Genomic DNA, 144,179 nt, shown 5'->3' on the forward strand with positions numbered 1-144,179 from the left:
AGACACCTTTGCCCCCTAGAGTTGGTGCGCCTGGGATCTGTTCACTGGTCTGGTCCTGCTAGCTAGGATAATGGGAGTTCATTCCAACAACAGCTAGAGACCCAAGTTTGAGAAACGCTGGTTTACATTCTGCAATATGGTGGTCTAGAAAAAAAACAGATGAGTCTGGGGGTGGGAAGCCCTGACTGATTTGCAGACACAAACAATGGGGAGCGATCTTTTGAAATGCAAACTCCTCCAAACTTTGTGATACAGTTCTCCAACCAAAGGCTGTGTGCAAAAGGACATATATTAGTGGAAACTGTGTGCAAAAGTGGTGCTGACTACATAAATTCTTCACATTAAGGGAAATTGCATACAAAATCACATGTATTAAAAGGAATGCACACACATGAATTTTCATGAGACCTTTCAAAAAACAGATTGATGCAGAACTCAAGACTACTTCCGGTCTCAAGAAATGGGCAGACTAATCAATGGCTGAACCCCCCTCTGTGCTTCTGGCTCAGCAGCACTTCAACGTGTGGAAATCTGAGTATTTTTTACAGAAATACGTGCTTGCATGAGGTTGTACTGCCTTAAATGAGACAAACAGAATGTTATTTGGTACACAAGAAAAGAGGTGAAGTCGCTTCACATACAGCTCCAAGAGGCCTCTATTAAAAAAAAAACACCCTAGCAATTTTGTGATGCTCTAAAGTGGCCCTGATGATTGCTGCCCTCCTGTTGACTGGAGCAGTTTGAACTTCATCTGACATTCCAAGCTAGTTTTCTAAGTCAATATTACCACTGAACGGCGCCCATTGATCAGCCAAGTGAAGCAGCAAGAAATGGATTTGAGCCTGAGGAAAAACCATCACTGGGGAAGCTGCAGATGGGGCTGAGCTGGGAGGAATCCCTTGCCCTGTGAATGGGGCCTGTTCCACAATGTTCCATAGGGTGGTGAGGTAACTGTGGAGCAGGTAAAGAGAGGCAAAAATGCTTAAACCTGAAGGGATGCCGTAACTCCCTCTTTGCCCTGAGCAGGGGACAACACTGGCCAACTGGAAGAAACCTGTCCCTGCTATTTATCCATGCTGCTAGCTAATCCCCCACAGCCAAATGAAGGTTAAACCAGCTATTAACTTCCCACTGGATGGACTCTCAGCAGTCCTCTTTCATTTCCTGCTGACCAAAAGGGATGTGGTCTCAGGGCTGGAGGAGAAAGACGTTGCAAGGCATAAGAGGCTGAACAGAAAATGCCCCCCTCCATTCCAAGTCAAGGTTTGCTTCATCGTATTCAGGGCTGGCCAAGGTATTTGTGCACCGGAGGCAGAATTTTCCCCGAGGGCTTCTTCCCACCATGCCTGAAAGCAAAAATACAGGAATAATAAATTAAATGGGCATCATCTTGCTTCCCTTTCAAGTGCCCACGTCACTCTGCTTCATGTGTTTTCTGTCGCCTTCCTCTGAATTTAAAACATGACAGACCTACCCGAAAATTATATTGAGCACTTTCCCCTGCTTTAAAATGTTTTAGACCTCAACACACATTTCCTTAAAAGCAAGTTCCACTTAATGAATTCCTTAGAAATCCATTGCAGTAGAGTAGGCTTGGGGGACATAGATTGAACTCCTGTCCTCCACCCCGCATTAGTAGGTTTTTTTGTGGTGGGGTGGGGGACAGAATGAGACACAGAAGCCCAGCTACTGCTTGCTTCCAATCCACGGTGCTGAAGCTCGCTCATCGGCTACATGTTGTTTGATTCCCATTTTGAGCTCTGTGTTCAGATCCAAAGGACAGTGCCAGGAGAAGCGCCTTGGCAAGCTGACAAGGCAGTTAATAATAATAATAATAATAATAATTTATTATTTATACCCCGCCCATCTGGCTGGGTTTCCCCAGCCACTCTGGGCGGCTTCCAAAAGAATATTAAAATACTATGATACATCAAACATTAAAAGCTTCCCTAAACAGGGCTGCCTGTTCAAAGCACACCTCTCAGAGTGGGCTTTGCTGCTGAATTTTAAGGTGTTTGAACTGAGCCTCTTGGGCTTGCTGATCAGAAGGTCGGCGGTTCGAATCCCCACGATGGGGTGAGCTCCCGTTGCTTGGTCCCAGCTCCTGTCAATCTAGCAGTTCGAAAGCACCCCCAAAAGTGCAAGTAGATAAATAGGTACTGCTCCAGCGGGAAGGTAAACGGCGTTTCCATGTGCTGCTCTGGTTTCGCCAGAAGTGGCTTAGTCATGCTGGCCACATGACCTGAAAAAACTGTCTGGGGAACAGACAAATGCCGGCTCCCTCGGCCTGTAAAGCGAGATGAGCGCCGCAACCCCAGAGTCGTTCACGACTGGACTTAACTGTCAGGGGTCCTTGACCCTTACCTTTTTAGAGCAAAGTTAGTCTTGACTATGAAGCTGTTTCCTCATCACTGTAATGGGAATCAAGAGCTCCTATGCTGCCATTTGTCACAAATTTACAAGCCAGAAAAACAGTTGCTTTTGTTCTGATCCCATAACTCAAAAGATTGAACCAGAGACATGGAGGAATCTGGCCCCATTGCATGTTTGTTGCCAACGATGCTCTAGTCACTGCCACACAAAGGCCAGGCTCACATCCACACATGGATGTGCCTGTGCCCTTTGGGTTTCAGTAGAAGTGACTGAGCTTTTAGGGATTCACAGCATGCCACCAACCTGGTCCAACCCCCTGCTGGAAACCTTGACCCAGAGCATCCTCTGGTGAGGGAGAGCCCACCACCTCTTGAGTTCTATTGTTCCATTGTTGACTGCAGTTCCCACCTTGCACACCCGCACAAGCACAGGTCCATACTCATCTTTGCTGAATTATGTGTATTTTGCATTTAATCTCGTTCATGTCTTGCAAATGCAGAGATCAGGCCAAAACACACCCAGTTCTTGTCTGCAGAGTCCTTTTTGTCTTTCTACCATTTTCTTCCATTTTTTTGAAAATCCATTACCTGTAATGCTTATTCTGGAGCCTTACCTGCTCTTTTACCTTTTACCTTTTTTTTCTTTTCTTTTTTGGTGTGGCAAATCTCTGATTTTATTTATTATTAATATTAATACTATTATTAAAAAATTACTGTCAGTTTTCACATAACAAATTATTTTAACAACTGTATTTCCCCCCATTTTCCCCTCCCTCCCCCCCTACAACTTCCCTCAGTTCCTCTTTCTGGTTTATTAACACATATTGTTCTCTGCATATTGTAAACATGTAAAAATCTCTAAGCTATCCATCTATTATGTTAACAAATAAATTTGTGTATGTTTATTCAAAACCTGCCAAGGAGTCCACCTCATTTTGTTGATTCTTTAGATACTTTGTAAAAGGTTCCCATTCTTCTTTAAAGTCACAGTTATCCTTGTCACGTAGTTTGTGCGTCAGTTTTTCCAGTTTCGCATAGTCCATTAATTTCTCGTGCCACTGTTCTTTTGTTGGGATTTCTTCATTCTTCCATCCTTGTGCTATTAATACTCTTGCCGCCGTTGTCGCATGCATAAATATATTCTTCATTTTCCTTGGCAGGTCTTTCCCTACAATCCCTAACAAAAATGCTTAAGGCTTTTTTACAAATGTTAGTCTAAACATTTTCTTCAACTCATTATATATCACTTCCCAATATTTTTTAATTACTCTACATTCCCACCACATATGATAAAAAGTCCCTTCTTTTTCCTTGCATTTCCAACATATATTTGTGCCAGGATAATAGAATTATTGAATTGTAGAGTTGGAAGGGACCCTGAGGGTCATCTGGTCCAACACCCTGCAATGCAGGAATCTCAGCACTTGGTCCCCCATCCAATTAGAAACCATACTGGACCCTGATTAGCTTTGCAAATGTGCCAGCAGTTTTATTACTGCACCACTAGGAGGAACATACCAGGCATTCGCCATTAACTATAAGCTCCATTCACATAACAAAAACTACTGTAGAGATATCAAAAGTTTCAAAAGTAAGGAGTGCATGACTTCGCTTTTGAAAAACAGGGGGTCCTCAGTACTTAGCTGATTGGGAACCACTGCTCTAGTTCATTGTTAATACAGTGGTACCTTGGGTTACATATGCTTCAGGTTACATACGCTTCAGGTTACAGACTCCGCTAACCCAGAAATAGTGCTTCAGGTTAAGAATTTTGCTTCAGGATGAGAACAGAAATCATGCTCCAGCAGTGGCGCAGCAGCAGGAGGCCTCATTTGCTAAAGTGGTGCTTCAGGTTAAGAACAGTTTCAGGTTAAGAACGGACCTCCGGAACGAATTAAGTACTTAACCCGAGGTACCACTGTACACATTTTCTGTGTTCTGAAATGATCATAAACATACTGGCCGTGGCTCCAAGAGGGATGGCTTCCACTCCTCTTCTCTCAGCCACCTCTGCCCACTCCCTTTGACCTTCACTTCCACTTGAGCACAGTGCTGCACCTGCTTTCTTGGTCAATGGTTTGCATTTGTCTTGTGAGCCTTGAGCACCTGCACTGTGCCTTGAGACAAAGGCAAGGTTACGATGGGCTTAGAAATGGGACTCAATGTGGTGAACAGGGCTTGCTCATCCTCGCGACACTTGCTGTTGTGTGAAAGGTTTCCAATTTCTAGTTTTTCCATTGTTCTGCCATGGTGGGTGGGTGGCTATTGGCAGGGGCCTTCTGGGGCTACAATATTTACCAGATTCTTGAATAAAGCATGGGTTTGGTCTCAACAAGTCAGATGTAGAGTAGAAAAAAAAGCAATTCCATCTCTACACGCACCCACACCCCTTGTCTAACAATGCGTGAAGAGTTCAGGCAGAACTCAATTCTTCACTGTGAAGAAGCCTGTAGAGCAGCCATGTCCAAAGTCTGTTTCGGGGGTCTAATCCAGCCCACCGGTCGGTTTAATCCAGCCCTTGTGGCAGTAAAATCCTAAAAAAACCTCAACAATTTCAACCCTTAAAAAAGATCAATCCTAAAAAAGGGTTAACAAGTTGGGTTGACCCTTTGGTCAGCCCTCAAAGCCCTTCACTTCACCACTGCTATAGAGGAAATTGCAAAGAAAGAAGTGAGCAGAAGCCAACAAGTTTTACTCTGGTGGGGTAGCAGCACATGGAAGTGCCTCAGTAGCTCCAAAAGACCCCAGGGATGTCCGAGGAAAATTCCAAAGCACATGGTTGGACCACACCTGTGGTTGATCTAGCCCAGTACTTTTCCTCTGATGGGGGCAAGACAGAGGTAAGCCATGTTTCATTTTATTTCTACGTTTTATGTTAGTTTATTTTTTCTTAAGGAAGTAAATTGGAAACGTCAGTCTTGGCATGTGCATAGATGCCACTGTTTTATGAAAGGAAATAAGCGGATGGCAAGTTGTGGATTCAGCAAGGAAATGATAGAAATTCTAAACAATAGGGCTCCTCCTGTCTGTGCCCTGGTCAGGCACACAACGCCCTCCCCCCTTTCCCTGTTTCTGCAGAGAGAGACCAAAAGAGCCTGAGGATGCCAAGGCTCTGCCCTGTGAAGGAGACAAATTGGGATTCCCAGTTAGTCACAGATGTTTAATTTAATTACAATTAATGAATTACAGTTTACCCTGAGGGGAAATTGGCTTTCCTTGCCAAAGAGGTGTTTAGTGAAGAGCATTCAAATTCATGACCCAGACCTCAGATTAACAGGCTGCCCATTAAGAATGCATGAGTAGCTTTAAGGGCTGCATTTATCTGTTATGGTCCTTTTAATCACTTGTAATGTCTTAAAGAAGATCATCAAATGGTAAAATCCTATAAATTAGGATTCTAACCTTGCCATAGCTGTTAAAGGGGCACTTTCCCTACTGACAAAAATCACCACTGAGGTGCCAAGGCTTTGCCAGTGTTGGAAGAAGGAGGAAGAGCTCTGGAGAGGAGCAGAGAAGCCACACAGGAACAGCAGAAGGGACTTCCCTGTGAAATGCACAAATGTATAATTGTCACCAAGAATGGGGTTCTCCGTAATGATGGCATGAAAAGGCCTGTGTAAGAAGCTGGCAGCCTAATCCCTACATATTATTATAATTATTTCTTATTATTTATTAAATTTCTATACCACCCTTCATCCAAAGACCACACAGAAAGTCACATGAAACCATCCCTGGCATCTCCAGTTCATAGAATCATAGAATTGCAGAGCTGGAAGGGACCATGAGGGTCATCTAGCCCAACCCCCTGAAATGCAGGAATATAAAAATGCCGAAATACATAACACTCTTTTAGCACAAAATATGCCTTAGCCTCCTCCATTTTGACTCTAAGGGGGAGGGGGGCACTGACTGGGCCACCAGGTGGCTCAAGGTGGAACAGGAAAGCAGGTAGAAAGTTGAGAGGGGAGCCCTCAAATGGTACTAGGGAATTAAGGAGATCTGTATCCATTTCTGAAGTGCAGGCCAGTTTTGGCTGCCACCACCTGTGACGTTAACATATGAGAGTGCTGGAGGTGAAATAGTTAAACAAGTTACCCAATCAGAACCCGGGGGGGTGGAGTCAGAGGGACTATAAAACCAGTTCTGGGAGGGGCGAAGGAGGAGTCGTTGGGAGTTGGATGGTTGGTTGGAGTGGGAGTGAATTGGGATAGAGTCTGTGGGTAGGTTGAGTTAGTGTAGCAAAATAACTTGAGTCAGGAACAGCTAGGGGCTAGGAAGACAAGTAAATATCTGAGAGGTGGTTTAGTGATTGAGAGCAGGTAGCGGAAGTTATAGGTCTGGATAGGCAACCTATGATTGTAATTGACCAATACCGTTTATGAAACCACACACTTGTTAAACTGCAATAAATAAACAGAAGTTTATGTTCCAAATTAACCCTGACCGGACTCAGTATTGTACCAGGTAGGGCCTGGGTGGTGGCAGCAAGAAATAAAGTGGTGGCACAGGGATCAATAGATGGTGAAACGTCCGGGGACCCTGTGTGATCGCCACACCACCCTCCGGCGTTTTGCCTCTGGCTAGGCAGGACAGGACCTAGGTGATGTATGGGCCAAAGGGTTTAGTAGGAATCAGTAGGCATAGAGAAACTTTCCACCCCAAAGCCAGAATGAGGAAAGGTTTCATAAAGAATAAGCCTGAGAGACCAGTGGGAAATCAGGTTGGTATTATAAGAAACTAAAAGTGGACTTGCCGGAAGGCAGCAGCAGACTGCAGTCAGAACTTGGAAATTACCCATGTCTATGATGACATGGCAGGGCTTGCTTGGCCTACCAGGAGCTCCTTGACTGGGCTGCTGTTTTCCTGCCAGCAGCCATTGCTTTTCTCTTCAAGACTCACTCAAAGGAGCAATTGGACCTTCCAACTGGGAGCAGCCAAAAAAGAACTAGCAATAGATAAGTCAGTCCAAAAAGATGAGTTTACGGCACGTTGAGTCCCTTGCATTAGCACATCCTCTTGCCATATCAATTTCATAATGCAGATTGGATGAAATAAGCCTGTCAAGCAAGTTCCAAGGCTCCTTCTGCCTTGAGACCCGCAGCTCAGTTTCTGCTGCTTGAAGCCAACAAACTGATAGGCACCAGCCTTAGTTTCCCCACCCCACCACCTGATTGAACCAGATGGTACTTCTTAATTTCCCTCAGTCAAATACTTCTTGAATCTCTGAATCACTTGGGTGAGGGAAATACCTGCATTCACCAGCAGACATTTAAGCTGGAATGTGCTGAGTGGAGTCCTTTGAACACTTTAAAAAATGCCAAGTTTTGTGATGCGCAGCTTTCAGCTTCATTCACAGGTTAGCTGCCATGAGGGTGGAGCTTCTCCCAAAGCTGCTTCATCAACAGGAGCCCATGGCTGGGAACTTTGGCTCAGTATCGTGTCCACTGAAGGGCAACAGCTCTCCAGAGCTTCAGGCAGGATTCTCTCCCATCCCTACTGGAGATACCAGAGATCAAACCTGGGATCTGCCACTTGCAAGGCAGACACTCCACCACTGAGCTCACTCACCACCCCTGGAGAGCAATGAGGGATCCCAGCAACCCTACTTTTGGCAACCTGTGGGAATGTTGGGGACAGTAGGAGAGGATATACAGTCATACCTCTTGTTACGTTCGGCTCAGGTTATGTCTTTTCAGGTTGTGTCCTGCAGTGACCCGGAAGTACCGGAAAGGGTTACTTCCAGGTTTCACTGCTCACGCATGCGCAGACGCTCAAAATGATGTCATGCGCATGCGCAGAATCGGCAAATCGCAACCCGCGCACGTGCACGCGCAGGTACAGGTTGCGTTCTACTCATGTTGCGAACGGGGCTCCAGAATAAATCCCGTTCACAACCAGAGGTACCACTGTATTGATATATATTATCCTTCCTTACTCACACTAGTGAGTCATAGATATATAAAGCAGAGCTCATTCTCCTTTACACAGCAAGAAACTAGTTGCAGATTCGTTTGAATCTCTTTAGTTAAGCAAACCAATCTGGCATGCTCACATTGGAGTATATTCCTGGTAAGACCCCAAAAAGAATAAAGACCCAAGAGTCTTCCTTGTAAGTAATGAAAAGTTTACTCACATTCAGTTCACAGTATGATCCCTGAAGACAGGCTTTAGCTTGTGATACAGTGTGGCTTACATCCTTGTAAAGATGGGCCCATGTGCTGCTGACAGAGAGCCAGCAGACAGCATCGGGAGCAGTGGCCGAAATGGAAGAGAGAGCATCAAGAGAGGAAGATGGCTGCATGACTGGACCTTATGTTAGGTCTGCAATGGTCACGCCCACCTATCTGGTCACATGCAGGGGGAGGATGCTCCAGGTGGAACAGGAAATTCTACCTTGGCTGGAGTAACACCCCCTGTCTGTGTCCACTCTAGGGAAACAAGGAATGTTGTATTTGACTGCTCCAATGGATTACACCCCACACAAGCAACCAGAAGCTGAATTGCCTGGAGGATGTGATGATTTGCCTTGGTCTTTGAGTATTTATTTTTCTACTGTCTTTAGGCCCTCCAAGTGGCATGAAACCCTCACCTTCCCATCTTCATTCTGATTTCTCTGTCTTCCTTCCCTGGCCTTAGTAAAGGAACTTAGAACAGAATACCCCTGAGGTAAATTGCATTGACATGACTCTTGCAGCAAGTAATGTCTTGCTAATGAGATAAAAGGAGGGAACCAAATAAGTCAATAGCAACTCCTGCACTGGTTTTTCATGCCTGCCTTTCCTCTGATGCATATATTTATGGAGCATATCTGTGAACGAGATTCTGTTGTTCCAGCACAGGGAATAGTTTCAAAAAGGATACCAAGCGGCAGCAGTCAGAGGCTGCAAGACTCTAACATAAGAACGTAGGAACAGCCTGCTGGGTGAGGCCAATGGCCCATGTAGTCCGCCATCTTGGGGTGGCCAACCAGATGCCTATGGGAAACCTGCAAGCAGGATTTGGGCACAAGAGCATTCTCCCTTCCTGTGGTTTCCAGAAACTGGCATTGTTGCCTCCAACTGTGGAGGCAGACCATAGTCACCATGGCTCTCTCTGCCTTGGCTAGCGAAGCTGCTTTCAGTTTGTAATAATAATAATAATAATAATAATAATAATAATAATAATAATATTTATTTATTTATACCCCGCCCTCCCCAGCCAAGGCCGGGCTCAGGGCGGCTAACAAGCAATAATAAAAACAAGTTGAATGAATACAACTTAAAAACAAGATTAAAATACATGTTTTTAAAATACAACAATTAAAACTTTGAAACATTAAAATATTAAAATGCAGCCTCATCGCAGGAGGAGAAAAGAAAAAAAAGAAAGAAAGAGGGGGAGGGAATCAAATTGGCTCCAAGCCAAAGGCCAGGCGGAACAACTCTGTCTTCCCTGCGGAAAGAAATCAGATCCTGCAGGGTCCTGGTCTCATGAGGCAGAGCGTTCCACCAGGCCAGAGCCAGGGTTGAAAAGGCCCTGGCTCTGGTTGAAGCTAATCTAACTTCCTTAGGGCCCGGGACCACTAGGGTGTTGCTATTTATGGACCTTGAGGGTCTCCGTGGGGCATACCAGGAGAGGCGGTCCCGTAGGTACGAGGGTCCTAGGCCGTGAAGGGCTTTAAAGGTCAAAAACAGCACCTTAAATCTGACCCTGTACTCCACCGGGAGCCAGTGCAGCTGGAAAAGCACTGGGTGAATATGCTCCCATGGCAGAGACCCCGTGAGGAGCCTCGCTGCAGCATTCTGCACCCGCTGGAGTTTTGTAGGAGAAGGAATGCACCTCCACATTGATCAAGAGAGCCAAGGGTGCGATATGGGTGCAATTGCCCTTTTACGTCTGGGGCTGTGGCATTGGGTGTGATTTTCCTGCTAGGTGTTCACTTGGATATGGAGAGCGTGCAGCCAGAGGTTTGTAAGGGGCAGAAAATCCCTGGCCAGTGCACAGCATCAGAGGCGGGGTCACGACCTTCCCTTCTATTGATCCACCCTCTCTAATTTCCACAGCTTGCTGAGGTTTGTTCTTCCAACCTGCTGGTGTACATTAGAGCAGAAATCCATAACGCAGCCCTGTTCATCCAAGCACAGGAAGAAACTAAATTAAATGTTAAAAAACAATCTGAGGCCAGAGTTGGGGACGATTCATCATGATCGTGGATGTCACCCAGGCAGGATGGCCAAGAGGGCTTTGGGCAAGGGGGACAGGGTTCAGGAGATGGTGGGTGGAGCCTGAAGGAGGCCGTCATTTGCCACACCCAGAAGGAGAACTTAAGAAGTCAGTGCTAGTCAAGGAAAGTTAAATGTAAACCTCTGTGCTTAAATAAATGGTTTGTGGGCTCATGATGACATTACATGGCTCATCCACACTTCCATTTGTCAGTGATTTTTAGGCACGGGTCCGAGAGGTTTTTCTTTTGCCCTGCCACTTTCCCTGGGAAATCCCATGGTCTACTGCTAAATTGGGACAGATGTCAGCTGGGTTTTCTGCAGATGGATACCTGTTCTGATGCAGCAATATGCAGAAGGTTTTCCCAGGGAAAGCAGCAGAACAAACGAAAAACCTTGGGAATCCATGCCTTGAAATCACAGGAAAAAGAGCATCTCCACTGCCATCATTCAGCCCAGACAGAGGTCCAGCGCCGAGGGCCTTCTGGTGGTTCCCTCACTGTAAGAAGTGGGGTTACAGGGAACCAGCCAGAGGGCCTTCTCAGTAGTGGTGCCTGCCCTGTGGAACGCCCTCCCATCAGATGTCAAGGAAATAAACAACTACAGTGGTACCTCAGGTTACATACGCTTCAGGTTACATACGCTTCAGGTTACAGACTCTGCTAACCCAGAAATAGTACCTCGGGTTAAGAACTTTCCTTCAGGATGAGAACAGAAATCGTGCTCCGGTGGCACGGCAGCAGCAGGAGGCCCCATTAGCTAAAGTGGTCTTCAGGTTAAGAACAGTTTCAGGTTAAGAACAGACCTCCAGAACGAATTAAGTTCTTAATCCGACGTACCACTGTATTTGACTTTTAGAAGACATCTGAAGGCAAGTTTTTAGGGAAGTTTTTAATGTTTGATGTTTTATCGTGTTTTTAATCTGTTGGGAGCTAGGTATAAAGAATAATGATGATGACGACGCAGGTAGATGCAGTGCTGCTACACGGTTTTCTTCCATGTCCTTTCCGATACTCCAGAGCTGCTCCACAACTTCCAGCAAGGCGTCCAAATGTTTGTGCCTCCCTCTGCCCTTCTCTGGCTTCCTTTGGTGCAGGTTTCTCGGAAGAAGCAACTTGCTATCCAGGGCAGCAGGTTCATGCAATCTTTGGAGCATGAAACATGACCTGTGGGCTGAAAACTTGAACACACCGCTGAAGTATGCGCAAGGAAACTGTACTAACGAACAGAGCAATTTCAAATAAACTTCAAGGGCAGTGTTCTACTAACTCATCCTGTCAGCACAAAGGTTACTACTAGTGCAATGGGACTCCTCCCTCAGCTCAGAACAGCCATTAGCTAACCTAGCTCACTGCAGACAGTACGTTAAAAAGAAAAAGAAAAAGCCAGTGAGCTCAGCTTGGTACCTTAGGTGAGCACCCAGCTCTCCCATCCATGCTACTGAGGCCTCTGAGGAAATGGGGAGCCTGGATGCAGATCTCCTAGATAACCTCCCCATTAGAAATTAAAAGATTACACAAAACCCCACATGACAGCTTTTTGATGAAAAGCGAATCCTGGTACAGCTTACAGCACACAAGAGTGATGGCAACTGAGTGTCCCTTGGCTAAACGACTGGCCTTCCTTCCTTCCACTGCTCAATTTGTTGACCTAGCAGATATAAAAAGTTGTGAATTGGCCGGGATACCTGAGGACAGATTCAAATCTTTTCACAATTGTATGGTTTGCTTTTTCTTCACGATCCAGATAGGCTCCAACGTCCCTGAAAACTGTAGTTTTCACAATTGAAAGTACAACATTTACCATGGCTTTTATCAAAGATTTCAGTTCCCTTCATCTTAAGGAAAATAACCCTTTTATTTTGTTGTGGACATAAAATTATGGCCCTGGGAAAATTGGAAGCATTTCTGTTGCGGGAAATCAATTTTCTCACTGCCACGTATGCTCAATATGTCACTGCCATCACCCAGATAATAATGGGAAAGTATGGCGAAAATGATGGGTAGAAGAAGCCTCAGTACAGAGTGAGGCAACGCCCCCTCTCCCCCCAGGTATACTTGCTCTTCAAAAATAAAATAAAAATAAATGTAGATCCTCCACCCAACTTTCTTTTTGATTAAGTATTTCCAGCCACCATCAGTTTGAGATGTTGGTAACACTGCTGAGAAATTGACTGTCTAAGCCCTACTTTCCTTCTTTCTCTCTCTCCCCCCTCCCTCCCTTAGTTCTGAGTACGAAATATGCTTTTCAAGTCTCCTCTGGGACTGCAGAAAGGTAGCTGAATTTTGTCGTATAATCTTATTCCCCCCAAAACATTTTCACAATAATAATTACATTGTTCATAAATTAACCTCCCACCGCCACCTCCACAGTGTTTCTGCTCAAACCTTTTCCACTGTATTATATCTTTATCCATTACAAAATGTTTCCCTATTAGTTATTTTATCATTTTTCTTCCGCTGCTTCTATCTCAAATCTTGCCTGCGATGTCATTTGACTTTAATTTTTTTAAAAATAGTTCACGACAGGCCTCCATTCTTCTATAGAGAGTTCATCATTTTGATCTCTTAATTCTGCTGTCATTTCTGCATAGTCTGTTACTTTCAAAATCTACTCCTCCTTTGTTGGAGCCTGCTCTTTCAGATGGAGTATAAGCTTATTTTAATATACCTTTCTTCTTCTTTTTAAAATAATTTTTATTTGGTTTTACAAATTTGTTCATATTCATGCATAGTAAAAAAATAAAATAAAAAATTCACAAGATTCTTCCAAATCTCAAGACTTCCCTCCTCCCCTCTGTGGGTTCTTTGAGTAACTTTTTAACTGCATATTATAAGTCCATCCAATCTACTGTCCTCCATTGTATCAGAAATTATTTAAAGAGTTATTAAAAACCTACTAAAGAGGTTCAAGTGTTTACAGTGGTTTTTCAAATAATATAAATTTTTCCCAATCTTTTGATCCTCCTGGTTTCTGATTTTCCTGGTTAATCTTGCCATCTCTGCATAGTCCAGTAGTTTCATCTGCCAGTCCATCCTGGTAGGTACTTGGTACTTTCATTCTTTGTACAGGGTACCTTTGCATGAGCTAATACGTTTTTATCCCTCTGGAGCTGTGCTGTATCTTTGAACCTTTGTCCTTCTAGGCTGTGATGCTTTATGGTTTACATTTTTTATCCCTTGTTTTCTTTTGGTTTGTTAGCTTATACTGTACTTTTCTTTCTAACAAATCAATACACATATTTATATATAAGAGAAGAAGTTGTAGCCCCCTTCCTCTGACCCACCTGCTGCTAGAGGTGAGGCTGGGCAGAATAAAGTGTGGTGTAGTGGTTAAGAGCGGTGGACTCGTAATCTGGGGAACCGGGTTTGCATCTCCGCTCCTCCACATGCAGCTGCTGGGTGACCTTGGGCTAGTCACACTTCTCTGAAGTCTCTCAGCCCCACTCACCTCACAGAGTGTTTGTTGTGGGGGAGGAAGGGAAAGGAGATTGTTAGCAGCTTTGAGACTCCTTCGGGTAGTGATAAAGCAGGATATCAAATCCAAACTCTTCTCTTCTTCTTCTTCCTGGTTGTGGCTCTGGGAGGCTCACCTGGAAGGCACCCCATCTGATCACCTTTCAAGACCCAAGAAAGACGACCTCCTGATTTCTCCAGGCCTTCACAGAGCATAGGAAGTGGCCTTATGCCAGGTCCAAATCCAGAAGCATAGTGGGGGCAGGGGGGCCATGGCCCCAGACACACAATTTCGAGGGGTGTGTGAATCAGGTTCCCACATGCAGGGATACCTGTCCCACCCTGCCTGCTGCCAGCGGTCTCTGGGCCCCAGAACCTCACCTGGCCTCGCCACTGTGTCCCCAGCACCATTGCTGAATGGCCGTCCAACCAACTCTCTCTCCTTGCTTGGAGGGTGAACGGGTGCGAATGGATGGAGGTGGGTGGGCAAGGGCTGACCTTCAGCATGGCTTGGCCCGGCACTCCTCTCCATGCCACAGGGGTCAGGGAGGATTTGCCGATCAAAGGCCACAGGGGTCAGCCAGGCTCCCCCCTGTGCAGGCAGGCAGGGTAGGACAGCCCCACTTGGCTCCAGTAGCAGGGGCGTAGGAAGGGGGGCGGTGGGGGCAGTGTGCCCCAGGTGTCGTCGCAGGGGGTGACAAAATCCCCCCTGTGCGGATCGCCACGTCGCCCCCTTGGGCGCTGATTGCCACCAATGGGCGCCAATTGCCATGCCGATTGCCCCCCCCAGGCAGCTCAACCTGCCCCCCAGGTGCATGGCATGTGCACCACTCTGGGTGCCCGAGTAGCTAGCTCCACCACTGTCCAGTAGTGGAAGATGGGCTGGTACAGGGGGCTCTGTTCACCCTCCTCGCCTCTCCCCTGTCCAGCATGTGAGCCTCAGGTGTTGGCAAACACCACTACTCAAATCTTTGCCCACCCATTTCAGTATTTTTGTCTTCTGTCTTGTAGTGACCTTTCTGGGATCTCAGGCAGAGAGGAGATCCCTTGCCCACCAATATGCTGCTCTCCCTGAGTGCCTTTCAACCGGAAATGCTTCTTGGGAAGGAACTTTGTCCATCTGCATGTAGATCAGGTGCTCTGCTGCTTAGCTTCCATCTTGTCCTATTTTGACCTCCCTCCTCTAGTGATTGGTTCATATTAATGAGATATTCTTTGAACCAAAGCATTTTCAGGCACACCCCAAAAAATCAGCTGCTGTCTGGATTGCAATGAAATGCCTCGGGTTCTGAAGTCAAGGTATTTGCTCCTGGCTATGCCAACTTCAGGGACGCGGGTGGTGCTGTGGGTTAAACCACACCTAGGGCTTGCCGATCAGAAGGTCGGCAGTTCGAATCCCCGCAATGGGGTGAGCTCCCATTGCTCGGTCTGAGCTCCTGCCCACCTACCAGTTCAAAAGCACGTCAAAGTGCAAGTAGATAAACAGGTACTGCTCCGGTGGGAAGGTAAACGGCGTTTCCGTGTGCTGCTCTGGTTAGCCAGAAGCGACTTAGTCATGCTGGCCACATGACCCGGAAGCTGTATGGCGGCTCCCTTGGCCAATAAAGCGAGATGAGCGCCACAACCCCAGAGTCGGCCACGACTAGACCTAATGGTCAGGGGTCCCTTTATCTTTACCTTTATGCCAACCTCATGAATGTTCAGCTCCACTTTCCCCTCCCTTCAATCTTTTAATCTGGTGTTCCATCCTGCATTGATCCACAATGGCGTTTTGTATACACTTTGGGCTTTGGCCAGTGGATAAGAGACCTCCTTGCCTTTCCTAAACAGGGCAACAACATGCAACATGATCTCTAGCCTTGATGAAAATCAGATGAAGTCTGGATATAATGAGGGCTGATGTTCTCCCCACCCCATATTACTGTCCTCTAGTCAGCTATTAATTTTTCATAGGAAATCAATCTGGTTGAGATTATGTTCAGGAACATTTCCTAACATTCTCATATTAAAAGGTAACATGAATCAAACATTTACAGCATCTATTAGTTAGGACAAAGAACAAACACACTGAGCTGGTAATAAGGTAGCAATGAATTCCTGATAGGTAGCATTCAGACACTCATTAGCCAATGGGGTCTGGTCTCAGCCACTTTTGCCCTCATCTTATGAGCAGCAGCCATGACCTGCACCTCTCTCTTGGTTCTTGAGGTTGCTGTTGCTGCAGCCAGCCAACCTGCCTACTTTTCTCGGGTGCACAGAAAGCTCACACACGGCCTGAATTATGGCAGCCCCCTGCAGTGGCTGGAGCTGGGCCACCTCTGCAGGAAGCATTCCAAAGCATTGTTGCCAAATGGCTGGGATGTAAAATTAAAAGCAAGCTGTGAAACACGATGTTGCATCAATGTAATTATTTCCACAACGCCCAAGAACACTGTGGACAACTGCCAGTTGTGACTTGGCCACTGCCCTGCCTGATGGATTCTTAGCACCAGGGAAGGACTGCCTTTGGAACGGAGCGTTGTGCTTTTCATATATTATGCATTGCCTTGGTCAGAGACCAGGGCCCAAATTCAACTAAATGACCTCACCAGTGGAAGCCCATACAAGGACTTCTGATAGCACAATGAGGTTCCCCACCCTCTCCCACTTCTGCCCCACCTAAATTGGCTTTGAGGGGGTCTTAGAAGAAACCCCAGAACAGTACGTTAGGGGAGGAGAGGGAAGGGAAGGAGAAATGTTTGTGTTGGACCAATCTCCTTAGCACTCCATTGAATTCCCTCAAAATATACCGTTATAGGTGAGGGGAAACCTCCCTAAACCTAGAAATTAATAAATTGTAGGATTTTGATTATTTGGGGTGTGAAGGGAGAAATACAAGCTGCAGAGGAATTCCTGAGCTAGCCTATGCAAAGCGAGCTGGCCAAACTAGGGTCATTAAGAAACAATACAGGACCACTGAAAGCCATTGGCAATGCTTTGCCATTGGCAAAGATGAATAAACCATAATTATTAAAGCTACAACAGTCTCCACCGTGTCTCAATTCTCCAAAGGAACACAGACCCTGGGTGAGCGTCTGGTACCCCCAGGAATCTTGCAGAGAGTAGGGGTGGCACACAACTTTTGCAACAATACTTTATTTAAACTCAAATCAAACTTCTGTATCAGATCTTTCTTCTAAGAACAGCCTGGCAGCTGGGTCAGGCTAATGGGGGCCCGTCTAGTCCAGCTCCCAGATGCCCCAAGAAAAGCCAATAAGAAGTGCCATGAGTTCAAGGAGGCCCCACAATTGCAACTGATATTCAGAAGGACAGGTTGCCCAGTTACTCAAAGTTTTAAAAACAGCAGATTCTGAAACAGGGTGGTTGCTATGAAGATAGAGGAAATGTGAATGCACCATCGCTGACCTTTATAAATAACAAAGTCTTATGGCACCTTAAAAACCTAACAAATTTATTTCTGCATATAAGACTAATACAGATACCTTTATAAAATAAAACATGCAAAATCAGGTGTTGGTTCTGAAACTGCATTTCTCACAAGAGATCTCCAAGGCTTCCAATGACACTGATGTTCTCCTTGAAATTCTGTTTTTATTTTTGTGCCTTTGGGGCGCAAACATAATGATCCAAAGCAGCTCACACTGAAAACTTTTGTGTGTGTGGTAAACTCAGATAAACACTTTTGCATTGTCATATGGTTCAAACATCTTAGCACTGTCTCACCATTGCCTTTTTTAAGGAGGGGGAGTGGGGTGCCTAAATAATGAAAAGTTGAAAGTAAATGGGGAGAAAAATAGTACATGTTGTCCTCAGCAGAAACAGGAACTCTGCCCTGGTAATTTAGGGTAAATGTAGTAATGGGGAGAGGGATGGGGAGTGGAGGCATGGAAGGATCAGAAGGTGCCGTGAAATATGGTTAATTCAAAGCCCAAGAAATAGGCAGCCACACCAAAACACAGCGTGAATTTCCACTTTTGCTACAATTCTCCATCTTCTGCCTTCCTTAGGAGGGTGTGACCGACCTCTAACACAGTTTGCAAGAACACACCTTGAACAGCCAAGGATGCGACTTCTTCTCATCTGCAAAACAAAAATGCCACATTTAAAAAAACCTTCTGATCCATTTTGCATGTTTTTAAAAGGTTCCTACGCACATGCTGGCACACACTTGACTTTAGAACAACACATTTTAATAACCTTTAACAAACATCTGCAGAAATTAAGCCTTGGATAAATTTTACAGTGTTGTGGCCCAAAACAACACACACACACACACACACACACACACACCCCTCCATACCACAGACTGGTATCTGCGCAACTTCTCACCTCTCATGTACCTAGAAAATGGAGGGGCAAGGAAAGTCCAGCTTAAGAAGTGTTTGTGTGTGAATCTTTCCCCCTCACTCTAGAGGTCAAGACCTGAAATTAGGTCACCTGCAGAGGCAAAAAGCCACGCAACGGTGAATGGAGTGGTACGTGGCAAAAGGGTGGGACAATGGTTAATAGACTCCTCAACTTTTTAATTGCTTTACTGTAGCCTATGGGATCTGATGGGTCAGGATCACAGATAAATCCTGGATTAATTTATTGCTTGACCAAATTGATTTCAAAGCCCAACAGATGGATGGCAGACACATTATCTGGATTATCAGAAATTCCACAGAAAAGCTAGATAATACCAATAGATCAAATTATCATTTGACTTTATGTGGTTGGCGCACATTATTTACCAAAATCTGGCTATTGTTTCAAATGCATTGTTCAACTTGGTTGGATGCTGTGCAAAATCCCTGGGTGTGACAAACTGAAATGCCGGCTTGATACATTCCTTATGCATTCCTCAAATTATTCAAATGTCATATGAATTGTCTGCTTAGCTGATAGGCTTACAACAAAGGAAAGGTAGTGATGACGTTTTCATTATTATTTTCAAAACAAGCTATGGGTAAGGCTGGCCATTTCTGAAGAGCTTAACACACAGGAAAATGAAAACATTAAAAAAAAAACCCATTGATATATAATAACTGAGAAGTGCCCCTTATTGAATCAGACCAAAGGTCCATCATCAGCCAGAGAACAGTCAGATGCTACTAGGGGTACCTTGGATAGCTCAACTGGTGGAGCAAGAGACTCTTAATCTCATAGCTGTGGGTTCGAGCCCCACATTGGGGAAAAGATTCCTACATTTCAGGGAGCTGGACTAGATGATCCTCATGGTCACCTTCCAATGCTACAATTCTAAGCAGCAGATGAAGAAGGCAAGAGCTCTCTTTTCCACTGCCTGCTCACAGCATCTCCTGCAAATGGAGGTGATCCATACCCACTGTGGCTAACAGCCATAAGATTAATGGTCAGCCTAGCCCAGAATTCTGTTGTTCACAGTGGCCACTCATATGGTTCCCACTGAAGCTTACATGCAAGGCCTGAAGGTGATGATGACCAACCCCTGATTTTCGCCCTGCCCCTGGCACTTGCGTTGATACTGCCTCTGACCATGGAAATTCTATTTGCATGGAATTAACTTCCATGAGTTTATACTGAATACCCCTCCATCTCTGCTCTTGCGCCAGTTCATTTGGTTCAAAGGCTACAGCTGGCCTTGCAAGGTCCAAGCTGTCATGACAATTCTCCTTGGCAGGAACTCCTTCTCCTAAAATTCCTAAAATGTGTCATGCCTGCTTTTTGTTTGCAAGACATGCCCCTTTCAGCCCATTAATCTTCTCTTGCTTGTTGACCAACATTTCCAAAGCAAGGTCCTTTGAAGGTCTCCCTCTCCCCTGACCAGCCTGCCAACTCATTAAAGATAACATGGAGGGGGGGCTCCTCTGTGTCCCACAGTGGAGTTCTGGACATCTGGCTAGTGGAGACCTTTTCGTTCCAGCAGGCTGTTGCCTTCCTAGGCAGATAATGCTTTATCTGAAGATCATGTTCTTATTTGCAGTGTCTGCCTTCACTGTGTTTAGCTGATTCAGTGGTCATTCAGAGTGTCACGCCCAGTTCTAGAGGTGGACCATCCTGTTCCACCACCTGTGAAATGGGAAGGTGCCACCAGCACCACCAAAACCTCACTAGCATCACATGGTGGTGGAGGAGGCTTCCAATGAAATCTCATGGAACTCTTGTGAGATCTTGCGGAAGACTTGAGATAGCTCCACAAGATTTTGGTGGAAGCTGTTGGTGCCTTGCAATTCTGGCCGCAGCAGCTGGGAAGGGATGGGCGCCACCCCATGGGGTTCCTTCACCCAAGATGGCTGCTTCAGTCTGCCCCAACCAGATGCCCCTAAGGGATGAAGCACACAAGCAGGGCCTGAATGGAACACAGCCTGCTCCTCACTTGCAATTCCTTGCTATTGGAACCCATCGTTCAGCCCGGACACTGAGGTCCAGCTCCAAGGGCTTTCTGGTGGTTCCCTCACTATGAGAAGTGAGGTTACAGGGAACCAGGCAGAGGGCCTTCTCAGTAGTGGCGCCTGCCCTGTGGTACACCCTCCCATCAGATGTCAAGGAAATAAACCACAATCCGACTTTTAGAAGACATCTGAAGGCAGCTCTCTTTAGGGAAGTTTTTAATGTTTGAAGTTTTATTCTGTTTTTAATGTTCTGTTGAAAGCCACCCAGAGTGGCTGGGGAAACCCAGGCAGATGGGTGAGGTAGAAATAATAATAAATAATAATAATAATAATAATAATAATAATAATAATAATAATTACAGTGCTACCTCGGGTTACATACGCTTCAGGTTACAGACGCTTCAGGTTACAGACTCCGCTAACCCAGAAATAGTACCTCAGGTTAAGAACTTTGCTTCAGGATGAGAACAGAAATCGGGCCGCAGCGGGAGGCCCCATTAGCTAAAGTGGTGCTTCAGGTTAAGAACAGTTTCAGGTTAAGAACGGACCTCCGGAACAAATTAAGTTCTTAACCCGAGGTACCACTGTATTATTATTGGCAGTGGAGGGAAGGCACTGACATCACAGCCACCTGTTGGAGGCTAATGGTGGACATGCCCTTTCCTGCCAAATGCAAACAGGTGGGCAGTATCTCAAATGCCCCTGGGTGGCAACACCTTCAGGCACTGCCTAGCGGGGTGTGAATCAGGGCCCTGGCAGCCCCAGCAACATGCCACCTTGATGCTTACTCTACTGGCAGCAAGTCAGGGGATAGCAACTCAAAGCAAATGAGGTGGCCCAATTTATGGCGCCCCTTCCTGTCATTGCCCTGTCAGGTGAAGGTGCCAGCTGTTTAGGAGCTCAGCCTGAAAGGATGCTTGGGGAAGGAGTGGCTGCCTTGGGGTAGCCCCTGAGGCACCTCCACATCTGGGATGATGATCTGGATGAGGCCCCTGTGGAGGAGGGGAGGAGGCATGTGAGGCTCAGGTAACCCTGCAATGAGGATCAGCTCAGCTATGGGGCAGTAAAACGCGCAGCTTGCTAGTCAGCACCCAGCGGCCAACCAGGTACTGTTGGTTGCTTAAGGTAACTTCTCATTTAGCCAAGCTTTGCTTTTGAGGGCAAAGAGATTTCGGCATCAGGGCTGGCCTGAAATGGACTGAAGCAGCCACCTCCAGTGGTAGAATCCTGCGGGGACACTGCCCTGCCCGCCCCTGCCACATCCAGAGAAGCAAAGAGAAGTGGCGGTGGTGGGTTCAGCAGAGATCTAATCCTGGCTGCCCCTTCTCCTCACTTCTCCCATGGCACAGCAGGGCACCCAGAAGCTGCAGTCACGCCACCCTGGAAGCAAATCAGTCTCTTAAGCTTAAGATAAGAAAGAGTATTCTCTATAAGATTGAATATAAATATACATACCAAGACTTTGAGATTAGACCACTGAAGAAGCCTGGAAAACTATCTTGGGAGAGTGCTACCTGCAGGCCCCAGTTAAAGGGCCCCATGGGGGGCGAACAGCGGCCTTTTGATTACTTGGACTGCCAGGGCAAAACAGGTGCAAAACGCCGGCATCCTATCATCTACAACTTCATTGTCTACAACTTTATCAACATCTATCTACAATTCTACTAGCATTTCTTGGTGTTGTGAATATCACCGAACTTACCTTTCATTGTTATCTTCATGAACTTATCTAAAAGACTGAAGCATTTGAAAAATCTATTGAAACCAGACATCATTTTAGGCTGGGTAGTTCGCAAGTCTTTGTGGTTTTGTTTAATGTTTTGTATTTTTCTCAGAAGGTTGATAAAGTATGTATAATTACTGTTCAGTGTATATTAATTGCCAACGTGTTGCATGAGTCGCACTACGCCACCCTGGAAAGCACGGCTTTGGCACAGGGGTCAGAGGGGGGTTGGCAAGTTCCCGTTTCACCTCCGGCAGTGAAGCAGGATGGGCAGCCCCTGTTGGGCACCCTTCCCATCTTCCCGGCACTGCTGGGCTTTTGCTTGCCCAAAGATTAAGAGGCAGGCAACAAAAAGGACCTGGGCTCCTCTCTCCAGACCTCTCTTTTCAAACAAGGGCTTCTGTCAGAAGTGTCTCAATTTCTTATCACATAATTCCATCCCTACAAGCGGCAATAAATAATTCATGTCCCCGGGTCTTTGTTGCGGGTCCCCAAACTGCCCGGCAAGGGGAGGCTGACAGCTGTGTCAGGGCAAGCGCTGAAGATCTGGCGTGACAAGGCGACTAACAAGTCGTCATCCCTCCCCCCCCCGGTCAGTCAATGGGGGAAAGTCGACAATCGCACAGAGTGTGAAAACAAAACCCTGAAATGAAATGAAGCTGTCCCTTTCTCTCTCTCTCTAGATGCTGGCTATGAGCTGATTTCCAGCCCCATAACCTCTGGCCACATTAGAGGACTCCCAGCCGCCCTCTCTATTCTTCACTCTCGCCTGTCCATTTACGCCTGTCCACGGATCAATATGAGCAATTCTTGGAGAAATACGATGTCGCCATGGCAACCAAGCTACAAATTCTCAGTGGGAAGCAACGAGCCCCGTAGAAAAGTCTCTGGAGGTTTCCTGACCGAGGAGGAGGAGGAAAGTTCTTTAAAATGCAGGAATGGACAGAGGCCAAGGCTGGGGAAATTCATGACTCCTTGCAAAGGCAATGATTGCAAAGAGAGCAAGCCAGGCAGAGCTCTCAGATGCAGCAGAAAGGCTGCACCAGTAAACATATTCTCTGGCGCACCTCTGCCTGTGGGCTAAATCTCCCTTAACTCCTCTGCTGCTGGCCTGACACCTCTTGGATTTCAAGCTGCACATCTCTGAGAGAGGGGGGAATGGGCTCCATTTCAAGGGAGCTAATGGCAGAAATACCGTATTTTTTTCTGCTATATAAGACGCACTAGATCACAAGACGCACCTCATTTTTGGAGGAGGAAAACAAGAAAAAAATTATTCTGAATCTCAGAAGCCAGAACAGCAAGAGGGATCGCTGCGCATTGAAAGAAGCAATCCCTCTTGCTGTTCTGGCTTCTGAGATAGCTGCGCAGCCTGCATTCGCTCCATAAGACGCACACACATTTCCCCTTACTTTTTAGGAGGGAAAAAGTGAGTCTTATAGAGCAAAAAATACGGTAATCAAAAGCCAGAATATACATTTCCTTCAAAGGGAAACAGATCATGGAGAGTATTTGCAACTGCAGGCTGTTCGTTGTTACAACCAAACGAGGCCACGGGATATGCTCTTTTTGTTCCTCAAATTGCTGACTTTTATTGTTTTTGAGCCAGTCTCAGAAGAAGCTCCTGCTCTTCTTTAACTTAGGTGTTGGTGCTGACCTTTCAAGCCCTAAACGGCCTCGGTCCAGTATACCTGAAGGAGCATCTCCACCCCCATCGTTCAGCCCAGACACTGAGATCCAGCGCCGAGGGCCTTCTGGCGATTCCCTCATTGAGAGAAGTGAGGCTACAGGGAACCAGGCAGAGGACCTTCTCGGTAGTGGCACCCGCCCTGTGGATCGCCCTCCCACCAGATGTCAAGGCAATAAGCAACTATTTTACTTTTAAAAGACAACTGTTTAGGGAAATTTTAAATGTCTGACACTGTACAGTGGTACCTCGGGTTACATATGCTTCAGGTTACATACTGTCAGGGGTTCAGGGACAGAGGCACAGGGTAGGCAGGAGATGGAGAGCGATGGGGATGAATCCCAGGACAGCGAGGAAGAGGATGACAATGACTCTAGAGATTCCATGAGTCTTTCCAGCGAATCAGAGGATTCCCAGAAGGGGGCGCCGGTGGTCAAGGCCAGGGGAGCCCCAGGGGGGACTTGTCAGGAGCAGGGGGCCAGCGGGGGATCCCAAAGTGGCAGCTGGGCGTCAGGACCAGCCTCCCCGCCAGAGTGCAGCGAAGGGGGTGGAGGTTCCAGTGTATCAGGGGAGGCGGCTCCGGCAGTAGAGAAAGGAGGGAGGTCGGAGCAAGCCACCCTCCCGGAAGGGGAGGGGAGTAGTGAAGGGAGTAGCGTAGCTGTCAAAAGGAAAGTTAGAGGTTGGGGGCGCGCGCCAAGTTCAAATGTAGAGGCGCGCGGAAGTACAGGGAGCCCGGAGGAGGGGCCAGGTCCCAAAGCCCGCAGGAGGGGGCAAGAGCAGTCTGATTCCGCGTCGGAGGAATCCAGGAGGGGCGAAACCCCAGCGGGCAGAAAGACCCTGCGGAAAAGGAAAGAGAGAAAGAGGTGCAGCAGTGCAAGCCTCTTAAACTGGTGCAGGGCAGGGACAGATTCAGAAGGGACTTCAGCGGTCTAAGCCTAGCAGACGTAGGGCTGCGCGCCTCGGATCTGAAGCAAACAATGAACTGCAATAAACACCTTTGTATATAAGAAAAGAAAGGCGTTGGTCTTTTGTGAGCTGAGACTTGAGGCAGCCCTGACACATACGCTTCAGGTTACAGACTCCGCTAACCCAGAAATATTACCTCGGGTTAAGAACTTTGTTTCAGGATGAGAACAGAAATCATGCAGCAGTGGCACGGCAGCAGTGGGAGGCCCCATTAGCTAAAGTGGTGCTTCAGGTTACGAACAGTTTCAGGTTAAGAACAGACCTCCAGAACGAATTAAGTTCTTAACCCGAGGTACCACTGTATTGTTTTTAATATTTGGTTGGAAGCCACACAGAGTGGCTGGGGAAACCCAGCTGGATGGGCGGGGTATAAATAATAAATGATTATTATTATTATTATTATTATTATTATTATTATTATTGCACAAGAAGAGTTGTTCCTCCTGCATTCCTGGGCAGCGCTAGAAACCAAGCCCCGCTCAGAGCAGGTAAATGGTGGAAGGCTCCTTTTCACCTCCCTCCTGGAGAATCCCGTGCTCTGAAATCCAATCGTGTAGCCCACAGCCTGAGGTGGGGTCTGAGATGACTTCAGGGACCTGACATGGATTTCAGGCTGCTGCACCCTTTCACTGAAAATTAAATCTCAGCAGTGCTCCTTGGGGAAGGATCAGGCCGCTCAGCAGCTGCCCTCTCAGCAGCACACATGCGTGGCTAGATTTGGGGAGCTTTTAACTAAGCTGACAGAACTCAGCTTATGGTTCACAGATTGGCACACAAAGATGTAGGAGAAGAAAATATATTGGTGGCAGCAGGGCAGGGGGGAGGGAATGGATGGACAAGGCTGCTTAGCCCTTTCGTGAGTGAGAGACAGCACTCTGCAAATTCTCCGGAATACAGCCCTGGCCGATTGGGTCAAAGGAGGGACATGTCATAACTTCAGTACTTTGTGCACAAATATATATCAGCCCATGGGATGCTCCAGGAGATTTTCCCCTCTCCCTTTATTAAAATATTAGGAAAATAATATTAGGGAAAAGGTCGCATTGGAAAGAGAAGCGCAAACAGCAGAAATAAATAGGAGACTAAAATAATCACGAGCAGCTGTTGGAAAATTTAGCTTTATATCAAAAAATATATCTATAACCTTATATTTGAAAGCTAAAGTGTTTGATATGCGCATTTTATCTGAGATGGAGTGGAGAACTGGACCATGACACAGAGAAACGTGAAAGCTTAAGAACAGCACAGCATGTCATAGAACAGGCCAGCTAAGAAAGATCATTAAAAGATGGAAAAGATAATAAATGGATATGACAAAGATCAAAAGTTGGAGATGTAGTGGGAAGTTAAAATGGACATATGCAGGACATGTGACAAGAGATGAAACAATGGAGAGAGCTTGGCATCTATCCAAAGATGGATGTGAGAAGAAGGAGAAGGAGAAATATAGTAGTTGCTGATCTGGAGGAAAAGAGAAATGCAACAATACTGCTTCCCATTAAATTTTCTCAAGAGCAGCATGATTGATAGTTGAACAGCGCCCTGGTCCTTTTTTTCTGGGAAAGAAGAGATCACTATCTGATCCATCCAGCTTCTCATCTTGAGTCTATCACTAATTCTTATGGCAGAGACATCACCTTGCCAACAAAGGTCCGTATAGTTAAAGCCATGGTTTTCCCAATAGTGATGTATGGAAGTGAGAGCTGGACCATAAAGAAGGCTGATCGCCGAAGAACTGATGCTTTTGAATTATGGTGCTGGAGGAGACTCTTAATAGTCCCATGGACTGCAAGAAGATCAAACGCATCCATTCTTGAGGAAATCAGCCCTGAGTGGTCACTGGAAGGACAGATTGTGAAGCTGAGGCTCCAATACTTTGGCCACATCATGAGAAGAGAAGACTCCCTGGAAAAGACCCTGCTGTTGGGAAAGATTGAGGGCACAAGTAGAAGGGGACGACAGAGGACGAGACGGTTGGATAGTGTTCTCGAAGCCACAAACATGAGTCTGACCAAACTGCGGGAGGCAGTGGAAGACAGGAGTGCCTGGCGTGCTCTGGTCCATGGGGTCACGAAGAGTTGGACACGACTAAACGACTAAACAACAACAAATTCTTATGGCAAACTTCTTATATCAGCTTTGCCCTGCCTGGACCTGGATGAAAGGGGCTCCAAATTCCCCAGAGACAATTGGCTAGATGCAGGCACTGCCCCAAAGGAATGCACATTGCCTTGACCCCTCTGCCTTGCCTGCTTTCTCACACGGCTGCACCAGGCAAGCACCTGGGATTCTCTCACCTGGATTTTCCGACTCTTCCAAGACCTGCCTCTCAGCTGTGTCTTTTCCTTCTTGGAGGTCTGCAGGTGTTGTGCAGTTGTCACAACTGGTGGCAGCTAAAAGAAAAAAGAGAAGAACAGTAACACTCTAGCAAATATCTTTCTTTCAGCTGCTCTTTCTATGCCGAGGTCACATTTTCTTAGTTTGGATACTAAGCCCTCCCAATCCCAAATGTCTTAAGATTTAACGAAATAAATGTGAATATATGTCAAACCAGGAATGAAACAAGTATGAAACCCTTCATCTTCCTTCTCTTTCCTAGTATCTGCACCCAGCACAACTGTTTTCCCCAGTCACTGATATGCTCTAAGAACTGAGCCAGATTTTAGGAATAAGAACTTCTGTGGCAGTGGAGAAAGAAGCACCACAGCGGAGGAGGTGCCCAACAATTTGCAGGAAAATTCATGGGGGAACCTGGGAGAACGCAACATTCATAGCCTCTAGTGCATATATACCAACACATACTGTACGGGAAACAAACAAGATGAGAAAGAAATCCTAACATCTACCTCTCTATACAGTGGTACTTTGGTTCTCAGACTTAATCCATTCCAGAAGTCTGTTCCAAAACCAAAGCGTTCCAAAACCAAGGCACGCTTTCCCATAGAAAGTAATGCAAAATTGATTAATCTGTTCCAGACTTTTAAAAACAACCCCAAAACAGCAATTTAACATGAATTTGACTATCTAACAAGATCTAAAATGAAAGCAATAAACAACATACTGCAGTCACACAATCAATCAATAGGTGAACTGGGTTCCACACAGTCACACACACACACAGAGCCACAAAAATGCAAAATAAATAGCAAAAACAGACAGACCACAGCGTAACACTCGAAACGGAGCATGCTTGACTTCTGAAAAAAGTTCGCAAACTGGAACACTTACTTCCGAGTTTGCAGTGTTTGAGTTCCAAGTTGTTTGATAACCAAGGTAAAAAAAGGTAAAGGAACCCCTGACCATTAGGTCCAGTCGTGGCTGACTCTGGGGTTGCGGCGCTCATCTTGCTTTATTGGCCAAGGGAGCCGGCGTACAGCTTCCGGGTCATGTGGCCAGCATGACTAAGTCGCTTCTGGCGAACCAGAGCAGCGCACGGAAATGCCGTTTACCTTCCCTCAGGAGCGGTACCTATTTATCTACTTGCACTTTTGAAGTGCTTTCAAACTGCTAGGTTGGCAGGAGCAGGGACCAAGCAATGGGAGCTCACCCCGTTGCGGGGATTCGAACCGCCAATCTTCTGATCAACAAGTCCTAGGCTCTGTGGTTTAACCCACAGTGCCACCTGCGTCCCTGGAGAACCAAGGTGCCACTGTATAAACTTTTTGCTGGCCTGTTGTCACACTGTGATAATAGTCTGAGCTGCCAAGGGGAGCAAGAGGCACATGGACTAAGCTGAGGTTCGGAAGACTGTCCTTCCAGGAATGCACCTCAGAGCCTGAATGGGTCACCTCAGGAGAAGGAGGAGAGGAGGGGGAGGGTAAATCTGATTGTTTTGCTGCTCTTAGCAGATCATAATTCTGTTCAGGCTGCAATACAGCTAAGCACACCTTTTGAAAGTCAGGAGCATTTGGTAAACAGGCAAATCTATCTTGGACTAGTGAAAGCATTCAGAAGCTTCTGGGAACAAAGTGAATAAATATAATTGTAAATTAGCAAGCACGGCTTATCACTTGTAGCTATAACTTAATTTAAGTTGTGTTACAAGCTCAGCAAGACTTCTGAGCAGCTTCAAATCTAATTCGTCAAAACCATTTTCCCACCAAAGCTTGCAAGAAAACCATTAATGAAGTCTAGAGTGATTGTGTTCATTTTGACTTCTCTGTGAGGGAGCAGAATGCAAATATTCCCAGGTGAAACCTGCTCAAGGTTGCTTCACATCTCCAGAGGAACTCAATAGCTGCATTGTGTCATTTGAAAGATGCTGAAAGCCTCATGCAGTGGCACAGCTCAAAGAAGGGATGGGAAATCACAGCTGGAAGTGACCTGTAAGGCTCTTTTGGTCAGTGGCTCAATCCTGGTACTGGGGCACTTGGTAATCTGGTGGTGTAGTTTTTAAAAGGTAGGGAGGTTACAGAAATGTAGAGTTGGGGTCTGATGTGTAGTAAGCTCTTGCTGTTATACTGATTAAATGTCAGCGTCTTCATTACAATTTTTGGAGAGCAGATTAAAGAATTAATTCCAGAGGCCCTGAAATTAGGACTCTGAAGTGAGTAGAGCACCATATGGCAGTGGGGAATATCTCTTAGAGACACCGACATAGATGGGGTCAGCCAGGAGACTAGTGTCAACAGTTAGCAAGGGCAGAGCAGCAAACACCAGTAGGCACTCTGTGTAATTTCCAGAGAGCAAGATGACCTTTCTTTCTCCTTATGGATACAAAGACCATATCTGACAGCTGCACATGGCCTGAATGAAGTCAGAGAGATAGAAGGGGAGCATGTTAACCCCTTATTAGACACCCACTGCAGTTAGGAAGTGACACATGGCTCCAAAAAGGCTGAATTCAAGCCTTGGTTACCTATGTCTATAACATGCGATTAATCTGACACCCAAACACCACATGTATGTTCTATATAAAGCAAGTGTGAAAAAGTCATTAGCACCCCTACCGCCTGAGAACTCATGTCACCAGGAGGCAGTTCCATGAAGCCAGACCCCCAACCGCCCTTCATCACTGCCATCCGCAGATGCCAGGGGCACAAGCTCCAAAGCCATATCATGCCACATCCACACTCATATTGGTGCAGTCAAAAGCCCCCAAAGCAGCCTTTCTCAACCTGTGGGTCCCCAGATATTGTTGAACTACAACTCCCATCACCCCTAGCTAGCAAGGCCAGAGCTCAGGGATGGTCCAACAACATCTGGGGACCCACAGGTTGAGAACCGCTGCCCTAAAGCAATCAGGTCCCTTTTAAGGGTAATAGAGACCATACTGGGGCCAGAAGCCAAAACCCTCCTTTGGGCTCAGTTTAGCTAGAGCTCTCCATGGTGCTAATAACTACTTCTCTGCTCTGTGTGTTTGAGACCTGGCATTCCACTATGATCTGACTACACATTTTGGAGTACAAGACACCTGTCCACTGACTTGCTTTTCTGGACTTTTGACTCTGGCTCTGCTCATTAGACCCTGGATGGAATTGGCTTCTCTGGAACCAGGGCCCAGCTGTGCCCCCCCCACAACCCCTCTAGCAGGGTCTTCTGCCTGAAACAGGACACTGGAGTGCAAGTGTAATCTGTAAATGAAATTTAAATGATAGCAGTAAATGGCTAAAGGAATGACTCGCAGGATCCCGAAGGCAATAAGCAAAGGAAGTTCCAGCTGATGCTTTGCTGGCACCATATCATCCCAGGCCAATGGCATTGCCTGGGCAATGGAGACTTTACTGCAAAATGGAGGAAGATCCATGCCAATTATGCCTGAAGCACAATCCAGATCTATGCAACATGTTAAATTTTGAGCCCATTTGATTGGGAGAGGCTGAGGGACCTCTTAGGTCTTATTCAATTCTTAAGGAGGGGTCTTATATATTTACCCCTCCAACGTGCTCAGGGCATACCGTCCAGTGATCCCTCTTCCCAGAGCAACCCTGCAGGTAAGGTAAGATGACTGGCCAACCAACCCAAGACCACACTGGGAGCTTCACAAGTGGGGATTTGAAACCGGCTCTCCCCAGTTCAATTCTGATCCTCCAGCCCCAACACCACACAGCTGATCCAGTTGCAACTGATGACCCTACTGTGGATGGGGTGGCAGTTTCCCCCTAGATTTCAAGAGAAGACGACTTGTTCATTAGGGAAGTACAGATTTTCTGACAGCCATTGTACTCCTAAGAGGAAGCACCTGCTCCTCTCATTAAGGGTGGTTAGTTGGACTCTGCCACAAAATGCAAAGGGGGCAAGAAACAACTCTCCTAATTAAGGCTTTGTAATGAATTTGAAACTGGAATTGTTTTGTTTTAAATATATGTTACCTACTGCATATGTAACTTTGAGGTGTTCTACAGGAAGTGATTCATGTGTGAAAATAAATAAACAGAGCAACTAAAGCCAAACTCACTTCTTTGGCCTGCAAATGTGGGCAAAGTGGAGCACAATTAATAGATACATTTGCAGTTTTAAAAACAACAACAGTGGCAGCACAAGCTGCTAAAAAACTGGGATGATGAAGGGGCCTCGGTGTGAGCCTTCTTCGCATGGTCACGTTATCTGTCTGCTGCCCTAAGCTCTGCAAAACTGTTGGGATCATCTCCTCAGATTAGAGGCTCTAGCTCCAAGATGTTTCAGCAGCTCCCAATCCAATTAAACAGAAGTTAAATATACAGAAGGGTCTATTGAGCCCAATCATCTCCATTTTTTTAAAGACTGAAAAACCATGTAATTGTAGGTTATACAACAACTTAATCTGACTTAAAACCTAATATCAACCTCCTGCTTTATAAGTGCACTTGGTTAAGCTGGCTTGTGATACTGGTGTGCTCAGTTTGGGGGTCGTCATTATCCTTTATTAAGTTACTTGTAATCCTAAAAGCCTGTGACTGGGTCTAGATTTTTGGCAAAGATCCAGGGATTTCCCTTCTCAGAAGACGGGCTGATTGAACAGGCCTCTGTGGCAAGTCTGAAGCTTCTGAGTGAGCCACAGAGCAAAGTTTGATCAGCCAGCCCTGTCAGCTAAGGGGCTCCACCTTATGAGATCCTATTTGACCACCACAAGACATGGCAGAGTCTGGGAGGGATGTGTGTGTCAGAATATGACTGGGTTTAACTGCCAACCTAGCAGTTCGAAAGCACGTCAAAGTGCAAGTAGATAAATAGGTACCACTCCGGCAGGAAGGTAAACTGCGTTTCCGTGCACTGCTCTGGTTTGCCAGAAGCAGCTTAGTCATGCTGGCCACATGACCCGGAAGCTGTACACCGGCTCCCTTGGCCAATAAAGCGAGATGAGTGCCGCAACCCCAGAGTCGTCCGCGACTGGACCTAATGGTCAGGGGTCCCTTTACCCTTTTTAAATAATTTTCACCCAACCTCCTTTCAGCTTTGGAGAAACCCATTGTGGAGGAGGGACTCTTTCAAATGCCAGGTACGCCTCAAAATGAACAAGGCATTTAAATGGTCTGGAGTGACTTGTTTAACAGCAGGGGTGTTACATTATGCACAGCCCTTGACTGCAGACTAAAATCATTTTCATTTCACATACTAAGTCTCATAATGAATTGGTGGCATTTAGGGAATAGAATATTTATTTGGTTTCAGTGCTCTTTTAAAAGAAGTCCCTACTTTCTGTAATAATAATAATAATAATAATAATAATAATAATAATAATAAAATTTATTTATATCCCGCCCTCCCCAGCCGAAGCCGGGCTCAGGGTGGCTAACAACAATAAAACAGTACAACACAACACAACACAACACAACACAACACAACACAACACAACACTCTAAAATCATTCATTATAAAATTAATTCAAAGCAAATCACTGGCAACCATTGGGCCAGAGCTCCGCTAAGATTGACGAAGGAGGGAGTCAGGCTGTGCCCTGGCCAAAGGCCTGGTGGAACAGCTCTGTCTTGCAGGCCCTGCAGAAAGATGTCAAGTCCCACAGGGCCCTAGTCTCTTGTGACAGAGCATTCCACCAGATCGGAGCCACAGCCGAAAAAGCCCTGGCTCTAGTTGAGGCCAGCCTAACCTCTCTGTGGCCTGGGACCTAAATGGCAATGTGATCTTTAATTCTACTGTCATCTGTGCTGACAGGGTGGGGTAGGGAATATATATATAAACACACCAAAACAGCCTGGGGGTGTATTCAAAGGACATCAACAAGAAGCAGAATTACAGGACTGGAAACTTCTTTCCTTTTTCCCCACCCAAAACAAAGCTTTCAATACTGTTTCCACAAGCAGGAGCTGCTGCTGCTGGAAGTAACCATGATTTATTTTAGGGGGGCAGGCTTTATGTGTTTTGGGGAGGCAGAACTGAGTTATCTGTGACGCATCAGTTAGTTAAGTATTTTATTTATTTACTTGGTTTAGGTGGGGCAGCTACCCCCCTGCCATGCCCATGTGCTGGAAGCAGAGACCAACATTTCCCTACCTTCCCAGCCAGGGCCCCTCCACCAACCATCTACCACCCCCACGAGCACAGAGTACGCCGAAGAAGAAAGAGAAGAAAACAAAGAAGAGAGATGACAACAAGAAAGAAAGAAAGAAAGAAAGAAAGAAAGAAAGAAAGAAAGAAGAGATAAAAGGAAATGAAAAGAAAAGAAACAGGAAGAAGAAAGGAAAGAGAGAGAGGAAAAAAGAAGAGGAAAAAGAGAAAAGGGAAAGAAACAATAAAGAAAGATAAAAAGGACTTTTCCCATCTGCCAGTTACCTTAAAAAAAAGAACAAAATATTTAAGATATTCAGTCCATGATAACATCCACTGTCTCCACTTTCTGTTAAACCATGTTTATTTTAAGTGTCTCAAAATCATTTGATTCCTCTCTGACTTTTGACACCAGTTTCAGGGCAAACCCATTTAGCTATTGTTTACCCTCACAAGGACCCAGGGAGGCAGGCCAGGACCAGTGTTCTCCAGGACTGATGAGGAACTGAACCACAGAGAGCTGGGATGGAGGTGGAAGGAGGGAAGGAGGGAGAGAGAAAGAGAGCACTTGCGAGACTGCCTTATAGAGGAAGATCATTGCCCCCGCCCCCAGCTTGGACAGCTTAAGCTGCTCCCAAATGCCCTGATTTTGTCTCCATTCATCTACTGTGTTGCAAAGGGATTTGATCCAATTCATTTGGCTGTTAATGCAGCTGACTTGACAACTAGCCTCCTGTTAATTCTGGTGAGGAGGCAGATGTGTTGAGACCAGACAGCGATCTCTCCCAAATCAGCACGAGACAGCAGGGTGTGACATCAGGAATTGATTTTATTGTAATTGCCAGAACCCAAGAAAGGCCTATGGAGATGGGGGACGGGACACATGATCCAAAAACTAGAGTGGGGAGCTTGTGGTCTTCTAGATGTTGGACCTCCATCACCCCCAGCAGTCAGCAAGGGCCATGGTCAAGGAGAAGGATGGGAGGTATAGTCCAACAACAGGTGCCCCAACACAGCCTTTAAATTAATGTCAAACTTGAGGTCAGCCCAAGACATTTTGCTTCCTCTAGCAAATGGGGCCTCCACCTCAAGTCAAGATGAATATGCTGAACATGACTCAACTTATTTTGGAACCTGATGCAGAAAACCCAACAGGCTCCTCTCTTTCTCCCTGACAATAAAATTACAATAATAAACGGAATAATCAATAATTTGCTGTCTTTTCATAATATGCCAAATCAGCTGCCTGAGGCAGTCACCTTATTCTGCCTAATAGTACAGCTGTCTCTGTTCAAACTGCAAGTGGTTCATAAGCAGAGCCTTATAAACATGCAAACGTACATATCTCATGAAGCGAGCTGTAGTCCAAAATGCTTACACCACAATCAATGTGTTAGTCTTTAAGGTGCCACAAGACTCTTGGTTGTTCATCAGACTTACGAGCTGTATGCAATAAGATTAGCCTTACAAGCAGACAGAGCAGGGATCTCCATTGAGGATCAGAGCAATGAGCACGAGACTTCCATCTGATTCAAACTGAGAGCTCTCTTTGAGTTTTATCAAAAGCCAGAGGAGGCTTAAGCAGCTGTCATCTGCAAAATGTCATCATAGTGCATCACCATAGGGACACTGTGGTGGTCAACTGCCACAACCGTCAGTGTCAAACAGTAAAACTTCAGACCATGGAGATCTGCAAAGACCTGGACTTGATCTATAACTACAAACTATCTATCATATCTATCAATCTACTGAATCACTCAGTAGATTTGCAGGTGAAGCAATACACAGACTCCATGGCGCTGCAATTATTTTCAAAATACATATTTGGCAAGATGTATAAATCGTTGTGCAAGAATCTTCAGGTTACTTTGCCTATGAGTAGGTATATACAAGTAAACACAAATTTAGAGCAGTGATAAAATGATCAATCACACAAGAAACCAGCATTTGGTTACAGTTCCTCCAACCAACCAGAAGACACCCCACCTCATTTGGCCTAGTGGAGAAAAGGTCAGAAAGCAATTTTGAATAATAAACGAGACCTCCTGACCTCCTGACCCAAGTCTGGCAGGGTCAGTGGCAGCCCTTTTCACCAAATGCTGATGGCAGAGACACAGACAGCTCCACTAATGAGCTCCTGGATAGAGCAATTGCCAATCTGGAGGTCACTGGCCTGCTGCTTCACAGGAAGAGGAAAGTGATGCTCTATTTGGCTGAAAGTGGAAGCCAAGGGGGTCAAGGAAATCCGGAATGTTGTTGTTCCTCCTAAGGCCAATCCCAGTGTGGGCATGATTTCATGAGGAGGTAGCACGTCACCAGGTCCACTGGAGAAAGATCACTAGCACAAATCTGCAATGCTGCCTTAGCTCCCACTCAGTGTCATGAACTGCCTAGATGCAGAGGAATGGTGGAAGGCACCAGTGGGGGAACCCCGAGAGAAGAAGGCTCAGAGCCTGTGGACTAGTAAGTGGATGATGATTAGTGGTCAGAGGAAGAAGACTGGGAGGTGTTGGTGTTGGAAGAGGTAACAGGGTTTAGTGAGCAGGGAGAGGCTGTGGCAGAAAGAAGTGCAGAAGCAGAAGTGGAAGCAGAAGAGGAGAGAGGCCAAGAGGCAGAGATGAGTCAGGCTGGTGAAGATGCCAGGGTGTCTCCCTCTCCTGCTACAACAAGCTCCCCTTCCCCCAGTATCCCAGGACCAGGAGAGGTATCAAGTGGAAAGAGAAAAGACAGGGGCCTGTGTAGTCTCAGATTGCTTGGGAAGCACCCTGGTGAGGAGGAGATTTAGTCAGGTGTGGGAATATGAGGAACTTCAGTCTCCACAATTGCCTTGTAGGTGCAAGACCTACCAAGAAGAGTTGCCGAGCTCATTAGGCCTGGCACTCATGAGCAAGTCTTGTTTCTTCTAATAGAGTTGAGTTCACTTACTCAGTGTGATTTTTTGCTGGTTAGCTCCTTGATGCTCAGCCTCTTCATCCCACATGTGTCAGGAAGAGACTGACAGGCTCTTTGTAATCTTCTTGAGTTGGGTCAGATCCGGGGATCAGCTAGAAACCTCAGGGAAGCCCAGCACTGCAGCAGAATGGAAATAGCTGCATCCACACCCACACATACCATATTAGTCTCCAGCCAAACATTAAACATCAAATGGTCTCAGCTCCTGTAATTTCTATCTGTATAATCACTGTGATTAATAGCCCAAAGTTGTCCATCTAGTTCAGCATCCTGCTTCTTTCTACAGCAGCCAGCCACAGGCCCAAATGGATATGAGGGCAACAGGCCCCCTCCTGTTGTTTCCCCTTCAGAAAATGCCATTCAGTGGCACACACATCTCATGAACCAGGAGGTCCCATCCATGTGGTCATAACGGGCCTCTTGCATGAACTTGTCTAATTCCCTTTTCAAAGCCACCTGACCTTGTGGCCGTAGACGCACCATGTGGCAGTGCATGAATGAGTGTGAAGATTGACAAAAGTGACACTCCTCTCTGCCCACTGTTTATGCACCATGCCTGATTTTACAGCCTTCTACCATGTTCTCTCTCAGTTGCTCTGTTTTCTAAACCCAAAAATCCCTAAACACTTTGGCCTTCCCTGCTGCAGCAGATGCTCCAGCTTCCCATAGAGGAGAGGATTTTCTAAATGCAGATTTTCAAATTAGAACAACCACTATATTTTAAAAGTTCCCTGTCTCCTTACTATGGAACCCCTAAGCCTCATTAAAGCGATTTGTAGCAGTTTGTTTTCCCCTTGTGGTTTAGGTCATTTGTGCGTGCCCCCACCCCGCAAGAGTTCTGGTTCTTTTCCAGATTTCTGACCTTCTTGAATCTGAAGCCAAGCGCATTTGCAGACAGCTGCAACACGAGAGCCTCCTCGTCCTCCCCTGCCATTGACCTTCAACCTGATCTGAAAGAGCCACCTTCTTTCTGAGAGAGAAGTTATTCATTTACTGTAATAGCCTCCTGAGCAACGGCTGGCAATTGTGCCCAGATGGGATTCTGTGGGGCTTCCAGCTCCAGAACCAGCAGGAGGCTGCAGTTGGATCAGCTGGGGCTGCAAAAGTTGATCTTTAAAAATATGACTGGTGTGTGAAATTAAAGGAAAAGAGTGTGTGTTTCAGTGCAAGCAGGGTGGGAGGAGGGATTAAAAACAACAGTTCCTATCATTTTGCCTGCGTCTATTCTCCACTTACTGTTCCTAAGCGGAAATCTAATCTTCTCTGTTGGGGACAAATGGGGAATCTGCAGTGCAGCTTTTCCGCTGGGCCAGATATATAAATGCGGTGGCTCTTTCATTCAAAAGTGCAAAGAAATGAAATGGACTGGATGGGGGGAATGGAAGCACCACTTCTGCAAAGCCGAGCTGCAGGTGGCGATGGAGGAGACAGCTTGTGAGGCATGGAGGGCATTTATCACAACCCCTAGACAAGTTATTGAGCTGTCTGTGAAAAACAGGAAGAGTTCTCGCAGAAGGCAGTGGCTGAGGCCCTTGATTGATAGAGTGAGATGATGCAAAGCTGTCTGATGGCCTCTCTGTGAAATAACGCAGAGGAACTCAAGGTCTTTCTTGACAATCCCTGACCACAGATGAACAGCTACTTTATTACAGCGCAGGGAAAGGTTGCACCTTGCTCCAGACTCACCCACCCGCCGATGCACACAGTTAACTTCACCAACAACCCCCTGTGCGTTTAAGGGGTCTGCAGACTTCGTAGGATTTAAAGGGACAGCAGATTGCGTTAGTTCAAAGGTGGGATTCTTCCCCCACCCCCCATGCAACGAAAGTACCAGTAACTGGAAATAATATAATCAATCCGTACTATGCTGTTCTGGGACCAGGCAAGAATATCGGGGAGCTGTGCTTACACCTTCTGAAACCTTGACATTGTCAGCCTCTATGAAATGCAGGGTTTTTATTTGTCTTTAAGCCATTTTACAATACAGTGGTACCTCAGGTTAAGTACTTAATTCGTTCCGGAGGTCTGTACTTAACCTGAAACTGTACTTAACCTGAAGCACCACTTTAGCTAATGGGGCCTCCTGCTGCTGCCGCACCGCCGGTGCACGATTTCTGTTCTCATCCTGAAGCAAAGTTCTTAACCTGAAGCACAATTTATGGGTTAGCGGAGTCTGTAACCTGAAGCGTATGTAACATGAAGCGTATGTAACCCGAGGTACCACTGTAGAGAGTGATACCTAAGGGACACCATAAAGGGATCTTCCAAGGCAGAGGTGAATCTCAAGTTTCTGTGCTGCAGCTCCAGTGGCATTGATTTCAGGAACTCCTCCCAAGTCACTTTGGATGTTGTGGGGCATGTCTTCTTGGGGGGGGGGGGGCTCTTTTTGCTAACTCCACTCCACTTGGTGGGGGTCAGGGGGGCTGCATCAGGCCTCCAGACTAGACCCCTATTTTAGAGTAATGGCTCTGTGAGCAAGTCAAGTCCTTGACTGGCGTATCTCTTAGCACACACTGTTGTCCCTTTTGCACTGACTGTCTGGTGTATGAGAGAGCAAACTTTTTTTTTTTTTAATGATATTTATTCCCGATTTAAAGTTACAAAAAAGAAAAAGAGAAACCATACAAAATACAAAAAAAACTTTAGCCATAACAAAGCAAGAAACAAACAAGTAAAAAAGAACAATAAGATAGAATAAAAAAGAAGACTTAACAAAAAAAATAAAAATACATTGAGTTAAAATAAAACAAAAACAGATTAAACCTTTACATAGCCTTTTCCCTTTACTTATTTCCATGACCTCCTCTCACCTCCCAGTTTTGTATTCTAGTTCAGATCGTGTTTCCAGCAAATCCTTTAGCCTTATTTTCATTTACGTATTTTAAAATTAAAATAATGGGATTAAACCTCCTCTAATTCATCAATTTCATCAACTCATTTTTGCTTAGTCCATTATATCATATCTACCAGAACGACCTAATATTCTTTTTCCAACCTCTTTCTAACATTCTTTTATATTACAGTACTTTTGAAGATATATTTTGAATTTTTTCCAGTCTTCTTCCATCGACCCTTCTCCCTGGTCTCGAATTCTGCCGGTCATCTCAGCCAATTCCATGTAGTCCATCACTTTCATCTGCCATTCTTCTCGGGTGGGCAATTCTTGTGTCTTCCAGTACTTCCCGATGAGTATTCTTGCTGCTGTTGTAGCATACATAAAGAAAGTTCTGTCCTCCCTTCGCACCAATTGACCGACCATGCCCAGAAGAAAGGCCTCTGGTTTCTTCAGAAAGGTATATTTAAATACCTTTTTCAGTTCGTTATATATCGAGAGAGCAAACTTAAGCAAGCAGCCTCTCCAGCCACTTAGGGATGGATGCAAGAGAAGACTGAACATTCTGGCACCTGAGCCATCTCAGTCCAGCTCAAATGACGGGAGCAGCCACTCTACACAGATTTTAAAAATATTAGCCACTGAATTACAGTTTTATGGTTGGGTTCCTAACACAGCCAAGTTGATGTTTAAGTGAAAGGATCAGAAACGATACTTTCTGGTGACTGCCACAATTTATGACTGGCAATTTTAGCTAAGAGAATTCAACAAACAAGAATTTTAATGGGCTCTACCAGCTTGATTTTGGGAAACACAGGTGGACACAGCAGAGAAGGCACCTTAGCTGGCTGGCTGGCTTGCTGCTCCAGTGGGTTGTTGGTAAAGTTAACTGTGTGCATCAGCGCGTGGGTGAGTCTCTTGGTGCCTTTTCTCATTCCTTGGTGCAGTGGACGAGGGTCACATCAAATCACCTTCCAAGCAGCCGAGCTGTCACCTGCTTCAAGCTCTGTTCCTAGCTTCAGCTCCTCTGGCACACAACCGTTCTTAAAACCCATATGCTGGAGAGCACAGCCATTTGGATCAGGCCCAAGGAAGAAGACCCCCAGTTTGACCTGGGAAGGAGAGGACGACTGGGAGCTTCTAAGAGAAATGGCGCCATAAACTGCTGCTGTTATGCTCCTGCAAATGACTCATCCTTGCAGTAATGGCTGAGAGGCAAGTGGGCTTCCCCAGGTAGGACCTGAAGCTGGCAATCCTAAACCGTCAGCTCAGCTCATGCTGGTTGTGGCACAGAGGAAAGGCATTCCCTTTCCAGGTGGATTCTAAAAAGGCAGTTTGTGATCTAGCAAAGGCAAAATGTCAGGGGGGAGAGAGAAATGGATGAGGCTCAGCAGTGGAGACAACAGAGGTTAGCTGTGGAAGGAGAGCAGCAGAGCTGAGGTACTGCAGAGGCAGCTTCCCATCTCCAGTTTCTGTTTGCTTGTTTGTAATTTATTTTTAGAGTTTCTAGCGGAATGGATTGATGGGTGCATTATGTGCAGCAGATATCAGGCCCACGTGGGCAGATGCTTAGTTGAGGTTTTCAAAAATGCATGGAGTGCACGAAGCACAGATCTTGATGACCCCACCAAATGTCAGGTGGGCTAAAATCTGTGCGATGCTTTCAGATGCCACAACGCAACACCAGGTCCAGTCATGTTCGCTAGATGAAGGAACTAGAAGCAGCAAGTTCTGCAGCAAATCTAAGCATAAAAAGTTCAGGGCAACTTGGCTTCTTCTTCTCTTGCCCAGCCCCCATTGGGAGAAGATAGTAAGATAAGTGTAGGAAAGCAGGAAGGCCCCAAATACCCCCATAAGACCTCAGCTCCGTCTTTTAGTTATTTCTTCTCTACCCTTGTGCTTGATTCAGAAAGCACAACCAGTGCAAATTGCAGCAGCTTCTGGGAGTGGGGCACCCAGCTTTACCCATCAGCGTTGAAAGTTCTATTAGCTACTGAGCCAAGTTCAAGGTTTAGTTCTCAACATTTAAAGCCCCATTTGGGACCAGGATACTTAGTACAGACCAAGCCAGTCTCTAAGATCTTCCCAAGAGGATAGTCCTTGGTGGACTGCCACTTGCTGACGATGTGTAAGTGAGCCTTTGGAATGCCCTCCATCGGGTAGTTTGTGAGACAGTCACAGTAACAACCTTTCAATGCCTCTTAAAAACTTAGGTTTATCTAGGTCCATGTTTCCCAAAGTGGGTGATACTGTCCCCTGGGGGGCACTGGAACGATCCAGGGGGGCGGTAGTAGCCTTGGGTGCAATTGGGGAGGCATTGCATAAAAATAAGGGTGGTTGGGATCTCCAAAGAATTGATGCTTTTGAATTATGGTGCTGGAGGAGACTCTTGAGAGTCCCATGGACTGCAAGAAGATCAAACCTATCCATTCTGAAGGAAATCAGCCCTGAGTGTTCACTGGAAGGACAGATCCTGAAGCTGAGGCTCCAATACTTTGGCCACCTCATGAGAAGAGAAGACTCCCTGGAAAAGACCCTAATGATGGGAAAGATGGAGGGCACAAGGAGAAGGGGACGACAGAGGACAAGATGGTTGGATGGTGTTCTCGAAGCCACAAACATGAGTCTGACCAAACTGCGGGAGGCAGTGGAAGACAGGAGTGCCTGGCATGCTCTGGTCCATGGGGTCATGAAGAGTCGGACACGACTAAACGATTAAACAACAACAATAACAGTGTTATTTGTATGAGAGAGTTGTGTTTTGTTTTTACCAAGTTTCATTGAATGTTGTGTGTTTATTGTTTTGCTACATCAGGTGGGATAATTTTAATAAATAAATAATAGCGATCGGGATCATTCATCTTTCCCCAAAACCACCCACCAGAGATGGAGAGCAGTCAACACCACCTTTTACAGTGGCACTTCCTGTGCCTTGGCATCCAAAGTGTTGCTGCTTCCGTGTGGAGTTTCAACAATATCCTAGCAGAACCGTATCCTTTCTAATGTTTTGGATGAGCCTGGTATGGCGCCTGCACAATTGGATTTTGTGTAAAAATACACAACAAATCTGATTTCTGTTGCATTAAGGAGTTATGTCTGGTAAAATATATGAAGCAAAGAATGAAATAAGCTGCAGTTCTACAGAGTCTTCCATTTTGCTTCCTTCAATACTTGACCACTAATATTAGAGAATATTGGATCAAGGTACAGTTTTAAGTGAATGTCTATGAGATGATACAGTAGCCAAGTTAAACCACAGGTTGGATGATAAAATACAAAATTGAGTTGTGTTCCTTTACAGGAAAGGGCTGTAATATGAAACAAGGGTGTAATGTCTTTCAGTGATGCATATTCCACAAGAGGAGGAGGAGGAGAAGGAGGAGAAGGAGAAATGTGCTGGCAGGGACCTCTACCGAGGTAGTTCAAGAGCACAGTACTTCCATGGAACAATCATGGCTAAGGACCGTTGTCAAACTGTTTCCTTCTCTGAATTTGTCAAATCCCATCTTTAGAGCCACTGAAGTAAAGTGGCTTTCACCACTTCTGGTGGCAGGAGAACTCCCACACCTCAGCAGCTCAGAATACTCTGCCTCTATTCTGCCACATCCCCTTTCTGTAGCCAAGGAAGAGCCTGAGAGTGAACACAGATATTCACCTCAGCAGAAGAAGAAGATTGGAAGGCCGTGGCTCAGTCCAGGAATGACAGTGGCCCAGGTCCCTCCTAGTCACCTTTTCTGTTAGGACATTAGCCACAGGGGGAGGGGGCACCCTTTGCCTAAAATGGGAGGGTACTTATGGGTGAGGCTTGTGGATTTCATTAAGGTCCCCTTGAGCTCTGGCTTGAATCAGCTTGGCTAATGAGAACTTACAGCACCTAGACAGGGTTCTTTTAACATACCAGTGTTGACTTGATAACTGAAGACAGAGCCATGCCAATTGGCCCAGTTGGGTTTTGTGCAAAGACCAAACGGCAGATGAAAGGATCACCAAGCCCAACCATCCTCATCCTCAAGCAGGACACCTTATGACTGAAAACATACAACATGGATCCCTCTCCAGCCTTGGTACAAAAATAGCTAAGGATGGGAAAGGAAGAGATTCCAGGAAAGAAGGAAATTGCTTATATATTTCAACAATTTTTTTCTAATGTATTAGCATATATCTGTCTTTGTGAACAACAAACTGCCCATTTCTTGCTGAGATTCAGCTGTCAACACCTTTCTTTCCAAGTGGGTTGACACAAGGCGCTCTTCCTGAATGGTGCCTACCAGAGTTCACAATGCACAACCACTTCCTAAATATTCGAACCAAACAACCTTCTAGTATACGCAGGTTACACATGGTGAACTGTGACTCCATGAATGCTCAGGGGTCCCACACTGATGTAACCTGCACCTGGGGGAACCTGACATGACAAATATTATTTTCTTTTTCTTTTCTCTTTGGTAGCTGTTTTTGTCTCTTTTAAAATGTACATTAGTTTTCTATATCTTGCGGTATTATGACTTTAATAAAAATCTTAATACCAAAATATTGGTGTAGAATGGGGACAGGAGAGGGGAATCCATTGTAAAACAAAAGATAATCCCACATGCATGTCCATATTAGCACAACTGAAACTATCAAGCGTGTTCTTTATGGCTGAAAATTTTTAACTTTTCTTAGATTCCTGGAACAAACGTGCTAGCCACAAATCTTCATGACAGACACATGCACACCACGAGATTATGAATTCTCTATGACAGAGAAGACTCACTAATAGGATTGGATGTAAACTTCAGGTCACTTAATTTTAAGGCTCAGCTAATGGCCTAAAGAAAATTGGATATCATCTCATAACATAAATTCTGAATCAGACTTTCCTGCCCATCAACAGGAACACCATTAAAAGTAACAGCAACTAAGCCCACTGTAAAATGAAATGATGCAGCTGTAAAACTAATTTCCACAATGTGGATTATTCTACCACCAAAGCATAAAAACTCCACATTTCATAGTATGAAGTTATAAAATTGGAGCAGCAACATTTTTAGTATAAGTCTGATCTCATTGATAAAAAATAAATCTGAAAACATCTGCTCATTTCCATATAATTTGTTGTTCACTAATGTTATCTATAAAATGGCATGCATCAATTGTTTGCAATCGTATTTCCAATATACACAAGAATGAAATACTAGAAGCATTTTGAACATTTACACAAAGCAACACCCTTTCCCCTCCACGCCTTAAATATGGAGATGATGAACAGGAATAGTAGCAGCAACTACCTGAGGGAGATCTGCAGTTGCAGGAACTCTGGGATGGAGAACCCTGGTCTTATCTCAGAAATGAAATGCTTCTCCATCCACCTTAACCTGCCCTCACACCAACAGATGAGACACTTACCCAGCAAGGGGTGGCTCTTTATTATCTCTGGTTCCTCAGTCCTTTGCTCCTCCACTTTGGCACTTGCTTGCCCATGACCGTTGGCCAAGGTCTTCCGACGGTTTCTCAGGCCCTGCCGAACTTCAGCCAGCAGAGCAGCCTGAATGGCTTCAGTCATCTGTCAGAGATGCAGGCTGTCAGTGAGGAGGATGTTAGGCTGTCCTGCCCCAAGCCCAGGCCTCCTTCCCCCCGCCCCTCTTCTCCCAAACACTGCTTCAGGGAAGGCCTACTTACTTACCTCTGCTTCTGAGCACCTATGCAAGGATGCTCAGTGCAGAGGAAAGGCAAAGCTAGGCTGACCCTTTGCCCTGCTGCATTGCTCTATCAGTGGCAACTGGCTTCATGATAGGAGGGGGTGAAGAAGAGGGGCCTGGGGGTGCTACAGCTAGGTGGGGTTGAGGAGGTGACCAGAACCTCTCCTGCCCATCAGACTGGAGAGGCTGAGAACTTTTCAACCACTTGTCACATACACAGCAGCCAGTTCCTGATATTCTTTGACTTTGAACAGTCAAAAAGAAAAGAAAAAAAGACCTCTCCACACACTGACACATCAGACGGGTGGCTAGGCCAAAACTTTCCCCTAGATGCATCACCTTTTTATATGCAAAGCGCTATTTCAGATGTTTGCATGATCGTCCATATCAGATAATTTCTATACATGCAGAACTAGCACAATATGCGAAAGGTTCAGGGCCAGCCTATTCCCTGACACGATCGTCTTACACATGTGTAGGGCAATCACTGGAAATCCGACAGGTCAGCAACAAATATGTCACATGGAGTTTCTGCTCATGGTTTCAGCAGGCTGTGTCTGTGTTGGTGAACTGGTCCCAGTGGCATAGCATGGGTTGTCAGCACCCGGGGCAAGGCAAGTAATTTGCGCCCCCTAACCCGTGGTAGGCTACTCTGCCAGGTAGGGGCAGAGAGCTGCGAGTGCGAGCGCCCCCCCGTTGCGCCCGGTGCGGCCGCCCCCCCCCTGCACCCCCCCACGCTACGCCACTGACTGGTCCTGAATCAAGGCAGAGACCTGGAGGCTGTGGGGCCTTCCTGATTCCCCCAGATCTGCAAAAGCTGCTTTGGTCTGGATTCCCTTGTGCACATGAGCTGACCTTGGTTAGATGCCAAGGTGCCCCTGCAGGACACACTATGCTGACAAGGAAGGTGATCCTGGCTGGATTTCGGCACCAAGTGCATCACCAACAGATAACAGACTGTGGGCTTCTCTGTCGCACCAAGTGTCTCAGCTACCATATATTGTTCCCCATGCCAGCAGTCTGCAGTGGATTGCCACCACCTATCCAAGGTCTCTTTGCACTGTGTTGCTTCAAGGAAGCCTACACAATAGTTCTCAATGGTTCTCAATGGCAGAAGAGCACCCACTTCCTACCTCTATGGATTGGTCTCTCCAAGAAGAAATAAGTTTGACAAGTGAACTGTTCTCTGGTTCATGGACAGGAAACCCCAATATGTCTGAAAATAGAGGAAACACTCTTAGTCAGGCTGCATCCAGTTGAAGTATAACAATGCACCAGGCCTTTAAAACAGAACAACTTGTCTTGAAGGCCTTGTAAAAGATGATGGCAGTTTAAGAAAAGAAGCATTTGCAACTAAACAGGAAGCTTGTACACAAGTTAACAATCCTGGTATTGTTGACTACCTCTGAACTTTCTGTTTGCAATATACAGCCCACTTAAATTTAATCCACTTGACAATACACATATCAAATCACATGTAACTGAAGTTCCGGATTCCTCAGTTTTGATTTCCAAGGTCCCTCCCCTGAAGAAAATCCATCCTGGGGTGTAATGCAATATGCCCTACGGTCTCCAGTTTACTTACATAACATCAGCGTAGGAGAGTATCTATTTCTCCCAGCTTTAAAAAAACCAATACCTTATTTTTAGTCTTGGTTACCAATGGCTATTTTTCTTATCAGTAAAGAATTAAGGATATAACTAAATTACCCATAAATCACCCACATATGAGCTATATAAAGCTAAACGGAAAAAGAGCAGTAAGGAATATCTTGAGGATGCTGGAACTGCTAATGGAGCTGATATAGAAAATGGGAGAAGTTGGTGTGGGGAGAAGCAAAGCGGGGCTGTGACTTAATGACGGGGCAGAGGCCCCACGCAGGCAGAAGGCTCCATGTTCAATCCTCACATACGCTCCAAGTGTCCCAATTTCCCAGGGATAGTCCTGGAATTACAAGAAGCCATCCCAGTTTCTGATTTGATCCTGGAATGTCCTGGTTTTCTTTTTTCCTTCCCTCTATGTCTCGGAGAACAATTTTTATTTTTATTTATTTTTTATTGGTTTTATTCATAACAAACAATATAAAATAAACATCAATACAATATCGCAGTGTGGGATTTCTCCAATCCCTTGACTTCCCTCTACCCTCTCCATGGTTCCATTATATTTATTATTCATTCATGCGTGGCCATATCTTATTTTCCATCTATATTCTCAGAGAACAATTAAAAGTGGTGTGTGTGTGTGTGTGTGTGTGTGTGTGTGTGTGTAGGTGCAAAATTGGAGTCTTGTTTATAGGGAAAATAAAATCCCTGCACCAAATGAAGGAAATGGTGAAGCCCTTCCTTTAGTTTTGAAGAAAAAGGCCACCAATCCACTTTAAATTCTCTAATTGCAATGCTACTGTAGGCAGCCATTTACTAGGAAACACCTGGAATGTTGATTCCTTTATTGTAAATGAAGCCTTACACTGTCTGCTCAGAAGGAAGTCCCACTGTATTCAATGGAGCTTACTTTGGGTAAAAACTGAGCAGCTTTGTTCCCTGGGCCCTTTCAGACAACCAGCTTCCAACTTTCATATTCAGCATCCTTTTGGAGGAAGGGGACTGGTTATTTAAAGGATTCCCCATCAGACTATAATTTAGGATGTGATGTAGGCCTTATGCATTTCCTTGAGGAATCTGGCACCTGCCTGTCCACTCCTGAAATTTCTTCCGCTGTTTATAACAACAAATGAATATTGACTTTTTGCAGGTCACATTGGGCAAACTCTCAAAAAGGGGGAGGTTGTTTCATTTAGCTCTGAGCCAAAGGTCTACGGGTATACTGAAAAATCAAACATATCTGACCAAGTTGATGCTACAATAAATATATTAGGTGCTACAAGACTCATTGTTAAAAGTTATGAAGACAAAGACATGATCAGATTTTATGAGTTTATTGCATGCTGCTTCTGGGGTGAGAAAAGCTGTTGCTTATGGGGGGGGGGGAATCTTGTGGCCCATGCAGCTGCCAGGAATTGGGAGAAGTGAAACTAGCCAGCTTCTTCTTACATCAGCTGTATGTTTTTCTGCCTGCAACAGGTTATTCATAGGTTTATATGATCATGACATTAAAGCAGGGGTCAGCAAACTTTTTCAGCAGGGGGCCAGTCCACTGTCCCTCAGACCTTGTGGGGGACCGGACTATATTTTGAAAAAAATAATGAACGAATTCCTATGCCCCACAAATAACCAGAGATGCATTTTAAATAAAAGCACACATTCTACTCATGTAAAAACACCAGGCAGGCCCCACAAATAACCCAAAGATGCATTTTAAATAAAAGGGCACATTCTACTCATGTAAAAACACGCTGATTCCCGGACCATCCGCGGGCCAGATTTAGAAGGTGATTGGGCATTAGTTTGCCTAGTAAAGGATAAAGGGACCCCTGACCAATAGGTCCAGTCGCAGACGACTCTGGGATTGCAGCACTTGCTTTACTGGCCAAGGGAACCGGCGTGCAGCTTCCAGGTCATGTGGCCAGCATGACTAAGCCGCTTCTGGCAAACCAGAGCAGAGCACGGAAATGCCGTTTACCTTCCTGCCGGAGTGGTACCTACTTATCTACTTGCACTTTGATGTGCTTTCGAACTGCTAGGTTGGCAGGAGCAGGGACCAAGCAACGGGAGCTCACCCCTTCTCCAGGGATTCAAACTGCCGACCTACCGATCGGCAAGCCCTAGGCTCTATGGTTTAACCCACAGCGCCACCTGTGTTAGTTCACCTACCCATGCATTAAAGCATGAAATAATAATAATAATAATAATAATTTATTATTTACCGTATACCCCGCCCATCTGGCTGAGTTTCCCCAGCCACTCTGGGCAGCTCCCAATCAAGTGTTAAAAACAGTACAGTGTTACATATTAAAAACTTCCCTGAACAGTCCAGTTCTAGCTAAAATCAAGTCATAATGAAAACTATGAAGCCTCGGATAGTTACTAGGCTAAGAATTTGTTATCAACAATGCTGAAGCTTTGCTTGGGGGGGGTCTTACTCATACAACAGTTTTGCTGGAAGGAACACTAACTTAGGTCTCTCTCTTTCTCTTTTACGATAATGGAAGTTTGAAATGTTCATATGGAGGGTGGTGTCACCACCCATAAGTAAAAACCCCAAATGGCATCTCTTAGCAGTCATACCTCACAAAACAAGAGGAAAGCCCACTTGTAGCAGCACTGAAATGATTTATTGGCCCAACATCTTTCAAGTTCACAAGCCAGAGGCTGAGAAACAACTGCTGTGCATCACACCAGTGCTTCAGGCCACATGGCTTAGCTGCCCTACCAGTTGAAAATAGTTGAGATCATGATGGACCAGTGTTTTAAATGAAAGTAAGGATACCTGGGGCATCTTGAGTGTTGTGAGAAGTTCAAAGTTCAGAAGGTACTAGAGGAACATATGGAAACTCAGGCTCCCTTCTCACAACGCACAGGATGACATTAATGTTTCAGCACCTTGAAATGTGTTTTCAATGCTGTCATGTCTAGAAAACAAACATGGGTTGTGTCTGCCATAATTCTGCACTGTCTCCTGATACTCACGTTTAGTGGACTCTTCATAAGAGCTTGTGGTCCCAAGAGATGGTGTGGGTCTCCATTTGTTGCGTGCAGACTCCAGTTTCTGGCGACTGAGGGGAAATGTTATAAGAGTCAAAGAGATCAGTGCAGGCAAGCAGAGATACCACTAAGCAATCCTGGGCTATAGTAAACTTACTGACCTTTATGGACCTAAGTAAGTAATGCCCATTATTTTCAATGGGTCTACTCTGAGTAGGACTAACATTGGCTCTAACCCAATATACATATATAACTGGAGGAGGACCCTCCCGTAGTGTACAGCTATCTTTCAGATGATCAAAGAGTGTGAAGCTGGGCAGCCTGCTAAGACTTCCCAAGAGCCATTTGTCCTCAGTGGCTGGCACAGAAAGCAGGCTCACTTGCTTAAAGCAACAAGGATCCCGTGTGAAAAATCATCTGCCTGGCCCTTCTCTTGCCCACAGTCCACAGCAAAGCAAACCCCCAGCCTCTTGCATGTGTTGACTTATCAGGCTCAGTTCCCAGCATCCAAGGAAGCAGGCCTGGGAAAGGACTGTGCTCCTCATCAATATAAGCTGCCAGTCATGGGAGGCCCTTGGCATAAAGCAGCCCTTTGAAATGACTGGCAGCTGCACAGTTGCCATCTAGACTTCCTGCCTGCCTGCCACAGGCTCCTCCCTCACAGCCACTTTTCTTCTTGCCTTGACTGTTGGCAGAACCAGCAGTACAATTTTTCTCCTCCCCCCAACTTTCAAGTTAGTTGTCCTTAGAAGGCCAGACCCAAGAGCCATGTAGGTTTCTTGAAGGACAATGATCGCCCACACCAGTTGTCTAATTAGCATGCTCCATTTGGCTTGGCTAAAAACACGGCACATATTGTTTCTCTCCTGCCCAGATGCTGAAGGAGCAGCCAGCAAAATAAACGTGCCCTTGAGTGGGTATGAACAAGCAAACCAACCAAACAACTTCATTTTGATATTCCTGTTTAAAGGGCAGGAGTAATAAAAACGCAACTAATGGTGGACTTTCAAAAGGGTAGACCAAACATGGTGTGGGAGGAAGTGTCAAAAGGGTAGATCAAACAAGGGGCCTTCTTACTGCGTCTTGGGACGATGATTCCTGCAACTTGCCAATTTCAACTCCTCAGTTTAATTAATTCTGGGAAATGCCAGTTTCCATGGTTCAGTTTTTTATATGCAAATAGAAAACCAGGAGTGCCCCAACCAGGCATTTCCTGGTCTATATTTATATCTATCAAGGTAGGGAGACTGAAATTTCTCAAAATGTGCACTACAAATATTGTATGCTATTCAATTTCAAGACCTTTACTAGTTTCCAGGCTTATAATGCCTTATAAGGGAGAGGTGCTGAATGATGTCTGAGGTGGGTGGGGATGGGTAACAGATGAGCTCTGTCCTATTGACTGACTCTAAAGGTAAAGGGACCCCTGACAGTTAGGTCCAGTTGCGGACGACTCTGGGGTTGTGGCGCTCATCTCGCTTTACTAGCCAAGGGAGCCAGCATACAGCTTCCGGGTCATATGGCCAGCATGACTAAGCCACTTCTGGCGAACCAGAGCAGCGCATGGAAACGCCGTTTACCTTCCTACCAGAGTAGTACCTATTTATCTACTTGAACTTTGCTGTGTTTTCGAACTGCTAGGTTGGCAGGAGCCGGGACCGAGCAATGGGAGCTCACCTCCGTCATGGGGGTTCGAACCGCCAACCTTCTGATCAGCAAGCCCTAGGCTCACTAGGTCCCAACTCTAAGGTCTGTGACACTCTTGAGCAGGAAGTGTTGATAGCATGGCAAATGGAAACTACTCTCAGGTTCCATTCCTGGTAGCAAGGAATGATTGATGATGATCTACTTTTCTCCTCCTCATAGCCTTTTCCATATTTTCTTCTCCCCTACCTGCAAGGACTTTGCAGAAGTATTTAGTGTGAGATGCTGCCATGATACCAATAGTATCCAGCTCTTCTTTCCTCATTAAAAAAATAAATAAATCTGGTTGGTGGCTTCGGTGAAGTTGAGAACTTGGACAGTGCCTGAAACTAAATCTAGGCATGGGAGATGTCATTAGTTCCTTGGATATAAGCCCAATCGTTATTTACAAGGTTCAGCCTCCCACATAAATTAAGGTTATGTGGAGACCCCAGTTTTCAACAGTGGCTTGGAATCTGTTTCACAAAATATATCTTTGTTCATGTCTTCAAGCCTAGATGTCATAAAATGAAGCCTAAGCTATATGGGGCTGCCCTTGGTAAATTCTGAGACATTTGCTCCCCTTTTTGTGGCAGCCTATGGGACGTGACAATATGTGGAATAAGCACTGTAAAACACAGTTCCATCACAATCATGGCCCAGAAAAATGGTCTGAAAGCAAAAGTGACTAAAGTTCAGTGACTAAAGCAAAGGATTTCTGCCCCTGAGCAGTGCCTAGCTGGGAGTCAACCAACTGAGAACCATCTGTAAGACCCTCTAGAAAGCAAGGAATAAACAGAGCAAGCAAAACAAATAAATGATGCAAATTATTATTCCCATTTCATGGAGATGAAATGAGAAGGAGCTAAATCCTAACTGGTACACCAAAGGATATAAATGTGGGTTAATTAAGAGTAATTTGGAAACACTCTTAATGGGTTTCCAGGGCATGGCACTAGGCTACACTATGAATGACAAATGATAGGCAGACAAAGGAATGTCTGCCCATCCATCTGTGCCATCTAACATTTTGCCTGCTTGGGATTAGAGAAACACTGGAAAATGGAAGTTCTTACCTGGTCTTTTCTAAGGGCCTGCCAAATATCCTTTGAACTAAATATATCCTTCTCAGTAAATAACTCAGAGTCAGGGATCTCTCTGTGGTACGGATGCTTTTTGTGTGTCCATTGACCCTTCCTGTTTGCTCTTGGGCCACACTAATGTACCTGTGACACAAATCCAGCACTTTTCTGGAGAACAAGTGATTTGCCTCCTGTTGCTGTTCTGCCCCTGGGGAACTGGCATAGCGCCATCCCGGCAATGTCAGAGAGAGATGATTGTTCCTTGACATAAGTCCAAGTGAGACTGGATAGAGAAGTCTCAAGATATCTAAATACTGAACACAGAGATCATCCAACTCCCCATCCACACCCCAAGGCAAGAGGCATGACAAGAGGAGCTTCGCTGCATCCATGGCAACATTCACATTGACTTTTCCTGATGGCTGCCTCCGAACCTTCTTTGAACTCTTCGGCTTTTTGTGTCTTTTGATGCCGCCACTTTGTTCCAAAGAGCCAACTGCATTACTCTCCCCAAATGTTTGCTCTTCAGCTGGAGCTTTGACTTGCCCATCCAACGGAAAGAGTGACCCAGAAGTTCTGTTTCGTTTCATCATTAGCATCCTTTTGTCAGCTGTGCTTTTGGCTCTCTTTAGAGCATCATAGCTGTGGAATGAGCTGGATGACTTCAGTCCCTTGAGCTGGGCTGAATGCAGGAGTTCGGCCAATTTTTCCAAATCAAAGAGAAGGACATAAAAATGGATGTTCTGTCGCTCTGTCTTCACAGGCAGGATGGTAAAAGGCCACTGGGTATGGCAGGCAGTGGGTAGCTGAAATAATAAGAACAGGAATAATGTACATTTTGCTCAGCCACTAAAAATTACCCACAGCACATAGTATAGTCAACAGAAAGGTAAATATAACAAACCATTTCTAAAAGCAAAATGCAACCAACAACCAAAAGCGAATGCAAACCAAAGGTCAAGACTGTTAAATAAAAGCATCTTCAATCTCTGGTGACCCACAGAAGGAGTCTGATGGGTTTCTCTTGGGAGAGCACTCCAGGCAAGGCCCTGTCTCACTCCCATCGTTCAGCTCTGAGGGCCTTCTGGCACTGAGGTCCAGCTCTGAGGGCCTTCTGGCGGTTCCCTCATTGCGAGATGTGAGGTTACAGGGAACCAGGCAGAGGGCCTTCTCAGTAGTGGTGCCCGCCCTGTGGAACGCCCTCCCATCAGATGTCAAGGCAATAAGCAACTATCTTACTTTTAAAAGACATCTGAATGCAGCCCTGTTTAGGGAAGTTTTTAATGTTTAATGCTGTATTGTGTTTTTAATATTCTGTTGTGAGCTGCCCAGAGAGGCTGGGGAAAAGTCAGCCAGATGGGTGGGGTATAAATATTATTATTATTACTGCTGCTGCTGCTACTACTACTACTACTACTACTTATTCCAAGATGGCACTGAGAGCAAAGTAACCCCAAACAGGGCATGGCATTTCAGAGGTGGGCAGGTGGCAAAATGGATTTGTATGGTGGTGTTCTATTGTAATGTTAACTTTTTGTAAGCTGCCCTGGAAACCTGTTGAAGGGGAAAGTATAAATTTTAAAAGTATGTTAGGAAATGCTCAGAGGTGGAATGCTTTCACACTCACCTGAAGCAAACTGCTTTCTTTGATGACTACTACAGCTTCCGATGCCTTGTAAGACAGTGTTGGAAAAAGTTTTGGAAGCTCCTTTTAAAAACAGGCAGAGTGAAATAAAAATGCAATTCTCACATTTTAATTGTGAGAGGTGAAGTCAATTTGGGAGGAGGGTGCAAATGGTGCCTGTGTCGACTGCAATGGGGGGGGGAGAGTCTCTTTCACCATTTTTGCTCCTTCTGCTTCAGTTCCTCCATGTAGAACTACCATGTGCAATTCAACAAGAGCCAAGACTTCGCTGCTTCTGCTAGTGCTCACTGCAGACGCAGTGACTAAAAAGGGGGAAAGAGTCTCTGGCAAAACTCGGCAGAGAGAGGAGGCTAATCCCCTGCTTCCAGGGAAAGGTCATTCTTCTCTTCCCCCTCATCCTCAAATGCATCAACACAGGCTATTAACCTTAACTGGTCTAAGCCAGACCCACCACACAAACATTTTATGGAAAGTACAATGGAAATGCTATTTTACCAGGTGACCTTTTCATCTCTGTAGGCTCTTTGCCGCTGGGATTCACCTGCTTCTAGGAACTATGTCTTGCCCACTTAGAATGCACACGTCCATTAGGAAGCAGAGCACTTGAATTCTTCAGGCACTCCAGCTTCCTGATGCCAAGGCATCCTACGGCAGGATTAGTGCTAAATCGAGAGACAACAGGAGCAACCAAAGCTTTCTCCTTCCACAAGGGAACCAAGAAATGGAATCATGTGGTAGTTTTGCAAAGAAAACCATCCTCCCTCCTCCATTAAAGGGAGAGGTCACCACACCCCTAGTGCTCTCTAAATAAAGGCCTGGTTCCCAGTGGCACGGACACTGGAATGGTTATTCATACCTGTCGAAAACAAGGAAATCTGGATGCTTTTACACCTAGGTCTGCTAAGTCTGCAAATGAGAAACTGTTGCCTTTTGCTAAGAAACTTTGGATAGGAAATAAAAGTCAGAAGCTGCAAGGAGGCTGCTCTGTCTAGAGTCAGAACAGGGCAGAAAGGCTCCAGAGATTGTCACGCCCAAAAAACTTGGGGGAATCAGAATGCCGAAGGTGAGCAACATACAGGCCCGCCAACTCATTTCTACTCAGGAGTAAATCTGAGGCCAAGTCCTTGCACATTCTACAAAGCACACATCTCTCCAGTACACTTTTCACAGATCCTGCCTTGGAGAGATCTTCCAGATGCTATTTGAATATTCATATCTGCCTGAAAGATTTTCTCCCAAGAAATCTGAACATTCATTAGATGTTCATATGCACCGTGAATGATCACACATTCCACACCAACAATTCTCCTATTGGTCTTAGAAGCTGGCACAGCCAATGGCCAGGGAAGATGATGATGGGAGTTGTAGTCCAGAACATCTGGAGGGCACCAGGGTTAGAGATGCCTCTTCTACATCTCAAATAATATTGGTGCGATGCTTTTGCCATCGGATGCGTTATTTGAAAAAATGAATGATTTTTGGGGCTGTTTCAGTCTTCCTGGAAAGCAGCCACTGTAGCAACATTTTTTTAAGGAATACTGAGAGGATCGGGGAAATTACAGACTGGTTAGCTTAAAGTTTATTCCAGGAAAACTGGTGGATAGTGTTGTTAAACTAAGACCTACAAAGCATATAGAAGAATAAGTCCTGAAGTGGAAGCAGCGGGGCTTCTGCAAGGATAAGTTCTATCTTACTAAACTCTTCAAGTTCTTTCAGAGTGTCAACAAGCATATAGAGAGGGGTGATACAGTTGTGAACTTAGACTTTCAAAAAGCTATTTTATAAAACTTCCTCACCAAAGACTCCTACAAAGACATGAAATAAGAGGGAAGGTCCTCTTTTGGATTAGCAAGTGGTTAAGGAACAAAACGTGGGTGGCGCTGTGGGTTAAACCACAGAGCCTAGGACTTGCCGATCAGAAGGTCGGCAGTTCGAATCCCCGCGATGGGGTGAGCTCCCGTTGTTCAGTCCCAACCCCTGCCAACCTAGCAGTTCGAGAGCACATCAAAGTGCAAGTAGATAAATAGGTACCACTCCAGCGGGAAGGAAAACGGCGTTTCTGTGCGCTGCTCTGGTTCACCAGAAGCGGCTTAGTCATGCTGGCCACATGACCCGGAAGCTGTACGCCGGCTCCCTCGGCCAATAAAGCGAGATGAGTGCCACAACCCCAGAGTCGGCCACAACTGGACCTAATGGTCAGGGGTCCCTTTACCTTTACCTTTAAGGAACAAAAAGCAGAGAGCTGGAATAACTAGGCAGCTGAATCATGGACAGGATTCAAAGTAGGACTAAAAGAACCACACAAAATGGTTGGCAAGGGAACAAGTCCCTCCAACCACTGGCTATATTGCTGGCTCTGGGAAGCAATGAGCAAAAATGCAAAGCAGGTTCCTTAAGATGTGCCTGGTGGACAGCAGCCTGAGGAGCTACTCCCAGTGATTCCCTTGGCCCTTCTCTGCTGAGCACCCTCACTTACCCCCCACTGGTGCCAACCACCTGCAGCCCTCCTCCACCCCACCCATACACTCAAGAGGAGAGGCAGCTTTAGCACATGGCACACCGCAGGCCACTGCCCAGAGAGTCTGCAGCAGCCCCTGGCACCTGCAAATGTGGGGCCGGAGGCATCCTTGGACAACACAGTGGACAGATGCACCTCTTTTGGCTCCATGGGCCCCAACATCTCACCATGTTTGAGTGCTGACACCAGCTCAGCAGCCTGAAGACTGGCAGGGCAAATTGTAGGCAAAGAAGCAAGCCGGAAATTGCAGCTGATGCACTGGAAAGAAGGGCCCGGAAGGCCGAGCCAACGAGCACAAATCCATGATCCAACTAATAGCTGAGGCAATCTTCTTCCGAGCCCCACGCTGCCCTGCCGGCAGCAAGGCCTCCATTTTGCATTAAGTGCTGGAGCCTCTTTTTGCTCTCCGCGGCCGCGGCAGGGGTAAAACAACCAAGCGGCTGAAACCCAGCAACCGGTAATAAATTACTATATTGGATGCCTTTTGTTTTCTCCTGGCTGTGGCTTCACTGTGTCTTCCCTGCTATCATTACCAATTAAAGTGGGGGCTGCTTTGCTGAGCAGCACCTCGTAATGGCACCCGGCTCCCTCTACTCCAATTGCTCCGGCGAGAAACACCCGAGGTCAAGAAGCTCCTTTGACCTCTCCCAGCTCACTCCCCCTGACCACTCGCGAGGGGAAGCAATCTCCGCCGAACAGATGGACACTTTGGCAGGCTCTATAAAGCTAAAGAATATCAAGATAAATGGAATTGCACTCCCACCTTGCAGCCAGTTTATGAGTATAAAATATTGCTTCACGAAATCAGCAAACATTTTGGACTGAAAAGGCCACCGCTTAGTGAGCTGCTTGTACTTGATTACAGAGGCTGGCAGAAATTGCATTTGGTGGCTTGGTGTGTTTTGTTTGTTTGATTTAAACTGATATCACAAAAATGGGTCCGGATTCATATGCCACAGAAAGTTCTACTTGTTAGAAGCGTATTTCAAGGCTGCTTTGACCGCTCTGTCCTCAGTGTGCTCCCTTTTATGGTTTCTGTAGTTTTAAAATATGTTTTATATTTTATTGTTGGACTTCACCCTGATATTTTAAGTTATGGCGGCTCAGTGATGCTTAAAAAAAGAAATATAAATGGCAATCTACAAATTGCTTATATTAATATATAAACATTTTCAAGTGGAAAAAAATTATCCCAGACCCAGCATAGAGTGTTCAGAGGCCCAGTAATAACTGAGCATGGAAATGAGCCTTTGTTTGGCATTCAGAAGGCTTTAAATAGCTGTGCTGTGTTATCTTCAAATGAAACTTGAGTTAATTTCAGTGACAGTAAAATTCCATATAAAACCAGGTTTTTTGAATGTCAGTACAGCTTTCTCCTTTTCAAAGATGCCCGTGCCCTTGAAGAGAAGAGTTCTGTTTTGTTTTTCAAGTTCCCAGTCATTTGCGAAGGGTGGGGAGGACCCTTGTGTAACCTCCTGACAGCCAAAGTCTCCCAGTGGGCTCACACAGCAGTGGGGCAGACATGGGACCTTGGGCCAAGAAACTGGGGGGGACCAGGGGCAGGAGTATAGGGCATGCACACCATGTACCCCCTTGCCCGCCCTGCCAACCTTCAAGCAACCTGATCCTGGGGACAACTCTGAAGGCACCTACCCAGTCCTGCTGTCAGGCTCCAGGAGGCTGGACAGCTCCCCAGCGTGGCATATGGGTGTGGGAGCTGTCCAGCACCCAAAACGTCAGAGCTGCTGGCTGTTGGCACCCAAGGTGGGAGCGGCAGGCCTATCAGCGCAGAGCTAAGACAGGAGGGTATCTGAGAGGCTTCTATGTTCTCATTGACTGCTGCTGCTCTCCACACACACTGCAATGCAAAACAGCTCTGCTTCATTTAGCACACATTTAGGAATAGGAGCAGAATTCATGCAAATGTTGAAGGCTCTATGTTGAAGGTGGTGGAGCTCAGGCTAGACCTGGGGCCAAAGTCCAGCCTCCACCCTGCCCCCCACTACCAAATGACCACTCGGGGAGCGACAGATTGTGCAGGGTGGGCCAGCAGCAAGCAGGCCTGGTCTCAGTCCCACCGAGGTTGACAGTGGTTACTCCCACAGCAGCCTTTCATACCTTTAAAACCATTTTATAGGGGAAGGGAGAGCCAGGCAGGCAAGCAGGCGATTACAGATGCCCATTTCTATATTTTTCTTTTCACTTTAAAAATACTTATTATCCCTTTTTTCTTCAGGTAAATGTGCATAGCTTCAGGGCTGCAGAAGCAAACCTTGTTTTATTCCTGTAGTCTTGGAGATTGAAGCGAGTATAAAATATGAAACGGCACACGCTCAAAAGTATTTCTCTTTTTTTTATCAGGTTGTCCAACCTTTAGTGTGTGTGTTTTGGTGGGGGGCTGTTTATTTTTTGCTCTCTTGTGCCAAGAATGTAGGAGCATTTGCAGACCCTGGCATGGCTAGAGAGAAGAGCAGTCAGCTTCCTAACCAGAGTAACAAACATGACTGTTTAGTGTTTGTGCGTGTGCTGGAGGACCATTAAGTCCAGGGTCTAAAATGATCTAGCTGCAAGACTGGCCTCTACACCAATTTTCTTGTCATTACATTGACCGGGGGTGGGGGCGGGACAGTGGAGGGGCGAGGAGCAGCAGAGACTTCCAAGATTGGGGGAGGGAGCATCGATCTGCTGCCTCCCCCCTTTGCATTGTCTGAAGCTGTCAGGGATAGACTTTCCTTCCTTCTCTCAGTGAGGCTCACACACCTCCTCCCCAGCCAGGCACTTAAAGCTAGCAGCTCCTGACAACAGAAAGAGATGCTCATAATTGGGAGCTTTGAATCTTGGAAGTGCCACTACATTTGTGGGCCTAGATGCTGAACACATTTATTTCTGAAGCCATTTTAACTCCGGGGTGTTAGAGAACTATATCAATGCACTGACATGCAAGCTGTAGTTTATTACATGTTAAATTCACTCACAATTAAGCATTAATAATAATAATAATAATTCAGTTTCCATTTTCTGCTTCTGTGTAATGAAAAATGAAAAACACAGAACCATAACAATAGGGGAAGGACTCTTGGTTTAGGAGAAAAATCAGGACTCTTGGTTTAGGAGAAAAATCTCTTAAACCAAGAGTCCTCTCCCTATTGTTATGCTTCTGTGTTTTTCAGTTTTCATTACATAGAAGCAGAAAATGGAAACTGGATTGAGCAAAGAATTGAGCAAAGGAAATGTTTTCCTCTGCGGTATGCGCAGCACTGGAACTCCTCCTCTCTTCTGTTTTTTGGGTGGTGGGGAGCAGCGATGATCTTTAAAGGTGGGCTGGTACCTGCACAATCAAACCCTTGCACTGCAAAATGATTTAGATGGTTGCCCCTCACAGAGCATAGAGCCATATAATTGAGCACATCCATAATTGAGAGATCAGTTTGGGTGTGTCCATTTTTGGCCTCGCACAGGGTGCCATATTATGAAAGTTTACCAAAGACCACCCCTCATTTGGTGCCATGGAAGCCCCATGCCCAAGCCTTCTTGCTCCCCCTAGCCAGGTATTCTGTCACTAAGGCGTGTCAGGTCACAGCTTGGCTGGATGGCAATGATCAGCACTAGGCCATAGAGGAAGCCACACTGTCAGGGAGCCCAAGAGGTCCACAGAAGAGGAATCTGTTCTAAGAAGCAAAAATCGCCTAGTAAAAAAATCAAAAATCCACAGTTGGGTGATGTCTTTATTAGGACCAATGACAGCATCACAGAATAGTGGCAGGCTTTTGGAAAGTTGCTTGGTACTAATAAATGTCTTACTGCCCAGCTGTGGATTTTGTAGGACTTTTAATAACAGCCAGGGGAAAAACAAGCAAGGTTAGACAGTCGTTCCAGCTCCAAAACTGAAGTACAGAGGCAACTGATTGTATGCAGAAATGCAATTGTAATGCCTGAAACCAAGTGGATCTCTTTGCTTTCATGTGGATTTATGTGCAATTTCGTTTAGGATCACAGATCTACCGATAGAAAAATATCTACTTTGCCAGCATTTGTTGCCTGGTTTAGTCTGCACAGGCACACATTCATACACAAACCAACCCTGCTTTTAAACAGTAGCTAGGTCTTCCTTTCTAAATGGCAGATCACCTTATATAAACCCGGAAGGAGAACTGAACAAGAAAAAGAGCAGGTTGCTTTGAACGAGAGGCCAGTATTGATTTTCTCTCCTCTGCAGCAAAGCACCTCCCCCCCCCCAATCCCATTCAGCGACTGTCAAAACCTCCCTTTAACAGCTGGAGTCAAATTGTGCTATTTACAGCAAGAGCCCTTGTCAAGTGGACCATAAGTATTCTAACAATACCCTATTCAAATAGGCTTCACCACACAAATTGCTGCCTCTCCCCCTGTCAGTGACTGAGGCAAATGCTGAGGGTCTGATTTTGGGGAGAGACCCCTTCACCCCCGTTCAGAGTGGCGCTTTCTCTGGCAAACAATAATGCCGCACATGAGGGGGCCTTTTGATGCTGGAAATAATTAAAACCTGTTTAAGTACTGTATATCAAGGGAATTTGACGACACGCATGCTTCGTTTTGCACTGACAGCACTTGTCCCACCAGGAGGAACAGGGCCAACTTTATCTTCTGGGCACACGTCCCAGTTCCACACCAAAAATCACCCAAGCAGCCCTCGGTCCTGGTGGCTGCAGTTTCCATGAGGACAAATATGTTGATACGGAGAATCTGCTTTAGAGGCTGGCCAGCCATGAGGTACAAGAAAGGTGCCACACAGCCTGCCTCAAGCACTTAAACATTGTTTTCCATGGGAGGCATTTAAGCACGTGGCTAACTCTCCCTTTTCTGGAATTCAATGAGACTTTAAAGTGCTGGAGTGTGGCTAGGTCATTCCTTGCTATTTTAGAGCTCTGTTTTCAGTGGAGACCTTTTCAGTCTCCCAGCAGATCCATTTTACGATTTGCAGAATTAAGCACCGAACCTGGTTCGAAATCTCATTAGCCACATACATTTAAATAGCATTATCATCTTACTACTACTACTACTGTTCTTCATCAGTCATCGTTTAGTCTATATAAATAGTGTTATATCAAAGAGGGTGATTATCATGTCTAATAGCTGCTCCTAATCAACAGGAGATGATGGGCAGTCACCATTAAATACCTAAAGACTAAATGATCCTTCTACATGTGCAAAGATAGGGAACAATCGAGGCTCCTTCCCCACCAAAAAGCCAAAGCTTTTTGAGCCACTGTTGTATATGTAAAACTCATAGACTTACTTTTCATCAAGCACAATATAGTTATATTTCGTATATTTACTGGTCAAGATGTCTTGTTAGATGTGCTAGTTTCATCTGTAGTTGGTGGTTCTGAGGCATGATCAATAACAAATTGGAGGGGCTTCTATAGTTTAAGTAGCATTTACCATATTTTTCCATGTATAAGACAACCTTTTTTCTGATTTTTTTTGTGATAAATTGAGGGTCGTCTTATACACGGGTTAATATGCTAAGTAAGTGAGGGCCGGTGCTGCAGTGGTAGCAGAGAAATGTCAGAGAGGAGGCTGCTTAATGCTCTTCCCGGCTTAGGAAGAGTATTTGGTGAGTGCCAGTATGCAGTGTATTATGGCACCAGTTCCGTCAGCCAGATCATCGAAAAGCTGCTCAACAGCTCAGCAAACTTACAAAAGAAGCTCAACAACTGTTGAGGGCTCCCAAAAATAGGGGTCGTCTTATACATGGGGTTGTGTAATACACGGAAAAATACAGTATATGGACTTGTTATCAATTTACAGAGCAAGTTCACTCCCAGCCAACATCCTGAACCCATAAGGATTCAGCCTTCTAGCCAGCGGGAGCCTGGGCTAAAGTGGCCAGTTACAAGATCAGCACGTGCCTCAGCTCTTGCAGGCAAAACCTGCTTTAAAGTTTTAATGTTCTCCTGAATGGTGCTTTTGTAACACCATCCCTTCCAGAGAAGGGGATGGGAAAGCAACTTTGGGTCATGTGGCATCAAGGTAGGTTTGCTGAGTGCTGTTCAAGATCCGTGGCAGGGGTTTGGACCAGGGGACCTTTTAGGTCCTTTCCAACTCTACAATTCTGCAATTCTTTGATCCGAAGTCTCCCCTTTCTGTGCACTCACCTGATGGTGGGAAGACTTTTCTCGATGAGCGAGGCTGCTGTAGGAAAGAGTTCCGATTTTATAGGAGTTGGAAGATTGGCCATCCAGGTTTTCCTGCTTAGGTGTGTCTTCTTCAAAGACGGCCGACAGAGAATCTGCCGCTGCCATGACTGAGTCCTCACAGCAAGCAAGGATTGCCTGAGCAACTTCCCCAGTTTCATGGCGCTCGAGACTTCCTGGGCAGAGGAGAAATAGTGGTTTGAGAAATTTACAGGCAGCGGAGCATGACTTCACCTAAGCAGAGCAGGAGCTCCGGGGCAGAATCAGGGCCAAGAAGGTAAGTTGCAGCTGGACAAGTTCATTCACCAAGGTGAGCATTAAGACTGCTCCATGGATGGCTGTTTAATGGTACCAAGCAAAAAGCCAGCTACAGAATCATACTGCACCTGCCTGCTCAGATGGGAAGTCCCACTGAGCGCAATATTCTGAAGGAAGTTGGTATAGGATTTTGTCAGCTCTGTAAGGGGCTTAAAGAACTTCCCAAAGGGATTCTCTGCCAAAAGCTGAACCCATGCCAGGTATATAAACATACAAGGCCTATAGCATAACTACAGTCACAAAGTTAAGAAGAACCACCCCTCACGATTGCCATTCCTGCCTCCAGTTTATGCCAGGAATCACTCCATTTAAGTCACCCACATGGTTGGTCCCCATACACAGCTGCTGTGAATGGAATAATTAATAATAGTTATAGACGCACACTTAAATGGTAAGAAATCAATGGATATAATCATCACATTTTATTCCCTTTCCGGTGAGCAGCTGATTAATTTAATTCTAATGTAGAAGCAGCATAGGATTCTACCTTATATCAAATCATATTGTAACGAGCAACAACAACAGGATTTCTTACCCACCCTTCATAAGGTCCCTGGGTGGGTTGCAACTCTTTGGAAATGCAAAATGAAAAGCAGTTGGAACCATTCACATTTGGTGCACCTGGTTCCATGTTTTCCATGTGCTTCCAGGGGCTCCCCAGCATCTGAAATGCTGCTCAGGGCAACCAGAGTGTAAGGGAGGGACATCATCAGGCTTGTTTCATTCTTCCATTTGTTTTTTACCCTGGAAGCTGCCTGCCCAAATCGCCTTCAGTCTCTCAGCAGAAACACTTCATAACTTACAGGTTAGCCTGAAGACTCCAATCAATAGTCAGCATCCATTCAGCATTTGAATGCTGTCCCCTAGTGTTCCAGGTATCAAATGACAAGAGGCAGATGGTCCTTTTTTTGCTGTTTCTTTTCTTCACAAGTGCATCTTTCCCATTGCTCATTTATGCTCCATCCTACTTACATTTGCACAGATAGGAGGGACCAGGCCTCTGACTTCATGAGACCAAGACTCTCCGGCTGACCCCTTGAATTGTTTTCACTGGAAGACCAAAGCCACTGAAGGCCTCAATTTTCCTCCCTCCCTTTCTGTAATATCCTATCCCTCTTTTCATTGAGAGAGGTCGTCGTCGTCGTCCTCCTCCTCCTCCTCCTCCTCTCTTTGGGACCATCCACATTTTCATTTGTCCCTGATTTCAAGTCACAGATCTGAGAGGGTACCGTATTTTTTGTGTGTGTCCTGTGACATTTCCCAGGAAAACCTGAAATTCACTGCTGAATCGGAACAAATGTCAACCCACAGAAAACCCGATTGGTGGTTGTTCCGATTCAGCAACAAACAGTGGGTTTTCCCAGGGAAAGCAGCGGGACAAAACAAACAAAACACTCAGACCTATCACTTGAAATCATGGAACAAATGAAAATGTGGAAGGTCCCTCTATTCTGCTAGACTTTCTTACAGCCATTCTGAGCTGGGATTTTTTTTCCTTTTCAAAAATATTGTTGCATGAAAATCCTAGCACAGCAGTGAACTTCCTCAGAAGGCACCAAGGACTTATCTATTAATTTAAGGAAGTTTTGATATAGAAAAATAAACCAGTAAGACAAAAGGCCTTCAGTTAAAACCAAAACACCAAAATTTTCAGCTATGATCCTTTTCTTTTACTTCTTTATTTTTTCTTTGTTCTTTTTTTCTTTTTTCTGATATCTTATCTTTCATTTCACTCCTTTATTGTGAATAGCATTTTATAGAGGTATAAATAACTGTAAATATGAAAAGAGACAAAGTATTCTCTAATTTTTCTCCTTGGTTATATGTATTTTCTTTTGTTGTAAATATGTATGTTTTCTAATTTGTTCTTAATAAAAATAAAAATAAAATAAAAAAACACAGAGAAAAAATGGCTGAGTTTTCTGCTGATCTGGAGACTGTCAATCTGGTCATCAGGAGCATCTTACCCATAGAGGCTAGTGGTGCAGGGCACCAGGGCACCAAGTTCTGGAGGGTGCCAGGGAAGAGGTGGAGGTTGGACGTGGCGCGTCCCGGCATCAGCTCGCTGCCCTCACCCGCCTCCGCCATGCTGCGCCGAAGCCAAGCTGGAGCCTGTCTGCTGTGGCCACCACAGCATGAAGGGGCCAGCTGAGCTGGGAGGTGCCGCATCCAGCCTCCGCCTCTTCCCTGCCGGAGGAGCCGCCCTCCAGCCACTGCCTGCCTCCTTCAGCCCCGCCGGCAGTGCCATCCTCCCTAAGAAACCTCTGAGAAACCGGGGGAGGGGGACCGGAGGGAGCTTTGCACCATGGCACCGGATATGCTTAAGACGGCCCTGCTGGTCATATATCCATAGCAGTGACCAGAGGAAGGAGCACAGAGAGAAGAAACGCCGTGGTGTATCTACAGCAGCACAACCAGACGTCTCTATCTGCCTCAGCTGCAACAAAACTTGTCTCTCTCATATGAGTCTCTACCACCCCAGCAGAAACTGTAAACTTCCAACAGTTTGACTTCACCCCCCCAAACGGTGTACTCTTCCATTGTCTCCTGAGACAAACGGATGCCAGCTTCTGGTCTTCTTAAACATGGGCTTCCATTTCCAACAGGGCAGTGAGTGTGCAGGGAATGTTTGCTCTGATTTAGCACTAAAGAGTGGGTTTTCCCCTGGGAAAGTGGCAAGACAAGACCTGTGCTTTCTAGGCATGGGACAAGCAGAACTATCGTTGAGCCCTCTGTTTTGATATATGTATCTCGTGTGTGTGTGTGTGTGTGTGTGTGTGTACATGCATACTGATAATACAAATGATCAAATAATGGCAAAAAGTGCAAAGAAGTCATTTAAAAATCCAGCAAACCCAAATGTCCAGAATGCAGACAGACTCATAGTCAAGCATCGCAGCACAGATATTTCCTTCATGCTCGTTCCAACCAAAGCAGAGTGCAGGAAGGTGCCATAAGCTTACAGAGCTCCCTGAAAACACCTAATGGTTCCATAATTGGATTATATGCCTCTTTAAAGGAATGTCAGCTTTCCCTCAAGGCAAAGTTTGTTAACTTGAGGGAGAGGGCGGGGGAGAGGAGGAGAGATGGAGGCATGTGCCCAGTTTCTAAAGGCAATCCACTTGGTTCCTAGAAAGCATGTTGCAATTTTCTTTGGGGGCACGCTCTGACCCTTTCTTGGGTCCAGAGCATGAGAAATAATAGCAGAAATCTGAGCATGTACAGAGTTAATTTCCTTCGCTGCTGACTAGGTAAAGTAAAGGTAAAGGACCCCTGGATGGTTAAGTCCAGTCAAACTTGACTAGGGGATGTGGCACTCATCTCCACATTCAGGCCAAGGGAGTCAGCGTTTGTCCACAGATAGCCTGGCATGCTCTGGTCCATGGGGTCACGAAGAGTCGGACACGACTAAACGACTAAACAACAACAACAACAAGCTTTCTGGGTCACGTGACCAGCATGACTAAACCGCTTCTGGTGCAACAGGACACTGTGACGAGTGCCAGAGCACACAGAAATGCAATTTACCTTCCTGTTGCAGCAGTGCCTATTTATCTACTCGCACTGGTATGCTTTCAGACTGGTAGGCTGGCAGGAGCTTGGGCTTGCTGATCAGAAGGTGGGCAGTTTGAACTGCTGACTACGAACAAGCAGCTCCTGCATGCCTCTGCTTAGGGTCCCAGAGTGTCTTGCAGATGGGGGTGGGCATGATAAGCCCCAAACATGTGGCCCCCTCTGGACACCCCAATATTTCTCATTTAGAAACACAGCCTGAGTGTGATATGGCGGAGGTCTGACTCTTTCACCCAGTGCTAGGCTTGTCGTAAAGACCTGTCATTTACTTGGAACCAGGAGAACTGTAGCTCAAATGGGTCTGTCGCTGGATGTTTGCAAATTGGCAGGAAATGTCACAACCATCTCGGAACATACATGGATGGATTTATTTATTTATTTATTTTTAAAAGCACGTTGTTATAAGCCTATATTTTATGTAGTAGATATGCAAGCATGTCCAAAACAGTAAGTAAATTGTTTCAATAGCAATCCTCCAGGCTATAAACGGACTCAAATTTTATATGCTGATTTATGTAGGATATGATTTTCTCAACCAGTCTTCTTTCCCATGCAGAATACAGCCAGGAGCCCTGATCCATGGATTCTTGCAGCAGAGCAGACTGTCTGCACACAACACTTGAAAAGTATGTTTTAAAAAGGAACTGGTTCTAGTTCAAGTTCATCCTTTCCAAAAAGGAACTAGTTCCTCTTTTTACAAAATGAACCAGTTCAAATTCATCCTAAAGGGTTTTTTTATGCCCTTCTAGGTGGCAAGAGCATGGCAGCATTGGGGAAGCATTGCAGAGCAACTCAGAATGACGTGTGGATGACCCAGTATAAATCTATCACTGAAGCACTATTGTTGTATCAGTGTCACAGTGCTGCAGAACGCACCCAAAGGAGAGGAAAAACGCTAGAGGGACCCCAATGCTCAGCCTTTTCTAAGCATTTGTCTAAGGAATGCCTATACAGCAATGAGTCTTCATCCTGCAGAGTTGCTTATGGGGTGTTTACACGTCTTCCCAATATTAATTCATTCAGACACACTTTTCAATGCATTTCCCCATTGCTTTCCGAACACCCAAAAGTCTGTGTTGTGTTTTGTTGTGTTTTTAAAGTGGATTTGTTATGGCAGGGTATCAAGAGTGCTTTAATTTAAATCAGGGGGCAGCAAGGTTTACCTCACCTGGGCCAGTTTGCTCCAGTGAGGATCCTTCCGTGGGCCAAATCGCGCCCGCCTGCCCGCAATTTCCGGCATCTGCGTCTCCACAGATGCGATTTCCGGCGCTGTGGAATCAAGTCCCTGTGCTGTGCTGTGCCAGTTTAGCGCAGTGCGGGGGGACTCGCCAAGCAGGCAGCTTGGTTGGGGGGCAGCTCGTGGGCCGGTTAAACAACCCCCATGGGCCGCTTGTGGGCAGCCTGGAGACACCCTTTATCAGTGTCGACTAACTCAGTGTCACCAGAAATGGAGAGGGCTTGTGCCTCTCACTCTACCTCAGGCAACTGGCCAGCGCAGCAAGTCCTCTGAAGTCTAGCTAAACATTCACTATTCAGAGTCCAAGTTAAATTGCTGACAGTTATGATTGGCCTTTTCTCTAACTCTGGCATTTCAAACAGAGTTTGCCTCTGCTAGCTGCTTCTCCAGGCTGGTGGGGTCCCTTGTGTTTTGCAAACAAAAGATGGCGGAGAAAGAGAGAGGCCTTACCGGTCTCAATATCCCAGACGTAAACGGAATCATCTTCGCATCCAACCACCAAGAGATTTTCCACAGGGTGCCACCGTAGCCTCTTCACAGGGGAAAGGTGTTTCCTGGCGCGCATGAGGCAGGCTCGCTCTTGTATGTGCAGAAGCACCACAGAATGGTCATCGCTACACAAGCAGCACACGATCCGGTGCCCTCTGAACTGCAAAGAAGGATAATGCCAAGGTGAGTCATTCAGAAGCCTGCACCAACACCAAAGTGTGCTAAAGGGGAGTGTGTGTGGCTGTGTGAAACATATAAAGGGAGCTGACTTCTCTTCTTTATAGGAAACCACTGTGAATAAGGCAAAAGCTAGAGTTTCTGAATGGACTGTGCTATCCATGACACTCCAGGTGGAACAGAAATGCATTTAAAGCATTCAAAGTGTTGGTGTTGACCTTTAAAGCCCTAAACGACCTCGGCCCAATATACCTGAAGGAGCATCTCCACCCCCATCGTTCTGCCTGGACACTGAGGTCCAGCTCTGAGGGCCTTCTGGCGGTTCCCTCCCCGCGAGAAGCAAAGCTACAGGGAACCAGGCAGAGGGCCTTCTCGGTAGTGGCACCCGCCCTGTGAAACGCCCTCCCACCAGATGTCAAAGACATAAACAACTACAGTGGTACCTCGGGTTACATACGCTTCAGGTTACATACGCTTCAGGTTACAGACTCCGCTAACCCAGAAATAGTACCTCGGGGTAAGAACTTTGCTTCAGGATGAGAACAGAAATCGTGCTCCGGCAGTGCGGTGGCAGCAGGAGGCCCCATTAGCTAAAGTGGTGCTTCAGGTTAAGAACAGTTTCAGTTTAAGAACAGACCTCCGAAATGAATTAAGTACTTAACCCAAGTTACCACTGTACCTGACATTTAGAAGACATCTGAAGGCAGCCCTGTTCAGGGAAGTTTTTAATGTGTGACATTAATGTGTGGCTGGGGAACCCCAGCCAGATGGGTGGGGTACAAATAATAAATTATTATTATTATTATTATCATTATTATTTACAAGTAGCAGAGGCAGCCTGAGCAGGTCTGAGGAGGGGCTGAGCTCCTGCATCCAGCCAAGTTGCCTGCTTCTGTCTCCTGGGATCCAGTCAGATTTCTGCTCATCCTGTCCCCCCCTCAAAATTGCTACATGGAAATGTATACATACAGCCTGTTGCCCTTGGAATAGGACAGGAGGGGAAATAATAAAGCTGTTACACTGGGATTCCAATTACACACCTGTAAACAAAGCACATTTGTGCAAAATGAGTCCAATTTCACACCCTTAACAGCTTTACCTAATGGATGCTGAGCACAGGGTTTTAGTCTTCTAGAGGCACTGGAAATGCAATTATGAAGCTCATTCCTTGCCTTAAGACAGGATCAGCTCCATACAAAGCACCCCCAGTGGGCAACTGCCTGCCCCTCCACTTCTTGAAATATCGAGGGAAGAGACAGTGCCACTGAACACCCTTAGCAACTGACCCCACATCTGAACTGCTTGACTCCTTCTCTCAGTAGAAAAGAAACCATCAATGGCAAGAAGATGACAGACACCTCTCTCTTCCCTAAGAACTCCTTTGTTGGTTGGGTCTGTGAAATCTAATTTAAAGCCTTGTGAAGTCTAAATCTGGCCAGATGAGGGCACTGTGGCAAGGCTGAATGAATCATAGGAAGATGCAAAGGCTTCATTTGATAAATTCCACATGAAATCCTGCCCTTCATCCCTTATTTTGATTATAGACCTCCTTGTGCCAAGGGCTCAGAACAAAGAGGCAGAAGCAGCTGTAGAGACCAACTGGGGCTGCTCTGGTGAGGTGAACATCTGGGTAACATCTGGGTAGGCACCCTCTTTCCTCTCCCACTTCACTGTCTTCACCACCTCCAACCCCTTGGGGTCCTGGCTGGCTGGCCTGGCAGGACCCCCGTGCCCTGTGTTTTGGATTATCTGCAGTGGGTAGGGAATGTCTTGGGTTGTTTTGGGGGGGTTGGTCTTTTTTTGCTGAGGAGCAGAGAAAAATTGCATTAAATAGTATGGGCTGCTTCTCTGGGGTAACTGAGGGGTGCCACTGACAGATTTTTAGTAAACAGAGGCACTTTTAATTGGCAGAGTTTGCATCCCTGGTCATCTACATGCAAGGAAGAGACAGATAAAAATGTTTTTAATTTTACAGTAGAAAAAGTACAAAATACGTAATAAAATTAAGAACAGCAAAAAAACAAAAACTAATTGCAAGTTCATTCTTCATGGCATATGTTAAAAGCCAGATGCAATTAAATCCTAGTTCAGTGAGTTGAGCAAGCAGTTGTGTCATGTGTGGACAATGCATGCTATTATTGATTTATTATTATTATTATTATTATTATTATTATTATTATTAATTGAATTTATTTTGTTTACTTTCTGGTGGGTGCAAAGAATGGGGCTTTTCATCACTTGTCATGCTGCTGAGTGCTGGATTTCCTTCTCCCCAGGGGGAAATAAAATCTGACCCTGCCTGTTGCTGTTGTCCTCTAAGTCTTGCCCAAGAACTCAGGCAGGAGGGTAGACTAAGCCCTGACTCTTCCCTCCTCCCGGGAAGACCCATCTCCCTTATCCTCTTTACCTACCCTGTAGTTCTCTGAAGACAACAGCAGATTCGTGACAGGACCAGCTTGCAGTGAAAAGCAATGCAATAATTCCCCGGTAAAAATGTCCCACCAGACCACACTGGAGTCCTGGCTCCCAGACATCAGCCAGCTGGGATCAAACCGGGCTGATCGGCCATGGAGGTAAAGTAAGGAGGTCACGCTGGTGCTGTGGTGGCTGAGTATTCTGTGAGGCAGAGTGTCTGAAAAAATGAGGAGAGAGAGAAGTCAACAACGAAAGCAGAGTCTAGCAGGGGATAACTCTCTCCTGACAGAAAAGAGTGAAAGTCATCTGGCCAGAAACTGTGGCCACCTTTGCACAGGAGAAGTGTTAATAATGTGCCATGAGCAGCAGAAGAATTATAGGGAATCATAGGGCTAAAGGTAAAGGGACGCCTGACCATTAGGTCCAGTCGCAACCGACTCTGGGGTTGCGGCGCTCATCTCGCTTTATTGGCCGAGGGAGCCGGTGTACAGCTTCCAGGTCATGTGGCCAGCATAGAATCATAGAATCATAGAATCATAGAGTTGGAAGAGACCACAAGGGCCATCGAGTCCAACCCCCTGCCAAGCAGGAAACACCATCAGAGCACTTCTGACATATGGCTGTCAAGCCTCTGCTTAAAGACCTCCAAAGAAGGAGACTCCACCACACTCCTTGGCAGCAAATTCCACTGTCGAACAGCTCTTACTGTCAGGAAGTTCTTCCTAATGTTTAGGTGGAATCTTCTTTCTTGTAGTTTGGATCCATTGCTCCGTGTCCGCTTCTCTGGAGCAGCAGAAAACAACCTTTCTCCCTCCTCTATGTGACATCCTTTTATATATTTGAACATAGCTATCATATCACCCCTTAACCTCCTCTTCTCCAGGCTAAACATGCCCAGCTCCCTTAGCCGTTCCTCATAAGGCATCATTTCCAGGCCTTTGACCATTTTGGTTGCCCTCCTCCGGACACGTTCCAGTTTGTCAGTGTCCTTCTTGAACTGTGGTGCCCAGAACTGGACACAGTACTCCAGGTGAGGTCTGACCAGAGCAGAATACAGTGGCACTATTACTTCCCTTGATCTAGATGCTATACTCCTATTGATGCAGCCCAGAATTGCATTGGCTTTTTTAGCTGCCGCGTCACACTGTTGGCTCATGTCAAGTTTGTGGTCAACCAAGACTCCTAGATCCTTTTAGTTTAGTTTTAGATTAGTACTGGTTGAGTGGTCAACCAAGACTCCTAGATCCTTTTAGTTTAGTTTTAGATTAGTACTGCTCTCAAGCCAGGTGTCACCCATCTTGTATTTGTGCCTCTCATTTTTTTTGCCCAAGTGCAATACTTTACATTTCTCCCTGTTAAAATTCATCTTGTTTTTGCCCAGTTCTCTAATCTGTCAAGGTCGTTTTGAAGTGTGATCCTGTCCTCTGGGGTGTTAGCCACCCCTCCCAGTTTGGTGTCATCTGCAAATTTGATCAGGATGCCCTTGAGTCCATCATCCAAGTCGTTGATAAAGATGTTGAATAAGACCGGGCCCGACAGAACCCTGTGGCACCCCACTAGTCACTCTTCTCCAGGATGAAGAGGAACCATTGATGAGCACCCTTTGGGTTCGGTCAGTCAGCCAGTTACAAATCCACTGAGTGGTAGCATAGTCAAGACCGCATTTTACCAGCTTCTTTACAAGAATATCATGGGGCACCTTGTCAAATGCCTTGCTGAAATCAAGGTAGGCTACATCCACTGCGTTCCCTTCATCTACCAGGCTTGTAATTCTGTCAAAAAACGAAGATCAAAAAACGAGATCAGGTTAGTCTGACATGACTTATTTTTCAGAAATCCATGCTGACTATTGGTGATCACAGCATTCCTTTCTAGGTGCTCACAGACTGTTTGCTTAAGGATCTGCTCCAGAATCTTCCCTGGTATTGATGTCAGACTGACTGGGCGGCAATTATTTGGGTCCTCTCTTTTCCCCTTTTTGAAAATAGGGACAACATTTGCCCTCCTCCAGTCTGCCGGGACTTCGCCTGTTCTCCAGGAATTCTCAAAGATGACTGCCAGTGGTTCTGAGATCACATCTGCCAGTTCTTTTAATACTCTTGGATGCAGTTCATCTGGCCCTGGAGACTTGAATACATCTAAACTAGCCAAGTATCCTTGTACTATCTCCTTAGTTATTCTGGGCTGTGTTTCCTTTGCTGAATCATTTGCTCCAAATTCTTCAGGTCGGGCATTGTTTTCTTTATCGGAGAAGACTGAGGCAAAGAAGGCATTGAGGAGTTCAGCCCTTTCTGTGTCCCCTGTTTGCATTTCACCATCTTCTCCTCTGAGTGACCCCACTGTTTCTTTGTTCTTCCTTTTGCTACGAACATACCCATAAAAGCCTTTTTTGTTGCTTTTAACCTCTCTAGCAAGCCTGAGTTCATTCTGTGCTTTAGCTTTTCTGACTTTGTGTCTACACGTGCTGGCTATTTGTTTGAATTCCTCTTTGGTGGTTCCCCCCCCTTTTCCATTTTTTGTACACATCCTTTTTTAATCTTAACTCAGTTAAAAGTTCTTTAGATAGCCACCCTGGCTTCTTTAGGCACCTTCCATGTTTCCGTCTCATTGGTATTGCCTGACGTTGTGCTTTTACTATCTCCCTCTTAACAAACTCCCAGCCATCATGAACTCCCTTTCCTTTTAGTATTACTGTCCATGGGATCTCACCCAGCACTTCCCTAAGTTTTATGAAGTCGGCTTTCTTAAAGTCAATAAATTGAGTCCTAGTATGCTTGGCTGCTCCTTTCCGCTGTATAGTAAACTTCAGAAGAGCATGATCACTCGCGCCTAATGATCCTTCCACTTCTACCCCACTAACCAGGTCATCAACATTGGTTAGGACCAGATCTAAATTGGCTGTTCCTCTTGTTGCTTCTCCCACTTTCTGGACAATGAAGTTGTCTGCAAGGCCAGTGAGGAATCTGTTTGACCTTATGCTCTTGGCTGAGTTTGACATCCAACAAATATCCGGGTAATTGAAGTCCCCCATTACTACTATCTCCCTTCCTTTTGCATGCTTGGCCATCTGTTCCAGGAAGGCATCATCTATGTCCTCCGTTTGGCTTGGGGATCTATAGTAAACTCCCACAATGAGGTCACTGTTATTCTTCTCTCCCTTAATTTTGACCCAAATGCTCTCACTTTGGCTTTGAGGTTCTAAATCTTGGATCTCTTCACAGGTATACACATCCCTGACATATAACGCCACTCCTCCTCCTTTCTTGTCTGGTCTGTTTCTCTGAAATAGATTGTATCCCCCCCATTATTACATTCCAATCATGGGACTTATCCCACCAGGTTTCAGTGATGCCTATTATGTCATATTTAGTTTGCTGTACCAAGAGCTCAAGCTCATCTTGTTTATTTCCCATGCTTTGCGCATTAGTGTACAGACATTGAAGTCCATTAATCATTCCCCCGTGTCTCTTATTTAAGGATTTTTTCCTCCCACCACTAGGTCTGCGTGCTGTTTGCTCCATTTGGTCTATGACATTTGGATGATCAACTTCATCAATTGATAGACTCCTACCTTCAGGAGCACTGTCTCCCTCCCCCACATTAGTCAGTTTAAAGCCCTCCTGATGAGGTTTCTGAGATTTTTGGCAAAAACATTTCTCCCAACCGTTGTGAGGTGCAGCCCATCGCTTGCCAGAAGGCCATCTTCAAGAAACTGCAGTCCGTGATCTAAGAATCCAAACCGTTCCTGTTCACACCATTTGCGAAGCCAGCTGTTCACTTCCACTATTTTTCCCTCTCTTCCTGGGCCACGTCATTCAACTGGGAGGACAGATGAGATGACAATTTGTGCATTTAATTGCTTCAATTTCCTGCCCAGAGCCTCGTAGTCTCTTTTGATCTTCTGGAGGCTATTGCTTGCAGTGTCATTGGTTCCCACATGAACCAAGAGGAAGGGGTATTTGTCAGTGGGTTTTATGATTCCTTGCAGTCGTTCAGTTACATCTTGGATCTTAGCCCCGGGGAGACAGCACACTTCCCGAGACATCTTGTCAGGCCCACAGATCACTGCTTCTGTTCCCCTCAGTAGGGAATCCCCTATCACCACTACACGCCTCCTCTTAGGTTTGGTAATGACTAAGCATGACTAAGCCGCTTCTGGCGAACCAGAGCAGCGCATGGAAATGTTGTTTACCTTCCTGCCGGAGTGGTACCTATTTATCTACTTGCACTCTGACGTGCGTTCGAACTGCTAGGTTGGCAGGAGCTGGGACAGAGCAATGGGAGCTCACCCTGTCACAGGGATTTGAACTGCCAACCTTCTGATCAGCAAGCCCTAGGCTCTGTGGTTTAGACCACAGCACCACCCGCGTCCCTTGTGCAGACTAAACCAGGCAACAAATGCTGGTAAAGTAGATATTTTTCTATCTGTGATCCTAAACAAGATTGCACATAAATCCACCTGAAAACAAAGAGATCCCCTTGGTTTGAGGCATTACAATTGCATTTCTGCATACAATCGGTTGCCTCTGTACTTCAGTTTTAGAGCTGGAACAACTGTCTAACTCTGCTTGTTTTTTTCCTGGCTGTTATTAAAAGTCCTACAAAATCCACAGCTGGGCAGTAAGACATTTATTAGTACCAACCAACTTTCCAAAGGGACACAGGTGGCGCTGTGGTCTGTTCACCCAAGCCTTCCTGGACTGCGACTCTATTTTTAATTCTTTTGTACACTGCTCAGCTTTATTTGTGAAATACAGGTGCATTTGGGTTTTTTATCTAGTTGTTAGGAATGTTTATGGAATGCTGTTGTCATTTTAATGGGTGGTCTCCAACGTTTGACATACTGAAATTCTAGTTGTAAACCGTACTGTGGTCTCTTGACGACGGGCAGTATGTAAATTTAATAAATAATAATAATAACAGATGTACGTAACTGACAGGCCCATTAATTTCAATGGGTCTACTCTGAGTAGAGCTTCATTGGACACAAACCTATGCAAAGCACTTAGACAGATATATAGTAAGCAGTGTAGCGTTTTAGTTAATAAAATGAGCAACCCATGCCAGCCAGAAACTCAGGCAACCTGAGTGTCTGCAGGATTCCCACTCACCTTTCAGCAAGGAGCCCTTTCCCATCAGCCTGGCCTTGGCAGCCTGCAGAGCCAGCATGATGAAGATCCTGCCATCCGCAAACCCGCACACCAGTTTATCAAGGCTGGGGATATAAATGGAGGAAGTGATGGCGTCACTCCCCATCCCATTCTCAGCTCCACAGAGGTGGTCGATGATGCCTTCGGCCGCAGGACTGCAGCTGTCAAAGCTGTTCTGAAGAGTCCAGGATGTTGCTATAGGGATCTCTAGGGAGAAAAAGAAATAGGGGGTCGTCCACAGAGCCCAACTGCTTGAGAAGACGGAGGCAAAATTCAAAGACTTTGCTGATATTTGTCTTGCCACCTGTAGGCCACGGCTATAGAAATTAGGATGGGGGTCTTTCTGATCCTGTTTTCAAAGCAAGCATTATGCCTCTTTGCCTCCGGGGAAAACCCAGCAGGTTTTTCTTTCTAAGTGCTGCTTCCAGATTGTGGGTGGGGTGGGAGCACATATGGGCAGGATTCCTGCATTGCAGAAAGTTGGACTAGATGACCGGGGGGGGGGTGTCCCTTCCAGCTCTATAATTTTCATAGAACCCATAGGACATTGCTGGGATCAGTATGCCAGTATGTATTTTTCCTGTATTTAAATTTCCCTTTCTAGGAAAAATCCAGCAAGGTCTTAAAAAACAGCAACACTATTTTCAATGACATGTTGGTGATATGTGAACAACTCATTTTCAGTAATAGCCACCCTCTGTATTATGTAACAGTCTTCTGTGTCCAATTTGAGTAACTTCTTAGTAAAGCAGGCAAATGAAGCATAAAATATTATATCTGTTGACAAGAGGCCATTTGTTGTTTGAGTGCAGTGGGATCCCAGAGTCTGAAAATTCGCAAAGGTTTTCCTTTGTTTGAGTCATCATCCTGCTTTCAATCAAATCAGGGCAAGGTGGCATTCCTTCTCCTTCTCCTCCTCCTCCTTCTCCCCCTTCTGGAGACCACGACCTTTCCCATTTCACAATCCTTTTAACCCTCCCCCCCCCCGCCCTCCTGAATGATTCAAAAGTTGAGCCTACCTTTTGGAGAACCGTCCAGAGTTGAAACTGGCACATCTGGAATATGCCACAGAGTGATTCTGCCTGATGCTGCTCCACAGTAAAGGATCTTATAAAAAGGTTCCTTTCTTTCATTGATGAAGCCCATAATGTAAGAAAAACTCTGTTCATTAAAAACAAACAAACAAACCACACGTTTAAACTGGATTAGTCGGTTGCAGCAAAAGCAACAAAGAGTTGTACGGCACCGTAAAGACTAACAGCTTTAATGTTGCTTTAGCTTTTGTGGGCCACTTTATCAGATGCATGAAGAATTATCCAGATTATATCTATCCATGGCCCTATTAAGATGTGGAGCAGGATTTTGCCCACTAGTCCTGAGCATGCTCCACTGGTCATGCCCACAGCATCTGTGAAGATGTCCCGGGAGCATGGCTAAAGGATCACATCAGTAAGGGCCTTATTCCTTTTAAAATAAAATAAAATTTTATTGAAAATTTTATTTACAACATGACTTAAACCCCCACCCCCAATACAGAAATACAATAAGCATAACATACAACAATACAAACAACCAAATAAAAGACTTCCTTTATTCTGTATCTGGCCTCCTTATTTACTTCTTATAAGCTGTTTCCTTTATGAATAATTATTAAGATTTTTCTAATTATAACTTAAATATCCACAAAGTCTCCTGCAGACATTAATTGAAACAAGTCCAGGTATGCATTTTAGGGCACTGTTTTGGGAAGTATTCTCTGCATTTCCCCCATGCTTTTTGAAACTCTTGTCTAGTGTGATCTCTAATTGCCTCTGTTAATCTAGCCAGTTCAATATACTGTAACAGTTTGTCTTGCCATTCTGTTTGGGCCTTATTCCTATCAAATGAACAGGGCTTTGATCTGCACACACAGAAGATGGCATGAGGTGTGTCCTTACAGAGTGAAGCTGAGAGACCTTGCAACTCAAGAGGGAGGCATGCCCCATTGCAACGCCTGGTCAAAGGACAATAAGGTCTAGTGGAAAAGGTGGAAGTTCCAGTCACAGGGGCACAGGAAAGCTGCCCAGCTAACTCAGTGACTGGCCCACCTAACATCATCATCATCATCATGTATCATCGCCCTCCAGGGTTCTGGACAGTAGTCTTCTCCAACACTCCCTGGGGCTGCCAAGAATTGAATCTGGGACTTCTCACAAGCAAAGTCGGCGGTCTACCACTGTGAACTGGGGTTCGTACAAGAGGACTGGCTGTTCCCAGTGGATAATAAGCTGCCAAAGCAAGATGAACACCATTTGCTAAACACCTGCTGCAGGACCACCCCCAGATATAGTGACTGTAAGGCAGCCATTGCCAGTCTCACGTGAGCTCAAACCTGCATCTGAAATGTACCTCACGACCCTCCGCTTGACACTTTCTGCTTCAGCCCAGCCAGCTCCGATGTCTCTGAGTGAATGTCCAGGGAGATTTAAATGGTTTCCGAGTATCACCATTTTTAATGTCTCGTTTGCCTCCATTTATTCTCTTGCATAATGCATACTGAATAATAGACCAATGTAAATACTAATGTAAATGGTATGGCCAATGGAAATAGCAGGAGGTCCCTGCTTGCACATATGATGGCATATATCATGCTAGAAAATGTGCAAAAGAACAAGCTCTTGGCAGGGATGGAGTCAGCTCTGGGGTTTGTTGCAAGGGGGGGGGTTGTAGGTCTATATCTGTATGGGATGGCCCATTGTTGCTCATGAGCAGTTAAGGTGGAGGGCAGTATGTTTGGGACAATCACCTGGAGAATCTACCTCCAGCATTCTTAAAATTACAGTAGCCCTCAGTGAGACCAGCAAGTTGCCAGGACAGACTCAAAAGAGGAAGTATAGCTTCCAATTGCCATGATTTAACCATGGCATTCCTGGAAATGCAGACGCCATCCTGTGCATTTCCCTATTTTACTCTGTCAAACGTTGGAGGGTATGCTAGAGCCCCCTTGCTAAAGTTCTCTCCAGTGCATCAGAAAGGATCTACAGCCTCTCTTGGAAGATTACTCTTCCCACCCACAAGCCTAGAAGGAAGACCAGTACTTGTTTGCAAATGGTCTTCCAGTCTGGAGAAACTTTTCATCCATAATGGACCGCCTAGCAGAGTTGAAAGCCCAAGAATTAGAACTTGCAGCAAGGCCCAGCGTCAACTCTCTGATCCCACATTGACTTCACCAATGTCGTCATGGAATCTGAGAACATCGCATGCGATGGAGGCCAAGGGTTCTTGAAGCAACCCACCTACCAGAGAATGCCCCATAACTACACAGCTCAGGTGGTCAAAGAGCATCACACTCCCACTCTGAATTCACTGGGAGGGTAAAAGGATTCAGGATGAGGAGTTTTTCTTTGTTTAGATGTTACCTCAAGGGGGAAAATAAAGCTCTATATCAGCTCCCAGGGACGCGGGTGACACTGTGGGTTAAACCACAGAGCCAAGGACTTGCCAATCAGAAGGTCAGTGGTTCGAATCCCCGCGACGGGGTGAGCTCCCATTGCTCGGTCCCTGCTCCTGCCAACCTAGCAGTTCGAAAGCACGTCAAAGTGCAAGTAGATAAATAGGTACCGCTCCGGCGGGAAGGTAAACGGCGTTTCTGTGCGCTGCTTTGGTTCGCCAGAAGCGGCTTAGTCATGCTGGCCACATGACCCGGAAGCTGTACGCCGGCTCCCTCGGCCAGTAAAGCAAGATGAGTGCCGCAACCCCAGAGTCGGTCACGACTAGACCTAATGGTCAGGGGTCTCTTTACCTTTATATCAGCTGCCTATTTGGGGAGGGGCGATGTCTGAGTCTGCCACCTGTGAAATCACCTTCAGGCAGGAGTGCCAGCTTGGCCCTGTGACCATGAATGCCCAGGGCCATGGGTGCCAAGCAGTGTGCATGGCCCTGGCACTGAAATTTGTGGGTGCCCAGCCCCTTGATGGGGAATTTTGTGGGTGCTTGCACACCCAGGGCCCCAGGGAGTTGGCACCTATGCCTTCTGGTCACCTTTCAGTCTTTAATGCAGAAATCATTTGGGTAGCTCTTCTTTCCACAAAGGAAGAAGAGAGCCACTTTACAAGCTGAGGTGAGCTATGTTCAGTGTTGCTCTTTTCTTCCATGCGCGGAGGCAAGATATTCGAAAAGCAATCTCAAAGTCCTTAATGAAGAAGATACCCTAAGCCGGTGGGCAGTGCCCCAGCTGAATTGCCTTTGGTTTGCCACAGATTGCTGCTACTTGCTGCCAAGGTGGCTCTGGAGCCCAACTGCATTACCTTCTCATCTCCCACATCAGTAGAACAAAGTAACTGAGGGTGGAGGGTTTCTTTGAGCGGTCGTCCATTGCATGGCTGGATGCTTCGCGAAAGACCACTGGATAAGTAAAAGAGAAAGGTGGGAGGAGTGAAGGTCAAAACTTTGGAAATGCATCAAGATGACAAGCAGGGGGTGTCTAAGACTCCCAAGTTCAGCTAAAAGTAATTATGGGGCACTTCCTTCTTTGAGGCGCGCACACACACACACACACACACACACGGCCAGCTGACATGGTTCCTGACATGACTAATCTCACCCCCTGCCTGGCCCAACAAAGGCTGGCGGCTGAGCATAGATTCTTGTGCTTCCATCGCTATGACTGGGGGCTTTTCATCATGAGCCTCCCCAAGTTCAGCTGGTGCCTCAAACTTCTTTGTGTGCTTCCCATCTGAGCCCACCTGTTCAGCAGCTGGTAGATGAAGCCACGGCCGTCCTCCATCCAGATGATGAGCCTGTGAGCAGCGAGGACTTCGCCTCCAGCAAAGGACTGTCCACTCGGGCTGAATTCAGTCCACAGCAAGGAGAAGTCACAGTAATCGTATATCTAAAGTCAAAGAAAGAAATACTGGTTTCCCCATCGAGACACTGACATTAATAGCGGCTTCTGATGAGCAAAGGCTCAATAGTCTCCCAAAGGGAAAAAAGGGTTTTAACTGCAATTTCCATGTAAAATGGAATGTCTGGTACCTAGAGCCCCACATGGAGGCTCTTTATCAATGGCTGCTCCATTCATTCATTCATTCATTCATTCATTCATTATTTTAGGAGGAGGAGTTCTAATCATTCCATGGATAATTCATTGTCCGTAAAGAAGTGAAATCCGGCAATGGCAAAACATATTTACCCAGCTCCACAAGTGGTATGTAAGCTAATAAATAGTAATTTGTAGCTCCTGCTTGTGTTAGTTGCTGGGCTGCCTCCTCTACTTTCCTCCTCTTAGCAGGGGCAGGTGGGAGAAGGGGGGGGGTGGTATTTATTTCAGGCCAGGGAGCATCATGCAAACATTTGAGCTCACTGGACAGAGCAAATTGCCAAGTCAAGGTGAAAACCTCTTGTGCAACTCATTAATTGGCTCTAACAGAAGCTGTGCAAAGTCACAGGCCTGATTTTGTAATATTGATACAGTTCACGTAGCGGAAAGTCTGCTTCAATTCAGCAATGGGTAAAGAAATGGCAATTGAAGATGTAAGCCCTTATTCTGGTTTTATTTCGTTTTCTAACTTGGGCAAATTTTGATCTTTTTTAAAATTAAAGCAACATAACAACAGTAGATTGCATGAGTTTGTCAACATATATGGATTGGGGGTTTTATTTTGCAATTTCACCCATGGAGAGTTCACTAATCATCTGGGATTCCACAAGCTCTTGAAGTTTTACAGAAAGGAGAGCGAGAAAGAGAATATTCCATGGCACGATTCTGTAGCATGTACCTTCCAGCAGCTGGAAAACACAACAAGAAGAAGCCTTTCTGTAAAGGTGCAAAATCTGACGGTGCGGCAGGGAGCACAGTCCAGAGATTTGGATTCCCTTTCATGAATATTCTGCCTCTCCTGAAAGCAAAATAAAACAAGGCATGGCTGCGTTGAACAAGAAAAAGCCAGCCGTCATCCTAATAAAAGGGTGCTCTTGGTATAAAGACCTTGCCCTTGCTATGAAAAGAACAAGGGAACAACTGAAGGCATTCCAGAGTCTGCAAACAGAATTGCATGAGCCAAATGACACTCTCACCTTCTCTCAGAAGGACAGCCAAAGAACTCCCAAAGGCAGCAGGAGGGATGTCCAGCCACCCAGGTGGTTCCTTGCAGGAAGATGTAAAGGTTGCATTTGCAACAGGCTGAGGGGGGGGTGTCCCCCACCTTTAAGGCTCCCAGCACCACCCCTGCAATATTATTCTTCTAATGCTATGGCATTTATTTTTATTATTATTATTATTATTATTATTATTATTAATAATTATTATTATTTTTCCTCAGAGTTTATTTTTATTTTATTTATTATTATTATTATTATTATTATTATTATTATTATTATTATTATATTTATTTATTGGTTTTCACATATTACATTACAATACAGATGTGCCAAAGCCAAAGCCAACACCATTTCCTCCCCATCCCCCCATACATTTACATTTATATTTCCTCAATCCATCATATTATTCTTTTCTCCTTCCTCCCACTTCCCTCCGCCCCCACTCGATTTCCTCCACAATATACAATTTACAACAATCTTTGCATTCTACAATCTTCTCAAATAATCTATATATTCTTATTATCTTTCATTACTAATTTTTCTTCCATCCAGTACTTCACATTTTAATCTAGGCATATTAGCATATCTTTTTTTTTTGAGCAATATTTTGCCATATATTCATCAAAACATTTCCACTCCTTTTTAAATTTTTGATTTCACTGATTTCTTACTATAGCAGTTAATTTTGTAAGGCATTAATTATTATTATTATTATTATTATTATTATTATTATTATTATGTCTGCTGGAAGGAGCACAGAGAGGAGAAATGCCATGGTGCACCTGTAACAGCAGAACCAGACGCCTTCATCTGCAATAAAACATGTCTCTCCGCTATCGATATCTACAGCCACAGCAGACACTGTAACTCTCCAACAGTTTGACTTTACCCCCAAAGGCACACTCCTCCATCGTCCCTTGAGACAAACGTATGCCAACAACAACATATTATATGTTTACTTATACCCCGCCATTTCCCCTGACGGGACTCAAAGCAGCTTACAGATAGAAACAAGAATGGCGGAAAAGAGAGAAAAGGCAATCATTAAAAAACAATTAAACATCTATCTATCACCCATACATGAAGTCATGGGCAGGATTTGAAATATAAGCAGTGGATTACTGAAAGATCTAACGATAGTGAAGTTTAGATAATAAAAACATATGTATTGTAAAACAGCTGATAAGAAGTATTATTTATTATTTATTATTATTATTATTATTATTATTATTATTATTATTCATTGCATCTATATACCGCCCTATACCCAGGGGTCTCAGGGCAGTTCACAGAATAAAATCAAGATATAAAACCACAAAATACATAACAAAAATAAAAACAACAACCCAAAACAAAAATTGGGAAAGGAGGGGTGGGAAATTAAGAAGAAATTTATGTTGGGGAGAAATTGTACATGACAATAAATGTTTTGGAATTTTTTTGGAGATTTAATAAAAAACTTATACACATACACAATTAGAATTAGAACTATATACATATATAAAATCTGTTTAAAACATACCAATAATTACACACAGAAAAAAACAGCATAGCACCAGACTTTTAGCAAAAAGTAGTCTGAGGGTCTGAGGCTGAGGAGGAGGAAGGAGTTTTTTTTAATTATTTTTTTATAACAATCTTATTTTAATACAGAAACGGCACAGAATGTCTGCCTGACAAAGTGAGAGATGGACTTATTTAATAGACAGAAACCATTTTCCAAGGCTGTGGGGTTGCTGTGTTTCCCTTTGCTCAAAGACAGTATCAAAGTATCAAGCAATCCCGTAGACTGGGAAGTTATTTTCACAGCTTGGTTCCCCAGGTGTTATGCACCTGATCCCACGGCCTGTAGATTCTCTGCACACCCCACGACCGGAGTTCTTGAAGCTCCATGATGAGTGCTTAAACTCTCCCTCACATCTCCATCCCTTCCTCTGAAATTGCAAGAAGCCATGAAGATGATGCTCTTGCTCCCATGTGGCTCTCCACAGGTGCTCAGGGCCAGTTGCTACAGGGTGCTGCAGAGCCTTTTCAGGTGTGGCTCTCCATGAGGAATTCTCTCATTAAAGAGGCCAATCTAAGTTACTATTTGTGGCTTGAGTGGATCAGTCAAGGCTTTCATGTGATTCTTGACTATCAAAGCCCAGCATCCCAAGGTGTCTTGAGAGAAAGTTGCCACAACTTTTTGAACTCAAGGCCCTCCCAATCCACACACTGCAAGAATTGCACACACAATGCATTTATTTTCAGGCTCAAATTAAAGTGCTGGTATGACACTTTATATGCTCCCTAATATGCCTTGGGATCAGGCCGCTTGAAGGACCACCTAGAGCCACATGACGCTGCCCAGCCTAGAGGTCCAGCTTGGTGGTCCACTGCTACAATCAGGTTAGCAGGGCTTTTTCGGTGGTGACTCCACATCCCTCCAGCACGTTATATCCTCCTCCCCTGCCTCCCTTGTACTTTTCAAATGGATGCTTTAAAAAGTCTTGACTCCATCGAGTGTTTCACTGACGTTTTTGTTGGCAGACTACTATTTTGTGGATTGTTTTGCTATTAATCATATTAATGTTTTAATCAGAGTTCCTTAGGTTTGACCCTAAAAGTCTGGATGAAAATAACTTAAATAAATATAAATCTAGCAATCAGAATTGTGACACTGTGCTGACTGCAGAAGCCTCCGGATTTAAGAGTCCCAGGGCCCTTCCTCGTTCTTCTAGCCATAATCTGCATTATCCTTCTCCTCCTCTTCCAGCCACTGCTCATTGCAGATGATTCAAAAATTCTGATTCTGAATAAAAGCTAAAAATCAAGTAGCTGCAGAAAACTAGTACAACATTTCACAAGGGACAGAATTTAGAATTTTGACATATGGGGCCTGCCAGCCCAGATTGTAGCTCCTTACCCGTATCCTGCTAACTGATGAGGACAGATCCCAGACTTTAAGGGTTCCTGTTGCAGAGACGGCTATTAAGGAGTCCTCTGTGAGAAAAAGCAACAGAGACATATTTTCAATGGGAAGAGCAATCCACACAGCAAGGGGATAGAGCCGGAACAAAAGGGCAAGGGGCATGGATGAGGGGGAGAGGCAGGAGGATATGGGCTGGCTGTGTGAAACGAAGGAGCAAACATGCTGGTTAGGATGAAGCCATAGAACAGGATCTCTTTAAAAAAAAAAAAGAATTCAACAATAACAAAGGAAAAAACCACAGTAATTGCTACATTAATTCATTACAATTAACCAATTTTAACAATATATAAATAGTAGTAGAAAAATTACACACAACATCACTTTTAACTTACTGAAGTTTTCATATTACACTTTTATCTCTTAATCTCTTTCTTAACAGATCAAAGAGAGAAAGACCAAGAAAGGAGGCACAAAAAAGAGAAAAGAAGGGGGGGGAGAGGAAAAGAAAAAAAGAAAAGAAACACATTTGACTTTCGATTAGACTCATTGTGTTATTATTTCTACTATTTTTTCACACACAGTTCCAAATTATTGTGTTGCTTTCTTTGTTTTCGTCAGATATCAAAAAACATTATATTTCTGCCAGGAGATATTTGTTATTGTAATGTTTTTCCAGATACTCTTTAAAGATTTTCCATTCTTTCTGTACTTTCTGTTTTGGATAACCTCTAATTCTCCCTGTCATCATGGCGATCTGTAAATATTCTATCATTTGGACCTGCCACTCATTTATCGTAGGTGTTTTGTCACTTTTCCAGTTTCTTGCAATTAAGATCCTGGCTGCTACTGTTGTGTACATAAAAAGTGATCTAATTTCTTTTTTGATTTCTGGTGACATTATTCCCAGGAGGAAGGTTTCAGGCTTTTTCTTAAATGAAAACTTAAATAGTTCTTTTAATTCATTGTAGATGTTATTCCAAAATTCTTTAATGGCTGTGCATTCCCACCACATGTGCATATATGACCCTATACCATCTTTACACCTCCGGCAAATTGGTGGTCTGTTTTACACATCTTTGCAAGTTTTGCTGGAGTGTGGTGCCATCTGTATAGCATTTTCATAATATTTTCTCTCAGATCATAGCACATCGTAAATTTGATATCCTCCCTCCACAATTTCTCCCATTGATCCATATAGATGTTATATCTCTAGCTAATGCCAACGAGCCACCTTTCCTCCTGACTGGAAGCTGTTCCCCCCAGCTCCCCCCAGCTCTTTCCTTATGGTTGCACAAAATATTGGTTCTTGCAGCTGCCAGTTCATAATGATTCCCCTGACAACAGCCGTCTCCCAAGCATGCAAGCCAACTCCTAGGGGCCAAGGTGCCTTCAGGCCCCTCAAAAGCTTAGCTTTCAAGTACGGTACTCTGCTGATCTCACTCACATGAGCAAGGTAGGGTAAGAACTAAGCCATATATCCTCTCCTAGTGCCGAAATCCATCCCTACAGAAAGGAACAGGAATAAGTGGGGAAAGCAGGGCAGAGACTAGGGAGAAAGGTGCAGAGGGGGCAGCAGAGAGTAGCAAAAGGTGTCAAGGAGGAAGCTGAAGGCCTGGAGAAAGCAGGGCTCAGGTGGAAACCAGCTGGGAGGGCCAAAGGAACAGACTGGTTGGCCAGCAGTTGCACGACCACTCAGCTGAGATTCTGCTTTGCAGCCACAGTGTCTGCAGCAGGGATGCCACAGCCTGTCCTTTTGGTCCTGGCCCTGCCTGGTGAAGAGCCTTTGGCCTCAGTCCCACAGAAACATCCAGCTTTTGTGGGATGTGAAACACAGGAGCAGCCAAGTACAACATTCCTAGAGTGAACATGTTTACACATGGGGAGAAATGTTTGTCCAGCCAGCAGGTAAACTTCCTGTTTCCTTCTGCGCTGGGACAGACTTCCTCTGCATGTGACTAGAGGTGGGTGTGGCCTCACCTGTGCAGGTAACAACAAAAGCACACGGCAGGGCAGCTATCTCTCTCTCTTTCACTACATGTATTGAAGAAGCAACATCTGCATTCTCTCTTGGCTCCAGCCAAGAGAGAACAAAGGGACTGTCTCTTATGGAATAGTTTCCAAGTGTATGTTACTTTTCTAAGCTAAGTCTGCCTTCTGGGATCCAATTGTGAACAGAATGATATGTGAGTAAGCTCTTTTTATACTTTTGTAGAAGACTGTGTCGTGTCTTATCTTTTATGAGGGAATAAGGGGGAAATACCAGAACAGTTATTATAGAGGCTTTAGCAAGCCTGAGCAAACACATCCACTGCAAGTTTAAAAAGGGGAATGTTACTCTGCTAAATTGTGAACTTGTTAACACAAGTTGGAAAAGGATATAATCAGACAATATATCCTCTCCTGCATCCCTGAACATTCCCACAGCTTTGACCTACCTTGGATGCGAGGGGAATGCACTAAGCACATGCAGCTGATCCAATCCGAAGACTGGGAGGACGTCAAGGTGTGAAGCACAGACAGCGCTTTGGCATCGATGATGAGGATATCGTTATATTGCCCACAGCAGAGGAGCCAGCCCTCTCCCGTCATGCGGAACGAGCTGTGGTAATACTGAGCAAAGGGGGAAAGCCACAACAGGTTAGCCACAAGAAGACCGCTGAGGGATTGCTTTCGGTCATGGGGCTCTGGTGTGCATGCTAGAAAGCAAAATGTTGTCGCCCACATTAAAATGCCTTTTGGCTGCCCTTGGGTGGGGAATTGGCTGACTCCAACGAGGGCTTCCGAAGTGTTGCTTTGCACTGAGAACTCCCCAAGAAGACTGACACCACTACCCTAGGATGACCATTCCTATTCCAAAGCCCAAACCTCTTGTGCTGTGACAAAGGTGGACAAAAGAGAGACTCCTGGCACCTCCCTGGCAAATGAATAGACCTCCATAGGGAAGCCCATGCCATGGATTTACACCCCATTGGTGCCCATGCATCTCCCTTCCCACCCCCAGCCCTCTCCAATGCCGTACAATACACTTGTACAGCTTATAATAGAATCAGGACCCAAATAACCCCAAAGCGGCAAATGGAATACAACTCATACAAACAGCATGAGCATTGTGTACGCTTGACAATTGTCGAGAAATGGTTGCAACCCGTCCAAATCCACGGGCAGAAGCCACACTGGACACACTTCAAAGCCTATGAAAAAAATGCTAAAATGTGCTCTGCTGCACAGAAAAGGCACCTGCAGCTTTCCTGCAAGCAGCTGGATTGGGGCCAGCAGGTAAGATTTCTCGCCTGCCTGCCGAATGTACCCAAGAGGTTTTGGAACCTCCCTTGTGGCTTGTTTTGATCTCTTTGGAAAGAGACTGCTGGGTTCCTGTTGTCCAGGTGCTCATCCTTGCCATATCCTGAGGTCCTCAGCTGAGTTTGCCAGTAGGTGTGCATCTGCTCTGCCCCATGGGTGAGAAGGAGAGGATATCCAGGGGCAGCAGGTGTGGCACTTTGATATGTTTCCTCAGCAGTGGCATCCACATCAGCCACCTCTCTAGCAGGTGCCCAGCTTGACCTGTTTCCCTCCCTCCTCTCTGGCCTTCATTGGCCTGTTGGGGGGGAGGGGGCCACCAGTGGAGCTTCCACCTCTACCCAGCCCAATGATTTGCCCCTGCAGTGCTGGGAACAGCTAACTCCTGGCACTGAGGACAAAGACCAGCAGGCTGAAAGGGCCCACAGGAACAGCTGCACCAATGAGACATTGCACAGCAAATAAAGAGGTAGCCTGTATTCAGACAGCTCTGGGTGCTAGTACCAATGGTGGTTGTTTTGCTGAGATTCTAGTGACCCAATCTGCTCCAGGAAGGACAGCATTTCAGTGGATCTGGTTTTTTTATTTTAAAAAACATATGGAAGAAGCATCATCCAGGCTGGGTACAGAGAGTCCCAATGGGCAGATGGACAGAAGTTCTTCACCGTGAAGTTGGCTGTACTTACACAAATCGCTGTGTGCCGAAAGGGTAGCCTTGTGCTCTCCACACACCGCCCACAGATAACATTCCAGACGCACATTTCCCTGTCAAAAAAAAATAGTTTGTTGTTACTCTCCATCTGATATGATTTGTAGCCAAGTAGTCAAAATAATGGGACGCGGGTGGCGCAGTGGGTTAAACCACAGAGCCAAGGGCTTGCTGATCAGAAGGTCGTGGTTCGAATCCCAGTGACGGGGTGAGCTCCCGTTGCTTGGTCCCTGCTCCTGCCAACCTAGCAGTTCGAAACCACGTCAAAGTGTAAGTAGATAAATAGGTACCGCTCTGGCGGGAAGGTAAACAGCGTTTCCATGTGCTGCTCTGGTTCACCAGAAGCAGCTTAGTCATGCTGGCCACATGACCCGGAAGCTGGCTCCCTCAGTCAGTAAAGCGAGATGAGCTCCGCAACCCCAGAGTCGTCTGCAACTGGACTTAACGGCCAGGGGTACCTTTACCTAGTCAGAATAATAATTTCTTGTGGCTTGGGTGATTTTCCTCGGCACAAAGGACCAACCATTTGTGTGGCTGACTTGCAGAGGGAAACCTGAGGGAAACTGCTGCTGTTTATTGGGGTGGAGGGAGGAGGCCAGACAGCAGGAGCAACAGCAGCACAGCCTCACTTTGCTTTGGAAATTGCAGCTGGCTGCTGCCATAGCTACCTGCAAGGGCACGACAGGCCTGTGACAAAAGCGGCCATTATGGCTCCCATTACAGCTCGTCAACTTGTCACTGCAGCTATCATTTACTGGAAGAGCAGAAAGTGATTTTCATTTCACTAAACTTGAACTGCCTGCTTTGCAAAGCATCCTCCCTCCCCTTTCTCTCTGCCCAGGATCAGGGCTGCTCAGAAAAACGTGTCAACCTGGGCAAAGAACAAACAGTGACACCCTGAGGACAGCTGTAAGATGTGCACCTCATTGCAGAACCATCAGTGTGAATTCAAGGGTCGTGAGCGCATATTGCTGAAGCTTTATTATTTTATTGTATTGTGCAAATTATTTCAAATTTAGTAAACAGGCCTTCTGTTAGGTCTATCAAAATGTTTTCACAGCCCAATCCTATGCATGTTTACTTGGAAATAAGTGCAGTATAGGAATGCAGCCTAAATCTATTTAATTTGGCACTATTATTTTGAAGAGCAAGAAAGCCCTAGTGCATCCATACATGCAAACCCCTGGCAGCCTCTCTGTTTCTTTCTCAGCCCATTGTGATGTTATGTGGGTTGTCAGCACCATCACAAACATCCAGAAAGATACATCTTGGACCTTGCAGACTGACCACCAGAATGACCTTCTGTTAGAAATGTCCACAGATGCACCAGCCTCTGTGAAGGGCCCCAAGATCATGTTTAAATATCTCCACCCTTTATCATCCTTCAATTAATAATTTAATGCTGTATTGTTTTTAATAATCAGGAGCCACCCAGAGTGGCTGGGGAAACTCAGCCAGATGGGCGGGGTATAAATAAATAAATAAATAAATAAATAAATAAATAAATAAATTATTATTATTATTATTATTATTAATGCCACTATGAAATTCATTCTGAAAAGTGAGGTTAGGAAGACATAGTGGGTATTATGATGAAATCCAGTGGTTTATCCAAATGTCCAAAGCCCGAACATTTCTTTCCTGTCGCATCCCATTATTGGTAAACATCAACTTTCATCACATTTACTGGGACACATACAATTATAACCACACAAGCTACTTCACGGAAGCACATTGCAGTACTTAAACTGCTTCAGCCAGGTATTTTCATATTTTGAAAGCAAACAACATTGGCTGGCTGGCTTCTGAGCTCAGGTCAAGAAGCTGGCATTAACCCAAATGCCCGAAGGAGCACCTCTGAGTGTGCCAGCAGCTTGACTTAAAATGTCTCACAATCTTCAGCCAATACCATGCTCTAGCAAACATTCTTGATGCATGAAGACAGGAGGACAAGGTCTTTTCTGTGGTGGCTTCAGAATGCCCTCCTCAAAGGGGCAAGACTGGGGCTGTCTCTACATCTTTTGGATGTTAGGTTAAGAAGACATTCTTATATGCTGAGGGATTTTAAATTATTATGTTGCCTTAGTCCTGCTCAGTAGTTTTTAGGGTTTTTGCCTTTCTGTTTGCTATGAAGGCCACTGATTTTATTGTGTTTATGTTGTGTAAGAATACTTTTATTCATGCTTATTGTATACTGCCTAGGAATCCTTGGGTGAAGGGTGGTTTTAAAATATTTTATCTCACACAGGCATTCATCATTCTCAGGTGCACATATTCAGAGACCGAAGAGCTCAAAAACATGCTTTTTATATATGCACTTATGTTTACAGGCTGTGGCATATTGGAGAACTCGTTTTGTTTTGCTACATCTACCAGACCTTCATGCTCTAAGGACTCTCCCCCCAAGACTGTCCCCAGGGGAAGGTGTAGCAGAACCATCTTCCATGGGGCTCCTCCAGGAAATGTTCCTGATGGATCCTGTCTAGCAAGGACCGCTCTTCCCCAAAGCCACGAATCACCAGCCTACTGTTCAAGAAGAGATTGCATCCTTCCTTGCCACTCTGGTTATTCCCACCGTTGAAATGAAGAGATGGTTGCACATCATGGGAAATGCAAAGCGACTGACCCGTTCTCAGTAGCACTGACCACGTATGGATGCTTCTCAAAGTCCCTCGCCTTGGCCAAGCAGGTCACTGACGCCGTGTGACCAAAGAGCATTTGCTTTGATGAAATCTAGAACAGCAAAACCATGCAGCAATGTCAGAGTGGCTGTTTTCTAAGGACACACGAGTAAAAATTCTTGCGTGGCGAGTTCCCGCTGCCCCCCCCCTGGAAATAATGACACATGACACAATTGTTAAGGTTAATGGGCTAAATAAGGCCACAACTTTATTGGTTACAGGTGATGAGCAGTATTGGCTTAGGCATTGGTCCTAACCAACTATATCCGAATTCAGCCCGTCCACTTGAAGTCCAGGAAGGGTTAACCACCAGTAGGGGGAGTCCTGCTGATGCACATCAACTAGGAACTCCCCCAGGGTCACCGATAGGGGGCGTGCCTTAGGCCCTCACCTCCCCAGGCTTCGGACAGGGCCACGCCCCCCAGGATCCTATATCGGACTACCTTTCAATATGTGGGGCAGGTGATGGCGCTACCTCCCCTCTTACATCTACAAAGCAATACCAATGCCTAACCGCCAATACAGTGGTGCCCCGCAAGACGAATGCCTCACAAGACGAAAAACTCGCTAGACAAAAGAGTTTTCCGTTTTTTGAGTCGTTCCGCAAGACGAATTTCCCTATGGGCTTGCTTCGCAAGACGAAACGTCTTGCGAGTTCTTGAGAGTTTGTTTCCTTTTTCTTAAAGCCACTAATAGCCGCTAAGCCGCTAAGCCGCTAATAGCCGCTAAGCCGCTAATAGCCGTGCTTCGCAAGACGAAAAAACCACAAGACGAAGAGACTCGCGGAATGGATTAATTTCGTCTTGCGAGGCACCACTGTACCAAGAAAGTTGTGACGATTTGCTACAAGGTAGGTGAAAACCAAGTGGCTGGTGCCAATTTGCTAAGTGGAAAAATTCCTACCAGGCCCCTCAACAGCGACCAACCAAGGTCCATAGCAAGGTCAAGGAATGAAAACCTTATAAGGAGGGAGGGTGGGAAAAGCAGGAACAGGTGGCAGGCAGCAAAGAGGGAGATCCCCGGCTGCGTCCTGGTTTAAATCGGGCAGGCCACACACCCAGAGCCAGCCGATTGGCTGGCCAGGAGGTGACGCGGCCAGGAATCCCCCAATCGCGTGGAGGCTGGGGCCGTGAAGCCCACAACTCCACCTCCTCCGAAGGGCGGAAGTGGCTTTTCTTCGGCTACACAGAGCAGATTTCCTGCTGCTGAGAGGAGGAGAGGGGGACTGGTGCTTCTGGGGTTACTTTGAGCCCTTCTGGGGAAGGAGATTCATACAACCTCTGATATCTCACGACAAGCCCATGTTCTAAAGTGGCTGTTCAAAAATAGTACTGCTAATAGTTTTATATACCATGGGAAATATTATTTGAGAAGGGTTTCTTCCACAGGGATTTCTGACCACGGATGTGTCATGTCTTGGGCACGGTAGCTATAAGAGGCCTCATGGGAAGGAAAGAGGAAAGGAAGACATGATAGGATGGGGCAGCAAGAGGACTGACTCCCCTGCAATACCACAAACCTTCAGGTCTGATGATGACAGGTCCCAGAGGCAGATTTGTCCTTCTTGACTCCCCGTAACAATGGTTCTCTGGTCTTCCGTGATCAAGATGGCTGTGATGCTGTGAGCTGGGGCTCGGTTCCCCCACAATGTCACAAGCTGAACTGAGGTCTTCATGGTGAGCTAACCTAAAAACAAAAGGAAAGGGCATTCAGCAGTCAGTTGAATAGAGAGAGATTATTATTATTTAGCTTTCTCAGTCATTGCACCACCCCTGTGGAACTCTCTCCCCTCCACCTGGCCCCATTGTTTTGGGTGGAAGAAAAGCTGGTTATTCCAGAGATCTCTCTTATTTGCTGAATATATTTAGAGTCCATCTTCTTGCCAAGGTGCTTACCAATTGCACAACAAAAACAAGACAATGCTTCTGCTGCCGCTGCCTCCCTTAGTCCTCTCACACTTGACTTGGAAGATAGAACTACCTTCCTGGATGGTAAGTTGTGGGTGAACATATCAGACGACACAGCGATTCTTCAAACAGCTCTTCTTCATTCAGATGCCAGAACAGAACTGAACTGAAGGGCTCAGTCAGCCTGCTTATATAGAGCTCCAGAACAATGTAACTGTTGCAACTTTCTAAAACTATCCAATCACTGAACGTCACTTTCGATCCTTCATTTGCATACAAACTATCCAATCACTGAACGTCACTTTCGATCCTTCATTTGCATAACTATCTACAGTATCCCCCTGCTGGCCCAGGGTGAGAACTTCAGTACATAACACTGGATGAGGACAACTCCCTTCCTGCTCTGCAGGCCACAACACAGCTCACTTTTCATGGACTTGCCCCACCTTAGTTGGTGAAGGAGCCCATCAGAAACTCACTTCAATACCAGATGAAAGAAACATTTTTTTTTTAGAATTAAGAATAGGATCTAAGAGACAAAAAGGATATAAACAGCTATCTAGCTGCAGACTATAGCGGAGAGTCCCAAAATGCTCATATACTCTAGAGTGGGATGAAGCAGACAGCATCCTTAGCTGGTCAAAGGCAGGAAGAAAGGAGCACTGTCCATAAGCCATATGCATGATGTTTGAGCTCAGGTGGCCATGAGTGACGAGCTGCCTGCTTGCCACAGCCAATGGGCAGAGTTTGCTCTTAGCCAGGAAGATGCTCTTAAGACCTGTGGAACCAGAAGATGCAGCTGGGTGGGTGTTAACTTAAAGGGAAGTTGTTCAGTCAATGCCTAGTAGATGGGTGGGGCATATCAAAGAAGTGTGTGTCTTAAAGTTGGGGGACTTTAAGATGGAACACACCAGCTTTCATTTACAGAGGCAGAAGAAGTCAGAAGTCACACAAGATGGAAATGCTGTGATTTCTGGGGAGGTGGGCCAGAAGAATGGCCTGGGAGGAGGAGGCTAAGCCCCCAGGATGACCAGAGGGCTAGGAATGGCACAGAGTTCTTGTGGGCTGTTATGTACTGAGTTGAATAGGATCCAAAATGCAGCAGTCTGATTGGTCCTAGAACAATAGGATCCAGAATGCAGCAGTCTGATTGGTCCACAGGAGCCACCCAATCCAACTCCAGGTGGAAGTGAATCTGCAACCTGATTGGCCTACAGGAGAATCCCAGAATTAGCCAATCAAGTGGGGCCCATTGTGTAAATAATGTATATAAAGCAGACATTTCGGAGGAACTTCCATTCCTCCTCACCATTATGAGCTGAATAAAGAGCATGAAATCTACACTCAACTCCGAGTATATTTCACGGGCTCTTTTCAGGTTATGGAAGGGGGCACAGTCATGTGGTGCAATGGTGCAGTGATGAGTCAGTTACCCCAGATCTTGCCCCACCTCTTGCTCAGTGGCTGAGCATAAAGAGCCCTTGCCACATCCGCTTGGCTTTTCCGCTTCTTTTTGTGCAGTGGTGGACTTGGGGCTCTCGAATTTCAGTGGTGCCCTGTGTGACAAAGCGCCCTGTGCACTGTGCTCTGTAGCATTGTTTTGGCACCCCTGCAGCACGGCACTCGGTGCGACCACTGCAGTTGTGTTACCCTAAATCCGTCTCTGTTTCATGTGCAAGGGCTCTTGACCTCCCCGGATTCTGCCTGAAGCTCCAACCTGCTGGGCTCCTGGGGCCCTGCAATGGCTGCCTTTTGATTGGCCAGAGGAGTCCCTGCTGAGTGACAGCCATCTCCCTCCCCCACCTCCAAGCCATCCATGGGTGCCGCCTCCCCCCCCCCTCACAGTGAGCTGGATCCAGGGATCAATATAGGCTATTTCAACCAGCCAGGGTCCGCCAGTAATATCTTGTTTGTATTTCTAGGATGAGTGGCACCAGAAACACTTATTTCATTCCCCTCCATAATTCCCCACCATCAGAAGGAGCACCGCGAGGGCAAGACCATCCTCCAGCTGCTGATTACATCAAAGGTTTGAAGCACAAATTCAATTTTATGATGTTAATCTTGGCCTGCCACTCAGGAATTTTCTCGGGGGGATATGATTTTTCTCTGGATTGCATTTTAAGAATGATTTTCATCTTCAACAATCAATAAAGATATGTTTTCATCAAAATACTATATCTTGGTAGAATTCAATTGGCCATCTCAAGCCCTTTTGGTGACACAATATTAATTAAAATAGTTTATGTTGCTTCTAAACTGGGGAACAGGGCAGTGAAAAAAGAAGAATCTCTGAACACATCTTCTACAAGCCTGCAGGAAGGCACTACCAAAATCCCCCCCCTCTCTCTCTCTCTCTCTCTCACACACACACACACACACACACACACACACCGGGCTCTCTCTCGCCATATAATTCAACTGCGGCTGATACATACAGCCCACACATGGCTACATGCAAAGTTTTGCAATTGTTACAAAGACCTCTTTGCACACAAAATGCTTTAGAGAAAGGTGAAAGATCATAGAATCATAGAGTTTGAAGGGATCACAGGGATCATCTAGTCCAACCCCCTGCAATGCAGGAATCTTTCACCCAACATGGGGATCAAACCCCAGACCCTGAGATTAAGAGTCTCATCCTCTACCAACTGAGCTATGCCTCAGGTTGAACATGATGAATTCCTGCAAATGATTCAAAGGGGTTCAGCTGTTTGACAGTGCTTCCCCCATGGTGATTCATAAATGCTGAACTTTTAAAGAAAAAGGCCATAAAGGAAAAATAATAGTGCTTAAACTATCAGATGGGACCTCAAATTTCCACAGACTTCAACAGTACACAAGTTTAGGGATCCTGGGACTGATCAGAGGTTGTTGGAATCCTTCCCTGACCACCGGCCATGCTGGTTGCTGCGGAGAGCTGGAGTTCAGCAATATCTGCACCCCAAATGGACAAATGGGCTTTAATCAAAGCAAAGGGGTCTGAAGCAAGTCAACCAAGTGAGAAGACCCCAAATGCTCCCAGTTGTCAAGCAGCGGTGCCAGCAGGAGCTTTCCTGTGACCTTGAACTGTCTTTCCACTCAACCCTGTTAAGCAGATCTTACAGGCCATGTTTTGGTTCCTGCTCCTCAGAAGCATCCGGTCATGTTGAAACAGTACACAAGAGCAGCATTTATGGTCCATCAGGAAGGGAGAGCAGGAAGCAAAGCCTGGGCCACACTTCTGAAATGTGTGTGTGTGTGTGCGCACACACACACACACACACACACACACAACCTTGTGGCTCTGTCCAACAGCAGGGGAGGGGAAATTGAATCCCCAGATCATCAGAACTCAGCTGTTTTGACCTGGCAATTCCCATGGCCCAGGTTTTCTGCCTGCTCCTTATTCTTCTCCATTTGGGACTGAGCTGCAATCTCTCTTACCCCCCTCTCTTCCTTCTTCCTGTTAGGCAGCCACTGTTTAGGGTAGACACTCAGCAAGGATGACTAATGGGCTTTGCAAGGCATCTTGATGCAGGGCTGCTGCCTGCAGGGAGGAAAGAGGGGGGAAAGGGCTGGAATGTCATTTGAACCACACCTTACAAGCCCACAACCTCCCTGCCTCCCCACCCCCAAAGAACAGTTTGAAAGCCAGAGATTTAACAGTAATCCCAGAGAACAGAGTGCCTCTTTACACATGCAGAGTGCTTTTTTCTGGCTGGGACTGAGGGATGGATGGGCCTTGCAGGCAGGTCCAAGCCTCAGAACCTCTCCTTTTTTTAGAAGGGAATCCCAAAATGAAAATGCCTGCCTGCCACCTCTTGCCAACACAGCCCCTCCATGATACCAGCATGGAATTAGAAGGAGGACCCAGAGATCCAGGCCTTTTTATTTATGCCCAGGTGGGTACTGACAGATAGAGCATCTGCAGACCCCTCCCGAAACAAAGGATGCAGCTACACAACCTCCTCTGTAATCAGGTGAATAATAATAATAATAATAATAATAATAATAATTTTATTTATACCCCGCCCTTCCCGGTTCAGAAGACTGGGCTCAGGGCGGCTAATAACAAATTTAAAACACTTAATTGATACAACAAAAAACAGCATAAAATACAGTATAAAACGTGAATAACAATAAATTCAGAATTCAAAAATCTATTTAGGGGGGAAATCCATCCAATAAACATTAGATGAATATTAGAATAGTGCCAGAAACTGAGATGGGGGTGTGTGTCAGGTTTCTGGCACTAAATTTCCAAGGAAAGGCAAACCTGAATTTGGCCCTCAATCCAGAGCCTGCCCACCCCAAAGATCCAGGGAGGGGAGGGGTCAGGGGTCGGTTAGGGGCCTGTACAAATCCCTCCACTGAAGCCACACTGGGGTCCCCCTGCCCCAACACTAGCACAGCCTCCTTGCCAGCCACTGGGAGCGAAAGAGAGGAGAGCTCATGGCAGTTGGCATCAGGTGGGCTGTGAGTCCCTCAGTACCCAGATGGGACCCCCTTTCTCTTGACTCCCCTGGGCTGATGCTGACCCAGAGTCAGGGAGGCTTTGTGGGGCAGGGGGACACAGAGGGAGAGGGGGGATCCTGGCTCTTTCCCAGGACTGGGTTCTGCAACCCCAACTCACCAGCAACGAGGCTCTTCACGGGACTGGGGACGTGTGCTCCTATCCAGTCTCTTCCCTCTCCTCAGTCAGGTACTGGGAAATGGGTCCAGCCTGCCTGTGGGGAGCCTGCTGTTCTTAGAGCTCTTCTCAGTTCACAGGAGGAGGAGCTCTCCCTGGGACTCCACCTGCTGCTGCTGGCTAAGCCCAGAAGACGCTCCCTCCCCCCCCCTTGCCTGCTCTGAAAGAGACTGACCTTGGGTGAGGGTTGGGCACCTTCTGGGCCAGCAGTCCCAGCTGGCCGGAACTGGGCTTGGCTCACCCAGCCTTCTCCTCCCCACCTTGTCTCTCCCAGCCCTGAGCTTCTCCCTGCAGCTGCAGTGGAATAGCTGAGCCTGCTTTGGGGGAGACTTGGCACTGCCAGGAAGGTGGGTGCATCTTGGCCCCCACTACCACAAGATGACTGTGCACACTCTCTCTTTCCTAAGATGAAAGACAGGGCTTCAGGACTGGTGCATTTAATTCTGACAAATGAAGCAGCATGGAGGTGCCTTGCTTTTTTCAGCCAGTTCAGTTCCAAACTAGGGTGAAGAGAAGCAGATTCTGGAAAAGGTGAAGTTTAGTTGGAATGGTGGCAAACCCCCGGCCAATGACCAGACCTATCATCTATTAGATCACAGGGGGAAGTCAGATTCTTCTCACCCAGCTGGTGCCCTTCTGCCCCTGCCGCATGCTCCCCTCCCAACTGGGTTCCCTCTAGATACCATGGGGCCTACCACCATAGGCCCACCACTACCATCGTCCCTGACCACTGGCCATGCTGGCCACCAGCAATATTTGAAGGGCTGCTCAAATGTCTCACAGTATATTGTATCCTGGGCCACCTCTCGTTCTCAGCTACCTTCCAGCCTGAGACACCTGCAGTTAAACACCTCCAAGTCCCTCAGCTTCCCAGAGGAGACAGGCCATGGAGTCCCACCAAGTTTCCAGTAGTCAGTCTGTGGGAACTTTGCCCTTCAGGAGGGGAGGAAATCCAGCAGGCAGGAATACTTCAACAGCCTCAGTTTCCACTTCCCCAGGGGCCGACAGCACCCAGCAGTGACTGGTGGGCAGAAGGTAGGGAGACCAACAGTCGATGGAGGCAGAGCCAATGGCGGACTGAGCCAACTGGCTCTCATTTTGCCCTCATCCTCTGAGTTTTACAGGGCGGAGGAGGAGGAGGAAGCTGGCAACCAGGACCATCCCCTGGACTAGGCACAAGCAAGAAGGCACACAGTTGGGGGCTGGCTGAGGGCAGGCTAAGGTTGGTGGGAACACACGTTTGCCTTAATGGACCACTGACAGCACCTTCCTTGGCCTTCATTCTACTGGCTAGAGCAATCCACCTGTCAGTCAGAGCTTGACAGGGTCAGGGGCCCTTAAAAGCTGACATGTTGCCAACTCCCTGTCTCCCCTCAATGTCTTTCTGAACATACAATTCATGAGGAGATCAGAAGTCTCTTTGTGAAGTAGCTGTGTTAGGACAGATAGAACTGAGCTATTTATTTATTTATTTATTTCATGTGCCTTTGCTTTATTGCCTGTTTAAACCTTTCATAAGCCTCTTAAAATCAGCTGTTGGGCCTCTTGTGCAAAGGGATATGTTCCCCTGCATCTGCTTTGGCTGTTCCTGCTACATTTGTGTATCCTGGAACCTTTTCAAATGAAGCAGCCTTCTCTACTTTCCAAGCGTCTGAAAAGGAGGTCAGTTTTGTGATGAGCTCCATATTTGAACACTGGGCAATTTGTGGAGGGCTGAGGGGGTATGACTTTGCCCAGCGCTCTTTGTCAAACCTTGAGAGTCTCTACTAAAGGTTCCCTTGCTGGCTCACTTTTGCCTCACCCACAAGTTGGGCGGGGGGGGGGGTAGCTTCTTGGGCCGCAGACGGCTAATTAGTGGTTAACAACCTTGTTGACAGATGTCAACACCACTGAAAAACAAAACAGCTCAGATTCCTTCAGGGAAGACGTGTCAAGGGCAAAGGATTTATTGTGTCATCTTTTGCAGAATGTGATGGACTATTGATGAAAAATCCCCCCTTTTGTATCAACATTTTACCTTGTTTTGGAAACATAAATGGGAGGCCTGCTCCCCAACTCTCGACCTGCAAACCCTCCAGGGCATAAACCCTCATTGTTGTTTGTGATAATAGATAGAATTTCACAAATGGTGACAAGGCAAATGGTGAGGGTGGGTGCATCTCTCCTCCTCATCACGGCCAGCCTGTGCCTTGCAATGAGAAGCATGGAGAAACGCATAGCTGTCAACTTTCAGATTTGAAAATAAGGGATCAGCAGTCTCAAAAATAAGGGATCAGCAGCCTCACCTGTCCCGGGGACAGTCTACGGGATATCTAACAGTCTGGGATAGCAGCGGGAAGCAGCAGGAAACAGCGCTGGAATAAGGGAATTTCCCGCAAAAAAGGGAAGGTTGACAGCTATGGAGAAACGGCATGTGCCATTTTGCAGTGAAGAGCCTCAGAATAGGAGCCCAGCCTTGACGCTGCCAGAGTCTCCCTCTCCCTCCCTCCTTTCCTTCCAGGAAGCTACCAGGCATGCACCAGCTGGAAAGGGATCAGTCTGTCTTTCCAGAACCTTTTTCAGGCTCAAACAGTATTGGCAGTGAGTCCTCCCCAATACCCTCCTGAACACAAATCGTCATGAATGCACCATAAGAAGGGAGGCCTGGAGGGGCCCTGTGTCATATTCAAAATGGGCCATTGACATCAGTGCCCTCTTTAACATACCCTCCAACATTTTTCCAATGAAAATAGGGGCAGCTGTGGTCTAAACCACTGAGCCTTGAGCTTGCTGATCAGAAGGTTGGCGGTTCGAATCCCCGCGACGGGGTGAACTCCCATCTGTGACTGGACTTAATGGTCAGGGGTCCCTTTACCTTTACTATTCCATGATGATGATGATGTTGATACCCCAGCCATTTGACTTGGATGCCCCAGACACTCTGGGCAGCTTCTGACAAATATAAAAACATAATAAAACATTAAACGTTAAAAAACTTCCCTATACAGGACAGCCTTCAGATATCTTCTAAAGGTTGTATAATTACTTATCTCCTTGGCTCGGGGGTCGCATAACTTAGCCCATTCACTGCAATGGGCCTACTCTGAATATTATTTAGGATTGTGCCCAGCTATGTATTTGCGTTTAGCGTTCTGGCAAACAGATTTATTTTGCAAGGGGGGGGGGGAGTTTGTGCATTATTTGTATTGCAGCTCTTTGTTTTCTTCTCTTGACCTGTTTTCCCGTTTTCTTCTGGAAAGCACAATTCTCTGCAGATCCGCCAGAGGTCACTCTGACATCACCTTTTGGGGGCTCACTTGGGGAGACTTGATTCTGTTTGCCAGAGGAGTTCAGCACTGGGGTTCATTATGTCTGTGGGTCACAAAGATCTGAGGCCCCCCCCATATGCGCTTTTGTGCATGTGCATCCGCACACGAGCACTTTCAACTGAGCTCTTATCAAATGAGCATTTTTCATTGAACGGTCTCAGTGTTCCAGGTCCCCAGTAGCAGGCGTTGCTGGGATGGGGTGCCTTTACCCTGTGGGCTGGGGACCCCTCCCCTCAATTAGAACCCCCCCCCCAATGTTCTGGGAACCTGAGGCATGTCGGCAGGTATGTGCTTACCTGTGTCTGTGGCCAAGTTTTTAATTTTTGAGATACAAGTTTTTCAATATGTCAGACTTGCACACAACAATGGGTTATCATTGTGGGGTTGTTGTTGTTGTTGTTGTTGTTGTTGTTGTTGTGTTGTTGTTTAAAAAAGAAGGGTGTATCACACCCCACCCCACCAGGGCTCCACCAAGGAGCACCTCCCCAACAGAAGTAGGGGGTGTGGTGATGGCACCCAGCAAAATCACAACACACACACACACACACACACACACACACACGTTTCAATAATAATTTTAAAAACTCGTTTACACAATGCATTTCAGGACATCCACAGTTGGGTACCATGTGATTTTATATTGGGTGTCCTGTCCCCCCCAGCTTTACTACATTATCCATTTATCAGGCTGCCACTTGGATCAGGACAACAACAAAAAACCTGGACGTGTTCAACTGCCTTTGTCTCCCTGTTCTTTGTGACTGGAGGGTGCTGAGTGCAGCATTCAAAGCAGAGGCCTGCCAGGTAAGCTCCTTGAGGCTGAGTCCGTCCCGGAAAGATGAGGGGCTGATTAAAGGGCTCCCTGGATGCCAAACAAGAGGAGTGAGGGGGTTGGGAGAAGCGGGCAGAGGGAGAGAAAGAAAGAAACTTCTGAAGAAGTTGATGAGGCAACTTGCATCCTTTTTTATGATGGCAGCCATGAAGCAACCGCTTATTTTGACGCAGGGCATGGTGGACTGCCAAACCGCTGGCTGATGAAGGATGCGCAGGGTGCTTTCCACACAGTGTTCACTTGTGAAGAGCTTTCTTTGGTCCTTGTGTATAAAGAAGCAATGATGGCTCCTCTGTCCAACTGATGCCATGGACAAGCCAGCAAGGATCGCTTCACAAGGTCCATCAACGGCCTTCTAGGGGTCAGGCAGGAAGAGGATCAGCTGCCATCCCAGAACCTCTCACACACTCCCCTTACCCTTTGGGGGGACATTTCAACCCCTCCACTTGATGCTTTTCATTTTTTCATCTTCCCAAGAGGGCATCTTTGGTGGCACAGCCCAAGTTCACTTCAGCTGCCAGCATTGCATTAATGGCCAGTTGGTGGGGAAAGAGGGGTGGAGGTTCCCAGAGTGGGTGGAGGGACAGACCCGGGCAGGAGGGTTGGCTAGGGGCAGTGGAGTGCCACAATCACTGCCCCCAGGATTCCCAGCCAGGTTGCAAGTGTTGTAAACAAAATCTGCCCTTTTTCCATTATGGGGTATCCAAGAGCCCGTATAGAGTCCTTATGTGGGTTCCCTATTGGTAGGACAAAAATAACAGAGGCCAACCAGAGAGTATTGAGAAGCAAAGCAGCTAGTAAGCCTGATCTTTATTGAACTGCTGCAACAGGGTGCTCCCCTCACACGCAGGAAAGGAGGAGGACCCCGAACCCAGGTGTGCCTGCCCTTATATAGACATTTTAAATTCCCTGCCCTGGAGCTCAAGACCACCCCTCCATACATCATACATACATCACAGAAGGGGTGTAACCCAAGACTACCCTCCCACAAACATCATATCTACATCACGGAAAAGGCGGTCTACAGCAGAAATGTGAGTGTTGTTGTTTTTCCTGTCTGGCAGGTTTTCTGATACTGCCTTATCTGATTGCCTGGTGATTACCAACTTCCTGAGACAATGGGAAAGTTCCCTCACCCCCTCTCTCCTTGCAGAGAAAACATTTGGTCAGTTTGGGAGTCAAAATGGTTTCAGGGAGTCAAAATGGTTTCAGGAAGGTCTTCCTGTGCTGCTCCAGACATTGGTACATTTATGAACATATATATATATATATATATCCTTAAAATTCCATTACACAAGACCTCATTGTGCCTCAGGTAAGGGTAGGGCTTTATTTCTCCAGCTGGAACTCAGAGGAACTCAGTTCCGGCACCTCTCAGGTCAGCAACACTGCCATTCTAACAGAACAAGAGAGGTGTTCATGGTGAGTTCAGGCACCTCTTTTTTCTAGGAAATTAGCTCTGGGGAGGGGAGAGGACTCTGGTGGCTCCTCCTATGAAACCCACAAAAAGAGGGAAATGGCTGGTTGTAGAGACCCCTTGGGCAAAAGTCCCTTTGTAAGGGTTGCCGTATGTCCAAAATTCCCAGACATAGCTGCGATTCACCTGTGTCGGAAGTGTAGATTTTTGCAATTTTCCTTAAAAATAGCTCAGAAACTTTTTTTGGGGGGGGGGGAGATTTTGCAAAAAATTGCAAAAAGAGCAAAACAACAACAACAACAACCGAGGTCTCTCAGTCCAAAAGAAACGCATTTCTAGAAATATCTGTGCCCTGAATTTGATGCACGGAAGATTTTGAAAGTGGGGTGGATGCTCCCCCCATGCTTTTTTGGCTGAAATGTCATTTCTAGCTGCTAAGTTAAGAGGGCACATTGTCAGGCCTCGGGTGGCTCAGGGATTTCCAGAAATGCCAATCACAGGCTGGGTTATGTCTCATGCCTCTGACAAGTGGTTCATTTCACTGTCAGTGGGGATTTCGTTCCCAGCTCTACAGGAGGCGATTAATTCAAGGAGATTCAGCCCAGGCAGCAGAAAGCAAAAGTTTGGAACCTTAGTACTAATTTCGGAGCCGGGTGGAGAAAAGAAACTGGGAAGTGGAGAGTTGGACTTGTGGGAGCCAAAGAGGGAAGAGGATTTTGCCTCTTGGGTCACAAATTCAGCATTGAGTGTGGCGGCCGGCTTTCGTGTCTGCCAAGAAAATCTTAGAAAGGGTCTGGGGCTCCAGCTCCTGTGCTGATAAAATATATTTCTTTTGGAGCATATAATCAACTCCTCAGTTCAATTTCCTTGCTACCTCAATTTCTCATCACAACTTCACTCTAGTCTCCTTAATCAGATAGAAAGTGGCAATCAAGTCTTGTAAACTGCTTTGAGGTTTTACTATTTCAATCAGGCAATATATAAATCTTGTGAAGTAAGCAAATGAAGTCCCTGCAGGCCTTGAAGGCTTCTCTAAGATCCTTCGGACAAAAATCCAAAGCCAGGTGGCAACTTTATGTTAATCTGCCGTGTTAGACTTCTCCAAATACCTTCAGGGCAATATTTTAAAAGACTTTGCCGCAAGAGTATGAAGATTCCAAAGTTAAACCACAAAGGTAATGGCTGGCGCCTGCCATCGTTATCTTATCTCGGTCTTGCAGTTGTGATCCATGTCCACAGAAGAGAGATAAGAATTCAATTGCCATCTCTGGCAGAGAACCAGGTAATTTGGTAACCTGCCAAGATGAAACTTTTGAACAAGGAAGTGGACATCCAACCTCTGGCCCAGTTTGATCAAACAGAAAGGAGGAATGAAATAGCTTTTGTGATAGACACTCGTGGGAACCTTATTACAAATATTAGAAAAATGGAACATCTTTAGGGGGGTCTGACACACAACCCTATCTAAGGACCCATACCCTCCAAGTGTCCCTATTTTCCAGGGACAGTCCCAGAATTACAAAAGCCATCCTGGCTTCTGATTTGATCCCAGAATGCCCCTATTTCCCCCGCCAGTGCTGCCACCACCAAGCTGGTGTTTGTCCCAGGTGGCAGCAGCTGAAAGGCAGAATCTGGTTGCTCTCCATGGCCTCTCCATGGCCACCACTGCTGGGCTCCTCCCTTGGGCAGTGCGTAGTGGCTACTGGAGAGCGGGCAAGGAGGAGGAGAGGCTGCCACCGCCCCACGTGATGTGCTGGCTCTGAGGTGCAGGCAGAGGGCAGAGCCACTTTAGGCTGGGTGGGAAGAAAGAGGGAGTGGAGCAGAACGGAACGGAAGGAGTCTTGGTTTGGTTTTGGTTTTTTTAAAAAAGCTTTGTGTATCCGTGTCTAATCCTGCCACTTTCTAAAGTTTATTTATTGGTGTGTGTTTTTCTTTTTGTAAATCTATCAAAGAATAAAATAAAATTGGGATTAAGGGGTTAACTCTGGATGGAGTGGTGTGGGTGGGTGCTGGGCCCTGTTCATGTAGTGCTGGTGGTCCTCACCCTTCTTCTGACAGCAAGTAATCGGGGGCGAGAATGGGGGGGGGTTGAGGAGGGTCCATTTGGGCAGGGAGTGAGAAATGTCCCTACTTTCATCTGAGGAATGTTGGAAGGTATGGGATACAACCCCTGGTCAAAACCCATCCTTTCCCGGGCTTCCAGTCCCGTCTGCCTTAATGGAGACAGCCCCCATGATAGTGGGAGATCGTCGGGAAACGAAAAACAAGGATGGCAGAGGGTAAATCATCCTTGCAAATTCCCCCCAGGGATGGGGGGAATGGGCTTCACTCACAGTTTGTCTTGGTACCTGGCTCTCACTCTGGCATGGAACTGTGCAAAAGCACTTCGCCTGGTGAAAACCCTCCTATGCCGCCATTAAGAAGCAGCGGTTCTCTGTTTAATTTGATTTTTAATTGACTTTAAGGTACCAGCGTGTGATGGGAAAGGGTTGCAACAACATACTGTGGAACATATCAGGTACATGGATCAAAGGTTTGGATTGAGATAAGATTTTCTTCAGTGTGAGAGTCCGCTGGGGAGAGGGAAGCCCGCGGTTTGTTTATTCTAAGTTTCTTTTATGTATTTATGATTCGGCAACCGTCTCCAGAACAGAAGATAAAAAAATATTTACAAGTGAGGAAGGGACATTGGAATAATATTGATATTAACAAGCAAAAATGGAAACTATGTGTAATTTGATATGAAAAAAGGAGGGGGTGGGGAAGCTCAAGTATGACTGTGTTGGAAAGACAGAGTAATTTCCCTCACCTCCGTTTAAAAACAGAAGGAAAAAGAGACTGAGATTTGTTTGTGCTACTGATGTATTGTAATCTAAGATAAAGTTTAATTGGGCCATAAATCTCTAGCTGGAAGGAAAAGAATTAGGGGGCTGCAATAAGAACACTGCAAAGGTTCTGGGAGTTGGAAAGGAGTATTAAATCTTTAGCGCATTTGAAAAGTGCCCACCTTTTCCTAAGCTGAGAGAAAAATGATGAAGATCTGTGACATGTTTTACTAGTGAGATAGAATGGTTTCCAGCAGACAGTCACCTGCTCCGAGACTTCAAAGCAAGGGATAGAGAGATAAGACCTCTGAGAAACTTCAAGATTCAGTTCTGCCCCATGTCACAATGGGAGAAAACAACAGCTGGGAAGTGAAAGAGGCAACAACATACATGGACAGAAGGAATCTCCATGGACATAACAGCTTTCACATGCATAACAGCTTTCACATGCAGATAATAGTTTGAGTTCCTCACTTGAAGCTTTATAAATTTATATATTATAACATCATGAATGGAAATCATGAATTATGTAGCTGTTGACTAAGGGATTATTATTATAACTGAAATGTGAATGATATTAATTAAGATTATGGAACACAGTGATATAAGATCGGAAAGGCACCCAATCCACCACACGGGGAGTTACTTTAACGAAAATGTATTAAGTGGAAGTTGATTGGCATTTTGATAATGGTATAATTTGGGAATTAATTGTTGTTGTTATCATTTGGCTATTATGAGGGGGCGATATATTGGAAAACTAATTTTAAAAAATTACAAAAAAAACCCAAAACCATCCCTTCTCAAGCTCTGCAGAATGGTCTTGGGGATTACATTATTTCTGTACACGAGTATTTCAACGGAGAGATGGTAACACAAGACTGCACCTCCCCCCACAAGTGATTTCTGGTCCCGCCCCCGCCCCCACCTCACAATTTGGCAATAGTGGGTATCTTTTTAAAAACAACAACACAGAGATTGCTTCTTCATTCATGATACTGGTCCCCACTCCCAGCCTTGCAGAACTGCTGCCTCCGCCAGCCTCTTTGCTTCCGTAGCACGGCTGCTTTACATGGCTCTCCAATCGGTCCCCATGCAGACGGGAGTAAACATCTTCTTCCCAGGGGAGGAGCAGGGAAAGAGATTGCGAGATGACAAAGCATAAAGCAGACGCGAATTCCCCCTAAATGCCTTGCTGGGTAATCGTAGAGAAATCACTGAAAGTCTGCAGGCACCTGGCGTTGGGTAGGGCCGTGAAATCAGGAGGAGAGCACAGTTCGCTGTAGGTGTGCAGGTTAATGTGGTGTTGCTTAATGGCTGCTGCTCTTTGTTATCAAACCCCAAGCTTCCTGCACTGTAGGAAGTGGGTATTTCTGAGGAGCCAGTTTCCTGCTGTCGGAAATCTGTTGATTCCCCCCACCTTCTGCCGCTCCACCTGTTCCGTCAGTCAGAGCCAGACTGTGGAAGCCATTTTGGGTGCCAGTAGTCCACATGGATGTGGCATGTGGCACATTCAGTTGTGGGGGAGTGAGGTATGTCCGTCTTTCCATCTGAGGATTGTTGGAAGACAGTAAAGGTATGGACCAAATACGGTATGATGGTGGTCAAGTGTGTATCAGAAGCCTCTGGTTGTCCACAGTGGCAACCTGGGTGCTGGACTAGAGAAGTCCTCTTTCACCTGACCCAGCAGTCCTCAGACTATTTTGATGTCCTTTGCCTGCTCAGGAGAAGAGAGTGGCTGGAAGGGCGCTGTTCCTTTCTTCTTGTCTTGCTCTGATGTTGGCGGCATCTCAGTGACGCGACTCCTTTGCTCCTCTGCCAGGATTTAGCTGGCCCATTCAAACTGCAGATTCTGCATTCTGGTCCACACCACCTCTTTGGCACCCCAAACCTCCAAACTGCCTGGCTTCTCCTCTTTCCTGCCTGCGTTGCATGATGGGAAGGCAGAAAAGGAAAAACAAGAAGAGAGCCACATGCAGTGGGCATCTTGTTTTGCTCACTTTCTCTGGTAGTTTGCTGGCATTGCCTTGCTTGAGATTCCTTAAAGACAGCTCAAGGCACCTTTTTTTTGTGAGGCGGGGTGGGGGGGTTGTTTTTGTTGTAAACCCCTTCACTCAGACGGTTTGGCCAGATGAACCTGGTTCAGCTTTTGATAAGGATTCTGCCCCATCAAAACAGCCAGAAGCAAAGAGTAGCTCAACCAAACGGAAGCTCCTGGGGTCTCAAGTGATACAAGACCCCAATTCCAGTTTGTGCCACACCCGAAGAGCAGCCATACACTGCAGCTGGTCTTGGGGTTCCTCATCCACTTACCTCACAGCATCTGTCACCCAACTTGCAGCAGCCCATGCACAGGAAGCTGCCATATTCAAAGTGCGGGTTTTGACCTATAAAACCTTAAACGGCTCAGGACCACAATACCTCAAGGACCGCCTCTTTCCATATGAACCTACCCGGACCCTCAGATCATCTTATGATGTCCTCCTTCATGTGGCTCCTTCTTGAGAGGGTGGCAACACGAGAATGGGACCTTCTCTGCAGTGGCTCCCCGTCTGTGGAATGCTCTCCCCAGGGAAGTTCGCCTGGCACCTTCATTATACACCTTTAGGCACCTGGCAAAAATGTTCCTTTTTAACCAGGCCTTTGGTTGATCTGATTGACATCCTATGCTCTTTTTAAAATGTGGCTCTTTTTTGGGGGGGGGGGGTATTGGGTTGCCGTTTTTATTTTATAGATAGATAGATAGATAGATAGATAGATAGATAGATAGATAGATGATAGATAGAGATAGATAGTTGTTTTTATGTTGATCTGTTTTGGGAACCGCCCTGAGACCTCTGGGTGTGTGTGTATCACATCACATGGAGCAAACACGTGCCCCTAGGCATGGCCTTGTCCCCAGCTCTACTTATGCTCAGCAGCCATAGGCTCCAAGCATTGCCATTGTTTACTGAGAATCATGGCGGATACTCAGATAGATGGGTTCTGTGCTGCTTATTCCCCTTTGCTGTGATCTGCTAATAGCTGAGATCAGTAACCTCAGCTCTTTTGCTTGAAATCCAGAGCTTCTCTGCTTTGGTGCAGCAGCTGGTGTGTTAATGGGTGTTGTGATTGTTGGGCTTCTGTCAAGTGAGGCAGATAGCTTGCCTTCTCCCTTGAGTGTGGCAGACTTCCTGGCTGCTGGCTGGGGCTGGGGGGGAGAGGGAGGGGGAGTGCCAGGGTGGACTGAAGAAGCAGACTAATGAGCAATTAGCACGGCAAGAAATCTACCTGGAACACAGCTGGGGCTGAGAACATTGGCCTGGTCTCCAAATAGCAGTTTTGAAGAGGGAATAGAATAATAGATTTGTAGTTTTAGAAGGGATCCTGAGGATCATCTAGTCCAACCCCCTGCAATGCAGGAAACTCAGCTAAAGCATCCATGACAGATGGCCATCCAACCTCTGTTTAAAAACCTCCAAGGAAGGAGAGTCCACCAACTCTTGTGGGCGTCTGTTCTACTGTCTAACAGCACTTACTTTCAGAAAGTTATTCCTGGTGTTTAGTCAGAATCTCCTTTCTTTTAACTCTGGACTAAGAGAAAACAAGCTTGCTCCATCTTCCAAGTGGCAGCTCTCCAGATATTTGAAGATGACTATCAGTCTCCTCTTTTCCAGACTAAACATACTCAGCTCCTTCAACCGTTCTTCATAAGGCTTGGATTTCAGGCCCTTGATTATCTTGGTCGCCCTCCTCTTCACATGTACCAGCTTGTCAACACTCTTCTTAAATTGTGGTGCCCAGAATTGGACACAGTACTCCAGGTGTGGCTTGACCAAGGCAGAATAGAGCAGAACTATTTCTTCCTTTGGCTTGACCAGGACACTATTGACTCATGTTAAGCTTGTGGTCTGCTAAGACCCTTTGATCCTTCTCACATGCACTACTTGCAAGCTGGTGTCCCCCATCTTATATTTGTGCAGCTGGTTCTTCCTGCCTTACATTTGTCCCTATTGAAATTCATTTTATTAGTTTGATCCCAGTTCTCCAATTTGTTAAGATCATCTTGAATGCCATTTCTGTTTTCGCGATCCCTGTCATCTGCAAATCTGATGAGCATCCACTCAAGTCCTTCATCCAAGACGCTGAACAACAACAGGCCGAGGACACAACCCTGTGATACATCACTTGTCACTTTTTTCCAGGAAGATGAGGAACGAGCTACAAATCCACCTCACAGTAACCTTGTCCAGCTTCTCCACAAGAATATCATGGGGGACTTGGTCAAAAGCCTTACTGAAACCTGCCGGAAACCCTTGGGAACTGCTGCCAGTCAGTGTAGGCCGTGCTGAGCTAGATAAGCCATTGGTCTGACTCAGCATAATGCAAACCTCTTATGGATTTCTGCCCCAGCCTTGTACTGGAGACCCAAGATGCAGACACATACCACCATCTTCCTCAAAACACATCAGGCCAGTTCAATAGAGTTTGAATGTGCAAAACATTGCACATTATTATTATAATAATATATCCAATGTTATTGCCTGGTAGAGTATGAGTGTACCCCCAACTTTTAGAGTGAAGGTAGTTTTCGATTACAGATATTAGCTAAAGTATTTACTCACTAACTGGAAGGCTTGCTCCATTATTGTATCCTTACATTGTCAGTTCAAAATGCCCCTCCAGCTGAAGGGGTTTGTTTGAAGGAAAAACTAATCCAACAAGTAAACAAGTGCTTTTGAAAATAAGAAAACACTTTTAGAGAGGGTTAGATAAATTTGTAGGTAGATGATTGCTGCGTGACTTGAGAAGGCATAGGCAACAGAGCAATTTAACATACCAGACAGTTCACAAGGCAAATGGGATTTGCATCTATATCAAATCATCTCTGCAGAAAGGCACAAGTTTAAATGCTGATATGTTCTTTAAGTTAGAATTGTTATATTTTAGTGGGTAGGCTAGAATAATTCCAGTGTTAGAGCCATTGCTGATTTTGTAATCCGTTTTGACCTTCTGCCTGCTTTTCCTCTACCTTTTATTTTTAATAAAGTTTCATAATTTGACCACTGAAGTGTATGTGATTGCCAGCCTCAGGGTTTTAGAATCCCCATGTGCCTAAAGAAAGTCATGTGTGCCTAGATGCTTGGAAATTTAGAAGCAGAGTTGTAAGGGGCCAGTATGATCTAGATGAGACTCGGGGAACATAGGCTGCCTTTACATTCTGAGTAACTTATAAGGGAACTGCCTGGGACGTGCAGGCTGCATTTGTCTCAGAGTTCCTAGGTTTTAGAAATATTAGGGGGATCTGCAAGTTGCTTTGCTCTTGGAGTAGGTAAGGCAGCTGGAAGCTAGACCTGTGTGTTAATTGAACCAAGGAGTGATGAGTGCACTGGCTTGGAGCCTGTTTGGAAGTAATCACCCTTATGCACTGTGACTGTGAGTGAAATGTGCCTGAAAAGTGTTTACGGAACCTTAGAACTACAAAATCTGCAACTGACGCTTGCATAGAAGCAACCCAGAACCCAGATGTGAGGGTAGAGGAAGGGATAGGGGCATTTCATGCTAGTTCTACTCAAGAGTACACACAACTAAATTAGGCTTGTTATGTTCAATGGGTCTACTCTGATTTAGACTTAGTTGAATGCAACCCTTTGTGTTGAAGTATGTTCTATGCTTGGTTTTGTAAAAACAGAATTTGTGAGATAAATTCATTTGGGGTGGGTTCCGCATCCCTAGTCAGAGACACAGAGTTGCGCCCTGCAATTAAAATCGTTCTGCTTAGATTCACCTTACATGTGAGTGTGCTTCAGAGAACAGAGTATTGGACCTGCTTGAAATGCAGAAGTGGTACTCTTAGATGAGTTGTTGATACGCAGGTTAATATTTACAGCTGATTGTTGTGTCTTCTTTTCTAGGGATGTGAAGCGGGGCCTCTGCATCAGCCAGCTGGGTCTGAGCCATAGAAAAGGTAGAGAATGTTATCATTTGCTTTATGACAAGCCAGCTGCAATTCCAGGATGCTCGTCTGGGAGGTAACATGTGAGCACTTTCATCTCTATTATCATTATTAACCACGTTCAAAGCAATTTTGCTTGAATGTTTGTGGTTGGTGGAAATGTTTCTCGCTTCTGCCATTTCTCAGAGCTGATAATTCTCATATTACTAGCTTATTTATTTGGGAGAGAGTTGATCAGCTCTCAAGGTTCTCTTTTGATATATATAAACATTGGTTGTACCTTGGAATTTTAACTGTGATGCACACATCTAATGCTCTGTTTGAAAAGAAGTCTTTGAAATAGTAAGAGAATGGCTCCGTGTGCCTCATCTTGATGGAGTTGAAAATAATAAATTGCTCTCAGATTCTTTGTTTTCAGCCCCTTCCTAATAAGTGCGTATTGACTAGGCTATTGAATGAAAATGCATTTTGCTGTTGCAGTCAGTACTGGAAAGAACTTTCCACCACTCTTGGAACTCTTCATCTCTTTCTCAGGATGGTTTCCTCTACTGCCTGGTACCAAATATTTCTACAGGGTTATATAGTGAATGATGTCTCAGGCAAAAGAAATCTGTTGTTCCTACAGGCTTTGCCAGCAGCTGATTTGGTTCTTCCACAGTTTTTGGATCCTCCTTCTCCACCTCTTTGCCTCTTGTGATTTTCTGACTGCATCCTTGCCTTCCTTCTGGTCAGTTCCACTCCCACTGAACTGCACTAACTGTAGCTGCGGTTAATTCACCTGCCAAAGAACTGTTGATCACACCAAGACAGTTTAGCTCAGTTTTGATGAAAGACTTTTTGGCTGCAAAAAGATTAAGCTGTGTTTCAGAATGCCTCGCTTGACTCCTGCCAGATCCTCTCTGGATCCTTCCTTAATGGCCAGCAGAAGAGACCTGTGAGCCATAGCATGTGGCCCTCAGCAGCCACAGTCTTGTAGTACAGCTAGAGCTTTGGAATGCCATCATCAGAGTAAATGTTGGGTGATCAGAGGAGGTGGCAACCAAGCCTTTCTACGGGGCATGGCTTGTGGGCCATTTGAATCAGGCAGAGGATGCAGGTATTTGCATGAAACCCCTGGAGAAATGACGCTCCCCACCCAAGCCTGCCTGATGTTGGGCTTTTTGTCTGTGATGTGCCTGATTCAACCTCAAAGAGCCATGAGAGCATCTCATGCAGTGAGAGGCGAGGGGATGTTGTTTAGCTGCCCGTTGAGCTGTGGGTTCCTAAGGAAGAGCTCCAAGACAAAAGGCAAAGATTGGCAGGCGGCCAATGGAGCACCAACTGAGAAGAAAATAATCAAGGAGGGATCTTGGAAATTGCAGACCTGTCAACTGAAGTTTTGTCCTCGGCAAATTGGTAGAAAGCATCTTTGTCTCAAAGGCTCATAAGCTAATGGGCACTGTGAGACTGAGGAATGAGGAGAAAGACAACAAAGGTGGACATTGTTGTGGTGTTGATGATAGCCAGAGTGGAAGGGGCATCAGGAGGGAGGTCCTTAAAGGTGAGTCTAGCTGCCTGAAATACCCTGCTATGGCAGCCTTTGGCAGGGAGCCTGAAATTGAATCATACAAGTAGAGTTAGAAGGGACACTGAGGGTCATCTAATCCAACCCCCTGCAATGCAGGAATTTCAACCAAATAATACATGACAGATGACCATCTAACCTCTGCTTAAAACCCCCCAAGGAAGGAGTGTCCATCACCTCTCATGCAAGTCTTTTCCACCATTGAAAAGCTCTTATTGTCAGAAAGTTCTTCCTTATATTTAATCAGAATCTCCTTCCTTGTAACTTGAATGCATTGCTTCGGATCCTAGCCTCCAGGAGGAAACAAGCTTGTTCTATCTTCTGTGTTGCAGTCCTTCAGATATTTGAAGATGGCTATTATATCCCCTCTCAGTCTCCTCCTTACCAGGCTAAACATACCCAACTCCCACAGTCGTTCTCATGCAGCTTGGTTTCCAGACGCTTGGTCATCTTGGTCATCCTCCTTGGCACACTTCCCAGCTTCTCAATATCCTTCTTAAATTGTGGCACCCAGAACTGGACTCTGGACTCATGTGCAGTCTGACCAAGGCAGAATAGAGTAGGAAAAGCTCTTGCAGCAGGAGGAAGGACAGCCTGCTGGTCTTACGTGTTTCCCTCCTGGGCATCTCCACATATATAGGCCTGGCAGCAGCCTGTCTGTGTCCCTATTTTCTGGTGACACTGGGTGACTTCAGGAGTGGTCTGGAATGGCTTCCTTAAAAGCTTCACATTAGGGGGGCTTCTTCTGAACACTCCTACTGCTGTGGCCCTTGAGACAGAATGTGGCCTTCAGGATGGCTGGAGGCTGAAGTGGATGCTTTGTTGCCCATACAACGTGCCTTACTTGGGCAAACAGCAGCATGCATGACCCCCTCACATCCGTCCCCACTGGTCCATGTCTGTGCTTTGGGCACATTAAGTTGTGGAAGAATATGGGGGAGGAGGCTGGACAGAGCAGGTTCTATGTCACTTGTTCTCTTTGTGGGAGTCAGGGCCACCATGGGGCCAGCAGCACAGCTTCTGGGTGGGCTCAGATTCCTTCCATGCTTCCTAGGAGCACTGGATGCTGCTGAGCAGACCTACAGATACAGCCCTCTTCCTCGCTACCACCACAACACGCCTGATTGTGCCTCATCCCCAGGGCTGGGTGGTAGGAGGCGAACGAGCATCGTCTTGCCAGCATCGTCTTCCAGCTCGTTTGCTGCGTCCAGGAATTCCTGCAGCATCTAGGTGCTGTATATAAAACAGTTTTATGGATTGTATTTCTGTGAGCTTTCTCAAACTGAATGCAATTGGGAGCCCTTTAGGAAGATGGATTGGCTACCATAGGAGGTGTTTGCCTACAATAAGCCATGGAATCCACACGGAGAAATTCTGCAGGAGACAAGGAAACCACATGACAGATACTGAGTGCTGCAAGGCAAGGGGGAACCACTTTGGGGGACGGATGAGCTCAACATGCTTCTGTGGTTGCTGCATTCATTTTGTAAATCTGATACGGTAGTTGGGGCCCTCACTTCTGCCTGGAAGCTCTCTGGTCAATTAGGCATAACGTCTGGTAAGTTATAAAGACTCCTCTGATGGTGGCAGATAATCCTGGCCCCTCTGACTGCTCTGGGGCAAACTGATGTTCAGTCACAGGGATTCGGAGTTGATCTATGAATGGAACTTTAGCTGGTTCTGGGTGTAAGCAGCCCTGCTCTCCATCTCTCTGCCCTTGCGGTGAGGTTTCTGCTGGAGTAGCAAGAGCAGTGCAGAGCCATGAATGGAGACTGCAGAGGAGCTGCCCTGGCTGAGTAGATTTCCATAAGCAAGAGATTAATGCTGATAACAAACACTAGAAGCTCTTTGAAGGAGGATTGTTGCAATGCATTGTATAATGTCTTGTAATGAAAATCCATGGGCAGATTTATCCTCCAGCATTTTTAAACATTTGAAGGAAAACTGCTTAATGATCGGCCTTTTGTGCTGGGCTGTCCTCTGTGTTAGTTCGACAGGGGGAAGCTGCCTTGTGCCTGACACATTCGTTATGTTATTTCCACTAACAAGTGCGTTTTTGTGCACAATTCAACCTACTATATGCATTTTTGAACACATGACTTGGCTGGGGAATGGCATTGCAAAATTTAGAGAAGTGCAGGTTTTGAAGGAGTGTGTTTTAACTGACGTATTGCTTCAGAATGTGTGGGTCACGTAGTATTGTTTTGGAATTTTAACGGATTCGGATTTCTTCCCCTCCCTCCCAGGTAGGACCTGCAACTGGGAAAGTGTCCTCTTTTGCTGCTGGTGGTGCCAGATGAGGGAAGTACTTGTCTGCCTGGGCAGAGATCATACTCTGTCTGCTCCCAGGAAATCCCATCTCTCTTGAAGCCCTGGAGAGTCAGGGTTAGGGGTTCCCTGGCAGAAACATCTCACAATAGCCCAATGGGTTGTGCAACCTCTCTGGCAGCGAGGAGCCTCTGCTGCTCTTTTGAATCAGCTTGGCAGGAGAAGGGACACTGGTCCCTCAGCCCTGCAGCCGAGTCCCCTGATTTGTTTAGCTCTCTCTTTTCTAAAGATTTGTGGGGTGTTATTTATTGCTGGTTTTATGGTTGGTCACTGTATTAGGAGTGTTGTATGGCTCCCAAGACAGACCTGTAACTGAATTACTGGCCAGCTGCTCCTCTTTCCAGGGAGGTTGACATTGCTGGGCAGAGCCTGCCAAGGAAGCTGAAGGGTTTTGTGAACTCTGCTAGCACAGATGGGGCAGGAGGAGAGATGAGTGAAGGACTGAGAGCCCCTTGAATCTGTGCCAACCAGCCAGCCAGAAGCCCCAGAGATTGCACTGGGTGGGGAAATTCCCCTTGGCATATTGTAGAGGGTGCCCCCTTGCAGTACAGTGGTACCTCGGGTTAAGTACTTAATTCGTTCCGGAGGTCTGTACTTAACCTGAAACTGTTCTTAACCTGAAGCACCACTTTAGCTAATGGGGCCTCCTGCTGCCGCCACACTGCCGAAGCACGATTTCTGTTCTCATCCTGAAGCAAAGTTCTTAACCTGAAGCACTATTTCTGGGTTAGCAGAGTCTGTGACCTGAAGCGTATGTAACCCGAGGTACCACTGTACTTCGTAAGGGGCTCTCTGTAGACTTCAAATTCATCTCTAAGAGGAATGTGGGGCAGGCATATTAGGGAACTCTCCCCTCCCCTTTGGACATGGGAAGTGAGGGGTGCTAAGACACACATTTGAAAACGGGCTTTCAGAGTGAAGAGAGACGTTTTGTCCCTTCGTTCTAAGTGCAGAAGGAACAAGCCAGGGGGCAACTACAACTCCTGCTGGCTTTGACTTGGAGGATGCAAAATATGAAAATTTACAAGCTATCAGAGAGCAACTGCAAGGAGAGGTCAGGCTGTTTCTCCACTGAGCTCAATGTTCCACAAGGATCTACTGGCTGACAGTACTTGCCCCTGCTCACCTTTATTGGCCCTATGTGAAGATGCCACCCGGGATTTGAACCTGCAACCTTCTGCATGTCAAGCAGGCACACCGTCATTCACTGAGCTACAGCTGCCCTGCCCCCTTGGTCAAAGGACCAAATATCCTCAGAGGGGGCAGCTCCAATCTCTTAATCATTTTGGTTGCTCATTCCTGATCCCTTTTCAACTCTATATTATCTTTTGTGAGGCAAGATGGCCAGAACTGTACACAGCATTTCCAATGTGGTCACACCACAGATTTGTATAATGGCCTTATGAGATTGGCAGTTTTACCTTCAACCCCTTTCCTAATGATCACTAGGACTGAACATTGCCTTCTTCACAGCTGCTGCACACTGGGTTGACGAATTCATCTACTATGCTCCCAAGGTCTCGTTCCTGGTCAGTCACTGCCTGTTTAGACCCCATGAGCATCTATGAGAAATTCAGATTTTTTTGCTCTGACATGCATCAAATTCTTATTATTTATCGAATTTATATACCGCCCTATACCCGAAGGTCTCAGGGCGGTTCACAAAACAAATACAGATGCTGAATTTTCCATGACTGTTTGACACATATTTCAATTTTCCAATGTTGCCACCCTGGGCTCCTTGTGGGAGGAAGGTGGGATATAATAATGCTGAGTATCAGAACAGGCCCCCAGGAGTGTGGTGCAGCCAGTGGCGGAGGAAGGGGGGTGCGGTCCGCCCCGGGTATCATCCCTGAGGGGGGGGGTGACAAAATGAGCTTTTTTTTAAAAAAAAGGGCTCACAAAATTTTTTAGGAGTGACATGGTGGCTTAGGCACCTGCAGGTTCCACACTGCCTGAAACGGCAGCTTGTGACTTGTGCCTGCCTCTCCCTCAGCCGCCCTACAGCTGAGGGGGAGGCGGTGGAGAGGCTCCAAGCATCGGAGAGGCTTGTCCCGCCTCCATGGGCAGCTTGCCCCGCCCCTGGCTGCAGGACACGCCCCTGCACTAGGCACCCGAGTGGCTAGCTATGCCACTGGGTGCAGACAACAGCTTAATAATAATAATAATAATAATAATAATAAAATTTATTTATACCCCGCCCTCCTTGGCCAGAGCCGGGCTCAGGGCGGCTAACACCAATTAAATCATAGTAAAAACTTCATAGGGGAAAAAGAGGGGGGCAATTTAAAATACAGGTTAAAATGCAGCCTCATTTTAAAGTAGCCGATAAATCAAGACCATAAGAGGAGGGAAACATAAGGGTCAGACCAAGTACAAACCAAAGGTCAGGAGGAACAGCTCTGTCTTGAGGCCCTGTGGAAAGATGTCAAGTCCCACAGGGCCCTAGTCTCTTGTGACAGAGCATTCCACCACGTCGGGGCCAGTGCTGAAAAGGCCCTGACCCTGGTTGAAACCAATCTAACCTCCTTGCGGCTCAGGACCTCCGAAGTGTTATTATTTGTGGACCTTAAGGTCCTCCAAGGGGCATACCAGGAGAGGCGGTCCCGTAGGTACGTGGGTCCTAGGCTGCATAGCTTGGGGCGGTTGGCCCACAAATCCACAGCTCTGACCTGCACCCCTATAAGGTGTCCTTTTCTGAAAGCAGAGCCCCTTCCAAGGCACAGGGAACACTGCTCAGGGACGGCTTAGCTGCACCTCATTTGCCACAGATAGGCTGTCACACACAACCAGCCGTCATCACTGAATGCATACTAGGAGCGGGACCCATTTTGTCCCCTAATTCTGAATGCAAAAGAAAAGAGGCGGATGGGAGCCAGACCGCATCCTGACCTGCAAGGGGTGCGGGAGGGCAGGCGGTGAAGGGGGGGTGATTTTTCTCCTGCGCTGCAATGTAATATTGCAGCTTGAGCCATTGTCCATCTCCAATGTTTTGCAAATGAAATTGCCATGAAGTTATTTACTCTCGGGGGATTACTGAGCTCTTCTTGGCTTAGTTCTATCCAGCTAAGGAATCTGATGTGTAAGAAAGCTCCTTCTCCACCCCCCGCCTCTCCCCGGCACACATTTTGTTCCACGTTTTGCAAGCTGGTGATACTGATGAGGTTGGAAAGTTGTCTTTTGGAGTTAAGGATCAACTCTGGTCTTAATTATGCTGACAGCGGTTGCATTCTGTAGGGCTCCAGTGGGCGGATGGAGGCGTGGGTCCCCTCCAGCAGGTGAAGAGAAAAACTGTATTCCCTGCGAACTCTTCAGCCTCCCAGGCTAGAAGTCAAAAGCAGAAAAACCCAGTTCCTTTGCATCTGGAATTTCACTTGTAGTAAAGCAATTTCACTGTAGCAGTGAAGCGTATAGAAATTACTCTAATTACGTAGTATAGAAATGTCATCTGTTGGTAGCTGATGTCGGATTATTTGTCTGGGGGAATCTCTGCCATGTATGCATGCTGTGGAAGCATTTTTATTAGGAAGCCAGGAGGTTCCAATTCTGCTCCCTACCAAGGCAGCAATGCAGGCATTTGCAAATAGCACTTTAACTCTTCATCGTTTTCTTTCCACCCCTAACGCACTGAACAGTTCTCAACAGCAACACTTTCCAGGGCCTGGGTTAAATTAGACATCAGGGAAGCAATGCCTAAGAGGTGCACTCGTGGAAAGAGGTGGTTTTCAGATTGCCCACAAGTTCCTCCTGCCATGGAAACAAACTGGTCTGGTTGTCCTGGCTCCAGTCTAGTTGTTTCGTCTGTGGGCAACAAGGTCTGGTGGTCTTGATCCAAATGCTACGCGTATTCAGCATTTCTGACTTGTGAATGGGGGAGAGTCAGTCCCTAATGAGGCTGTAAGGCTGCCATTCAGCCCTGTCCACATGAGCAAAGAGGCCCTCACTGTTATAACATGCTGGATTGTGACAAGTTACCATGGCTGGGAGGGATCTGGAGGGAGGGGAAAGCCTTTTTACGAAAGACCTCGGTCAACCAAACCATAAGCAGGGGCGCTGCAGATGTCAGTCAAGCTGCATTCCTCCCTCCCGCCCCCACCAACTTTTGTCCAAGGAAGAGGATGCCCCTCCCCTTCCAAACCTTGTTATGTGCAAACCTATAATACTCCCCAGACATGATTTGCTAAGACCAAAATGGACAGTTGGCTGGCAAGACTAGTTCTTTATGGTCTTTTAATTCCAAGGCAGATCAATAACCTTGTAATTGACTTTAACAGATGCTCATATATACTCCATGGGATTGTTTTATAAGCCATGAGCTGCAGAGCACCAGGCAAGAGGCGCCAAATCTCTCCCGAATTGAGCTTAGGCCCCAACACAAAAAGTACGTGGGAAGTTTCTGCAGAGGAAGGCTGAGCCCATGAGTGGCAGGAATGAAACACCACCACATATATTTATAACAAAACACACACACACACACACACACACACACACACCCTTTTACATGTAACTTAAAATAAAAGTCCTGGCAGTTTGTGAAACATTTTCAGACTGCTAGAAGAAGAAATGAAGCTCAAAATCTGGGAGCCTGCCCCAAGAACACCGTTCCATCCGCCGCACGTGACATCTGCTTCTTCAGCCTTTTCCAGGAATGTGAGGAGCTGCTGTAGGACCTCTTTTGCTCACTGTTCTTTTCTTCCTGGAAGGCAGAGCCTTCTCCTCTTTTGGCTGCTCTCTATTCACTTTGGAAGTGACAGCATCACCTCCCCAAGGCCTCGCTGGTGCCAAGATCACTGATTCCCCCACATAGAGCTGCAGGCTTTAGAGCATGCACAAAGTGGTGCAAGTTCTCTCTGCACACGTTCAGAGTGGAAGACTGAACCTGTCCCAGATCCCACAGTCGGCAGGAGGGAACCACCTTGACGGCCCCCAGAGGAGGGATGCCTTCGGTTGGTGGTGGGGGCCTGTTGCTTCCTCTTTTACGCACAACTGCCCTTGGGTTGCTGCTAGTTTATTACATGGCTTTATCTGTCATTTCTCTCCATCTCCCGAGGTATCCCCAGATTCCCCCAAGGGCAGGAACGTGCAATACAAACGGAATGAAGAACAAAGCAAGGTCTTTTGACACCTTGAACACACGTATTAAGGCAGAAGCTCCCACCGACTCCTCCATATTATTATTGCTATTGATATGCGCATCCCTAATGGTCTGCTTGCTTGGGAGGGATCTGCAAGCCAGCGCTGTCTTCGAAGGAAGCCCCCCGCCTCTCTCCCCCCCCCCCGTTTCCTCCACCTTTTCAGAAGCAGAAGAGAAACCTGCAGAGCGCCCCCCGCCCCTTCCAGGCAGGCCCCTGGAGCCCCGGCCTGGCCTTGGGGAGCCGCCTGGTGGGAGAGGGCGCGTAGCAGCGGAAGGGCTTCCCCCACCCGCTGGCGGCACGTGGCCCTGGAGGGCCCGGCTGGCCTCGCTCTGTCGCCGGACCCGGAGCTCCCGAGGCGGCGCGGCCAGCAGGGGGAGGCGGCTGCGTCGGGGCGGCCGAGACCTCGCGGGCGGGGAGAGAGGAGGAGGAGGAGGAGGCGCCGAGGAGGCGGAGGCGCTGCAGTAGCAGCGGAGGAGGAGGAGGAGGAAGGCAGACGAGGCGCGCGCTGCTCCGCTCCGCTGTGCCAGGCGAGCAGGCGAGCGAGCAACTGGCTGCTGCGACGGGCGCTATGGGAGACCGAAGCGGCGCGGCGTGGACTCCTTTCCTCGGAGCCGGCCGTGGAGGCGCCCTGCTCCGGCCGCTGACAGGAGCCGCCGCCGCCGTAACCGTACATTGCCCGGTAAGTCGGCGGAGGGACGGCGGAGGGTGGGCCGGGCAGCGCCGCGGAGAGACGCGCAGCTCCGCGCTCGCTCGCTGGCCTGGGAGGCGCCAGGCGGCGGCGGCGGCCCCGGGAGTGAGGCAAGGCAGCCGCCGAGTCCCAAGGGAAGCCAGCCGCCCTCCCGGCGCGTCCCCACGAGGCGGGCGGGAGCAGCGGCGGCACACGCCTCGCCCTTGCCCGCTCCGCGCCGCCGGGGCCAATCCGGGCTGAGCAGGCGCCGCGGCGGGCTTCTTCGCGACCCCGTGGAAGAGGCGCCCAGCCCGCCGCCCTCGGCTTCCAGCTCCTTCGGAGTCTCCTCTCGCGGCAGGTGGGGGGGGGGGGTTAAATGCCGGCGTGGGGCTGGGGGGCTCTCCCACGGTGGAGGTAGTTCCCCCGACTCTTACGTGAGCTGCTGGAGTATGGAGGGGGGAGAGAACCCTTGATGGTGACTTCCAGTGTTAGTGGAGCCCCCCCCCCCGCCAATCGTCTCCGGACGGATCCACGGAGCTTTGCGAAAGAGGCTCTTCCTGAGCGAGGACACATCGAGGGCTGGCGATGGGCAGGCGGCGGCGGTGGACGGAGGAGCAACGTCGAGATGTTGCCCGATGTCAGTTTTCCTTTTGCAAGCTTGCCGAGTTTGGAGGGTCTCCTCGCCGAGGGAGAGCCGGGAGGATTCAGCGCCCCCAGCCCCCTCCCCCGAAAGAGGCGATTGATGGAGCAAAATGGTTTAATGTTGGAGCTCTCGGTCTCCTGCCGGCGAGTTGCGAAGCGGGCAATAGATCAGGGCGCATTAAAAGCAAGCGACGAACTAGTGAGATGGAAAGGACTCCTAATTACCCTTCGGAGTTGACTCCAAAGTAACACCGCAGGAGACAAACATGCCTTCCTAAGCAGGGGAGGGTTTGCTAGGACATTGGCATGGCCCCTTCTCTTTGGTTCAGATCCTTTTGCCCCCAGGGGACAGCTGTGCACACTCATTCTGGACTCTTGTCATCAGAAGCCCCTTTTCTCCGGGTCTGGGAAACCCTGATGCTGCTGGAAGGTGCTGTCAGAGGGTCTCCCCTGAGCCAGTCCCCTGAGCTTGGCCACAGAGTTGTGGGGAGCCTCAGCACCAGCAGGGGCCGGGCTGCTTGGCAGCAATGTGTCTCCACTGCCCCTTGTCACTGTTGGTCAAGAAAAGGGATGGTGGCGGCAGCAGCAGCAGCAGTGGGATGGGACCAAACCACCATCCGGCTGCCCCAGCTCCTCTGCTGTCCTCAAGGTGTCTTCCCAAAAGATTCCTTTCAGTCTCTTGCTTCTGAGTGATATTAGCAAACCATGGAATGTGGCCAAAAGCTGGTTTTGAGCCTAATGTCTACGTCATGTGGCTGCCAACATTGGGGCCCCAAATTCTGTTTCGCATTGTGGCGGGGGGGACCTCCGCTATCACCTGTGTGCAAACCCAGCCTGGACCGGGAGGGGTCTGGCTTCTTCGCACAGAATTGGGTTCCCAGGGTGAATCTGGAAATCTTTTGGCAAGGCTCTTCTGCAGCGGCTGTTATTTCTATATCCTCTTGAGAACATGACTGGAGACACTTATCCATAATGCATCTAATTTTGGCCAGGTGTTGGACCCATGTCAGGTTTTTGTCACCAGAGCTAAAGTCACCCCAAGCATCCTCGGTGGAGCAAGCAGACCCCTGTGATCCAGTGAAGAATCCAGCCCCATCATAGGGCATTGAGTGTATTTGCAGCATGACTCTGCAGTTAGTGGGGATTCATTGATGTGGCCTGTTCTGGTGGCAAGGTGGGGGCGACTAAGAGAGAGCAGTGGACAATATCACTTTCCCCAGAAACTTTCATCATCTTTCTCTGCGTAAACCTTGTGTTGGAGCTTGTAGGTGAGGTGGGAGCTAAAACCAGCTTTGGAGCATGCTTGGAGCCAGAGGGTCAGAGCCCCAGAGGGACATGACAACCCACAGCAAACTGCGCACCTGTTCTTCCGACTTGTGGCTGCAGCTTGGTCCTGGCCTAACAGGGCTGGAGATCAGGCTCAGAGAGGGTTTCAGCTCAGATGCAGACCACTCCAGGGGGGTGCCTGCCTTCTGCTGTGTGGGGTTATCATTCTCCCAGCCAGTTCCTGAGATGGTTGATTATATTCATCTAAGGATTTCTGCTGAAGGAGGTTATGGGTAAGGGCTGCCTATTGATAATCCAATAACAGCTTTCTTCCCCCTCGCCACACCAGTGAGTGGCATGCGCAAGGAAAGGCCAAACCAGTCTCTGGAGTGTGACAACTGAGCACAAAGTTCCTTCTCCTACAGTTCCTCTTGTTTGCCCTGCTCAAGGCAGGGGTCAAGGTCCATCTGGGGACTCTGCTTCCCCTATGGCCACCAAGACTTCTCCCCTGGTTTGGTTCTGCTGTGGGCCAGTCTGAATGGAGCCTTTCCCCCTCTGATGCCTGGGTGTTTGAAATGCATTCACAGTTGTTGTTTTCTGGGACTTGTCACATGCCTTATAACGGTGTACCAAGAGAGACTCCCTACATCTCTTTCCACAAGTCCTGGATATAGCCTATCTGAGAGACGGAGAACTTGGAGCACTCCAGATGATGCTGGCTTCCAGTCTGGGTCAACCTGACCAATGGTCAGGGAAGGCGGAAAATGTAGTCTTGCAACAGACTCCCCCAGCCCTGACACACACTTCATTCAAATGGGTTAAGTCTGCTGAACCCTATTAGTAAAGCTGTCAATATCATGTTAATTGTGCACTGGACATCATGCCAAAAGGCATTCCTGGGAGCCCTTTGCACACTTGTTGAAACGGCAAGTGCTTTGAGCAAATGCAAAACTTCCCTTGGCCAGAATACCCTTGGCATCCTCAGTGTCCCTCTTTCGCTTTCCCTTCTGGCTGAAGAATGTAAATAGCACCAGAGAGAGACTCAAAAGCAGCCAAAGGGTCAGCACCTCTTGGGGTGTTGCTCTTTGGCCTTTAGAAGCTTATTCGTGGTATTCCAGTTTTAAAAATATGCCCCTTTCCTAATAGGGGACAGCTGTCCCCCACTTAAGAGGACATACCATATATATATATATATATATATATATATATATACACACACACACAACAAAAATACATTAAAATGAAATATATATATATTCATTTTAATGTATTTTTGTTGTTGTTTTTCTTTCTTTTCCCCCCTTTTTAGTTGCTAGTAGGTGATGGATATTTGTTTACTTCTATATTTCTTTTCTGTGTGTGATGTATTAAAAGGACATACCCTATTGATGTATTTTGCCAAATTCCCAAAAGATCGGAATTTCCCAAAAATCGCCCCCCATTCCTTCCCTATCTGAATCTCTTAAGCACCCTGCTTGCCCCCACCCACCTGTGGCTTATCTCCCTGAATCTACCTCCTCCTCCTGTACCCATTCATTTGCCCCATATAGAAGAATTCAAAGAGGGATGCTGGCTGTCCTCCCTCGGGCCCAGCGCACTCTTCCCATGATGGCCTTTGTCACTCAGCCAACCACTTCCATTTCAGTTGCAGGGTGCAGCTGGTCCCGGGAGCAGAAGAGGGGCAGGATGGCAGCCCCTGCTACTGCAGATCCCCGTTCGTTCCCCCAAATGAGTCAAGGGGATTTCTTCCCTGAAGAAGCACATGAAGTTGGCCTGGCCAAGCTTTGGCAGAGTCATCCTGCCTGCCATGTTGGGGAGAACATAGTGGGGAAACCGGGGCCACACAGTGAGGAGCAGGTGGGTAAGAGCCCAGAAGCACATGGGTAAGAGGGAGACAATGCCCAAGGGCAGCCCGAGTGAGCAGGGGGGCGTCTGCGTCTCCCATCAGTAAAAAGAGAGATTTCCTGGGTAGAAACACCACACAGCTCCCTTTTAAATCTGAGGATGCTCCAAGCGCCCCCCCCCCCTTCTCTCCTGTGTCACTTATGAATCTTGTTCCTGCATGAGAGAGGAAGCCGGTAGGAAAAAAGCGAGAATGGAATGGGGAGCAATTTTGACTCTCATTGCTGTTTTAATCTATGAGGCTTTTTCCACTCGATTGAGAGATGTGGAAAATTAAAATGTCATTAGAAAGAAAATTAAAATGTCATCCTGAGCATCACTTCCAACGACACCCCTACGGTCAGGATGAGATGTGTCAGTTTAGAAGCTCCTTATTCAGAAACTCCCATTGAAGTCCCATTTTTTGGTAATTTGAAGGCTCTTGACCACATGGAATGCCAAGAGCCACCAGGGTCTGGCACAGACTGCCGAGGCCACCTCATTCCTACCCTTCTGTCATTATATCCTCGTGTTACTGTCTTTTTCAAATGGTGAGTGCCCATCAAAGACCTCATAACCTGTACTTCTGTCTCTTGCTGGTGCTCAGCTCTGCATCCCACCGTAAGTTTTGGTGGGTAGAATTCATTTTGTTGTACATGAAGTCTGTGCTACCAAATGAGAACTGTGTGCCGATGAGCTTTTCTGAGATCTACCTTGGATTTCTTGACTCCTTATTGACTTCTGTGCTCCGCTGAACTCTCCTTAATCTTTCCCATGGTTAGGAAAGCACGAATGGGTTGGGGGCTGGGCTGGGAGCAGCTAGATGTATGCAACCTCTGCCTTTTTCCTGGGCCTTGCAAGCCTTGTGGCTAAATTGCAAGCACTGGTAGGTCCGTTATGGGAAGCTGCTTGCAGCAGAACAAATGAGATATTTCTGAATGAGCTGTTTTGACTCAGACAATCATTTCAGGTGTTCAGTTGTTTACAAGACAAATGCTTGGAAACCGTATTTAAAAATCTTGGTACTAAACACTGTAAAGTTAATTGCAAAAATCAATTTTTTGCACCCTGCATTAAAATAGTGGGGAAAGGATAAATCTCAAGGATTAATATTATCCACAGGGTTGACAGGACAAGACTGTAACAGCTTCTGAAGGGGGGTGGTGGGGGGTGTCAGCAGCCTTGTTAGTCTGGCAGCAAAAACAGCCCAAAGGCCTTCAGACACCTGGAAGGCAGACATGCTGCTTATTGTATAAGCTTTGTGGACACCCATGTCTGCTTCATCAGAAGCAAGCTTGTTTCCTGATACATTTGTGCGTCTTGAAGGGTCTTTTGCTTGCTTCCTGCATGGCCTGAGAGCTGCCGTTCTTTCGCTGCCTGCAGTTGCACATTGCATAACCATCCTTCGCATCGCCGGAGTCAGCGGTGGTGCCTGGCTGCAGGAAGTGCTCTTTGGCTGCTCTCGTTCTAGCCGATGCGAAGGGCAGAACAGCTGAACTGTAAGAATCCGTAGGCAGAGGGGGAAAGCACCAGCCAAGCTGGCGACTGGCTGAGTTTGCAGAAAGATATCTCAGGGTCCAAAAACTCTGGGGTGTCTTTTTTAAAAAAAAGAAAGTTACGCATGTACAAGTATCCCTACACGTCCTCTGTGTACTTCTCAAAGCAATTACTTGTACGCAGTCTCTTGGATTTAATGTGCCTACCCCATGATGTCTTCTGAGCGAAAGGGCTGCGCGTACTTCAGTCTTGCTGAATTTAGTCAAATTTGTTTCCAAGTAGGTAGGAGCTAACAGCCTTTCCTCCGCCTCCTAGTCAAGATCCCTCTTAACTCTAAAGCTTTGAGGTCTGAGTGTAGCAAAGTGTGCCATGAAAACTTCTTGCATGAAATAACTTCCTCTTGATCAGCTTTTCATGTTTAGTTTGGAAGTCAGATTTCAGCAGTGAAGTTTCTCCTAAGATCAATGGCCTGTATTAATATGCATTCAAGAAAAGCCGATTCTTCAAATGTATCAGTTTCATTCTTTAAAATCCCATATTGCAAAATGTCAGGTGTTGTGAGCAAGTGTCCAGCATTTCTTGGGCACGTATGTGAAATTGAAAATTTTGGTTTGGGAGCCATAGTAACACCTCTGCTTTCCTTCTAGATGCTGCAGAGAGCGATGGGGATCAGGACCCAAATTTGCTTCACCTGTGGACCTCCCTCAGGAATTGGTTTCTACTGATTTGCTGTCAGACTATACAGAAACGGTGCCAGCGCCCAGGATTAGCCCTTGCCACTGTCAGCGCGATGACCGCCTGAAGACTGTGTTGGAAACCAGCATTCTCATGGATAGAAAATTGCCATCTCTGTGGGAAAAGGCCCACTGAAATCACCCTCCATGGTTTCTGCTCTCTTTAAGAGCCTGATCTCTTCCTACATATATAAGATTTACAAAGGAATGTTTACAAAGAAATTGGGCAATAGTACAAAGAAGAAAGAGAGCTGTCAAAGCAAACACGAACAAGAAGTTCCCCAGGTTGGGCACATAAAGAATCCCAAGTTCTCAAACACTTTGAAAAGCACGGTCAAAAAGATCGCCAAGTGCTCCTCTGCCCGTAATTTGTCCATCGAAGAGGAGGAAGGCAACAAAGAATTCTCCCTCTCCCCGACCTTCAGCTATCGGGTGGCAATTGCAAACGGACTGCAGAAGGGTGTTTTCTTGACAAATAACAATGAAGACCCATTCCAAGATCTATCTTCCAACGAGAGCTCGTATTCAGAGTCCTTAAGCGAAGTCAAGGGCCCGAGTAAGGACCAAGCGTATTCGTCCCACACGATGCCGGTGAGACGCAACCGGAAGAGCCTGAACAGCCTCGCCCCCTCAGACGGGAGCTCTGATGGCGAGCGCACTTTGCACAGCTTGAAGCTCGGGGCCTTGCGGAAGCTGCGGAAATGGAAGAAGAGCCAGGAGTGCGTTTCCTCGGACTCCGAGCTCAGCACATGGAAGAAGACCTGGGGCCTCAGGAGCAAGTCCTTGGACAGAACAGCTCGGGCCCCCAAGTCCAGCGCCCTCGAACCCAGCTTCAGTTCCACAGGCTGTATCAGCCAGACCCACGATGTGATGGAAATGATTTTCAAGGAGCTCCAGGGAATCAGCCAGATTGAAACCGAGCTCTCTGAGCTGCGGGGGCACGTCAACGCCTTGAAGCAGTCCATTGATGAGATCTCCAGCAGTGTGGAAGTCGTCCAGAGCGAGATCGAGCAGTTGCGGACGGGCTTCGTCCAGTCCAGAAGGGAGACGAGAGACATCCATGATTACATCAAACAGATTGGGCACACGGGAAGCAAAGCCAGCCTGAGGTTTCTCAATGTCCCGGAAGAGAAGTTTGAAAATGTTGAGCATGTGGTGTGTAGAATTCTAGTGGAGAAAATGGGGTTTTCTGAAAGCCCCAATCCTGTGAAGATAGAATTTGCCCAGCGGGTGGGGCACCACAGGGAATGCCCCAACGCCAAGCCCAGACCCATTCTTGTGTACTTTGAAACGCCCCAGCAAAGAGATTTAGTTTTGAAAAAATCTTACAAGCTCAAAGGAACTGGCATTGGGGTTTCAACCGATATCATCTCTCACGAGACTAAAGAGAGAAAGGACAGAAGTCTGCCTTCATCGCAGACGTACGAGAGCATGGACATGAAACTGCTGCCCGTTGACCTCAAAACTAAAAGGCATGCTTGGGAATCTCCTGACAGCAGCGACAGGGAACTGGAATCGGATATAAACCGGAACAGTTATGCAAAGATATCCAAATCGGCACCACAAATGAAAAGAAGTACCACAAAGGCAAGAGAGGAGTCTTCAAATAGCAGAATCCTTAAAGGAGCTGCAGATGGTAACACTGTCCCAAACAAAATAAATTATAATGAAGAGTCACCAGGGGCTGAGAGCCTACAAGCAGAGTCCAAGGGCGGCTGTTACTCCAGCATGACCCCTCTCTGGCAGTCGCAGAATGACTTTGGAACGCTTAAGCTCAGCCGTTCTGAATCTGACTTTACTAAACTCTGCCAGTCATACTCCGAAGACTTTTCAGAGAATCAGTACTTCAGCAGAACCAATGGCAGCTCTCTCTTGTCTTCCTCTGATCGAGAACTCTGGCAGAGGACACATGATGACCCATCCAGCTGGGGGGGTGGTTCACAAGAGCAGACGTTCAGTCAAGGTGGCCACCCCTACAGGGTTGAGAATGAAGCGGAGAACACAGAAACGGTTGACAGTGGGCTCAGCAATGGGATCATGTGTGCGTCTGGAGACAGGAGTCATTACAGCAACTCTCAAGTCTCCTTAGAAGATGATCTTTCGCCATGGAAAGACTGGAATCAGCTGGAACAGAACACGGACTTGGGGTTAGATTCGTCAACACAAGAAGTTTTGGCTTATGACTTGAGTAGCTCTTCTGACCAACAGGTAGACTATGGTCAGATTTCTGACCTCCAGTATGACACAGAAAGTTATGATTTCGCCCTGGATAGCAACTCTCCCTCTGGCCCACAGTTCAGTAACGAAGCCGAGAGCCAGTGGATTGGCCAGTATGACGACTACCAGGAGACCAATGCCAACACTCTGTATCAGAACCAGAACAGGAAGCCCATGATGTACCGAAGCCAAAGTGAGCTTCCAAGTGACGACTCTGAGGAAGCCCCTCCTAAGTCTTGGCATAGCAGGCTGAGCATTGACCTTTCGGACAAGACATTCAGCTTTCCTAAATTTGGAAACACTCTGCAGCGGGCCAGGTCAGCCTTGGAAGTGGTATGGAATAAAAGCACACAGAGTCTGAGTGGATACGAGGACAGCGGGTCATCTTTTATGGGGAGGTTTCGGACTTTGTCCCAATCCACTGCTAACGAATCCAGCACAACCCTGGATTCAGACGTTTACACAGAGCCTTATTACTACAAAGCCGAGGATGAGGAAGACTACAGTGAGCCAGCTGGAGAGAATGAAACGGATTATGTGGAAGTCATGGAGCAAGTTCTTGCTAAACTGGAGAACAGAACTAGTACCAATGAATCGGAGGAACTGGTCCAGGAATACGAGCCAGAGCAGACTCCGTACGAAAGCCCTTGCGCTGTTTCGCAAGAGGATGACACTCCTGACGGCTATTTCGATGCCGGTGTGGTTGGTGGTGATGTGATGGAATTCACAGAGGATACAGTTGTTGAAACAGAAGCAGAAGCGCAGGAAGATGAAAATCAAAATGTCCCCGAAGTCCCTGTTCAGATGCCAGTGAAAAAAACAATTCGGCCTTCTTTCAAAGAAGCTGCTTTGAAGGCTTACAGGAAGCAGATGAGTGAGCTGGAGGAGAAGATCCTTGCTGGAGGTACAGCACTTTTGACATTCTTAAATGCATAAGTGTGTATTTGTGTGTATCTATACATATGTAAAAAGCAAACACACACATCACTAAAGAACGTGCCTTGGGTTCTGTAGGCGCTGCTATTTCTCCTGTGGAATTCTGTATCACAGAAACTATTTAACTTAAGGAAGAAGAAATGATGCTGGTTTCAGTAGGGGAATTTTGTAGCTTAACCCAAACATGACTAGTCGTCCGACCTAATCCACAATTCAGTTAAATCCAAAGAGTTCAGATGCTTCATCCCATTGGAATTGATTCAGTAAATTGGCTTAAATCCATCCAAGTGTGGCTAACTGAATTGTAAATCAAACTGTTTGCATGTGTCCCCAAAAAAGAATTTCTTGATGGTTGAAATGTTATCCTTCTTAATGTATCTAGCTCTGTCTTGAAGTGATGAATGCTTTACATATCATGTACTCAAACCCCTTCTAAAGTGCAGGATGGGAGCATCCTCATTCTGGAATCTTTTCTGTAAAAAACAACAACAAAAAACCTGTGGGAGTTCTAGAACTGATTTCTCAAGATCTTTTTGGCCTGTCCAATTCATCGAACAATTAGCTGTCATTTACTTAACAATAAGTGTTCCAGATTGTGTCCTAAGAAGAAAAGGAGATCTGACATGCAAGAGAGGGAAATAAATGGTGTGCTTGTCCAGCAGAGATCAAAGAGGCTTCAGGAGAACTTTTAGGCCTTCAAACATTCCCTGAGCATCAGACCCTAATAGGGGACATGCTCCTATGGCTCTTTTCCATGGGGCCTCCAATTTATCAAATGCTCAGTTGGTTGAATGCCTTTGATGCGCTTTGGTTGAATGCCTTTGATGCCTTTGATGCAAAATTTTCTGGGGTTGCCTCCCCCAATCTGCCAATACGGCAGATGACTCCCTTGAGTTGCCGTATAGTGACATCTTTGCTCAGAAGGTTTTTAGTTCTGTTGAGCCAGAAGTCATCTCTTCTCCTGCAGCCTCAATTTTTGGGGTTGCGGAAGAGGAGAGAAGTGCTCTGTTGCATTTTGCTGTTCTAGGCCAGCCACATTGACATGGTTTTTCAGGTTGGAGCTATGCGTGTTTTCCTACAGCTTTCAATCAAACCTTGCATTTTCATAAGGTGGAGTGTTGTAATGGGTCAAGAGACAAGCTGTGTGAAAGAAAACCCTGTCTTTTCTGTTGGGATCCCCTTTCTGACTTCAGAGCTGCAGTGGCCCTGAATGTGGGTGGGCGGCCCATGTTTCCCAGAACATCTCTTCCCAGGCAGGGGAGCTTCACCAAGCATAAACCATTGGGGGGGCGAGCTCAGGGGCTGCACAGCCTCCTTTTCCCAAGCAGGTCTGCTGGTGCTCACTTTGCACAGTGGTGAGGTTGGGCCCCTCGCTTTGACAGGCTGCCCCCCTTCTTGAAACAAGCAGGATTGGCCCTAGAGGGGGAGCTGCACCTTGCACTTATTGGACCCAACAGGAGACTGCTGTGGGGAGGGCTCCTGTGAGTCCAGAATATCTGGAGGCCACCAGGTTCATGGGGGTTCAGAGGAAGAGACCAATGGAGCAAAATTTTCTGGGGTTGCCTCCCCCAATCTGCCAATACGGCAGATGACTCCCTTGAGTTGCTGTATAGCGATGTCTTCGCTCAGAAGGTTTTTAGTTCTCTTGAGCCAGAAGTCATCTCTTCTCCTGCAGCCTCAATCTATGCAAACAGTCTTGGCTGCCCCCCTCCCCACTGCCCAGCCCCAATCCATAACGGCAAAGCATCTCAGGACATGGGTCCAGGAACTTGAGCTCTGCTGATGTAAACAAGCCGCCAAGGGGGATTCTGGAGGTGTGGTGGAAATGTCCAGGTGGGAGGTGCTGAGCTGGATCCGGAGCGGCCTCCATGTGGCTTAATCTTCTGTGTCACTGCTTGATCTTCATGTGAAACTGGCCACGGTCAGCCTCCCAGCTGAGATGAGAGGCTGGGATGATGCATCTCTCCCTCTCTTGTCTGCTGTGGTCCATGCCGGATTCTTCCTCAGGGCTGGTGGAGGACATGGGTGGCCTTCAGATCTCCATGGATTCTGTGACATTCATCTCACAGCCAAACAAAGGGGTGTGTGTTGTTTTTGGAGCCATTGATTGGCTAAGGTTTCTTTGCAACCATGGGCATCATCACTGTAGCTTTGCCCAGCTCTTTTAAATACCGAGTGGGGATGGAGGGGATCTTCTAGACCAGGGGTCCCCCAACTAAGGCCCGTGGGCCGGATAAGGCCTGAGGGACTCGTTTATCCGGCCCACGGTGACTGCCACCGCCTGCTCTTACCAGCACTGCGCTGTGCGGCTGCCCACTTCTGGGTCAGAGGAGCACTGGAAATAGCTTATGCACATGCATAAGCTTTATTTGTGCATGCGCAAGCATTATTTGTGCATGTGCAAGTGTTATTTGTGCATGCGCAAGCATTATTTGTGCATGTGCAAGTGTTATTTGTGCATGCGCAAGCATTATTTCCTGTGCACATCCAGGTTGGAGGAGTCCCGTGCACATGCGCACACACTATTTCCGGTGCTCCTCCAACCTGGTAGTGCACCGGAAATAGCGTGTGCACATGCGTATGGGCACATGCTCCCCCGCCCTCCGGCCCACCACACGATCGGCGCTGGAGACGCCGGCCCGAGGCGCGCTGAGTTTGCTGACCCCTGTTCTAGACTGTGTTCTAGGCAGGGCTTGGGTGGCCCTTTCTTTCTTCCTGCAGGCAATGATACTTCCCTGCATTCTGGCCTCTGATGCCTGTGCAATCTTTCAGTCTCTGCATGTTTGTGCAGTGAGGCATCTCAGTCTACTCCACTTGGGAGTGTGTTGTGAAGCAGCGGGAAGCCGCACCTGAGGGTGGTGGGAACCCGGTTCTGATGAAGCGGTGGTGACTTCCTTGCTGGGATCCTGTGTCCTGCGAGGCTTGCTGGGAGCAACTCAGCTTCAAAAGGCACCAGGATCCCACTCTGCCTGCCGACTTGGTGCCCTCCGGCTGTTGATGGACTACAACTCCCAGCATGCCTGGCTATTGGCCCTGCTAGCTGGGGCTGATAGGAGTCCAACACCCTCTGGAGGGTACCAGGCTAGGGAAAACTGCTCTCTGCTCTGGGAATGAATGGCTGGAGGACTCAGACGCTGATTTGTTGCACTTCATTATCTCCACTTGCAAGCCCTGGGGTGGTGGTGCGTTGCCCCCTGTCCGACTGTCTCTTGCTACTCTCCCATCCTCCCCAAAGCCATGGTTGAATCTTGCTTCTCCTCTTCAGGCTGCTGTTCCTTCCTTGCAACTGCCGTTCTCTGGCCTCTCTGGCACTCCCCTCTCTGGGAAGTACCAGCCTGCCTCCTCTGCTTCCATCTCCTCCTCTTCCACACTGTCTCTTTCGCTCCTCTCTCCTTTGTTTCTGCCTCCTCACCCAGATTCCTTTCTCTCCTTCCTGCTGTCCCTCTGCAGCCAGGCTCCCTTGGATGTGGCCATATCCTTGTCGTTTTGCTCATCATTCATCTTCCTCCTCCTTCTCACTGTCCCTCTTTGCCAGCCCCTTTCAGCTTGCTCCCTTGTTGGGTCAGGTGAACAACCCAAGGCCCACTAAGTCTTGCTCCCAGTGAGCCTTTCTGAAAGGGGCTTGTCTTCCCCTCTCATCCCATAGCTGATGAAATCACAGAGGATGCTTGGAACCTGCAGGCCAGTGTGCCACTTTCATCTGGAATCTGCAATCTACAGATGTTCATCGCATCTGCAGTTCTTTGGATTCCAGGGGCATCTCAGTCTGGGGGATGTTATGGACCTCATTTTTGGTTTCAGCTTCCTGGTCCTGGCTTGTTGCTGCTCCACATCCCCATCATACTCCTTCACGTGTGCAACAGCTGCCTCCCTTCCGTGTCTTCAGTCCCCAACCCTTTTTGCATTGGGGAGTTATGGCTTTCCTCCTTACATAAGACTCAAGAGGGGCTGGCCCTAGGAAATGGGCTGAGCAATGGGTACCCTGCCCTGCCCGCTACTGAGACGTCAGGAGGCCATGAGGTCCAGCTGGGTTTCAGTTCTTCTATTTCATAATAACAAAATGAAACAGCACAACAGTACCAGATATAACAACATGCAAAGATCAGGGCCTCCGCAGCCCATTTTCCAGACCAATTTCAGTCCTATTTTATTCAAAGAAGTGCCCCTGTGCTGAGAGCAAGGCTCACGGGTGGCAGCAGAGCCTCCTTTCAAGTCTGGCTGTCGCCATGGCCTGTTTGGCTTACCTGGCTGGCAGACCAACCTGTGCCCTGGCCTGAATACAGGCACTCCATCAAAAGCGTGCGATGGGATTTGTGGAACACAGGCCAGGCTCTTTGGCCAGGGATTTTCAGGGCAAAATGAGAATTCAGAAAAACTTGGCCATAGAGTTCCAAAGATGCTTTGAGTGACCCAATGATGGGACAGTTCATAGAATTGTAGAGTTGGAAGGAACTCCGAGGGTCATCTAGTCCAACCCTCTACAATGCAAGAGTCTCAGCTAAAGCCTCCATTTGCGCTTCCATGGTAGATTTCTGTGCAGATCTGGTAGTGCTCCTGAGCCTGCAGGGATTAACAATCCAGCAACAACTATGTGCTTCTTCAAGCTTCTGTGGCCTCTTGATGGAAATAGATTAAAATATATTCACCAGAGCTGAGATCATACCTGGGCGTGAATGTCAGCCTCAAGGGCATATTTAGACATTGCCGTGCTCATCCCGCTGTGGAAAAGAGCACAAGTTAATCTTTTAATGCTTGGATGAAAGGCAGTCCCCCCTCCTTAGTTGCACCGCATTTGAATATTTCTCCATCATTGCATTTCGGAAAGGGAAAAGCAGCCTCCATTAAACTCAACCCACGGCAGACAGAGCAAGCAGCATTCCTGAACGACAGTAGCTGAGCTAAGGAGGGAGGTGGGCTCACTGGAGAGCCACTTTCTTGGCGCTGCAGAGTCCCTGGAGCCTCCTATCAACCCCCACCCCAAGCAGCACACCGAGGAAGGAAAAGGAAGCATAGAATGGAAAAGTAGGATGGGCCCCCATAAGTCATCTAGTCCAGCCCCTGGCCAATGCAGGAAGTCTGCTGACTGATGGGGGCAGCCATGCTGTGCTTGGGAACCTCCAGGACACAGTACTCCAGGTGATGTCTGACCAAAACAAAATAAAGCAGCACGTTAACTTCTCGTAATCTGGACACTCTCTTCCTGTTGATCCAGCCCAGAATTGCATTAGGATTTTTGGCCGCTGCATTCCAGGGCTGGCTCATACTTCATTTTATATTTATTTTTTAATTTAATGTGCTTGTATCCCGCCTTTCTTTAAAAAATGGGATTCAAGGCGGCTGACAAGATTTAAAAACATCCTTATAAAATGACACAGTAATAAAACCAAACCTAGTTAGAAGCAATAGTTAAAATATATCAAAACAGATTTAAAAGCAGCATTAAATGATGGTCTGCCCTGACAGCAGCCCAGTGGTCAGCATCATCTGCCCCTTAGTTTTCAAAGGCCTGTCTGGATAGGTCTTAGCCTGCTGGCAGAAGGATAACAGCAAGGGAGCCAGTCTTCCCTCTCTTAGGAGGGGATTCCATAATATGGTCTGCTAAGATCTCCAGGTCCTTCTCCTGTGTATGCTATCAAGTCAAGTGTCAGTCCATCCTGAAATGCAGAGAGACAGCCGAGGAAAACAGGTGGAGGTAGGGGCAAAAAGGAGAAGAGTATGCCGTTATTTCACTTACAATTTCCTTATTTATTTATATTCTTTATTTAAATATTTCTAGACCACAGTTTCATAAAAGTGCAGCAAGGCGATATACAACAAGCGAGATCAATAAAAACATCCATAAATGCTGGTTGGTTAAAAGAAAATCCATATTCCAGAGGCCTCTCTAAATCATGCCATTTTTAGAGGACGTCTAAAAGAAGCCAGGGTCGGTTTCTGCCAAACCTCTACTGGCAGGGAGTTCCACAGGGCAGGGTTCGAAGCACTAACAGCACAGTCCCTAGTAAAGGCCAACTGAACCTCAGGGACCACATCAGAGTGCCCCATCAGAGAATCTCAGCGATCAATGTGGAGCATACGGAATTTGCATCACAAGCTGTTTCAGGATTTGTGAATTAACGCAGGAACTTTGAGCCGGACCCAGTTGCAGATTGGCAACCGGTGTGTCTCTCTCAGCGGTGCAGGGACATGTCAACCGTTGCCTACTCCTGTGAGCAATCCAGCTGCTACATTTTGCACTAGCTGCAGCTAATAATAATAATAATAATAATAATAATAATAATAATAATAATTTATTTATATCCCACCCTCCCCAGCCAAAGCCGGGCTCAGAGCGGTTAACAACAATAAAAGTAACACAACATTCTAAAATCAATTCATTTTAATATCAGTTCAAAATCAAATTAATGGCAACCATTGGGCTAGAGTTCTGCGAGGATTACCAAAGGAGGGGGTCAGACTATGCCTTGGCCAAAGGCCTGGTGGAACAGCTCTGTCTTGCAGGCCCTGCGGAAAGATGTCAAGTTCCACAGGGCCCTAGTCTCCTGTGACAGAGCGTTCCACCATATCGGGGCCACAGCCGAAAAAGCCCTGGCTCTGGTTGAGGCCAGCCTAACCTCCCTGTGGCCCGGGACCTCCAAGATGTTTTTGTTTGAAGACCGTAAGGTCCTCCGTGGGACATACCAGGAGAGGCGGTCCTGTCAGTATGAGGGTCCTAGGCCATATAGGGATTTAAACACCAGTTACAAGGGCAGCCCCACATAAAGCATGGCAGAGTGATCAAGTCCTGAAGTTATCAAGGCACAAACCCCTCTGGTGATGCTGTCACTGTCCAGGAATGCTTGCAGCTGGTGCTCCAGCTGGAGCTGGTGGAAAGCTCTCCTGGCCCCAAAGGTCTCTTGGACCTCTAGTGACAGAGATGGACAAAGGTGTTCCCCCAGACTGCGTTCCTGCTCCTTCAGATGAAGTGCCGTGCAGTTGACGCATCTCCTCGACACAGGAACCACTCACCCACAAGGCCTTTGTCTTTCCAGAAGTCAAGCTCAATTTATTGACCCTCATCCAGTCCACTACCGCAGCCAGGGTGCTTTGATTTAGCAAAACACTTTGGCAAGGTAGAGATTCTGGGGGCTCCTGAAAATATGTGTAGCTTTTTCAGGAGCTGTGCAGAGACAGGAAAGGAAGCATCAACACCAAGTGTGAGATTGTTTGCCAGCCAGTCCTCAAGAGAGCTGGTCAGAGCCAGAGGGAGGTTCTGGCGGGCAGCGATTTTCTGTTGGCTCTCAGAGGCTGAAGTGAGTCATCCAGAGCGGTGTCTAAGCAAGTCAGGTTCCAAATTGAAGGGAGGCAGGATCTCCCTTGCAAATGGGCCCATGGGGTGAGGTCCTATGATGCTTTGAGCTCGAGAGGGTCTGCTCTGAGTGCATTTAGACTTGCCAGCTCTGTGTCTGGACTGGACTGAGCCAGGCTAGCACTGATGTACTATGGGAGGAGTGCCTGGGTCTCTCGGCTGCAGGGGAAATAAGGTCAAAGCCTGTGGCCCTTGTGGCTCAACAGTTCTGGGCTTTGCATTTTGGTCTCCGCACCAGAGAATGGCTGCAGCTGGACATGCCGATCTTGTGGACTTGCTGTTTGGGGTGGGGGTTGTGCCGGGCAGGGGCTGCTGGACTCATCTGGAATTTGGAGCTGGCTTTGGCTGTGCTGTGTTCATGTGAGCTCCTATATCAGCTTTGAATAAACATTTCTAGGATGGTTCCTATAACAAAGATAGCAAAACAATAAATGAATACTAAACAACCGGCAAAAGGCTGTTGCAGAATATTCAGCAGCTTCAAAACATCTCAGGTCATGGGGGAGATGGCAAGGTCTCTTCCTGGTACTGAAAAGGCATTTGCAGGGGAGGGGGCAGTCGAGCCTCTCTGGTGGGGAAAACATTTCCTAGATGGGGAAGGAAGGTGTTACCTAGAGAGAGGAAGGGGGCAGGGGACCCTGAATGTAGCCTTGAGATCAGCAATGATGGAAGAGTCCCCTGTTTCAGATCCCTTCTGAACAGTGAATGTTGCAGGCCTCGGCAATGAGGCAAGCTTAGAGCTGCCCTTTCCGTGCCCGGGCATGACTCTGTGCAGGCTGCTTGTCCGCTGCCTGTGACTCCTGTGCCCAAAGAAAAGACCGTGACAGAGGAGAAGCATCTTTGTGTCTTGGCTGGAGGTCAGAAGCATCTGAGTTCTGGGCTCCCCCTGTGTAAATAAGGCAACCCACTTCTTCCTTAAGCAGCGAGAGGATCCGGGCCATTGAAGAGCCGTTTCCGTAATCGTGGCATGTTGTGCTCATGTCGCATATAGTAGTTTACGGATAAATAATGCCTGAGCTTAAAAAAGGCATTTGGCAGAGCAGCTGGAGTGGAAATGGAAGTGAAAAGGAGGTCAGGCGTGTGTGTGTGTGTGTGTGTGTGTGTGTGTGTGCTGGGAGGGAGGGAAGCATTGTGGGTGCACAGCCCCCTTTGGAGTAAATGGGGATTGTGCAATTGCACTGCAAGGTTTTTCAGCTGCTTGGTGCTTTTGGGGTTTGCTGGATGGGGCCTCCTATTAAAGCCACAGGGCTTTCCGCGTTCCCCTCCAACACATAAGGTCACCTGTGTCTCCCTGCAGAACAGCCCCCAAGAGCCCGCTGCACTCCAGCTGTTGCTGGGCTCCAACTCCCATTAGCTAGGAGCCCCAAGAACATGGGGGGGGGGGAGAGCACCAGATTGGGAAAGGCTGCTCTCAACTGTGATGATCTCCATGCCTGTCTAACCCCCTCTCTTACAAAACCACTTCTCGCTGATTCCAAGAAAATGTGCTCCACGGCCTGGGTGACTTTCTCACTAATTTAGCCCTGGGGGGGGATGGAGGAGAGGCAGAGCTGGAGATCTGCCTTTTCTGCGCAGATAATTAAAATGCTTTTTGGCTCTGCTGGAGAGTCGGGGGGCCAATTCAAGACCTTTTCTGCAACAAGAGTTTTTGCGCCTCCCCGCATTAACAGCAGCATTTGAATTGATCACCGTTTGCTAGAGTGTTCTTTGCCAGTTGTGCTTCTTCATGGAAGGGGAAAGCCCTTTCTGTAAAGGCCCGCTCCCCTCCTCACTCTCTCCCATAAATGCTAAATAACAGAGCAGCCCCTCAATGTTTGCACCTGGGAATTTGTCAATCCATCACTGCTCCTGAGCACCTCCCATCTATCTCTGCTCCATATGTTGTGTGCTGTTAATTCGGAGCTCCAGGTTTGCCCTCATGTGGCCATGTATTAATACATTCAGCCTCTGCAGCTTTTTGCCGGGGAGGGGGGTAATGGCTGGGCTTTTGCTCTGGGCCCCTTTGCAAAGGCCGCCCCATCTCCTTCCTCCTTGCAGTGGATGATCACGGCAGAGAAGGTTGGCCGGAGTTTTCTCTGCACAGAAGCTTCACGGTCTTCCTAGTAACTGAGAAGGAGACAGCCACAAATGGTTGAATCCTGCAAGGCTCTGGCTCTGGGATGTAACACCAAATCCTGGCAATTTCTTGGGCCTCCTGGAAGATTTCCTGGAGGAAGGGACACACATGCCCTCTTGCTCCAAAAGTGAGCGCAGTTTTATGATGATTGTCATTGAAACACGCTGGCGGAAAGAAGGCACAGTAACTGTTTTGCTCCAACCTGGGGGTGGGCTCTCCTTGGTTCGTTCCACCTATTCAGACAGGCTGGAAATATGTGAAGTCGGGGAGTACTTTGGGCCATGGCTGGGTGCAGAAATGTCCATCCCTTCTTCCCCTTCCTTTTCTCTGGAGCAGATCAGGAGAGGAGGCTGGTGCACGTTGTCTCCTGATCCAGTTGTCTTTTGCAGAGGCTCAGCGAATGAGTCCATTCCCCCTAATTTTGTGCCCAGCAGGCGATTGGCTCTGACTCATTTGGAAAAGACACTTCTTGCCCCTCCTGCCTTGGGAGTTGGCATGGGGTGGCGTCTCCTTGATCCCGTCTTTAACAGACAGGCACCCATTTAACACCTGGCAAACCCTTCATAATGTAGAGCACCAGCAAATACTCCACCCAGCCCCATGCAACTCCCTGCACCACTTTTAAGAGGAAAGGGGGGGAGAAGGGGGGTGACGGGTGCTCAGTGGCACTTATGAGTGGGCACAGGGCAGTCCGACATGCACTGTGGCTAATTTTCCTGCCTTGTTGCTCCGGAGAGGCTGGCAGCAGTTTTTCATTTCTCCCATCAACCAATCATAATTCTGCTCTGACCTTCTCTGGATCAGACAAGTGCTATTCATTCCTTATGATGCGTGAGCCTTAATATTCTCTTTTGAGCGCTGAACGTTGTTATATTCTCCGTGTCTGCTCTGGGCAACAGAACGTGCTCAAGGCAAATCCGCCTTAATACGTTTGCAGCGGAGTGGTAATTTTAGAATCCATTATTCCTGCATGGTTTCCTTTGGGTTGTTATGACTGATTTCGGTGCCTCCCTCGTTACCACTTTGACTGCCTCCCAGCAACTGGGCACTAATTAAAAGATTGTTGGACTCCAAATTGCTTGCCCCTGTGACCCTCCCTGATCCCTCCCAGCACCCACAGTTACAGAGAGCACTTGGGGGCTCTGTGCTGCCCCCTTCCAGGGAAATCAGGGGGCTGGGGGGGGGGACAGCAATGGAGCTTGGCAGCTTCTGGAATAAAAATTTCTAGAACTGGAACTTACTGGACTCTCTTTCCCCCCTGCCTTGAGAGTTGCTCAGAAATGCTCATTTACCCCATAATTAAAGGTGACACAGGGCCTGCCTGGAAGGCTTGCATTTCAGACCCTCCAAGTGTCCCTACTTTCCAGGGACGTCCCTGATTTAGAGAAGCTATCCCGGTTTCTGATTTGATCCTGGAATGTCCTGCTATTCCTTAGGCTGTCCCTAATTTCATTGGAGAAATGTTGGAGGGGATGGAATTATTTGCCTCCCAAGCTCTCTGAAGGCAATCCTGTATAGGGAAGTTTTTTTTAATGTTTAATGCTTTGTTATTTTATTTTTTTTATATGTTGGAAGCTGCCCAGGGTGGCTGGGGCAACCCAGTAAGATATGTAGGGTATAAATAATAAAATGATCATTATGGAATGGGACATCCTTATTTTCATTGGAGAAATGTTGGAGGATATGGCTTTTGCCATTAGACAAACCAGGCAGGGAGGAGCCAGGCTGTTAATTTGCTCTGTACAAGGTTCTACCCTTCTCCCAGACAAACATACACATATACAAATTCTCTCTCTCTCTCTCTGTTGCTTACGCAGCTCCTAGTTACAGGCCGCGGAGCTCCAATTAAGTCAAAGTCCTCCTGTGTGAGCGCTCTAATTCTTCAGTGTGTGCCCTCAATTAAACCGTGTAATTTGTAGTGTAATGGTTCTTTTACACAGGAAGCCTTGAGTATAGTTTCTAAACGCTGTGAGATATTTGTTAAGCCCTGCGTAAGAACGGCGTCGCCCCCAACAGCCCATTTGCTGATGGATCAGTCACTTTTGGGAGGTGACACAACCTCTTAAGTTGCATCTCCCCTCCCTCCTCGTTTTAATCATTCCACCACCTCCACTGTAATTAAGGTATTGTAATTGAATTGGCTTTATTTCCATGGCCAAGAGAAAGAGTTTTAATTATTGCCATACATCTGTGTGATTTATGCCCATGGTTTTGCCCCCATATTAAGTATTGCAAGTTAGTTGATGGTCCTGGGCAGCTTGGAAGAAGAGTACAGAGGATTGGGGAGGAAGCATCTGAGCTACCGACAGGAGAGGGGGGAGACCCCCCCCCAAGGAATGGGCAATGCTATCAATCCATGCCTTTAGGCCTCAGTTGCCTTCACAGCAACAACACTGTTTTTAAACCATCCTGACTTCCTTGCAACCCAGGGAAGTCAGCTCTTTATTTTATTTTCCACCAGCTTATTTTCCTCATAGGAAAACACAAAGAGGGGGAAGAGTGGGAGAATCTTCAACACGTGCAACTTCTCCTTTGGTCATGTTGGGGGTGACAGTCCCAGGAAAAGGGCTGTTTGCTTGTGGTCTAGTAGCAAAGGGATTTGCTTGCCGATCAGAAGGTTGGCGGTTCGAATCCCCACAACGGGGTGAGCTCCCGTTGCTCAGTCCCTGCTCCTGCCAACATAGCAGTTCGAAAAGCATGAAGTGCAAGTAGATAAATAGGTACCGCTCCAGTGGGAAGGTAAACAGCATTTCCGTGCGCTGCTCTGGTTTGCCAGAAGCAGCTTAGTCATGCTGGCCACATGACCCGGAAGCTGTACGCCGGCTTCCTTGGCCAATAAAGCGAGATGAGCACTGCAACCCCAGAGTCATCCGCGACTGGACCTAACAGTCAGGGGTCGCTTTACCTTTATCCCACCCTAGGCAGATGCCAAGCTTCCAGGGTTCCATGATTAAGGTTGGGGAGGGAAGAGTATCCAGTGGCTTCAACTAGGCAGCAGTGACCCTGAAAGGGAGAAGCATTTGGGGGCACTCTAACAAGAGGGTCCGGGGACTCCTTTCCTCCCAGTCGTTCTGCCCAGTGGCCACTCTGTGGGTGACTACCAGGCCCTGAGATGCCATCCTGGAGAGAGCTTCCATGCTGACACTTAGCTTAAGGAAGCATCTGGCACAATTGCAAAAGCAAATTAAGTACTTAGCTGTAAACCACTGTGAAATGACAAGGGGCTTCTCTGGCTTGCATAATTCTGGACTGACAAGCCACCTCCTTGTCAGCTTCAACGGCACCAGCCTGGAGGACACCAAGCAGCCGGCCTCGGTCAGTTCCAGCTTGGTGGTCCAGCTAGCTGTGCTTGAGCTGTGTGATTGCCAGCCTTGCAGCCTGAAGCAAGGGGAAAAGCGAGAAAGCCACAGTCCATCCACTTAGCAAACATGGTTGCCTATTGGAGACAGGCTGGCTTCAGCGCCATCCAGTAATCCCAGATCTGCACCACAATATAAAGCAGAGGCTAGGGTTGCCATATGTCTCGGAAAACCTGGACATGTCCTCTTTTTCGGGGCCAGC

General features: G+C 46.8%; 2 protein-coding genes across 2 annotated transcripts in view; one reads left to right on the forward strand and one right to left on the reverse strand.

Annotated features, from left to right (window-relative positions):
• Positions 1 to 17,594: 17,594 nt before the first annotated feature.
• Positions 17,595 to 93,066, reverse strand: WDR72 (WD repeat domain 72; the record flags this gene model as incomplete). Its single annotated transcript, XM_080980330.1, has 19 exons — positions 17,595 to 18,108; positions 27,055 to 27,150; positions 44,355 to 44,511; positions 45,781 to 45,863; positions 49,238 to 49,323; positions 52,012 to 52,823; positions 62,318 to 62,532; positions 67,935 to 68,133; positions 70,562 to 70,782; positions 75,677 to 75,922; positions 76,735 to 76,876; positions 80,002 to 80,098; positions 80,440 to 80,585; positions 81,472 to 81,591; positions 84,699 to 84,775; positions 87,140 to 87,314; positions 88,688 to 88,766; positions 91,337 to 91,443; positions 92,911 to 93,066. The coding sequence occupies 19 exons, from the start codon at positions 93,064 to 93,066 to the stop codon at positions 18,053 to 18,055; spliced, it is 3,270 nt and encodes a 1,089-aa protein (XP_080836456.1). The 3' UTR covers positions 17,595 to 18,052.
• A 28,725-nt stretch (positions 93,067 to 121,791) lies between these two features.
• The window catches only part of UNC13C (unc-13 homolog C), a 138,725-nt gene continuing 116,337 nt past the window's right edge, over positions 121,792 to 144,179 (forward strand). The window contains exons 1-2 of the mRNA XM_080980617.1: positions 121,792 to 121,993; positions 127,915 to 131,122. Of these exons, the coding sequence (XP_080836743.1) occupies positions 128,149 to 131,122 (2,974 nt within the window). The 5' untranslated portion in view covers positions 121,792 to 121,993; positions 127,915 to 128,148. The remainder of the gene's footprint in view (positions 121,994 to 127,914; positions 131,123 to 144,179) is intronic.

Source organism: Podarcis pityusensis, assembly GCF_964106645.2.
Source record: "Podarcis pityusensis genome assembly, chromosome: 14".
Taxonomy (NCBI): Eukaryota; Metazoa; Chordata; class Lepidosauria; order Squamata; family Lacertidae; genus Podarcis; species Podarcis pityusensis.